Here is a 144179-nt window from a genome sequence, read left to right on the forward strand (position 1 = left end):
ACTGCGTGTGGGCCACCTTCACCACAGAGGTCAGGAGACCCTGGGTTTGAACCCTGGACCTCCCATTTGGTAGGCAGATGCTCTATCCATTGAGCCAAATCCACTTCCCAAGGACTTGTTCTTTATCTAAATCCATGTTCCTGTGGGTATGAAACCATTTGTAGATAGTGTCTTTAAAGAATGTTAAAGTGAGTCAAAGTGTAGACTCATTTGTGAATAGGGTCTTCTAAGAAGCTATTTAGGGATGGCCCAACTCAATCAAGGTGGACCTTTGGATCTTAATCCATTTTACTGGCAGCCTTTTAGAGAGAAAGTCATAGAGAGAGGAGCCAGAAGCCAGGAGTCAGCAGAAAACTGCAAGAGCAGACACAAGGAGGAAGTGAGTTTACAGGCAAGGAAACCCACAGTGAGTCAGCACCAGAATGTCATAGAATTTGAGGAAAAAGAATGATCTTGCCAACGACTTGATTTTGAACTTCTAGTCTCTGAAATTGTGAGCCAATAAATACTCACTATTTAAGCTAACTTATTGTGTATTATTTGTCATAGCAGACTAGCAAATTAAGACATATGGAAATAGGGGCTGATACATCCTACTCCCCAAGATAAAAGTGGAGTGCATGCTGATCAGACACTTTTAACATAGGGATGTACCAAACCTAATACATGACACATGTATTCTGCATTAATTGCTTTGAGTGCTCACAAAAAGTAAGAATTCCTTGAGATGTTTCAATCTGCAAACCTTTTTCACTGCACTCACATTATAAACTCGAAGAAATATATCTAAGTGATTAGATCTCACATTCTGTGTATTCTGGATCAAACCTGAACATGTTCATTTCTAACCTCTTCAAATAATAGTACTACTTAGGCAAGCCTTCTCCCTAGTGATCACACATCTGCCTCTATTTATTAAACATGGGTTATGCCATCATTATAGCCGCTGATGTGAATTTTCTTTAACCCTTGTTCCACAACAAAGGATTCTTTACAGTTCTGCAAGAGGGGTAAAAGATAATTTAGTTGTTTTTCTAGAGGTCTACCTCTTTCTTTTCTATAAAAGCCTGTTTTCCTCTGCCTATTGGTCCTATAAATCCTCCTAGGGTAAACTCTTCTATTTTAGCCATTTTACACCCATGATTCCCAGCAATGAGCAGCAGCAGAGCCCTTAAAATGAAGAGCATGTGAGCTTGCCTCTGATGACACAAAAGGAAGGAATAGCAGCAGAGAATTGGTCAATAAGTATTTGGAGGTGAGTATAGAAAGAATCAACCGGAGGTGTGATTTGGGGAGGAAAGAGTACAATGTGTACACAGTGGGTGGCAGAAATTACTAAAGAGAATAAGGCAGCCGAGACTTCAGGTGCTCTTGGGTAGAGAGACAAACAAGGGGAAAATGGTTTAGAAAGGACCTGGAGGTTCAGTGCCTGGCAATCGCTTTAATCTCCTACCACTCCTTACCGGAGCCAGTTTCTTCCAACTCTTAAACCTCTAAAACTTTTGATTATCAGTTTAGGAATTTAGTATCGGATACTGAATTATCAAGAAGTAGATTGACTCCTTCCTTAGTAATATTTTAGTACTCAAAACCCCAATCTCACCACGAAGGTCTGAGGGATCAAACATAATTATTTAGGAGAAATCTAATTGGGAGCAGAAATACAGGCACTCTACTAAGATGAAATTTGACATCAAGCTGTTCCTTAATCCAAACCTGCTCATTTAAATTACTGTGTAATTCATTTCCAAACACTTCTTAGTATGTAGTCAATGAGAAGTATGTCTCATCATGCCAACTCTTCTGAGAGAGGAGTCAAGGACAATGAGTGTAACATAAGAGAAATGAAGTTTTGTCCCCACGTTGTCTTCCTGCTTTCCCACACAGAACAATGCTACAAATCCCAAATAATATCTGATATGTTTACCCACTCTTCCAGTTCATGGCCATGATTGATTTCGAAGACAATGTTGGGTGTCTGTCTCATTACATTGGCCTCAGAGTACTGCCAAGTTTGTTTTCAGAGGAAACTTTTCAAAGTATGTAATAGGCCGCAGTAACAACAAAGAATGTTGATAGCAAGAAAGAGAAGCAAGGTGCATTACTATTGCATTGGCATTCTTCTTTAGAGATCAGGGGAAATATGACAAGCGTGACTCCTATTATTGTTATAGCATATTGCATTCAGCTATGATGGAGCAGAACTGTGAAAGTGTATCCTGAGGTATTTTCACTTCATGCATTTGGCATTGTTATTAGTTATTGCTTTTAAGATACATTGATTTGTTTATTCCTCATGTTTCTTCACAGAGAAAATTTTAACCATGGAAAAAGAATATTTGATGTTACAAATTATCTAGCTTGCTAGTCTCATTTCCCTTTTAGTATGCAATTATTTGTTTAGTTTCCCTTAGCAAATGAATTTTCAAGGGCATTTCAAAGAATATAGATAATACAAAAAGGAAGTAGAGCTCCAAAGAATGTTTCTTTCCTTTTCTTCCCTTTTTTTCCCTTTGTATTCAGCAACAGCCCTGAATCATGCATATGTATGAATCAACAAAATCAGGTTAGCTAAGAAATTGAAAATTGCACTCCACTACAACATTTGTCTTGCTCTAGAGATCTTTGTTACGGATTTGAAGGACTAATAAAAAATCACCAGCATGACTGGAACAGATGTTTTTTATGGACTTGGTCTGTTAATAGTCTTTTTAGTTTCTCCTAAGGACTTAAGCAGATTCCTTACTTGTCCTTAATATCTAAAATTATGTTAACATTGTCCGAAATGTAGACTAACAAGCTACATTAAAATGCCATAAATTGGAATGGCGATACCGGAGATTTCTACAAAGCAGAATGAATATTAAATGCAGTAACTATAGATAGATACTAGAGAGATGCATAGATCAATGAATAAATAGGTAGAAGATAAGGAGAGATAAATAGAGCTAGATTTTAGACTGCTAGATAATAGAATGAAATACACTTAACAAAAAACTAGCTAATCAATATTTTTTCTTCTTAAGGCAGAATATAACCATTTTCTTCACTAGAAATTACCAAAATCATGAACACCAAAACCACAAAGTAGAAAACAAACTCAAAATGCTGCTTCTCTCTTTTTTTTTTTTTTTCGTAAGGGTGTACCTACAGATGCTTTCCCTGAGCATTCGTGTGCAATGTGCCTTCTTTCTAAGCCCTTACAAGATGCTCCCAGTGGAGGCCAAAATTGATCAATTTTACAGGGACCAAAATAGGTAAGAAGCAGCAGCTAACAAGCTTTTTGGTGTCACTGGGAAGGGTGTTTGTTGCCATCTTCTTAAACTGCATGAGTAGGTGCAAATGTGGCACCTGCCCCAATCGTGCCCTCTCTCTGCCCTTCTCAGTTGGAGCACAATTCTGCTGAGCATGCCCAGTCCCATTCGGCTCATGGCCATCCTGCCATCTGCTTCCTCAAATCCTAGTGTTGCTCACAATTTATTTTCCTCTCATTAATGAATGATAATACAGGATGAGAGGCAGAATCAAGTCTAGTGGCATAGGACATGCTGTGCACGTTCTCCTTTTCCATTAATCACAAACAGGAATGCTGGTTTCAATTCCAGGTCCCCACTTGTTAACTTGATCAAGGTTTTTTAGTTCTGTGCCTCAGTTTACTCCCTTGTAAAATGAGTGTCTGTGTATGTGTAGAATCTACTTTTCAAGATTGTTGTGAGGTATAAATGAGTAATTCATGTGAAAGTATCTAAAACAGTGTGTCACACATTATAAGCAGTCAATAAATGATCATTGTTTTATATCCATCCTTGTGTACTCTTGTGAAACACTTCTATTGCCCTCACAGTTACGTTGGTTCCATCTATTCAATATCTATTTCCCCTCCCCTTGGGGCCCACAGTGACAGTCAGTCTTCATTTCTTGAGGAGCCATGTTCAGAGATACTTGCAACAGTGTTGAGGGCTTGACTTGCCCAATTGCCCTAATGCCCTGGGAACTACCATTTCTCTTGAGAGTTACAGTTCCCTCTATTTGATGGCATTAGTCCTCCCCAGGATTTAGGTATACCTTCACTCTCATTATATGGGTCTCTACCCAATGGTATAACCCACTCTGGCAAAATGAGCATTCACATATTCCCTAGGAGTTTGTCCTACATCAGATTATCCCCTTTAAGTATCTTAAACAGGTAACTTTGCTAATTATATTTTGAAAAGGTTTTCTCAGTATTATACTCTCAACCAACACCTGACAATCTCCTATGTTCGTATGTTGCCCCACCCTCCCCCCAATTTCTTGGGCAATATTACCCATCCGCCCATCCCTAGCCCTCCTCAATCCCGCAAAGCCCCACCAAAGGTAAACCTATGCCCCCATTTTATCCCTTCCTTGTACATATACTTACCTCCAGCTTATCATAGATTTCACCCATGTAGATGTCAGCTTACATCCTTCCTCTACCCCCTGATTTCCTGTAAGCCTATCTTCCAGTCACTAGCTCTCTGAGGCAGCTTGGTTTACTTATTTCATATCATTGAGGTCATGTAGTATTTGTCCTTCAATGCCTGGGTTGCTTCACTCAACATAAGGTTCTCAAGATTCATCCATGTTATCACGTGTGTTTGTAGTGTATTTGTTCTTAAAGCCGAGTAGTATTCCGTTGTATGTATATACCACATTTTATTGATCCACTCATCTGTTGATGGGCATTTGGGTTGATTCCAACTTTTGGTGATAGTGAACAATGCTGCTATGAACATTGGTGTGCATATATCAGTTTGTGTCCTTGTTTTCAGTTCTGCAGGGTATATACCCAGCAGTGGAATTGCTGGGTCATATGGCAAATCTATGGTTAGTTTTTTGAGAAACCGCCAAACTGTCCTCCAGAATGGTTGTATCCTTCTGCATTCCCACCAGCAGTGGATGAGTGTTCCCATTTCTTCACATCCTCTCCAGCATTTGTATTCTTCTGTTTTGGCTCTGTCATGGTCCCTAGGGGAGCAGCGGCAGTCTCCTGGGTGCAATGGCAAGGATCAGGAAGGAATGAGGTTCCAACAGTGAGCCCCTGATACTAATGACTATGCTTGTGAGCCTATACACCTGAAATAAGAGCAAGGCCTAGAGCAGCACTGTGCCTAAGAGTTCTCTCCTGACAGCCTCTGTGTTACTCAAATGTGGCCAGTCTTGAAGCCAAATTCAGCATGTAAAGGCACTGCCTTCCCCCCAATGTGGGACATGACACCCAGGGATGAGCCTCCCTGGCGCCGAGGGATCACTACCAAGTACCAGCTGATGACGTAACTAGAAAACGACCTTGAATTAAAGGTTCAACGTGGACCAGCAGAATATCCCTGTCTACATATAATAACAGGAGTTAAAAATGCTTTTTGACCTAAATTAAGGGGGAATTGGAAAGGACAAATGAGTTTATATGGCTATGAGTATCTAAAAAAGAGTCTGGAGGTTGTCAGAAGGATTGCCCTTATGCACACCTGAGCAGAGTCTCAGAGACAGATAAAATAGATACAACCCCAGGTATTGGTTCTTTTGAGGGCTAAAGAGACCCACAGGTTTTATGGTCATGGCAGATGGGGTTCACTGCCATGTCAGTTGGCCCCTCTCTGGAGTTGGTGTTTTTGCATGATGGAGCTGGACTCAGATGTGATCTCTTTTCACAAGCCTTTCCTGCTACTTTACTGGAATTGTAGTTGGTGCTGGGGTTTAAGATATATCTAGGGGATCTGAATCTCTGGACTGACATTATGATAGCCAGGCCCTGAGCCTCAACAGACTTCAGCTCCTACACTCTGGTTTATTGGACTTACCCCACTCAGCTAAAATGGAGTTGAAGAATGTCAACCACCACACCATGGAGCCTAGAGTGCCTAAAACTGAAAGCAGGAGGAGTGCATCCAGTATCCATGTGGAATCTAAGCCCCCTCTGGACATTGATGTGGAATGGACACAACCAAGCCAAGGTCCACAGGAAGGAGAAATATAGTAAGGACTAGAGTGGACTTAATGATTCTCTATTCATGAACTATTGGGTTAGTAATCGAGAAAATGTGGCATTGGTGAGGAAAAAGTGGCCATGGTGGCTGCTGGGTGCGGGGAATGGGAGGAGGAGATGAGATGTGGAGGCATTTTCAGGACTTGGTGTTGTCTTAGGTAGTGCTGCAGGGACATTATAGATCCTCCCATGGCCCACTGGATGGAACGTGGGAGATTATGGGCTATGATGTGGATCATTGACCATGAGGTGCAGTGATGCCCAGAGATGCACTCACCAAATGCAATGGATGTGTCATGATGATGGGGGAGAGTGTTGCTGTGGGGGGTGTGGTGGGGTGGGGGCGGTGGGAGTGAATGGGGATCTCATATTTTTGGAATGTAATATTTTTTAAAAAATGAATAATAATAAAAAAGAAACACACACACAAAAATAAATAAATAAATGATCATTGATCTAATTATTAATTCCAAACTCATTTTGAGCTTTTTACATGTTAAGTTGTGTTATGAGGATATAGAAAAATAATACAAGACCTTGGCCTCTCAAAAACCTCCTATTCTACTTGTACATCAAAGTCATAGCAGCATTATTCACGATAGACAAAAGGTAGAAACAAACCAAGGATCCATCAACAGATGAATGGATAAACATAATGTGGTATATACATACAAAGGAATATTATTTAGCCATGAAAAGAAATGAAGTTCTGATACATCCTACAACATGGATGAACCTTGAAAACATTATGCTAAGTGAAATAAGTCAGACAGAAAAGGACAAATATTGTGTGAGTCCACATCTATGAGGATTCTAGAATAGACAAGTTCATAGAGACAGAAAGTAGAAGTTACCAGGAGTTGGGGAAAGGGAAATGGGAAGCTATTACTTAATGGGTACAGAGTTTCTATTTGGGGTGATAAAAATGTTTTGGTAATGGATAGTGGTGAGGTAGCACAACTATAAATGTAATTAGTGTCACTGAATAATATACTTTAAAATGGTTAAAATGGAAAATTTTATGTTACATATATGCTACCACAATAAACAAATATTTTTTAAAATCCTATTCTAGTAGGAAAAACAGGCATGTAGATAAATAATTACACCCTATAATACATAAAATGTGCTAAGGAAGCCATATATGTAGTTAGAGTTTGAAAATAAGTAGGGGAGGACTAAGGAAAAATTGATGGCTGAATATTTTGTAAATTTGATGGAAAACACCAATCCACAGGTGAAAGAACCTCAAAACCTACCCAATGCAGGGAAAATACAAAGAAAACCATAATCAAGACACATTATAGTCAAACTGTAGAAAAACTAAGATGAAAAGGAAATCTTAAAAGCAGTCAGAAAAAAAGACACATCACAGGGGAAAAACAGTGAGAGTTATTTCTAACTTTTGAACAGAAACTAGATACATCAGAAGACAATGAATTATATAATTAAATTGCTGAGAGAAAATCAAAACTGTCAACATAAAATTCTATATCTAGTGAAAATATGTCTTAAAGCTTCAAATGAAATAAAGATATTTTCAGATAAAAGCAGAGAAAATTTATAGCCAGCAGATCCATACTACAAAAAGTGTTGACATTCTTCAGACAGAAGGAAAATAATATCAGATGGACAGAATCTACAGGAAGAAATGAAAAATATAGAAAATGGTTTTAAAATGTGGAGAAATAGACTATTTTTCTTAACTTCTTTAAAAGACAAAAAACAGCAAGGTATTGTATAACTAATAATATATTAATATGTCCTATATTTAACAACTGTTGCACAAAAGAAAGGGAAGGAAATGAATATAAACCATATAAATTATTAAAAGGTTCTCACATTATACATAAGTGTGATGATATTAATTTAAGTTAATTTATAATAAGTTAAGATTACATGTTGTAGTGCTTAGAGCATCCTCTTAAAAAGTAAATATATATAACAAAGTGATATTTCTTAAAACCTAATGGAGGAAACAAATGCAATAATAAAACTAGTTGACTAATCCAAAATAAACTAGAAAAGAGGGAACAAAAGAACAGAGGGGACAAAAATAGCAAGATGGTAGAAGTAAATCTAGCAATATAAAAAATTTCATTAAATGTAAATGGAATACACACAACAATTGAACTCAGAAATTGTCAGAGTGTATGAAAGAAATGTACATGAAATATAAAGCCAAGATGGTTAAAAGGAAAAGGGTACAAGATATGCCATGTAAATGTAACACAAAAATTTTGGTGTAGTTATATTAATATATTCATATAAGACAAAAAATAAAAAAGATATATTGGGAATTCTGGGAAGATGGTATTGGACTAGGCAGGCAGGGCTTAAATCTCTCACAAAAACAACTGAGAAAGGCCAAAAGCTGTCTACAGATTGAAAGTGAATGGTTAGAAAAAGATATTCCATGAAAATAGTAGCCAAAAATGAGCTAGAGTTGCAATACTAATATCAGACAAATAGATTTTAAATGCAAACTGTTATAAGGGATGAAGAATGTCATTATATGTTAATAAAAGGGACAATTCACCAAGAAGAAATAACTATAATAAATATTTATGCATCTAACCTGGATCCCCCAAGATACATGTGGCACACACTGGCAAAACTGAAGGAAGAAATAGATATCTCTACAATAGTTGGAGACTTCAATACACTGCTCTCAATATTGTATAGAACATCTGAACAAAGGATAATTAAATCGAAAGCTTGAATAATATAATAAATGAACTAGACCTAACAGACATATAGAGAGCATTTGCACCCCAAACAGAGGATATACTTTCTTTCTAAGTGCTCATGGATCCTTCTCCAAAATAGACCAAATATTGGGTCACAAGACAAGTCTCAATAAATTTTAAAAGATTGAAATTACACAAAACACTTTCTATTATCATAATGTAATGAAGTTGTAAATCAATAATGGATGGGGAAAGGGAAAATACATAATATATGGAGATTAAAGTAGAGAGATGAGTTAGGAGACTAGTTCAGTGCCTCAGACAGGAGTAGTGGCAATGAAGAAAGGCGATCACATTCATCATATTCTGGATGTATTTTGAAAGTAGAGCCAACAGGATTTAATGGTATGTTGGATATGGGGTAAGAGAGAAAGACAGACAAATGTCAAGGACAGTTTTGAAGTTTCAGCATGACCATTGCTGAGATTTGAACCCATGTAGTATAGCTCCACTGTTAGTGAGCACCCAGCCACCACAGCAACTGCCTCTCTTCCTGAGAGCTTCACCAAGAGTCACTGACCCCATTCACATCCAGCTCAGCATGCTGACAGGACCTATCGTGGGAAATCTCCCAGCCCTAACTGCCACCTGCCCCCTTTGAACCTATCTTCCCCACGGTCACAGTGACTAATTTGAAGTCAGTTTCTTCTTTTCTACTCAGTCCCTTTAGATTTGGCATCCATTTGGACTGCCTGATCCTTTGCCCCAGGATGTCTCTATGGAAATCTCCTAGCTCCATCTTCTAAAGTCTGGGGTTACTTTAATGTACACATTGTACATCATTCCCCCAGACTGGCAAGAAGCCCAGCTCATGTGGTCAAGGGAGAACTTCAGAAATCATAAGCTTCAAGGTAGAGACCACAGGTAAAACTGCCCTGGGCAGTCTCCAGCCAAAAGGTCAAGTCAGAGTTGAAATCCAGCCCGTATTCTAGTTTCCAAGACCTGAGCCAGAGTGTTAGACTTCAGTCTAGAGAAAATGACACCTTTTCCTAATTTGTTAACCCAGAGACAGTCATCTTTTTCTAATCATTCTCGCAAAGGGGATGTCTTTTTCTTATATAATGAACTTTTTCCTAATTTGCCCAAAGGCACCGTATATACAAAAGGAGTACCTGTTTCAAGGTCAGCCAAGTACGACTCAGATTCACAGAAGCTGGCCCGTTATTAAAAAAAAAAAAAAAAAAAGTAGTAACTTTAATAGAGCCTTCTCCCTTACTCAGAATTTTTATAAAGATTAGGTTGAAAGAGGAAACCAAACTTTATTTATATTGACATATCAGAAGGCAGTTTTTTCAAGTAGCATCCCTTACCTTGTTCCACATCCACATATCATTTCTCTTCCACTGAAGAAGTGCAAACAGCTTTTGCTTATTTCTACTGAACATGGATACTTTTTCTCTGATGTTATCATGATTGAACCTTAGTAACAGGCATAATTGTGCAATTCATATCTAGTGAAAGTTGAACTTTGAGCAGTAACTGGAGATCTGAGCAGATAGAAGCATCTGACAAGAGTTTGTACTTGACAACACTGGCGTCGCTTCTCTTCTGAGTGCTAATATAACCATTTCAGTGCCCCTCTATTTTTCTGCTGTTGTAAAGTTGAATTCAAGTGTCAGTATGACCTGACTGTTTATCTGGTAAGAACTCAATTAATTTGTGTCCAGACTCATTAATCGTTCTTAATTCACAATTGACCGTTGTGTTTAGTCCCTGACCTCCGGGTCCCACTTTTGCATGGAAATTTCCCTCTCAGCAGAAACACATCATGCCCTGGCATGATTCTGACTGGTACTCTTTCCTGCCACCATAGCTACTGACTGTCCCTGTACATGTCCTAATTATAGGTTCAGAGATGCTTCTTTTTTAAAGGTAGAGTTTTTAACAAATCATGAATCCTGATAAGCTCTTTCTATGTTATAATAATTGTCAAAGGAAGGCTTGTGGTATACTGTAAAGAACACTGAACTAGATACAGTATACACATTAGGTACTCGTGAATACATGTCAAATTAAATAGCTTGTCTGGGTCAGATCACCTCATCTTGTAGTCTTGTTTGTAATGTCAAGAGCCTGGAAAAGAGGGGTCCTAAGTTCCTGAATGGGGGTTTGTTAAAATCCCATCCCTCCTATCAGAGATATTCACAGTGAGCCCAAGGCAAATTAAAACAAAGCCTGAAGACTAAGCTCCTGGGGCTGAAATGGTCTTTGGATACTCCTTAAGTGGACAACTTTGAAGACGACTCATGTGGCCCCTCAGGGATGTTCTCAAACAGTTCAAGCCACCTAGAGATTCAATAAATCCAGTCAATATTTTGCAATATATCCCACCTTGACCCTCTTAGTTTTTACCTTTTTCTGTCAACTTCATATAATTTTTAAAAGAAAATTTACCTTTAGGGTTCTGGTTTGTCTTCCTGAACATGCTTAATTTATCTCCTAGAAACTCATTGGGGTATTATAAAAGCACTGTTTGGAAAAAAACTTTAGGCCATTTAGTTTTTTTCTACCCTTTGGGTAAAATCACTGATCTCATGGTTAGGATATTGATGCATTCAAAGAGATAAAAACTGTCTAACTGTGTAGACACTTCTAAGTGTTCTAAGTGTAGACACTTAGAACAAAACTTTTTTCAATTCTACACTTAGCATACATTCTCCCACATTTTTTCAAGTTTCAGTCTCTTACATAGTGATTTTCATGGATAGTTTGTTTAAAATTGAAGAGACCAATTCAAAGATTAGTTATAAGCATGTCACTAACCTGAGATTCACAAGAAGCAATTTCTACTTCCAGCTCTAATTAGCACTATTGAGACATTATTCAAAAGCATCATGGGATCCAACCAAGAAATTTTTTTCTAAGGGTCCTTCCTATAGCCTATCAATACCTCCTGTGATTAAAAACAAACAGAAACCTTGCTATTCCCTGCCCATTATTATCGCTGGAAAGCTCTGGTAGAAAAATCTTTCTAATTACAGCTTCTATCCATTGGTCCCAGGTCTGTCTTCTGAAGTGACAGGGACAAATAATAAGTTTGCATTTTTTTATTATTAACTATATGCATTATTCCCACGTTTAACCCTCGCAATATCTTCTACTTCCAACCAAAATGGAGTACTGGAGGCAGGATCTAGCCTTCCACATTAACCAACTAGAAAAGGGACAAAATACATGAACAATGGTTTTTCAGACATTGAAAAACAGTGAATGAATAGGATTATGAACACTGAGAAAAGAGAAACAAGGTGAGCTCTATAATTGCCCTGACAACTGCCTGAAGGCATTTTACAGGCTGCAGTACAGAGAACGGCTTCCTAACAAATCCAATGTTCTCATTTACTTGAGGAGACAGATATGAAATTTCAGGATGATCAAAATAGTTGTATTTTAAAAATATTAAAATTCTGAAGGAAGAAGATAAATGATACCAAATAGAAATTTGACATACAAAAAGGAATGATGAGAGTCAGAAATGGTAAATGTGGGAGGAAAATATAAGAGACATTTGAAATAAATAAATAAATAAATAAAAGACATTTGTACTCACCTTTAAATCCTTAAAAGGTAACTATTTAAAGCAAGAATAAAAATATATCGTGGTGTTTATAATGTATAAGAAATTGAAAGTACAAAAATAGCACAGAGAATGTGAGAATAGAAAGGGAACTAGACTGTTGTAAGTTTTTTACATTAAATTTCAAGTGGCATTGTATTAAAGTACACCGTGAAAAGTAAAAGATATATGTTGTAAATCCCAAACAATCACTAGAAATAAATAAAACAAAGAGGTGTAGTTAATAAGCCAATAATAGAGATAAAAAGAGTCATTAAAACACAGAATTAATCCCAAAAAAGGCCGGTTAAGAAGGGGAACAAAGAAAAGATAAGGCAAGTAGAAAACAAATAGCAAGTTGATAGATTTAAATCTGACAATATGAAATATTAAATTAAATGTAATGGATTACTGTACCTCACACCATATACAAAAATCAACTAAAATGGACCAAGGACCTAAATTTAAGAAGTAAAACTATAAAACTCTCAGAACATAACAGGGGCAAATCTTCATGACCTGCGATTTAGCAATGGATTCTTAGATATGACAACAAAATCATGAGCAACAAAAGAAACAGATAAATTTGATTTCATAAAAATGAAATACTTTCGTGCATCGAAAGAAATTATCAAGAAAGTGAAGAGACAATCTACAGGATGGGAGAAAACAGTTCCAAACCATATATCAGATGAGGGTTTAATATCCAGAATATAAAAGAACTTTTACAATGCAATGACAACAACAAAAAAGACAAACAATCCAATTTTCAAAAATGGGCAAAGAACTTGAATAGACATTTCTCCAAAGATATACAAATGGCTAATAAACACACAAAAAGAAGCTAAACATCAGTATCCATTAGTAAAATGCAAATTAAAGCCACAATGAGATACCACTTCACACTCACAAGGATGGCTATTATTTAAAAAATAAAGCAGCAGAATTCATTCTATCAGCCATTAGTCTCTTAACTGTATGCCACATGTTCAGAAAGTACTGAGAACATTGGGCTGTCAATAAGGACAGGCTAAATTTTATTATCCATTATATTATTATTTACTTATTACAGAACTGTGTTAATATTTTTATTATAATGAACTGTACCACGTGGACTGTGGAAATGACAAACTATTAGGCAAAGCTAATGCACAAGACAGGACTCAAATTGCATCAAATAGCCTTTGCTCTTGAAACCATGAGGTGAACACCAATTTTGACCAAGAAAAAATAGAGGTGACAGTTATGCCATGGAAAGATTGGACTTAGCCATGTCTGTGGACTTAGGGAGAAACACCCAGTGCACTTTTTTTTTTTAAGGGATTGAACCTGGAACCTCATACATGCGAAATACGTGCTCAACCACTGAACTACACCCACTCTGCCCCAGTGTACTATTGATGATCCAGAGATACCTATAGCTTATGTCCAAGAACAAGAAACATAGTAGTTAAATCACCTTTTTCTTCCCTTTCTTGTTTTTTTTAAACTTTTTATTTTTAAATACTTTCAAATTTACAGGGCAGTTACAAAAATAATGCAAACCCGTACAGAGAACTCCAACATACCCCAACACCCCCATATACCCAGATCCACCAATTTTAACTTTTTGCCATATTTGTCATGTCATTCTCTCTCTCTCTCTCTGACCATTTCCTGAACACTTGGATGTGGGTTGTATACATCTATTCCTTGAACACTTAATATTTCCATGTACATTTCCTGAGAACAAGGATATTCACTTTATGTAACCACCTTAAGTGCAGTTATAAAGTTCAAGAAATTTACCACTGATATAAAGCTTACAGTTGATATTCAATTTGTTTCATCAGTTCCGAAAGCATCCCCTTGAACCTTTTCTCCTCCCTTGCTAGATCTTATCCAGGATCATGTAATTGTCAGTAATTGTCACTGTCTCTTTAGTTGTTCATTTTTTCAATTGTGGAAACGTGTATGATATAAACCCTCCCATCTCACATCTCAACCACTCCCAAACATAACAGTCAATGGCATTTATCACTTTCACAATATTGTGGTACTCTCACCACCTTTCTTTACTAAAACTTTCCCATCTCCCCAAACAGAAACCATAAACCAATTATGCATTAACTTCTCATTCCCCTTCTCCCCCCCCCACCAGCAATCTGTACTCTAATTTCGGCCTCTATGAGCTTGCATATTCTCTTACATTTTCTTTGTAGTTACCAGGGGCTTAAACTGAGATCCCCAATATCTAACAATCTCATTTGCTTTGATACCAACTTAACTTCAACAATATATACAAACTATGTTCCTTTAGCATAGTTTTTTTTTAATCCACTCACAACTTTTCCTTGCTCTTCCAATAGAACTTATACTTTTGTGCAGTTTGGGGATCCAAATCTGCAAGTTTTGATTCCAGGCAGGTTCCACATGATCTATTTTGCATCCTTTGATAACCTGGTAAAGTATGACCTTGATGGAATTTGTTCTTCTATCAAAATAAGGCTGGGGTGTGTGTGTTGCATATTTACCGGATCATAGATGCAAGTTTTTATATTTAGACCAGTGTAGGTGTGGGTATAATGGGTAGAAGAGGGGTTGGATTGCTAATTGTTGTAGAGGGAAAGAATGTCAAGGAAGAGGGGTGGGGTATACAATGGAGATGTAGGCAGCTCTTTTTGAAGAAAGAACATGAACTTTATCATTATAAGACCCAAGTTCAAATTCTAGTTCTATTTCTTAACGGCTCCAAGACCTTAGGCTAGTCACTTATTCTCTCCAAACTTTAGTTTTCTCATCTCTAAATTGAAATGATAAGGCTGCTAGGAAGATTCATTGTAACAGCTCATGCAAGGCTCCTAGGAAGCATAAGTGATGAAGTTGACTCCCAACCAAAAAGTTGAGAACAATAGCAGCAGCAAATCTAAGTCTCAAATCCAGAGGATCACTAAATCTATTAACAAAAGACTGATTTTGTTCATTCATTCAATCAATCACTAAAAAAAGAACACATAGTAAGCACCTTCTTTGAGTCAGTCACCCTTTAGAGTTGTGCAAGCCCTGACCTTAGCCAGTTCATAGTCTTGTGGGGCAGAAAAGCATCTTAACAAATAGAACCTATGAAATATTTCATAGGTATTTTAAGATATGCAAATCTCTTCACATCCTTTGTACCTTTCTCTTTTAAACACAGACCACTAAAAGGTGAAAACTTGCGATCCAGCTCAGAAACTGGTTTCCCTAGCCCCGGTGTCTGCTCCCTGTCATTGTGTGTGTAAGTAATTGCATGTGGCTTAGTTAGATGCCCTAGATTCTGAGTTAGAGAAATTATGCATAGATCTGCCATTAACACTAATAGGGGGTTACACGCACAAATCTTCCACACACCAAGAAGAGAATAGACTCTTCTCATTCATACATAATAGATCTGTAGAAAAATTAGCATGTATGCTTTTAGGAGCTGAACTCTGAAGATGTACCTTTTATGGGGAATATGTAAATAAGGAGAGAGGATACACTGAAGGACAAGTGCTGTAATGTGCTCCTTTTCTGATGCCTGAGCACCTTGTCAATTTTGCTCCTGCATAAAGTAGGACTAGGCTTTTCTCTACAGAGATTCCCAGCGCCTTCATCTTCCTGGTGTGCTACTGAATTTCCCCAGGCAGAGCTTACTTTGCCAAATTTACCAGTTGTCCTGCAGAAAGGGGAGCCAAGCAGCACCACTGACCAGTTAGCAAACAAGTACTAATATCTCTCCCCCAGCTTTACTATCAACCATCTCTTAGCTCCTCCCCACCAGTTTAGATGCTAATCTGACATTCATTGGCTCACATTTCACTAGTAGGCAAGGTCATGACTGAGAAAGATTGTCTTCACTTCTCAGAGTAGCAGGAACAAAGTAGCACAAACTATGTTACTTAAAACAAACGAAATACAAACAAAAACCCAGAAGTTTATCATTTCATAGTTCCAGAGATTTGAAGTCTGAAGTCAAGTTGTCTGCAGGGCTAATGCTGCCTCTGAAGCCTGTAGGTTTCTGGCTGGTAATCCATGGTGTTCTTTAGTTTGTGGCATAGCTCAATCTCTGCCTCCATCACGTTTGTCTGTCTGTCTGTCCATCTGTGTGTGTCCAAATTTCATCTTATAAGGGCACTGGTCATATTGGATTTGGACCCACCCTGATCCAATTCATTCTCGTCTTAACTAGTAACATCTTCAAAGGCCCTATTCCCAAATAGGGTCATCATTCACGACCAGAGTTTAGGACTAGAATATATCTTTTGGGAAGACACAATTCAATGCATAACTAAGGCGATCCACTACACAGGAATGAGCACACCACTTCCTGCACATACTTCTCAGGCTGGGCCAAAGCCAGGGTTTTTCTTAAATAGAGGAGCCCAGTGTTGCCCCTGCTGTTCTTGCTCAATGTCCTCCTTCTTGTCCCTTGAGCATTGCATGTAAGGCAGGCCCCCTCCTAGCTCTCTGTTCTAGATGTGAGCTACATGGATGGCTACATGGGCCGGGAGTTTGCTCTATTAATAGGGGAGGACATGAGAGGAGAAGAGGAATGATCACTGGGGAACCCAGTCCCACTTACCAGAAAAACCTCGATGTGGAGGGAGATTCTGAGAGCTGTGAAAGACGCTGTCTTAGGTTCCAATAAAAGCCATAAGGCTTCCCATACCTGGTGGGTACAATTACCCAACCATGTCAAAGAGGGAAAGTACATTTGATCACAGCCCCACCCTGAATACTATTAGTTAAAAGTGTTAATAATTATTACAGGGCCTCATTTATTCAATCATTCATTCATTCATTCATTCACTCATTCACTCATTCATCAGTATTGGCACACCTTCCTTCTTCCAGTCCTGACTCAGTGCTCTGGAAAAAAAGGCAACAGTCACCAAAGTCCCTTGAAATGCCCTCCGTGTGGAGAGCAATGCACACGCAGACTCACAGAGTGCCCTCTACTCAGGGAGTCCAGGGATCCTCAGTCCTGCCTGTCGCACAGACCTACCTGGGCCACCAGCTTCTTACTCAATTGTTCTTTTGAAAAATCAAATGACTCAAACCTTTTTCGGAATCATGATTTGCCTTTTCTGAAGAATGGATGTGCAACGGGATTGATGAGAAAAGAGGCAACCCTCAAAATGACTTCTGCAAATAGAATATAACTGAAGATCTGATAATAGGAAAAATCCATCCTTCCATTAGTTAAAGAGAAAAGATTTAAGTGTTACCATAATCAAAGTTTACTTCCATCAGATATATAGCTGGAAAAATGACATTTTTGTAAGGAAATTGTGTCAATGCCTAGAAATATATCTTTCATATTGCTTAAAATTTCAATTCGACAGTTTTCACTGCTATAGAGTTTTACCCTGAATGACAGCATTAGGAAGGAGAGAGTTAAAGAATTGGAAAAAAAAAAAAGATTGAACTGGCATTGCACATGCAAATGAATGCATTATGGTAGTGGGTTTTTTTTCCACTGAATAAATTTACATTTACATCAGTTAGATCTGATGTAATTCTGCAACCAAGGAAACTTAAATATATACATATTTTGTCATGAAAGCCCTCACAGCTATAACCTTTTGATTAAGATCTATTGTAAAACTAAGAATAAATTTCAGTCAACCAATTTTAGATTTGACAACTTTTATTACTCATTTTACCCTGAAGTACACTTTAACTGGTACTTTACCAATACTCCAAACAAGAAGTCTCCTCCAGTTTTCCTGTTAATTCCCGAGATTTTGTAACAATTCCCATAAACTGATGAATTTTATGAACTCTCACTATAAAGAATGAATAATATAAATTGTTTGCTTTGGGCCAAGGACATGCTTGTTATATATGTGATGCATGGCTACTGTTTACATTTTCCCAGTGGACTGAAACTCGATCACAAAATGAAAAGAGTGGGGAAAACTGGGGTAGAAATAACTGCCTTCAGCTTACACAGCACCCCACTCCTCTGTTTCCTGTTTATGTCAGCCACTGCAGAAATAGTAACCATGACCCCAGGCCATTTGATGTGGTCACCGAGGAAGGCACCTCGATGAGCGTGCAAGGAAGCTGGGTAGGAACAAGACAGCAGCGTCCAAACATTCTATGTGCTCTCCCATGTAATTTCCATCTGTCATCACAGTCATTTCACCTGGCAAATTAGTGAAGCAGAGATTAGGAGCTTTGCCTGGCAGGGCAGTGAAAAGGATACAAAAGACTGACCTGCCATTGAATCATCAAATTGAGAGGAAAGCTATAATATAAAAGACCGGGAGTAACAACCACATGTCGAGTGTCTGTATGCCACACTGTCATCGGCACTCTTGATTCTCCCAGTGGCCTTGTAAAGCAGGGATTATCGTTTCCATTTTACAGATGAGAAAACCGAGAGGCAGAGAGGAAAATCCCATATTTAAACCACACAGTTCACCAACGGCAGCACTAGGACATAAGCCCAGGTGGTTCTGACTCGAAAGGCTGAGCTCTTCCTATGATGCAGCCCTGCCTCCAGGGAACAGTTTTGTGGGTGTTTTTTCCCCCCAGGAAAAAAAAAATCACAGGACTACCTTTCACTAACAATACAAGGCAGAAAGAGCAATGCCTGTGATGGAAAGAGTTTCCTAGTAAGTCCACTGAAATCATCTATAAAGATACCCAAATTTGAACAGTTACCTTAATGTTTTGGTATTTATAAAGATCTTTTGTGGTGGAAAGCTAGCACCTCATGATTCAAGTACAAAATTTTATAAGAACAGCTAACGGTAATCATACCTTATATTTGTATTGAACTTTACCATCTAAAAAATGCTTCCCTACACATTACCTCCTCTGATGCATACAGAAGGGTGAGATCCAAATCAGGGCATGGAGCCACACAGGCTGTCCCCAAGGAGAATTTACATTAGCAGCTCTCACATTTTGGTGTTATATATGCCCTGGGCTTCTTAAAAGACAAATACCAAGGTCATTGCCCCCCAAAAACCTAAGCTTTCATTTTTCAGTTGGCCTGGGAAACTATTTGTATCAGGCACCCGGTGGTTCAGTTCCATGGGGTGGGGAGAGGGTCTTGGTTTCACACATTGAGAAACACCGGTGTGCATACAATCCCTGACACAGAACCTGCATTGCGCGCGCGTGTGAGCTTGTCCTTCCACCACCCCAAGGAGATGACCACCTTTTGGGTCTCTTTAGGGAGAAAAAGGAAGAACATCCTTAGCACAGAGCTGTTCTCACATTAGGTACCTTATCTGTAAATGTAGGTCTGTGGATGCCTTAATCCCCAAATTCCATATCCCCTCTCTGACTCATCAGGCTTTTTAGTCCCAAAACTCATTCAATCCTTTTCCCTTCACATTTTCCCAGTCTCCTCTTCCACTCTCCACGCCTTCTAAGCCCTCAGTGGGACCCCACACGTTTAAAAAGGCCTTGCCAGCAGGAAACGTATTTTAAACATCCAGCACAAGGCTGGAGTCCGTCCCCCAGGGCTCTGCTCATGTCCTCAGTCACTTAAAAGCCACAACAGCATGAAATTAGGAAATAAATTTTTCTTCTCCTTGTACCAGGGTCACATTAGGAATTCATCACACACCCAGCAGATGCAAATTTATTTCCCAATTCAGGATCTAGGAAGAAAATTTCAAACTCAGAATCCACAGCCTCAGCTCGCCCAGCCCCAGCTGGGAAGGAGGCGCCCCACAAAACCAGATCTGGGGAGTAGCCCGTAGCACACAGCTTCCTGCTTTCTCTCTAGACACTTCAGCCCCTTTTAATTCAGGCGCTGTGTTGTATTTATCCCTGAATTCTTGGGGCCTAGCCCAGTGCTAAGCACGTAACAGATGCTCAATAAATGTTTCTAAGTAAAAGTCAGACCAACAAAATAAACCAAACAACCAATCGGGCATGCCATTGCAGCCAGCTTTGAATTTCTGCACTTGTCTCTCCCTTCCTTTAAATATTTCCTTGCACTTTCTACTAGCATGCTTTTTTTAAAAATGAAATCCACACACTAGGCAAGAAGCGTCCTTGAGCATTAGTTCAGCTCTTTATACATTCCTCTCCCAAAAAAGACATGTTGAAGTCCTAAGCTAATGTAAGCTAAGGTCAAAATGCGACCTTCTTTGGAAATAAGAGTATTGCAATTGGAATTGTCAAATTAAAATGTGATACATACGCACAATAGAATATTATTCAACCATAAGCAAAAATGAAGTTCTGAGACATGCCGCAACACGGAAGATGCTTGAAAACATTATGCTCAGGGAAATAAGCAAGACATATAAGGAAAAGTATTACATGATGTCACCTATAAGGGATGTCTAGAGATAGCAAATTCATAGGACAGAAGGAGATTAGAGGTTACCAGGGGATGAGGTAGGGGCAAAGAGGAGTATATGTTCGAGAAGATTAATAAGACTAGGTCCAGCCGCAGAAGGGTGCACTCCAAGTCCAGTATGACTGGAGTCCACAAATGAAGAAAAGACACGGGCACAGGGTACATGCCATGTGACAACCGGGGCAAGGATGGCCAGGAGCGCCCTCAAACGCCAGAAGCTAGAAAAGGCAGGGAAAGATTCTCCCCTGCATGTTTCAGAGGCAGCCCGGCCCTGCCTAACCTCCCCTGCAGACTTCCGGCCTCTAGAACTAAGGAGGGAGGAACTCGAATTCCTTAGGCGTCTGCGATGGGCGGGATCTGTTGTGCCCGCCTTTAATGCGTGGGAGCCAATGTGGAGGGCCAGGCGTGGCGGTGTGAGGCAGGGTTGGGAGGAGAGTGGTTTGAAAGCCAAAAGGGCTAAGAGGCAGGCCGTGCTAGGGCAGGCTGAGAACCGTCCCCTCCAGCCAGGATTGCCACGTCCATTCCTTCTGGAACGCCAGAGCCTTCCAATGCCTCTGCAGACGTCTGGGGTGGGGGAGGTAGACGTGCAGAAAGCCTGCAAAAAGCCATTTTGATGGGGTTATTTCAGGACATAAAATGAATAGAAACTGAACCTTATACTGTGCACTCTGAGGACCCACAAACTCTTCCATGGTGAGGAACTAAAAGCAGTGGTTAAACCACGTGCAGGAGCCATTCACAAAGTACCCTCACAAGGTGAGTTACCAACCTGCACAACTGTGCTTTGTAATTGGCGTTGCATAACCACATCCCTGTGGGCAGGGAGACGAGCCCTCCCTGAGATGCCAGTTCCTGCAGGAACCCTGGCTCTTCTTACCTTCCCTGCCTTGCCCTCTGTGAAGTAATGGGTGGGTAACTGGAGCAAAAGCTTGGCACATGAGCAATGAAATCCGCTACTCCTCTGCCTCCCCCTTCCCCACAAAGACAAACACTGAAATTTTAACCCCCTAGATTTGCTAGAGAACTACACATGAGACTCAGGTTTGCAAACCAAAAGAACCAAACGGGATGCTCCTCTCTCTGCTGGAAGAGAAATAGAGAGGAGCTGGCGAGATGAAGGTTAGAGGAAGCTTTATACATAGTGGTTAAAAGTGAGGGCCTGGCAGTAACTCTAAGTGTGGTCCAAGGACCAGCAGCTGAATTACTAGGTCGCTTGTTAGAAACGTGGATGCTTGGATCTCACCCAGATAGGCAGAATCTCTGGGAATAGGGTTCAGTAATCTGTGTTTTAGCAGCTGTTCTGGATGACCCTTATGCATGCTAAAGGCTGAGAAGCACTGTCCCCTAGGGTCAGACAGCCTGAGCTAGTATCTAAGGCTGAGTGACCTTAGACAAGCCATGTAACCTTTCTAGGTCTCCCTTTCTTCCTTTGTAAATCAGGGATAATGATAGCACCTACTTCTTGGAGTTGCTGTATTGTGAAGATTACATGATAATGTATGTAAAGTGCTTAAATCAGTGCCTGGCCCTCTTTAAAGGGCCCATAAATCTTGTTTCTACCAGAGGCTCCGGCTTCCAACTACCTTCCACAGTTAACCTATAGCCCGTGGTCAACTCTTAGCTCCAGAAACTTAGTATCCCTTCTAAGTCAGGCATGAGTTACAGGCAGTCCACAGGCATTATTCTTTACTCCTCCACTCAAAGACCTGCCTGCATCAGCAGTTCTAGAATCAGCTGTAGACTCTGATGGTCTTGGCTTGCAATTGCAGAAGATTGCTTGATGCATCTTCCGGGAAGACAGAGACTTCCAGAGAATAGCTCACGAAGTCTAAAGGTGACTTTGGAAATAGTGGGCTGGCACTAACTTCTCATTTTAGCTTTGCTACTTAGTGAGTGGTTGTTGAGTAAATAATCATTCTTGTTCAACTTGGAAAATATCATCACAGGTAATAATGGCAAGAGACTGGATTGGATTTTTCTCTCAGTTCCTTGCAGAGATATGTTTATGGTTCACTGCTTCCTTTAGAAGTTTACTGTGGCATCCTGCCAGTTTTACATGCATGATCAACAGACTCTTTTCCAGATTAAAATTATGACAGTTTTTAATGCAATTTAAAAAATATATACTTTGATTTATTCCCAGGAAATGCATTACAGAAAAATAAAGGTTAATATAGCTGTAGATTCATTAGGTCTATTGTTAGAGAAAGGGAAAGTCAAATCTTAAGACTAATGAGCCTGGGAATCATGAATGTTGTGGTGGTGGTATGTGTGAGTGTGTATGTATGTGTGTATAAATGAAGGAAGGCAGCCGGGAGTAAAAAATAGATTTCAATAGTACAGAAATATAAATGTCTATATATATAATGATATACAAAAATAGATCTGAGAATTTTTCCTTTCCCAACTTTGCCAGGACCAAGGAATGAGGCTGTACACCAGTGCTTCTCAAACTATCATGGTGAAGGACAAGTTTTAGTTTTTGTTTTTTCATTTCCTATCTGTCATGGACCTAGACTATAAATGGTATAAAATAAATTATTTTTCAAATGAAATAAACATGTACAAAATACACAGCACTATCCTTGCAGACAACCCTTCTCCCAAGCTTGCCCTTGCCCCAAGGGAAGGAACTAGACCCCCACTATATTAAAATCCACTTGTAAAATTGCAAGACTATCAAGTGAGCAAAGATTACGACATGGTTGCCCAAAGGAGTGGGTCGCAGAAATGGAATGGCCAGCCCCACGCCTCAGCTCCTTCAGCGGATCATGTTCTGAGAACAGCCTACGGATTTCAGTAATGAAGGCACATGGTGGGATCAGCTCAGCAGAGAGGACCTCACAGGCAGGGAGTACAGGTAAACCTCCATTTCCTCCTACTTTCCCTCTTTCTTAGTTGAATGTATCGTAAAGATACACATATGCCTCGTGGGGATGGAGATTTGGCAATGCTAGGTGGGCATATTTGTTATTTATTTTCTTTTTAAATTATACATATTTCTCTACTCTTGAGCCATGACCTTGCAAGAAATAGGGAATGAGCGAGGAGGGAAGAGTTGAGTAGAGCTGGGTGTTGCCAGCACTACCCTCAGCCTCCTTCTCTGCTGCCCACCCCCTGACGCTCCAGCTCCTTCTGGCCCTCTGGTGCACCCCTCTTCTGTTCAACCCTTAAGCCCTGAAAACCTATCAGCAGAGGTGCTTGGGTGCTAACAGGAAGGAACAGAGGTCTCTAACTAGGAATCCAGATGGTCAGTTCCCTGAGGATTGCACCAGCCTCGCACTGCCCATAACCCTCCTTGTTTATTGATTTGCTCTGTTAGAGCCATTTGCAGAGATTTAGATTTATAGTAATAAATGGATTCCTATATAAAGATTATTTTTATACTTTTTGCAGGAAAAAGAAATTGTAATATTTGTACAGTGTCCAGGTGAATAAAGACCATGACTAAGGATTTTTAAAAAGTGGAAAATGAGGAAACTGGGTTTGCTATAAATGTGAATTCCCAAGAGCAGCAAGGACATGGTGATGAGACGGGATGAGCTATGGTCTGAGTCGTTTTTAGTGTCAATCTTAATGTAAGGCTGACTTTGAAATCATTTTGGCTCCATAATTATTGACATTGCTTAATCATTCTTTTGGCTCGGGGTTGGGGGGGGGGGTGGAGGTGTGGCGGGTAGAAACCAACATACCTCTCTGGTTATCTGGTTATCATGACTACTAGAGAAATCTTTTGTTTCCTTGGGTGACCTGACATTTCTTCTCCCTGCCATTTGCTGTTCTGCTCGCTTGCCCCACCTCTGCTTTCACTCTTTTTAATGGTATCTTTTTATTCCTCAGATAGACAGCTCGTGCTGCACTGCTCATTGCCTTTTCCCCTCACACTCCGTTTCTGGTATTCTCTGTGGGACCTACTGTCTCTATTTGTGGCCTGCGGCTTTTTGTCTGCTGGCCCTTCTACTAGCTTCATCTCTCCTGCCCAAAATCCTCCCAAATATTTCCATTAAAAAGTATAACCTCTGAATATAACCAAATAAATATGGTAGCCGTGATAATAATGCAAGTTCTTTGGGAAGTCTCCCTTGTTTTGATTAGATACATCAGACTCCACAGAATAGGGAAGCCCAGCAGAGCCCAGGGACATAGGAATCTATTTCTAAAACTGTTTTCACTTGCTCTAAACCATGAGCTCCTTTCTGTTAGCTTGACTCTTGTTAGCTACAACAATCTTGGCTAATCCCCTTGCCTTCGCACATGACATTCTCTCCAAACCTTGATCTTGACTTGCCATCTGGTTGGGCTTTCATGAGTTCTGCTAGGCGCTCAGGGAGCTCCTAGTCCAGGTACAACCACAGACTTCCAAGTCAGGCAGAACTGGGTTCAGGTTCTCGGCCCACCACTAATAGGTGCCCGAACTTTGGCAGGTTCTTTAGGGGCGTACAGTTCTACTCATCTATAAAATGAGAATAATGATAGCACCTATCCCAGAGGGTTGTCACTAGGTAAAACGCGATGGCATCTATAAAACAGTTAGTGCAGAGACTTAATAGACACTAAATAAGTTGCCTATTATTGTCATCTGTCCTTTGACATCAGCCATCTTGTCCTTTAGTGGATAACAAGCAAGATTCAAAGAAATTGAGCTTAAACATAAAGTATAATGATGGAGAGTTGGTTCCTATAAACGTGTTCCTTTATGGAGCACACATTTGTTGAGTGCCTACTTAGTGCTAGTTCTTATGTTAGGTTAATAAAGCAGAAGCCCTTAATAAGCAGCTCATGATGTATTTGAAAGCAGCAGACCCAGAAAAACAAATTAACAATTCTTGTACCAATTCTTGTATTTCTTTTGCTAGCTAAACAAAAGTATATACGGAGGTTAGGTAGTGCCCTTGGGAAAACAGATTGCTTATAAAAAGCTACCTGATGTAAGCAGCCCCCAGAGTTCTGGCTCCTATTTGAGGCAGCTTCGAGGACAAGCATGGGAGGGGTGAGGAATGGGGGCATGGCTTACCTGGGTCGCGATCTAAAAAGACACCCCCAAACCCAAAAGATCCAGGGCCAGGGAATGCCTGCCAACAGTGGTTGCCATGGCAGAGTCACTGACACATCAGAAACACAACTGGCCAGACGCAAACCAAATTTCCCCTTTAAATTAACTTATCATCATATCTTTCTGCAGGGTGTGTTCAGCTCTAGAAGGCAGCAACAGCAGATGCTCAGGCCACTGCTTTTCTTTCCACGGCTGTCTATAAAATTGAAGAGGGAAAAAGCAGCATTGGTCTCAAATTAATCTTCTGCTCCGCAGTCTGAAGGATTCAGGCATCGAATCCTCTCCGAGCAAACATTCTGCATGTTCTCTTGAACAAAGAGCATGGGTGCCCACTAGACTCTCACGTTACTGGTACATGATAAAGAGGATACTGTAATAGCAGCGGGGGAGCTGATTTCTTTCTTTTCTTTTTCTTTTCTTTCCTTTATTATTATTATTTTTTAAGCACCTTTTTAAAAAGCAGCAGAAAAGGCTCTCCTTTGGAGAACATTTCCTGGTTCGAGGGAGGGTTAAATAAACAAATGATAACAACACCAATCAACCCTCTTTGCTTACAGCCTGCGGAGTCAATCTGCCTCCTGGCTGTGGAGCTACCAACCAGCAAAGGCAAACTAATTAGACACAGACAAACACTTAGGCAATCACACCTTGTGAATGTAAGCGTCTTCCTGTCATTTGGCAAGTCTCTCAGCTGCCTCCGAGCATGAGACAACAAATCCCCTGCAAACAAGTTCCTCACTCTCCCCGTTAGTGAGACCTAACGGATCACAATGGCTGGAGGTGAAAGGTGGCACTCTCAGGTAATGACATCTCTCCAACGGCCCATATTAAAACAGCAGCACTTGTTTAGACTAGCCTATTTGCACCTACCTACAGAGGGCCTTTTTAATGTAATTATTAGCCTCTGCCGCCCTGCTTAGGATTTGAAAATATCGTTCATTTTCATCTTGCTTCAGCTACCGCTGCTATCTCCTATTCAGTCTCAGTCACCTCATCTTCCCACAACTAAGTGTAGAAACAAGAATGAGCTGGAAGAGCTGAATTAACAAGAACAAGTTGGCAGGTGAGTTAGGTGACAAAAAAAAAAAAAAAAGAAGAAGAAGGGATTTGACAATATATTCTAATCACTACCTGTCTGGAAATCTTGAAAAAAAATTAAATGGATTTTCTTCAAGAGACCAAAAAACTACCATAATAATTCACTAAACCTATAGATGTAAAAGCAATAAGCTGGAATCTACTGATCGTATGCAGCCAATAAACAACTATATGTTGCTTTAAAAAAAAGAAGAAAGAAAAAGAAAAGGGAAAAAAAGGGAAAAGGAGGCTAGAATATATTGACAGGCTGGGTCAGGAGTTCTGATAACTGCTCATCATAGTGCAGAATTTGGCCTTTGACTTTTTAAGTAGCTGGAAGGCATGGTCCCACCTGACCTTAAGCTGTATTATACAAACAAAATCATCACCATGTAAAAGTTTGGCAGGTACGTTATAGACCTGTAGGTCAAAGACCGGAATTTCTAAGTCCCCCACAAGGTTTCCATCTGTGCTTATAAATATCCAGGTCACATTCGGGCAGAGCAGTGAGGCGTTTTATCAACCCACTACTAATTGTTGAGTATCTGCTGTTGCTTGGAGCTATGCTCACTTACAAAGATGCAGTTAACATTCTGTCGAGATGGCTTTCAGTCTTGTTCCTTAAGCCTTATTGGTGCTCGAGTTACACTGTTGTTAATGGCAAATGCTTATTAATTGTCATAAATGGTGATAACTTTTTCAAAAGTCACCAGCTTGGACTAACATTAAAGAAAGACTTTTGCAGAATAGAATATTCATCTTCCTTATTCTTTTCCTATATTTTTCCTTTGTTTCATCACCTTTATCTTCTTTTTTCCCCCAGTGGAAATGGGACATTTTATAGAAGGCAGTTTCCAGGAGAGCTTTGACTAGAGAAGTAATCAGGGCCACAGCAGCTCCAGAAATATGGAACGATCAGGTTCAACTCTCTAAGTGAAATAAAGAGAGTAACCGCATTTGTTGACCTACTGCTTTGTGCCAGGTACTTTGCTACGTAACATGGGGGAAGCAGAAATCCATGAAATGATCCCTGCTTCCAATACACTGAGGACAAGAGAACTGATAGCAATTGCGCAGGATTCTGCCCTTCTGATTCTAAATCAGATACTTAGCAGTACATTAGGCCCCACTGTCAATGAGAATTATTGGCAAGAGATTACTGCTCAAAACTGAAAATGAGGACAAGAATTTAAAATTTGATGTGGTTAAAAGGGGGAAATGTATTTTTCCCATGCTTCTCCACATTCCCCACACCCTACAGTAATGATATACATTTGTTCTAGCTAACAAAGGATACTCTTGCATCTGTACCATCAACCACAATTCTCACCCACCTCTTGGGTTACTGTGCTATCCAGTTCCTAGATTGTTCTCAAGCATTCTGTCAATTGGCATTTACATAACTAGACTACCATTTTCAGTCACATCCCCATTTATAAACTAGCTGTTACTCACTGTGTGTTACCATCCACTCTATACATCTCCACAATTTTACAGTAAAGCTATTTAAAACTTCTCCAAACATTGAACATCAGTAGTCCGCTCAGTCCTTCTCTTATGTCCGCCACTTACCACCAGGTCTTGAAGATATTTTCCAATAATTTCTTCTAAAAGTTTTATGGTTCTTGCTTTTATTTTTAGTTTTTTGCTCCATTTTGAGTTAGTTTTTGGATAAGGTGTGAGATAGGGGTCCTCTTTCCTTCTTTCAGCTATGGATGTCCAATTCTTTGAGCACCATTTGTTGAATGGATTGTTTTGCCCAAGCTGTGTGAGTTTGACAGGGTAGTCGTAAGGTCACAACTATTATACATTTATTGTTTATGCATGTTTATGTATGAGTGATATATTTCAGTAATTTTTTTAATGTGAAAAAAAGGAGGGGGGGATGTAAGGTTGTATATACAGTGATAGAATAACATAAAAAAATTTTAAATCCTCCATGGAACTGCTTACACAAACAGTGAACCCCACGTTAAACCATGGACTATAGTTTATAGTACAATTTTTAAAATGTTTCATTAATTGTACTAAATGTATTACACCAATGAAAGGTGTTAAAAATGGGGTGATATATGGGAATCCTTTACAAAATGCATGATTGTTCTGTAAACCTATAACTTTGCTAATAAAAAAATAACTAAAATAACTTTTTAAAAAATTGAAATAGCAGATAAGAGGAGGTTAAAGGGAAAGTACATTGGTTTTGTAGCAAAAGACACAAGTTTAGCAAAGGCATTTCAAGAGGAAATAAAAGAAATAAGGTGAGAGCTCTTGTTTCAAAGCAAGAGGCAGAGGGCTTCTGTACAAGATGGTGGCACTGCCTCCCATGCCTACACACCCCTCAACTTGGATGAAAATCATCAAGGTGATTGATGAAGGGATAAAATTTGGCAACAGTGCTGGAAGTTAAACATGACAGGTAATCACAGGCCACAGTCAAGGGAAAAGTTCCACCAAATGCAAATATAAATGGTGATAGATTGAAAACACATTCTTAGAATATGTTATGCTTATATCATTTTGGGAACCCAAACAATGTGGATGACCTTGAAAATGATAGAAAAGAACTTTAAGTTGCCCCCAGTGTCTGCTCACCACCCTGGAATGCACCAGGAAATCAAATGGCCATCCCTCAACTGCCCTGGAACTGTCTTCTCAGCTTCCAGAATATTACTGCTCCAAAAGTTCCTGCCTATGCACAACCATTCAGAAGGTGGCAGTAGAAGGATGCTGGGGAATAAGTGACAGTACTTTGCATCTTGGGATATAGTGTCTCCTGCAGAAGAACTATTATAAGCAAAGGAATACTCAGAAGAGTTGTGGGAGCAGGGCATGCAGGAGGGAACTGCCTTTTAGAATCTACTACATCCTAGGGCCCACTTCTACCTCCTTCTCACTCGCCATCCTAGTCAGAGACACCAGTTGACCATGCAGAACCGGGAGTTGAGTGCATCAGACTGCCTCCCAGAATATCTAGGAGTCAGAAGTTGTTTACACCCAAGTGGGCAATGAGGGGAATTAAAGACACTCATCACCTCTCACCCCAATCTAGTGGCAAATGCTTCACAAGGTTAGATCCCTACCCCAAACTAGCGAATAAGAAAGGGGAAAATACTTGGGACCTGTAACAAAATCCTAGACCAAAAGGAGCATGTCCATGAAAATCAGATCAAAACTCAAAAAAACATTTTTCTCCAAGAAAATAAACTATTAGAATGTATCTGTCCTTCCTTTATGAAGCAAAGACAGGAGTACATAGAATAGAATACTATGAGCACAGGTGAAGATGAAAAGGGAACTGGGGGGAGAATGCAAGGCAATCTAAAAGTTAATCTTTAATATAAATCTTTATCAGAGGCAGAAATAAGGAAAAGTATCACTATCCTTTTCCTCATTATTCTCAGAAATTTTCTCAGCTGTGTGCTCCAAATTACTGTTTGTTCTCAATAGAGATGGAGTAGAAAGAATGACAAAGACAATAAAGATGAAAGGCAGAAAACAAGATCCAACGTAATAATTGCTGTTGTTCTTGAGAAAGAAACCAGAACCCCTGGAACTGAAGCAATAAGCAAAGGTGTAAAAGAAAACGAAATATTCCAAACCAAAATAATTTAGGTCCATCCCATTCTAAGCAAAATTTGTGAAATAGGTCATCAGCTTAGGCATATCCAAACTTTGTGTAAAATTTTAAGGATAAGTAGATAGGTGAGAAGAAGGGGGAGAAATGTATATTGCCCATAGCTTCACTATAATATTAATAGAGATTTTTGCTATCAATATCATTCACTTCTACTATTTTCTAAAGTTGCCTCCTTTTCCCATTTCCTAATAGTTCCTAATCATTTCACTGCTTTTATAAGAGTCAAGTAGGGTAAAGAGCAACTAATAAAACTTTCATAATATAAGAAATAATTATATAGCTGTCAGTGCAGGGCATAAATTTCTTCATCAAGCCCATATTTAATATTGAAGATATACAGGGGCCTGTGCTAGATTCTGTGAGAGCCACAAATAACAATTGTATCCCTATTATCAGGAAGTATACATCCCATCCAACAAAAATTCATTGAACCTTCATATGCCATGTACAGTATATAGAGCCGTCCGTCAAGTCGCGAAGACCTACACAAAACCCAAATCTCAAGGCATCAAGTGGAAAGTGCCATGAGTAAGGACCAAAGAGGTTCCATGTGTGTTACAAAGAGGCAGACCTTCTGCCTGAAGGAATTGGGCCAAGCTCCATTAAGAAGACAGCATGTGGGCTAAGTGATCACGCCAAAGCTCAAATGCCAAGTTCACTTGAACCACTGGAAAACCCCATCATAGAGGTCCGCTGTGACAAGCCAATGGTCTAAAAAGCCACAGATTAGGGGAGGAGATGTTCAGTTTGATCCGCACAGATCCTCTGCACCCATGACACAGAAATTTCTCAACATTCTTGAAATGGACAGCCAAGGCCAGGGATGTGGGTGCAATATAGGAGATGGTTATTTTCTAGAGGCTGAGAGAATGAGCCCTTTATTCACTCATTAGCCTGAGAAAGCAGCCATCCTACCCTACCCTGAAAGTCAGACTACTGCCCTAGCTTTACCTGGTCTGTACATGAATCAGACAATCCACCAAAGCACAGAGTGGTTTCAGGGACCTTTTCAGAGCAAGTTCCAAGGTCCATCCAGGTCAGGCCTAGTCAGTTCTTTGCCCACACTATCTAACTCTGAATTTACAGCTAAGACTAGAACCATAGCTGAAGCATAAAAGGATGGTAGAAAAGAAAACCATGTTCACTGTATATTGTTTCAGAAAACAGGAAAGTGCAAACAGTACCTTTCAGAAATGTTTTCATTAAAAGGTCATTTAAAAGTGCCAGTGCCAAAGCAGGGGTTACAAACCCAAATGCTTTTGGGTCCCAGGTGTGATTTACAGTGTTAATCAGTAGGGGGTACAGTACTAGGAAGTGGTGACCACTAGTGAAACAGTGCTACTCTGATCTAAAGGTAGCCAAATTCTCTAAGTGCATTTGTAGCCGGACCTGGCCCTCTGGTCTGCCAATCCATTAATGTCCCATGGCTTAAAGGGTTAACCTTCACTAGCTCTAAAACGCAGGTATCTAAGATAATACATTCCCAAAAGGCACCATATTGCTAAAGACTAACCAGACTCTAATTATAAAAGATGTACTAGGATCAAATGCCAGCATACTCATATTTTTTAGTTCCTTCTTCTAAAGAAAGCACAGTAGGAACTACCAGTGGCAACTGCTTGACCCAGTTGACACTATGATTTCAGCAAAAAAGTTGGTCTCAACTGGGAAGAAAGATGGAATTATGCAGGATCCAGAGCTCCATATGGCCCCTCAGTCAGGGGTACCATTAGAGTACATCAAATGCATTACCTTCTCTCAGAGAGCTGGCCGGGGGCCTTCTCATCCCATCTGCCCACCTGTCCCTCTTTCCTTCAGAAAGACTCCTTCCCCCTTTCATAGTACACCAGGGCCTGCACATTCGGCTCCTGCCAATCACAGTGGAGGTGGGAGAGGGGCTGCGATATCAGGGAACTGCCAGTGTGGCCAAGGCCTGACGTCCTTCAGCTCTCTCTAAGACTGGAGAGAAGTCAGCTGCCTCTCTGAGAAAAGGTCTAAAGGAGTTCCTGGTTTGGAATACAAAGGTCATTAAGGAATGTTCATTCTTTAAAGAGCCATGAGGATGCACAAAGCTGAAGTACCCAGGACCATAAAGTATGTACAGGGGGTTCTGCATTCCCCAGGCTCAGGGAACCATTTGCAATGCAAGGCAGGGTGCCCCACACTTGGCTCAATTCCAGATGGAAATGTTTTGCATCTGTTTGTGAATGCCTGTGCTTGGGGAATAGAAAAAAAATCCTTTTGTTAAAGCAGGGTTATTCAGTAAAGGGAATTGGGGCAGTCTCCATTAAGGAGACAGTGTGGACAGGAAGGACAAAAGCCATCCTCCTTCTAGTTCTGCCTGGAGTCAATGATGCTTCTGAAGCGGCACCATCCTTAGTGTCCAAACTGAAGACAGTCGCATTCTGCTTTTATATCTTGACCCCGCCCTCATTTCCATTCATTACTTTTTCACAGCAGAGCTCTCTGAATAAAGCTGTCACTCCTTGAATCAGCCTTTTCCTCAGAAGCACAGGGGTGATGCCAGCCTCCATGCTTGCAGAGACACAAGGCAGATCTCATCACAGTATTGTGACACTCAGAAATGTCTGTTATTGGTTGGAATTGAAGAGCACCACTACCTTTGTCTCTGAGATAGCTCTGTACAAGGAGAAGACACGTTCTAACCATAATTGCCTTTATGGTTTTTGAAATATCAATTTGCTATTAAATCTGATTAACACAGATCTGGACCCATAGGATGAATGCTGAACAAATATTGTTGATTAATTGATAGAGTCTCCTCTCCCAGCCCATGGGAGGGAAGTTCAGAAGGACTCCCCATGGTTCCCCTTAAAGGCTTTTCTGCTACCCAAGAACATCCTGCCTGAGAAACCCTGCTTTAAGGTGAAATCACACCAAGAAGAAGAAACACCTTCACAGCGAGGAGCCAACAGAAGGCACGACTCCAAAATGGCCAGAGGCACATGAAAGCCCGATTTCACTTTTATTCAGTAACTTCACTTTTTTAAAGATGAATCATTGATGTAGCAAGAGAACTTCAACTTACCCTGAACTCACCTAAAACCCCTCCTGGTCAGAGGAGATGAAAGTACTCTATAAAGGTATCAGAGGTTTGTGTTTCACATTCCATGGTCTTCAACGTCCATTGCCACCTCCATATTCTCACTAATTAACTGTTCCATTCAGTGATGCTGTAGTTCACCCTTCTGTTTGCCAAAGACTTTTGTGGCCACTTTGGAATCATTTGCCTATATTATATGATGGCAATAATGGAAAAGAAGTAACTACTAATGAGATATAGTCAATATTAAAAGCTTTTACTTTTAGATGTTCACGTTTTCTTTTCAACTAGAATGCCCTTCCTAGAATATCTGCATTAGATACTATCTCAAATGATTGAAATCTTAACTGTCTCCCAAGACTCTACTCAAATGCAGTCCCCTCCAGAGTCTTTCTGGGTCCACTTCATCAGATGTGACTTCTCTCAACTCTGGAGTCAGACTGCTAGGATCTAATCCTGCTCTTTCACATGATTGGTTGTAGGACCCCGGGAAAGCTATTTAAACTCTGTGTACCTCAATTTCTTCATCTAAAATGGGGCAAATAATATAAGCCCCTCAAAGGGCTGTGGTCATCAAGAAAACCCACTCATGAAAAGCACTTACAACAGTATCTGGCCATGGTATACACTCAATAGGCACTAACTGCAGTTATTGGCTTTAAGCTATGAACCCTAATAGAACTGCTTATTTTTCCAAATGCTCTCCCCTTACGTCCTTATTTGTATGGTATCTTGCCCCTCTACCTTTTCCCACTTTTCTTTCTCTCTCTTAGATTGTAAGGCACTTGGAAGCAAGTATGGTATCTTTCATATCTTCATATATATGTACAATGAATACATATTGAAGTTAAACTCATGAGGTTTACATAGTACCTGTCATATGCTAAGTTCTGAGAATAAAATTGTTGACTTTTTTGTTGACATAATCTTATACCAAGCAGGAAAATCCAAGTGTCTATATCTAACTTGTGTCTCTACATCAGAATGTAAAGTATATATCTTTGAAAGTATCTACATACGACTGAAGAACAAGACATAACACAAAGTCAAATTGTGCCTTCCAATAACCTGACAAGACTAAAAAAGTCTGACAGCACACAAAAACTTTTCCCAACATACAGAGCTGTCATCTGCACTTCCCCACCTTCCCAGTGACATACAGATGCTGCAGCACATGCCAGGAACATCAGGACCAGAGCAAGACAGTGCCCTGCCCCGAGTTAGCAGTTACTATATTTATTCCCACTCGGATCTACTGTCAGCTTCTCTCCTTCAGATCCACGGCTATCAAATGTGCTCAACAATAGCATTGAATGTACCACACTATTGAAAGAAGTTGTTAATGTGGGGATGGGTGGGAGGTGGGGAGTGGTATGTATGGGAATTCCTTCTATTTCTGTGTGTGTAACATTTTGTGTAATCTAAGTATCTTTTTTAAAAATTAAAAATATATATTTTTATCAGTAGCATTTCTGTACACCAATAATGAGCAAGATCAGGAGGAAATCAAGAAACAAATACCATTCACAATAGTAAATTAAAAAATCAAATACTTAGGAATAAATTTAACTAAAGAGGTAAAGAACTTATACACTGAGAACTATACAAGATTGTTCAAGGAAATCAAAGAAGACCTAAATAAATGGAAGACTATTCCTTGTTCATGGATAGGAAGACTGAACATTATTAAGATGTCTATCCTACCAAAATTGATCTACACATTCAATGCAATCCCAATAAAAATCAATGCAGCCTTCTTTAAGGAACTAGAAAAACTAACTATGAAATTTATTTGGAGAGGAAAGAGACCCCGAATAGCCAAAGACATACTGAAAAAGAAAAACGAAATTGGAGGAATCACACTACCTGACTTCAAAACATACTATAAAGCTACGGTGGTGAAAACAGCATGGTATTGGCATAAGGAGAGACATATAGACCAATGGAATCGAATTGAAAGCTCTGATATAGAACCTCACATATACAACCACATAATATTCGATAAAGCCACCAAACCCTCTCAACTGGGAGAGAGTGGCCTATTCAACAAATGGTGTCTGGAGAACTGGATAGCCATATGTAGAAGAATGAAAGAGGATTACCATCTCACACCTTATACAAAGATTAACTCAAGATGGATCAAAGACCTAAATATAAGAGCCAAGACCATAAAAACCTTAGAAAGCAGTGTAGGGAAACATCTACAGGACCTTGTAATAGGTAATGGATTTATGAATATCTCACCAAAAGCACGAGCAGCAAAAGAACTAATAGATAAATGGGACTTCCTCAAAATTAAAGCCTTCTGCACCTCAAAGGAGTTTGTCAAGAAAGTAAAAAGGGAGCCCACACAGTGGGAGAAAATATTTGGCAATCATATATCTGATAAGAAACTTATAACTTGCATATATAAAGAACTCCTATATCTTGAAAATAAAAAGATAAACAACCCATTTAAAAAATGGGAAAAAGACTTAAACAGACACTTCTCCGAAGAAGAAATACAAATGGCAAGAAAGCACATGAAAAAATGTTCCAAATCTCTAGCTATCAGGGAAATGCAAATCAAAACCACAATGAGATACCATCTTACACCCATAAGATTGGCAGCTATGAAAAAAACAGAAGAATACAAGTGCTGGAGAGGATGTGAAGGAAGGGGAACACTCATCCACTGCTGGTGGGAATGCAGAAGGATCCAACCATTCTGGAGAACAGTATGGCGGTTTCTCAAAAAACTAGCCATAGATTTGCCATATGACCCAGCAATACCACTGCTGGGAATATACCCAGCAGAACTGAAAACAAGAACACAAACCAATATATGTACACCAATGTTCATAGCAGCATTGTTCACTATTGCCAAAAGTTGGAATCAACCCAAATGCCCATCAACAGATGAGTGGATCAATAAAATGTGGTATATACACACAATGGAATACTACTCGGCTGTAAGAACAAACACACTACAAACACATGTGATAACATGGATGAATCTTGAGAACCTTATGTTGAGTGAAGCAACCCAGACATTGAAGGACAAATACTACATGACCTCAATGATATGAAATAAACAAGCTGCCCTAGATAGCAAGAGACTGAACGATAGGCTTGCAGGAAATCGGAGGATGGAGGAAGGATATGAGCCGATGTCTGCAGGGGTGGAATTTAAGACGAGATGGTGGTAAGTATGAACACAAAGAAGAGATAAAAGGGGGGCAAGGGGTTGCCTTTGCTTGGGGCTTTGCGGGTTTGAGGGTGGCTGGGGAGGGACGGATGGGTAACGTTGCCCAAAAGTGGGGGGAGGGAGGGGTAGCATACGAACCAGGAGAGGGTCAGGTGTTGGTGGAGAGTAAAATGCCGAGAAAATCATATCAAAATATAATAAAGAGGGTTACCTGTTTAGAATGCTCGGAGGGGAGGGTCTGATGCAGGACGGGCTCCTGGGGAATGTCTAAATGCTCATTCTGCCAGAGTGGGTGACACCATGGGGTAGAAACCCAAGTAGTGAGAGTGGGGGTGGACCCACATCCTGGGGAGGACTAATGCCATCCAATAGAGGGAACTGTATCCCTCGAGAGAAAGGGTGGCTCCCAGGGCATTGGGGCAGTTGAGCAAGTTAGGCCCTGAACACTATTCCATCTATCTCTGGAAGTGGCTCCTCAGGAAACGGAGGTTGGCTATCACTGAGGGCACCAAGGTGGAAGGGAAAATGGACGTTAAATGTGTGGAACCAAAGTAAATGGGGGGTAAGAGAGGAGTTTCTTGAGAGTACACAAAGATGGATATAAAACATGTAATATTACACCATAACATATAGGAGATGACAGACTGATAATGTAAACCATAATGTAAAACATAGGATAACTAAAAATGTAAAGAACTGTGTATCCTAAAGTATGCACCATAATGTAAGCACAGATGTCACCTTGTTAGAAAGCTAATGTCTCAGACTCTGTACATCACTTTAAGTAAATATGATATGAATAGGGCGTAAGAGTATCACTGTGGAAGGGAAAAGGTTTTCTGGTGGATGTGTGGGAGTGCTGTATATTATATATATACATTGCTGTGGTCTAGGACTCCTGTGAAGAAAAGCTGAATAATTAGGGGGGGGGGGGGGGAAAGAAAGAAAAAAATAGGATGTGGAATTTTTTCAAGTCAACATTCTTTATCTAAGTTCTTTATCTAACTTTATCCAAGTTCTTTATCTATCCTTTAAACTCATCGCTATATGCCATTCCCTAGTAAGGGACCATGACATTATATTGGGCTTCAAATTTCGGGGAGTTCTGGATCACAGAGTGTTTCAACAATGGCAATGGAGGGATACTGGTATGGGATACCAATGACAGGTGATATATGACTGACAGGGAGCTGTACAGAACATATGTCCAGGGTGCATGGTAATGTTTGGATATACTCATAGTGGCAACAATTAAAAACCACAGTAGGGGGGGTACTGGGTTCCTGGCCAGTGGTGCTCTGTCGTGGTCCCTAGGGGAGCAGCGACAGTCTCCCAGGTACAGTGGTGGGGACCGGGAGGGAGTGAGGGTTCAACAGTGAGCCCCAGATGCTAATGACTATGCTTGTGAGCTGATAAACCCAAAATAAGAACAAGGCCTAGAGCAACTTTGTGCCTGGGAATTTCCTTCTGTCAGCCTTCATGTTACTCAAATGTGGCCAGTCTCGAAGCCAAACTCAGCATGTAAATGCAATGCCTTCCCCCCAGCGCGGGACATGACACCCGGGGATGAGCCTCCCTGGCAACGAGGGACCACTATCAACTACCAACTGATGATGCAACTGGAAAATGACCTTATACGGAAGGTTCAATGCGGATCAGCAGAATATCCATGTCTACATAAAATACCATGACTTTAAAATGCTGTTTGACCTAAAGTAAGGGGGAAATGGAAAGGAGAAATGAGTTTATATGGCTACGAGTTTCTATAAAAGAGTCTGGAGGCTGGCAGAAGGTTTGCCCTCATGCACAACTGAGCAGAGTCAGAGAGACAGATAAAGCAGATACAACCCCCAGATATTGGTTCCTTTGAGGGCTAAAGAGACCCATGGGAGTTATGGTCATGGCCGATGGGGTTAACTACCAGGGCAGATGGCCCCTCTTTGGAAATGGTGTTTATGTGTGATGAATCTGGACTCAGATGGGATCTCCCTTCATAAGACTTTCATGCTAATGTGCTGGAGGTGCAGTTAATGTTGGGGTTTAAGATATATTTAGGGGATTTGAATATCTGGACTGACAATGTGATAGCCAGATCCTGAGCCTCAACAGACTCCAGCACCTACAATCTGATTTATTGGACTTACCACACTCAGCTAAGATGGAGTTGAAGAAGGACAACCACCACACCATGGAGCCTAGAGTGATTACAACTGAAAATGGGAGGATTGCATCCAGCATCCAGGTGGAATCTGACCCTCCTCTTGACAGAGAGGTGCAATGGACACAACCAATCCAATGTCCACATAGAAGAGGTGGCATTGGATTGGGAAAAGTGGACATAATGGACAAAGGGTATGGGGAAAGGCAGGAAGAGATGAGAGGTGGAGGCGTCTTCGGGACATGGAGCTGCCCTGGATGGTGCTTCAGAGGTAATCACCGGACATTGTAAATCCTCACAGGGCCCACTTGATGGAATAGAGGAGAGTATGGGCCATGATGTGAACCAATGTATATGAGGTGCAGAGGTGCCCAAAGATGTACTTACCAAATCCAATGGATGTGTCATGATGATGGGAACGAGTGTTGTTGGGGGGGGAGGAGAGGGGGGGTGGGGGGGTGGGGTTGAATGGGACCTCACATATATATTTTCAATGTAATATTATTACAAAGTCAATAAAAAAAATTAAAAAAAAAACTTGGAATAAATGAGACTGCTGAGAAAAAAAAATATATATATATATATATATTTTTTAAAATCAGATAAAATTGAGAGTCTTCATCATGTCTTACAATGTCTATTTCCAAAATGTTCTCTTGTGAATGCAAGGTAAATCTAAAAGTTCATTTTTTATTAGGTTCTTTTGGGGTTCTGTTTTGTTTTGTTTTGAATGTTCCTAGATGTACTCTGCAATCAGCATAAACCTTTCCCTCTCTGCTTTAATCTCTTAGAAATTTTTCCCCCAAGAACTCCTTTTGCCATTCTTTCCTTTCTGAAGTTTCTATCCTAGTGCTTGGTTTTTTCAAGCTGCTGTGATCAGTCTCTAAAGAGACAAATCTTCTGGATTCCTTCTCTAGGAACATGAGGAAAGTCTTTGCCATGTGGTTGGTGTACCAGTCAAGTACTGGTGGGAAAAAGGCACACTCAGATGGGATTCTGAAGAAATTTAAGTGAGGCTCTTTACAGAGCAGAGTAGGGGATCCAACAAGAGATGGTGAGGGAGCTACGACTGACCACCCACAAGCCTGAAGGGGCAAGGGAAGGAGATAGTGTTAGTGGAGCTGGTGGGAGCTGTGGAGCTGGGAGGCTAGCCAGCAGGAGCTGTGGTCTGAGAGGACACAGCCTCTGCCAGCCAGGGAGGAGGTATGTGCCACAGCCCATGGCATCAGCTGCCTGGCGCCCACTGCAATGAAAGAAAGGACAGGGAATGACTCTCGCAGGAAAACCGCAAAGGGCAGAAAGAGAACAGCCAGCACAATGTACTGAGAGTGCATGAATCCAAATCTGTAACTGAAATTGCACCTTGTCTACCACAGTAGAACTTCACTTGTACAATATTCCTTCCAAGGAAGTTCAAGGAGCTTCTTACTTGGTTTATGCTAACATATTTATTGGTGTTACTAGAAAAGAGGTCATTTCCATTTCTAAAGAAGGTAAACCTTTCTTGTAAGGAAGGAAGCATAATATTACTTGTGATAGTGATGCTCTCAGATGGTCCAAAGATTATGGTTACAGAAACGTGTTAGGGAAGAGATTTTTCTCTTTTGAAGTTAATAATATCTGGAAAAGAAAGCAATTGATGTAGTATGCATAGATAGTGCAAAGTGGATGACTTTATTTGTGTTTACAATACCAGCTGCAAAGCAGTGGTACTCAGCCCTAGCTGATCACCACCATCACCTTCGGAGCTTCTTTCTAGTACAGAAGCCTGGGACCTGCCCCAGAGATTCTCAGTTGGAATCATTCAGTTAAAATTATGGACATCTGATTAGAAAGCTCTACACATAGATTTTTATCCAGACCTCTTTAATCTAATAATAAAGTTGAACATCATTCTATGGTATATTTTTTAGCGCCTTCTCCCTTGTTAGTCTCAAGATGGTTTCATTATTTAGGGTTAGATACCCAAGGCAAAATAGATATTAACTTTCACATAATTTTGAGATCTTGGGGAAAAAAACAGATTTAACTCAAGTTGAGGCTTTTCACAGAAAGAATTAAATCTAGCTGGTGGTTAACCACTAAGGCTGCGGCAATCCTGAAAATTAAAACAAACTAACAAAAACTTGCTGAACAGAGCCTTTGATGCCTAGCTCTAATCCCTCCTTCACAAAGCCTTTCTTCCTCAATGTCCCCAATAGGAAACAGTCTCACCATCCACTGAATTAATAAAGTGCTCTGCTCACACTTCCTGCTTTGTTTTTGTTTGTTCGCTTGTTCATTTTAGCACATTTCCCATTCTGGATTTTTAAAACCCTAATTTGTGTACCTGTTGCATGTGAACACCTTGAGGTCATGGATTGTGCCTTCTTCATTTCTGCATCACCCACAGCGCTGTTCCACTGTAGGTGCTCATTACATGTTTGCTGACTTCATACACTAATTTAAAAACAAATTTGTTTATTACAAATGAGCTGAAAGGGGGAAAAAGCACCCCTGGTACAAATGATGCTTTTTACTGACTTATACCTTTCCCCAACATATCAATCTATGGGAAATTTTCAACCCTCTACTCTAGTTCCAGACAAAAGTGAAAATCTAGATCCTAAATTCAAAGAGATCGTGCTCACCTAGTGAGTTTTGGATCTAGTATTTCAGAAAACACTGTTTTTCAGATAGATATTTATAACTGTGTAGTGTTCATTCTTAAATTTGATATTATTTCTTGATTTTCTGTAGATAGTCAACATCTCAACAGGTCTCTTCTGATGAATAACAAACATCCCCCGTTTATTTTTTATTCTAAGTTATTTTTGATGCAAGTTTAAAGTCACTTACAAAATGGAAGATAGCATGGGGGTGGGGGAGGAAGGAAGAACTTCAGATATTATTTCATAGCCAGAAACTTCAGTAAACAATGTGCCTGGAAATACCACCCTTAAAAATCATTCACATGATGAAAAAGGACCGGAACTGATGAATTTTAATGCAACTAGGCAAAAACCCAAGGCTTGTCACACCAGCTGGTCATTCTGGCTTTAGCCATTAAAAGCAGTCTTTTTTGTGGCTAACAACAGAAATGTCGGTCAATCAGGCACAGCTGTAGGTCTGGGCTTGGAGCCCACTCTCAACCTTGCCCCCTCCCTTTCTTTCCCCCAGGCTACGATGGAATGAAAGAGTCAGGATTGGCAGTAGGCACAGAGAAAGGGAAAACCAAGATGCTTGAATCCAGATGAAAGATTGATTGCTGTAGCATCTCAGGCCTTAGCCCATTAGGTAAAGTTTAACCCCTACAAAGCAGGTCACTTGGCAAAAATGGAGAGAAAATACAAACCTCAGGTTGATAGACTGAGAGGAGGCAAGGGGACATGAGCTGCTGCATATGGTGTTCCATTAATAGGTATCACACTCCATAATAGGAACATTTTTATACAAATGTGTTCTTTGGACTCCAGCCAAGAGCAGGGCACCCCAGTGAAATCACAATGCACAGCTAATGAGCTATTTTTGGTGAATTTGGCACTAGAGGCTAATAGAACCAATTTGTCCCCAAAATGTTAAATCATTTAGCGCTTCTTTGGAGGTGCTAAGTGCATCTAGAACTTTTCGGGGCTGTCAATAAAAATTAGAGACTACTCAAAAGCCTTCAGTCTTGGCTTGCCAGCCTTGATCCTCAGATTAGAGGGTTGTCGGGCACCTAAGAAGACTCGGAGCAAAGGCAGATAGCTGCAGGAAGCAAGTGGTCCACTGAGCTGCAAATGCACTTCCCTACCTGAAGAGAGACTGAGGAGATGGCGAGGACTCTTTATCAGCCATGCTGTCAACCAGCAAGTCCGAGTCCGTTGTAATCACTAGGATCCTCTTCTCGTGCCTTCTGACACTGTCACCCATTAATTCCCTTCGGCAGCACTGCCAGTCTCCCAGGCTCATAAGCTAAGGGTTTTCTTTGACACCTCCTCTCACAGTGACCATTTTCCTCTTGTATTTCTCCACTCCCTCTCTTCCAGTCCTCTGGCCTCCGCTCCTGGATTACTAAAACTATCTGCCAGAACTCCCGTCCCCCAGCCTCCCTCACCTCCAGCCATCCTGCATATTGATAGAAGATGAATCTTCATTAACTAACACTCTCAAAAAGTTACCCACCTATTTGGAAACTTTCAATGGCTCCCCAGTACCTACCACATCAAGTCTGAGCTCGGCTGTCTGACTGTCAAAGTCCTTTATAAGATGACCCCATTCAACCAAGATAGCCTTATTTTCTGCGAACCGCCTTACCCAGCATCCCTCAGGAGAATCATTAACTGTCATTGAATAAATAAATCCCTGCTACTGCTCACCCTGGAGCCCACTACAAAGAGTGAGCAAGTTACACGTTGCTGCCGGTGTGAGAAACAATAAAATACAAAAGTAAAGCCTGCAATTTAAAGCATCTGCCCCTGTGAATTACAATTTAGAGCTCAGGTTAAAAAACAGAACTGTTTTCTTGGTCTACATCCTGCCCACCCACCCATCCCTACAAAGAAGCTTCCCTCCCCGTGATGCCAAATTGGGTGCAAATTCAAAACAATTTTTCACGCTGTAGTGCCAAATAGAAGTGATTTCATCGAGGTGGCTTCGCCCAGCACATGTCCTCTGGTCTCATCAGAATGGTCTCATGTTCTATGAACATCTGCATTGGGGTGCCTCTGTGCCTTCACTTTTGCATTCATCTTTTACTTGCCATGCTCCCACCTCTCCACTCCATCCAGTCAAATCCCATTCTGCAAAGCTTAGTTCAAGCTCCACCTCCTCAGCTATGCTTGCTCTAAATACCCCCACCTTCCAGGTTTTTATCATCGAAAACAATATGTACAACACTATTTACTACTGAAGGCTACTGTTCTCTCTCGCACTGATTGCAGATCACTTCAAAGGTGTCATTCTTGCCTCCTCAAGGAAAGGGATCATAATTAACTCATGTTTTCACATAAAGCAGTGGTCATAACAGGTGCCCAATAAATACCTTTTGATTGGTCAATTGATCCAAGCTTTCACTCTACCCCTATGGTGCCTAACAGTGCCGAGCATAGAGCAGAGGCTCAAAAATTCTAGTTAATCAACAATTAGAACCTTTTGTGCAGCGGTTTGCTTAAGTCTACTCTGATACCAGTTTGAATATTATCTATGTATCATTATGGTTACTATGATAAAGATTACTAAACATCATCCAAATATTCGTGCCTCCCATTCCATTATACAGAGCTATTGCTGATAAACAGTTACCCAGCCAGGCAATACATTTTCCACCTGTCTTGCATCTAGATGGAGCCATATGACTACTGTTCACCAATGGAACATAAGCAAAAGTGATGAGCACGTCTTCTGGGCCAACGTGGCTAAGAAGTGGATGTGCCTTCTCCGCCCTCTCTTCTTTCTCCCAGATGCTCCTTGGATGCAGACATCTCAAGGCCTTAGAGGAAAGTGGAGTCAGAAGGAAATGACTGGGCCTCTGAATCACCACATGTAGGAAACTTCCTGCCAATCAGGAGTACATGCATTGGACTATCACTTACATGAGAAACAGACTTTTATTTTTTATTTAGCCAGTGAAAATCTGGTGTTTATTTGTTATAGATAACTAATCCACTTACCTACCACTGAATGAATAACATTGCCACTGAGGGGAAGCGCAGTGTAAGATGAGAAGCAATTAAACTCTCATGCATTAATACATGATGAGTTATCAAGCTGAAGGCTAATTGGCTTCCAGAGTGTGCCTTTGTACACTTAATGAGGAATTCATGCATGTTCCACCAGTCCTAACAAAATGATTTTATTGTATATTCTAATTTACCCAGGCACATGGTTACAAGTGTATCTGAAGATGCCTAAATCTCCTTTGTCCAGCCCAGACCACTTTCCTGAACTATATATACATAATTTCTGCTAGACAGCTTTAGCTGAGTGTCCCACAGGTCCCTCAAACTTGGGATCTCTTATATTGATCTTACTCCCTCCTCCCACTCAACCACCACCATACTACTCCTCGACCTGAATTTATTATCTAATTTAGTGATGCCACCACCTATCCAGGTGTTATCAGTTTCTTTTCCCCCACATGCAATGTATTAATAAATCCTGACTTTTTTCCCTTTTCCTCAATATCTTTCATAACCTTCCTGACTCACTGCATCTGCTGGGTTAAGAATCTAATCATCTCTTACGTGAACTACAGCTATAGCTTAGTAAGTACTGCTCTGTTCTCTAACCCAGTGGTTCCTATCTTTTGCACTGGATAATAATCATTTGGGGAGCCTGTAAAAAAAAAAAAAGACTTGCAGATTCATGGGATCCAGCCCCCAGTTCCTGATCAGTGGATCTAGCTGAAGCCTAGCAAAGTGATTCTAGAATTGGTGGTCCATAGAGTATGCAGTTATTATCCCCTTTTTAATCTAAACTCTACACAGCCACCAAAGTCATTTTTCAGTTATTCTAATGTTTTAATTAGAGAAGTTGTAAGTTTACAGAAAACTCATGTAAAAAAAAAATACAACGTTCTCATATGTCTCCCAACCAAAATTATTTTCATACCACATGAACCTGACATTTCTCACCTGCTCAAAATTCTTCAACAGTATACGATAAGATCTAAACTTCTTTGCCTGAACTCCAAAGCCTATTAGTCCCTGCCGACCCACTAACTTCATTCCCCTCCATGCTCTCCCTGTCAGCTGATTCTGTCATAATCTGGTTCATGCCCCTTCCTAATCCTCTGCTTGTGCTGTTACCTATGCCTGATATCTCTCTCCACACTCTCCATGCAGGCAACTCCAACTCCTCCTTCAAGTCTCAGCTCCAACAGTAGGTTCTCAGTGAAACAGACCTTAACTCCCACAAACAGCTTGGCCCTTTCTGCTCTTGTCCTCCTACATGGAACACCTACCTCCATCAAAGCAACAGATTGTAGAAATTATCTGTGATAATTTGTGTGTACATCCATCTTCCCACTGGACTATAAAATTCTTGAGAGCAGAGACCAAGTCTTTGTATCTGTGAAGTCATAGCACCCAAATATTTGCTCAATGAAAGGCATAAATACAAAAGCTAAAACGATACTATTCAACTTTCGTAAGAAAACATAGGAACAAATTTTCATGGCATTGGGTTGGGCAAAGAGTTCTCAGATTTGAAAAAAGCATGATCTTTAAAATATGAAAGCTATAAATTAGACTTCATCAAAATTAAAAAACATTCCTGCTTCAAAAGAAACTTAAGACAGTGAAAAAATGAGCCATAGACTGGGAAAAAAAATTTGCAAATTATATTTCTGATAAAGAACTTGTATCTAGACTATATAAAAGATTCTTACAACTAAATAAGAAAAAAACAAGGTACCTATTTAAAAAGGGGCAAATATTTTTAATAGACATTTCACCAAAGAAGAGATATGAATGGCCAATAAGCATTAGTCATTAGGGAAATGAAAATTAAAACCATAGGAAATACTACTTCATTTTCACTAGAATGACTATAGTCAAAAAGACAGACAGTAACAAGTGTTAGCATGGATGTGGAGAAACTTGAATTCTCAAACATTGCTGGTGGGAATGTAAAATGATAAAGCCACTTTGGAAAACAGTTTGGCAATTTCCTAAAATGTTAAGCCAAATTTGCCACATTACCAGCAATACTGTATATTCAAATATCTACTGAAGGGAAATGAAAACACATCTACCAAGAGAAATGAAAACATATGTTTATCCAAAGACTGGTACATGAATGTTCATAGTAGCATAGCACAGCTAAAAAGTGGAAACAACCCAAATGTTCATCAACTGGTGAATAGGCCATCAAAATTGGAATGGTGATGGTTGTACAATTCTATAAAAAATTTTTTTAATAATTAAATTGTAGACTTAAAGCAGGTGAATTTTATGACAGACAAATCATACATCAATAAAGCTGTTTTACAAAAAGAAAAAATGATAATTTTATACTTGTATAGATGTGACTAAGACCACTACAAGAATTACAAACATTTATGCATCTGCTATGTCCCAGTCAGTGATCGAAGCGCTTTATGCATGTTAACTCATTTAATCCTGACAACAAAGCTATTAGGTAGATGAGACATTGAAGTACAGAGGGGTTGAATAACTTGTCCGGTATCACAAACCTAAGAAATGGAGGATCTGCAAATACTTGAAGACAATGAAATTGTCAAATCACTATAATTTTTTTATCAAAAAGATGCTCCATTTTATTCAAATAATAATGGGAAATAAAGTTCGGATTCCTCTTTTTCCTTGAGTAACAAATTAAGAATAAAAAAAGTTAGTCTACAATTATATGAAAAACTCATAACTATCGTTTGAGTCTTCTTTCCTATGACTAAAACAGTATAAAAACAACTTTTCTGTTAAAACACTGTCATAGAAGGGCAAGATTTTACATCAGCCACATTACACACTGTTCTGATTTCCTCATTGCTAAAGCAAATATGCTATAGGTTGGTTTAAACAATGGGAGTTTATTGGCTCGTAGTTTTGAGCTAGGAGTAGTCCAAATCAAGATGTCATCAAAGCCATGCTTTCTTACCAAAGATTGAAGTTCTAGGGCTGTTGTTGGTGATTCTTGGTCCTTGGCTCCTCTGGCACAAGGCAATGCATATGGCGGCCCCTCCAGGTCTCTATCTTCTCTTCCAGGTTCCTTGACTTTCATCTTCTGGCTCTGTGGCATTTTCTCTCTCTCTCTCTCTCTCTCTCTCTCTCTCTCTCTCTGCCTTCCCTATAAGGCCTTCAGTAATAGAATTAAGAATCATCCTGGGCTACACCTTATCTGAGGTAACCTCATCAAATGGTCCTATCTACAAGGGTTCGCAGCCATAGGAATGGATTAAGCTTAAGGACATGTTTTTCGGGGGCATATAGCTCCAAACCGCCACACACACAATTAAAGACAAGCCACATTAATTTTCATTCTACCCCAGTTTATGGAAACAAATTCTTTAAACATAAAGGAGATTAAAACCTGTCAATGGCTCAAAACTGGCAAAAATGAAGCTCCCCACATCCTTTCCACAAAAAACAGCCTCAGGCGGCAGACTTGGCCCAGTGGTCAGGGCGTCCATCTACCACATGGGAGGTCCCCGGTTCAAACCCCGGGCCTCCTTGACCCGTGTGCAGCTGGCCCATGCGCAGTGCTGATGCGCACAAGGAGTGCCCTTCCACGCAGGGGTGTCCCCTGTATAGGGGAGCCCACGCACAAGGAGTGCACCCCGTAAGGAGAGCTGCCCAGCGCGAAAGAAAGTGCAGCCTGCCCAGGCATGGTGCTGCACACACGGAGAGCTGACACAACAAGATGACACAACAAAAGGAAACACAGATTCCTGAGCCGCTGACAACTACAGAAGCGGACAAAGACGACGTCAGCAAATAGATACAGAGAACAGACAACCAGGGTGAGGGGAGGGAAGGGGAGAGAAATAAATTAATTTTAAAAAAAAGCAGCCTCATGCCCCAGTACTCGTCTGTGGCCATCTTTCCAGGGAGTCCTCTCTACTGCCTTCTCATGTCCTGCTACTTGTCTGTGCCTTACCATGCCATGTGTGTGTGAAAGTACAGAAAACGTCCATCAAAGCCCAAGTTAATACTCCTTCCATGTAATAAAAATTGTATTCAGGTAAAGACACCTGTTGGTGAAGTCTAGGCCCAATTTCACTATAGGTAATACTCTAAAAATGGATAGAAAAAATATTAAAGCCTTAGGAAAGCACATGATTTTATTTTATTAGTAGTAAACACAGACTTGTGTCTTGCTGTATGATACAATATCTAATCAATGTATAGTCAACCCGAGTGAAGCACACAAATGACATAAATACAAGTAGACACATAAGGTCACAGCTTTTTTAAAAAATCAGACTTTTAATTCTGCTAAGGTCCACCTGGCCCAAGTCTGCTGTTAATTGAAATGTTTAAATTCTGACATAACTAAAGATATCTCCATTTTTGCAAGTATTCCATGCCAAAAGTCAGATTTCTTTCCCACTTCCACCCTCTTTTTCCACATCTTAACCCCCAGTTTGTAAGTATTAGCTCCTTTTTGCTGTAGCTGAATCGATCATTTCATTTCTTCATTACAAATCTTAAGACAATTGCAGCAAATAAAAAATGGAGCTTGACTTGCTGATGTTTAATTATTGATGTGGCCTTTTTAAAGCATATTTGGTTCTCTGAAACGGTTTCTCAGAACTGTGCTCCATTTCTTATTGGTTCTCTATTCTGTTTGTTCTTGGCGTCTGCATTCCTTTTCGATTTTCTGCAAGTTGGCAAGTGCTGCATTGTCTGCTTTTGAAATGTGTCTTTAGGCGTGCTTTTGTTTGACAAGGAATGCCAAGACTGAGCTGACAAATTCTGTTTGAAAATCTTTTTCCAGGTATACAAGATCAGTAAGTCTGTTCAATGTATACTGTGATTAGAATTTTTCTTCAGATATTTATATCAACATTTCAGTTTTAGGGAAAGATGTTTTCTGAGCCTACCTGTCAGAAAGAAACTTATAAAAGGTAGGAATTCTATCATTTATATATTCAAATGTAGAATAGATTTGTGGTTAAGAGTTGGCATCCCTCCTGACTTAAAAGAAGAGGGCAGGCTGCAAGCAGGCAGTTACCACTCCTCCCACAAGCTGCAATGAGACCCCTTAGGAGTTTTGACCCTCGGTTACAGGATTTTGGATTTTAATTTGGAAAGGTGTGGAAGATTTTAAACTTAAGAGTTGGTCTCCTGTATGCTTTCTTTTTGAGGACAAGAGAAATACGGGTCGCAGTATGAGAAAATATAGATACTGGAGGCAAATTTGTTTCTATAACCTCCATATTAAAAACACAACTTGGAAATGTTAGTTTATAAATGCCTGTTTCTTTCATCTAGGAGCATCTGTGTTCCATTCAGTTCAGCAAATATTCTATCACTAGGAGTTTTTAAAAATGCAATGTTCTTCACTTAAGACCTTCCAAAAAGAGAACATATTATTTCAAAATAAAGTCTATTTTTAAATACTACTATTTAATTTGGAAAATAAAGCTCAGCACCTTTCAAGAAAGGAGAGTCAGCTTGGCCCCCAGTTAGTCACCTAGACCCTGCCAGTCAGGTTTACAATAATCTGCTTTAAGAAGAGTTTGCAAAGGGCAGTATAATTTTTTTAAAAAATTGGAGGGGAATGTTGTATCAGCTTAGGAGATGAAATGTTCGTAAATATTTTGGTAGGCCCAAGCAGAAAAATTAATTTCAAATTTTGTTTTATCAGGCGATTAAATCTATTGATTAAAGCAGGCCCAGTAGATTGTGTACTTGAAAACATGTCATTAACCATTCCAAGTAGGTGAGACATAAAAACAGAACGTTCTGCAGTTCCTTACAAATGTTCCACAATTCAGGCTAATTCAGATTGACCTTCTCTCCAATTAGAATAATTAGATTATACTGGATTATACTGTCTCTTTTAAAAATTGTGGTTTTTTTTAAAAAAGATTTATTTATTTCCCCCCTTCCCCTCCTCCCCTGTCCTGCTGTTTTTGTTGTCTATGTTGTCTTCTCATTTTCTCTTCTCTAGGAGTCACTTCTAGACACCTCTGATGGGAAGAGAGGTTCCCTGTCAATTGTGCCACCTCAGTTCCTGGTTTCTGCTGCGCTTCACCTTGACTCTCCCCCTTGTCTCTCTTTTGTTGCGTCATCATCTTGCTGCATGACTCGCTTGTGCGGGGCACTGGCTCACCACGTGGACACTCGCATGGGTGCTTGCTCACCACACAGGCACTTGTGCGGGCACTGGCTCACTACGCAGGCACACTTTCTCTTCTTCTTTTTCACCGGGAGACCGCAGGGATCAGACCCAGGTCCTCCCATATGGTAAGTGGAAGCTGTATCACTTGAGCCATGTTCGCTTCCCAAATTTTATTTTATTAGTCATTCATTTGGTCAGCAGTATTCATTGGTAACTTTCTCTGTGTCAAGCACAATTCTAGTGGAGATATAACTGCAGATACACAGTCCCTAAACCCAAGGACTTACAGTCCAGTGGCAGTATAAAAGTAATCAGATATGTTCTCAACAAGGTGAAAAACAATAAAAGACCTTAAAGATTCTGACATGTAAATAATATGAACCATTCTTTGCAAATTAAGATAAGGTGAATAAAGGGATAGCTAAATAAACCTTAAAATTGTATGTAGCTTTCTTTAAAAGCCTCTGAGACAATAATGTTTTCATGATGTATAATCGATCCATTATTTTTTGCCAAGACAACATTGACATATGTTGCCTTATTTATGGATTCTTCTATCAAGAATAACAAGTTCATATACCACCTGCTTCTGCCACTAAAATGTAGGAATGTAAGATGCTTTCCCACTAAAAAGCACTGAGGATTGATAAGCCTTTCTTATTCCTGTTTTCAAGCATTATCTAGGATGGTAGTATACATCATTCCAAATTTCTAAATCCAACAGAGAAGGGGGAGGGAACAGGGGAAGAAGGAGTGCTTAGAAAGGCATTTTACAATTTACTGAGGTCCCACTGCCAGAGACTCACTTTTATGTCTATGCCGAAAAGTATTGGTTCTGTGTACTTATTTTATCTTAACCCAAGGCTATTTCTATGTCCCTAAAAGAGAAAGAGAAAGAAAAGATGTGCCTATTATTTGGTTAAGTGGTTTGTTTTCACAGCAAACCAGCTAAATGATGAGTACCAGAGATCAATAGCTGGTTCTCCTTCAGCCACTGAAGACCATGGCAAAAGAAGAGAATGGTTTTGATTGTGCCCATCATGGCAGTTTGGCTAACTCAGTACCGCTGTTTCAGAGTCTTTGACATAAAGAAGGGTTAAACCTGTGTCAGACACGTGGAGGGTTGTTTTAAGAAATGCCATAAGATCATCCCAGTCAAGTAAGCCAGAGAAAGTGCCAGAATCTGTAGTAGTGAAGTGAGACAGAAAAAAACAAATGCCATTTTAAGACGGAAGAGTTTATACAGACTATCCATTTCATTTTGTGTTTCTGTCAGCCTTAACTGGACACATTGTATAGAATCTCTTGTTTTTCGCAGAATTTCCAGAGTTGTCCATGAATTCCCAAGATGAGAATACCTAATATACTCTGGGAGGTACTCCTATGCTCACAAATTCAAATGATAAAAACAAATAGGGTTTTGCAAAACATGTATAAAACCTACATACATGTTAATGCCCATTATTTCCCAGGGTAAAGCAGAAGGACCCAGATAGAAACACTTCAGAATTCCATAACTATACCTACTTCAGGGCTTGTTTCAAGAATGAAGAGTAGATAATCATTTGTTTCAAAGAACAGGGAGGTAGCAGGGTATTTGAAAGGTGAGGGAGGGAATATTCTTATTGGGGATAAAATGGAAATTATTTACTCCAGCAATCCTCATTATCCTGTTGATTTGCATCCTGCTGACACTAAGAGGTCCTCTTATCTCCCACCCATTCTCCCTCTGCTCCTACAATTGTCTATTCCTTTTGATTTTGTGACAAAAATTTGCAAGTCTGAAACTTAGGATATTTCACCTGAAATGTTAATATTCAAGCTCCATGAATTAGAAAGTGGGATGGGGAAGGCCCAACCTTCAAATCCATTCAGCCCTAAAGTATGAGAGGTTTGACAAGCGGGATGGCACATCCGCTTACCAATGCTTTATCAACACTTACCAATGCTGTTTTCACTGGTTCTTTTCTAGTGCAGTCATTTCATACAAACTTCTAAATTCATATGAAGGGAAAATTAAGAACAACATAGTTTCAAAACGGTATCTGATGTGCATGGAAAATAAACCCTAATTAATCTCTCTCCTTTTTTTCTTTTCATTAGACTAAAAATAAATTTTGCTTGTGGTCTTTTGTTGTGTGGAACAGATCTTGCTGAGAAAGAAGATATTTCTTAGACCAGAAATATTCTCAGAGCATCAGGAGGAAAAATCCATTAAAGAGTTTAATTCTGCTAAAATAAGATCCTTAGCTGCCTCATGCCTGAGGCAACTCATGCCAAGGGTGCAATTTGAAAACTTGATTAAATAGGCTCTGTTGCTGCTCCTTCACTTAGTATCCTGTCCAGGGGCCAATTCCATAGAAACCTTGCCTCCAATTCAAGTTCCCATGCATTGGTACCATACTGAGTAGTATAGTCAAGAGTCCAACTGGTTAGAATCCCAGCTCAGCAAGCATATTGTTATGGATCAAATCATGTTCCCCACAAAGATATATTCAAGTCTTAAGCCCCAGTTCTGTGAATAAACTCATTTCTAAATGGATCTTCAAAGATCCTATTAATTGGAAGTGGACTTGCCCAGTGGTTAGGGCGTCCCTCTACCACATGGGAGGTCCGCAGTTCAAACCACGGGCCTCCTTGACCCATGTGGAGCTGGCCCATGCACAGTGCTGATGCGAGCAAGGAGTACCCTGCCACGCAGAGGTGTCCCTGTGTAGGGGAGCCCCACATGCAAGGAGTGTGCCCCATAAGGAGAGCCACCCAGTGCAGAAAGAAAGTGCAGCCCACACGGAGAGCTGACACAATAAGATGATGCAACAAAAAGAAACACAGATTCCCATGCCACTGACAACAACAGAAGTGGACAAAGAAGAAGACACAGCAAATAGACACAAGAACAGACAACAGGGGTGGGGGGAAGGGGAGAAAAATAAATAAATAAATAAATAAATAAATAAATAAATAAATCTTTTTTTAAAATCCTGTTAATTAAGATGAGACCAAACTGAATTAGGGTGGGCATTAATCCAATATGACTGGAGTCTTTATAAATAGAGGAAATTTGGGCACAGAAGGAGGAGACAGAAGGAGACAGATGGCCATGAGATGGATGTAGAGATTGAGTTATGGATACCTACAAGCCACCTCCAGCTATAGACTTCAGAGAAAACATGATACTTCCAACACCTTAAGTTTGGACATCTAGTCTCCAAAACTGTGAGGCAATAAATTCCTATTGTTTAAGCCAACCAGTCTGTGGTAGTTGTTATAGCAGCCCTGGCAAACCAAGACACATATTAACCATAAAAAGGATTTTTTTTCCTTTATCTTTATTTATTTTTTAATGTTACATTCAAAAAATATGAGGTCCCCATATGTCCCCCCACCTCCCTCACCCCACTCCTCCCATAACAAAAACCTCCTCCATCATCATGGGACATTCATTGCGCTTGGTGAATACATCTCTGAGCACTGCTGTATCACATGGTCAGTGGTCCACACGATAGTTTACACTCTCCCCTAGTCCACCCAGTGGGCCATGGGAGGACATGCAATGTCCAGTAACTGTCCCTGCAGTACCACCCAGGACAACTCCAAGTCCTGAAAATGCCCCCACATCACATCTCTTCTTCCCACTCCCTACCCTCAGCAGATACCATGGCCACTTTCTCCACATCAATGCTACATTTACTTCCATTACTAATCACAATAGTTCCAGAATAGAATATCTGTAAGTCCACTCTACACCACACTCTATTCCTCCATTTGGACCCTGGGATGGTTATGTCCACTCCACCTCTGTATCGAGAGGGTGCTTAGATTCCACTTGCATGATGGATGCAATTCTCCTGTTTGAACCATAGGATTTTAATGGTTGGTTTTCTTATTGGTAAAAAGAGTTCACCACTGATTTTAAAATGTACCTCAGAAGTCGTCCTAAAAATTAAAATAATTTATATAAAGCATGCAGCACAATGTGCAATACATGTTGTTTTCCCTCTTCCAAATACATATTCCTGTCTAGGACTTACTCTCCCCTAAACCTCTTAAGGAAAAAACACTAAGTAAGGGCAATCTTGGAAATAGTCAACTTATTATGAACCTATACCTACTCAACCAAAACAGAATACAAACACTATTTTTTTTCAAATATGTGTGCTGCACTAATTGCATCCAAAGTACCTGCCTTCAATAATTTATCCCAAAGGGGGATAATGCTTGTTGATACAGGCCCTGCTGTTTCTAATTTATATAGTTTGGGAAGGAACCAAAAGAAGCTCCCAAAAGCTCCTCTTTCTTAGAAATCCTAGGGGGGAATTACAGGGGACTTCTGCCCTTGGGTAGTGAACTCTTTCTCAGATGTTTCATGGACCACAGGAAAGAAGACTACATAATTAGTATATTCTGGCCCCCAAGAGTTTTTTCTTTTGGTTAATCATGACAAACAAGGCATCCATCACCATGGGGTCAACTCCTTTGAAAAGAGAGCTTCATCCCTCAGTCCCAGAAGATGATCTTTCCCAGCATGGAGATGAGTGTGAAGGCCAAATTTTTAGGGTGTTTGTCAGACTCCAAAGAGCCTCAAGAACCACTTATACAGTTCTTAGGGCCCTCCAAAGTTCAGTTCTTTCACCAGGGTCAGACTACAATGACCACAGTCATCTCGAAATGAACAAATCCCAAGACCTCCTTAGGGATTTTAAGGATAGCCCCTTTACTCTTCAGAATAGAAGAAAAGGCCCAGAATCCAGTTGAAAGCATGCCATGACCACTCAAGTTGGATGAAGAGGGAGGGGTATGACATTGATGTCTGTGGACCATCAATAGACCCTGGAATGTGATGAAGCCATTTATCTCCCAAAAGACAACATAAAAGAATAAAAGAATAAAGCCACTTGTCACAAACATATACTTTAAGTTGTTCTGTTAAGCTGAAAATCCTAAATGCTTTGACTATATTACTTTCTAATAACAGATAAGAAAAGCAGAATATTTTAGGTAGTTCTCACTCTCCCAGCAAAACAGAATATAAACCCTCATCTGATTCCAACCCCATTGTCAAAGGGCCATTTACTTAATGTAAAAAAGCAGCTCTTCATCAATTTATCATTAACAAGACCATTACTAACTAATGTAGAGGAACTGCTCTTCCCCCCAGGGATTCAGTTAATGGGAGGCTGAAGCCAGCTAACAAGCATGGGAGCAAATCTGTCACAGGAGGGAACAAAATACACATCCTCTGTATTCCTGGAAAAGGACATTGCACAATGGCCTTCTATCACTGGTGTGTTCCTGGAACACTCAGAAAGGGAGAAGACTGGAATGAAGGAAACTTCAACTTTCACAGGGCGGCCCTCTTGAATTGTTTTAAAGGAATCCATGTTAGTTTTCAAAACACATTCCCGAGTTGCTCTCGGACCTCTCTTTGTGAGCATGCAGACTGGCAGTTTGGGTGTGGTGCTGCCTGAAATAACATGACAATGCAAATGAGCACATTTTTCCAAAGCTAAAATGCTGCTGTTAGTTCATTCTTAGGTCCAGTGAAAACAAACACTTCGGAAGTGCTCCCTCTGAGGTGCTGTTCTCAGTCCTTTATTGGTATTAACTAACTTAATCCCCAACAAATCTAAGAAGGTGCTATGGTTTTCCCATTTTAGAGATAAAGAAGAGGAGGCATAAAGTCTGAAAACTTGCTCTAAATCCCAAAGTTAATACATGAAATTCTGGCCTCAGAATCCATGCTTTTAAGCAGTACACTATAACACCTGTGTAGCCTGCTAATAATAAAATAAGAGCTGACAAATGAACACGTGACTTGAAACGTAGAGATAATCAATGCATAACCAACCACCCATGCTGGTAAAGCTGCTTGCTTCAATGGACTGTGGACTTTGGAATCAGAAAAACTGAGGTTCAAATCCTTGGCTGGCTCTACTGCAATTAGTCAATTAAACTTGAACAAATTATTAAACTATGCTCGGCCTCATTTTCTGCATCTGTAAAATGCAGATAGTAATGGTATCTACCACATAGGGTTGTTGTGAGGATTAAATAAGATATCGCCTGTAAAAGCATATTCACATAGTTTTAGCAACATATTTAGTACACCATAAACATTAGCAATAGTAATCGTATTATTATTTATTGCATGTGTGATTTTCCATTTTAGATGAGCATTTGGAAGTAATGATCAGTCTTCACTCTCTAAGCACCCCACTGCTTTCAAAAGCCCACACATGTGAGATGACAGGTGGGGATTAAGGGTATTGGCTGTAGCTAAGGATCACAGCAAAGCTAAGGGGCTCACAGAGACCAAACCCCTCAACCTTGGCTTCATTAGCAAGTTTCTCTAGCTGAGCTAACCCAGCCCATGCCAGTCAAGCATTCCCTTGCAAATATAAATCATTACCCAATAAACCACAGACATACAAGACTGTCCACAACAGATAAAGCTGTGGGTCAGAGTAGCCAATCCCCGAGGCTTTGGGGGAAGGGAGAGAAAGCAACAGCATTAATTATATAAACAGTTGCTTGGAAAATGCTTGAAGCAAGTGTTTTAGCTTCCCCTTTAATTAGGATAAATAATTACTTCACTTTCATCTTTCAGTGTGCTCCCAAACTCTCCTATGGCCCATTTTCAAATACCAACCAGAAACACACAAAGATTGGTGGAATAAGCTAACTTGTACGTTTTTGAAGACTCTTTATCTTTCTGGATCTCGGTTTCACCATCTGTACAATGAGGAGATTGGACTAGGTAGGTCTCCAGGGCCCCTTCCACTAGATTTTCCACAGCTCAGTACAGTGTATTCAGGCTAACGTAATGGCTACAACCCTTTGGTCATCTCTTGATCTCTTCTGGCAGCAGCATAACATATGAAGATATTAGCGGCTTTTGTTATTGAGCTTCAAAACGGTTTTACAAATATGAACATCAAGATATCCAGCAATTCTCTTAAGTGTGCCAGTCCCTTGGAGTGAAAGAGGGAAGCCCGTAAAAACAGGTCTAAAAAATGTATGGCGACTAGCTCAAATGAGGAATGGTTAAAGGACCTGAAAATGCTCTTGAGAAATGGCAAAGCTTTTTCTTTTAATTTGATTTATTCTATGTAGCTCCAAAACTGGAATCTGGGCTAATATTACAGTGAGAGAGACATTAGATAAATTTGTAAGAAATAGCTTTACAGCCAAGACAATGTTTCAAAAAGAAACAAGTGTTTTAGATAGTGTAGTAGATGAAGTAGGTACCCCAATTTAGATATGTTCTTAATCTTCATCCTCATTCCTGTGGGTGAGAACCCACTACAAATAGGACTTCTTTGAAGATGTTGCTTTCAATTAAGGTGCCACCCAACTGAATGAGGGTGGGCCTTAATCCTATTACTTACGAGGCCTTTAGAGGAGAGAGCCACAGGGAGGAGCCAGAAGCAGGAAGTCAGAGGGAACCGGAAAGAGAAAGGAGAGGACATCCATATGTGACAGGAAAGACAAGGAAACCAAGGGATTATGGCAAGCCTGCACCAGAATTCTACCAATCCCAGGAGGAAGCAAGCTTTCTAGCCTCTAGCCTCAAAACCCTAAGCCAGTGCATTTCCTTTGTTTGGTGTTTAAGATAATCTATTGCATGGTATCTGTGATGGCAGCCTGGCAAGCTGAGACACGTGGCTATGCGCTCCCCACCACTAAAAGAAAAGGATGCTTAGAGGAAGTTCTGCATTTGGGACAGAATATGGAGAGGTGTGTGCTGAGCTAATCTTACCTCTTCAAATCTCCCCTGACCCCCTCTAGATAGTACTTCCTCCCCAAACATCCCTTATATACCTCAAGTAGAATACTTATATGTGGTGTTGTTTAATATATTTGTTTATTGGGGTCCTCACCAAACCCAGAGTACCTCAATTATCCTTTGTATATCTCCATCATAGCTCCAAGCACATAGAAGATTCTCAATAAATATTGGTTGAATAATAAAAAATAATAACCTAAGGCATTTTAAAAGATTGTCCTTGCCTTCAGGGAGGTTTGCAATCTAGTCAGAATCAAAAATCAACATAGCTGAAACAAATTTTACGGTATTATATATAACACTTTGCACATAGTTGGGACTTAAAAAAATGTTTGAGAAACAAGTTCACTTGACAGCAGTTAAGCATTAAGTGGTAGCCCAAGTTTATCATTCAATAACGGGAAACTGTTGAGCCTGGCCTGGATCGCCTTCCAAAGCCTGACTTCCAACTACCTGATGACCACTTTCTTCCAAATTACTAGCTGATTCCTTGCAGTCACCCAAGGAATTTCTCCTATTCTCAAGCCTACATTTTGGTTCAAACCATTTCTGTCACCTAGACTACCCTCCTTTCCCTTTTCTAGCACACCAAGATCTATCCATCTCCAGAACTCTGTGTCCCTCGCTTACCATCTAAAGCAAATAGTCATTTAATGTTCAATATGTGTGGGCTGGTAAAACTTTAAGGATACAGGTGGAGGACACATATTTCCTGCCCACAAGGAGTTTACAGTTTAGAGGAAGCAAAACACTGTCTATTAAAATAAACTGCTTTCGTGCAAATGTTTTGAAGGAAACTTTGAGGATGGCACCTAGCACAGTCTGCAAGAGAAGGTGGTCAGGAAAATCTTCCTGGAGGAGGTATCACCAGATCTGAGTCTTGAAGAAATGACTGAAGTGAGCCAGGTAAAGAGGAAAGATCTTTTAAGGCAGAGTAGCATGTGTAAAGCCTGCTTGAAGAGAAAGCGAAGAGGATGGCCGGCACATAGGAAAGAAGCCAGAGATGAGCATGGAGGAATAAGTATGAGCTAATAAGGAAGAATATGCTGTGTTTAAATGCCCCTGCTTGAATCCTCTTGCTAATGGAAACTTTTTGAAGAATTGTAACAGAGAAATGACCTGATCAGGTTTGCCCCCTATAATGTTAACTGAGGCAGGAAACGATTGAACTGGATGCCAAACTCTAGGCAGAGGCATAACTTAGGAAGCAATTTTAATGACCAGTGTATAAAGTATTAAGCACATGAATTAAGGCAGTCTCAGAGGGGATAAAAAAGAGGGAGAGGTAATTCTGAAAAGGATGGATCTACAGGATTGGGTAGGACTATATTGGAACTCAGATTATATTGGGAGTCTAGGATACCTCTCAGGATCCTGAATGAAGATAGCATTTACTGAGATAGAAACACATTACAAGGAGCAAGTTTAGTGAGGAATATGGTGAATTTTGTTTAAGACCTGATGAGTCTGAGATGTTTATGAGCTAGTCAAATAGAAGGCAGTTGGATACACAAGGCTAAAATTCAAGAATAAGAACTAAGGTAGAGGTACGAATTTGTGAATCATGAGTAAAGAGGTGGAGATACAAATGGTGGAACCAATGAGATCTCAAGGAGATTGTTAGTGAAAAGAAACCGATGCAGGCACCACACCCCACCCCAGCCATATTCCAAAAAAAGCAGAACAAAGCAGGAAGTTCTCTACCCTGGGGCGGAGAGAGCTGGGATCATGCACTCATTCAAAGTCATTACTTCCATAAGGAAAGAAGAAAGATATTTATGAATGGTAGTTAGGTGGGTCAGAAAGAGTTAGTCTGCCCTGTGAATGTTTCTAAATGTAAATGCTACTCTATTTTCTGTACTGGCAGGAATTTTGAAAGTTGACCTTTGCTATATATATGCCTACCATCACAAACCCTGATTTTGATTGTGCCTTTTCTCTCTTTAATTTGTTCTCTACCTTGTCTAGAAGAGGAAGAGCTGTTATCTTAAAGTTGTGGAGTTTGCTTTTTTTAACTGATAAAGACCCGCTTTTCTTTCTCTTGAAGGTTGTTTCAGCAAAACCATTTTATTCTGTCATTTCAACTACAGAATTTTTTTAAATGCAAAGAAAAAAGAAAAGAAAAGAAAAGAGAAAAGAAAAGTCCCTGGACCTGAATTAGGTCTTAAAGAAGTACTGTGAGGGTTATTCACTTTTCATCTGTGCCTGTTTTATCACTGTAAAGTAATTGTAAATTCCCTGAAGACAATGAGTCAGGTAGTATGTGTATGTGAGTCTCACAGAGCTAGCTAGTATAGTGCTCTACATATAGAAATTGCCCATCCTTCTCAGCCTTTCGGCTAATATCAAGCATAGAAACTGCCCAATAACTGCCAATAATGGGATCAGTGTTTGTTTGTACAAGTAGATTCATTTCATATACATAGTTCTGTTGCTCTTGGAGTCTATTCCATATTATCTAATGCAATTAAAATACTGTCTTGTTCTTTGGTTATCTTGTGAGTACTATCCTTGGAGCCTCAATTAGATAGTGAGCTTCTTGAGGATAGGAATGCTGGCTTAAGCTTTATCTTATATTGCATTATTTCAGTTTGCTAAAAGCTGCTTAGGAGCAATATACCAGACATAGGTTGGCTTTTACAGTGGGAATTTATATGTTTGAAAGCTTACAGCTCTGAGGTGTGAAAATGCCCAAATCAAGGCATCATCAGAGATGCTGTCTCACTAAAAGTTGGCTGCTGGCAATCCTGGACTGCTGTCACATGGCAAGACATGACAGCTTTGCCAGTCCGTCTTCTCCTCTGGGTTTACTTTCTTCCCATGCACAACTGTTGGTAATCAGGCATATGGATCATCTCTCTCCTCTCCTCAAGCCTCTTGGGGGCCTCTTTCCAAGCTTCTGTGCTCCACTGATTCTAGCCCATGGCCTCCAGGACCTCCCTCTCAGGCTTTCAGGGTTTCTCTGTCTCTGCTGCTTTTTTTGTCTGCTGTTTTAGTCCTCTGTTTATAAAGGACTCCAGTAAGAGGATTAAGACCCACTCTGGGTCACACAATCTAATCAAAGGCCCATAATTTAATCAAGTCTTCCCACCTAACATAGGTTAACATGCATGGGAATGGATTACCTCTAAGAACATGATCTTTTCTGGGATCTACAGAACTCTTCAAACCATCACATGTGTAGGGTATGAAATTGATGCTTCTTCATGTGTTGGTCTATCCAGAATGAATTTATTCTACTGTATTACATTTACTGAAAGAAAAACTACTGGAGCAGATTAGTAGGCGTAGATTAAGCTCTTTAGAATCATACCCAAAGCAGTATATCTTCCTGTATATAACCTAATTAAATAATTCACTAAAGAGAGTTTTCACTGAATTAAATTTCAAGCATCTGCACATGGGGCTACACTGCAAATTTCACTTGGTGATGTATAATGCATATGCAGACTTATAAGCAGCATCAGGAATGCAATATATTCCTTATGAATTAAATAACCAAATAATTCCAGTACTATGCAGTAGTCACATTCAGTACAAGGACATTATGGAAAGAGGGCATGGGGAAGAAAAGAAAGAGAAAGAAAGAGACAGAAAAGAATGACAAAATATTCAGGAAGGTAAAGGAAGAGAAAGCATTGTGCTCATTACAAGAAATCTGCATCAGTGGACTCAAACAGATCAGAAAGACACTGCATGGCCTCCATTTGGAGTCATGAAGATCCTTTCCATTCAGAAAGAATTGCAGTAAACCTTAGAAAGTTTCATGATGAAATAACTAGGTTTCCCTAAATAGTCCCACCTTGACTTGAGGCCGCAGAATGAATGCCGTAATCTCTTGAATCATATATTGCTAATTATTGAGAGTCACCACTCCCTGGCATAATACATTTGTTAAACACAGATAGCTGTAAATTTCTTCTTTCTAAGAGTCCATAAAGACCACTTTGAAATGAGTGTCAATCAAGAGATCACAGTCCAGAGAGATGAGCACCAAAGGTGCTCAAGAGACAAGGGTCAAATGACTAGGAAAGCCTGAGACGAGCTGTAATGCTATTAGCCCACATGCAAAGAAGCACAATCACAGGAATCTAGACCTGGACATCTGGGAAAATATATGACTATATCCATATGGATGATGAAGAAGAAAATATTCCTTCCAACCTTCTTTCTTTTTTAATATTTAGAGAAGTAGACATTCTGGCAAATTATGGTGACAACACTAGTGCAAAAGTCCCAATTTGAATGTTACAAAATCTGGCTCAGTGTGATATTGTAGAAGAAGCTGACATTCAGTGGGTGTACAACAGAAAAGTGGTTCTTAAAATATTGAAGTAACCATCTGGTCAAACAAGATGGCAGTGTAAGACACTCCAGGGTGCTATACCCAACAGAATCTTTGACCAACTGGCAAAACCTGACAGAGCCATCTTCCTCAGAACACTGTAAAACAGTTAAAGGGTTGTAGTCAGTGGGCAAGTGCTGAATGAAGAACCACAGCTTTTAAAATGGGTAGTTCAGAAAGGTGGGGGAGAGATGAATAGGTGGAACACAGAGCACCTTAATTACAATGAAATAGTTTGATATGATACCACAAGGATGGACATATGACATTATACATTTGTCAAAGCAAATAAAACTGTACAACACAAAGTATAAACCACAATGTAAACTATAGACTTTGGTTAGTAGTAATGCTTCAATATTGGTTCATCAACTGTAACAAATGTACCACACTAATGTAAGATGTTGATAATAGGGGAAACTATGTGTGTGGGTATGTGGGAGGGTTATATGAGAAGTCCCTATATTTTTGTTGTAATTTTTCTGTAAATCTAAACTTCTCTAAAAATAAAGTTTATTGTTACAAAAAATGGACAGGGAAAGCTTCTGGCACCCCAGAACTGTGTGGAGCCAGCCTGCATTCCCATTGCAGGTCCCTGGCACTATTTCAGAGGGAGCAGAGTAACCATGATACACATGCCATGGTACCTCTATGTCAATGCCAATCTATTGTGTGATAAATTGAAAGACTAAAAACAGGACACTCACCTCTGGCTTGCTCTATGAGAACTTGCCCTGCAGACAGATGCAGCTCACAGACAGTTAAAGGATTGTAAGAAACAATTATGTCAAAGTAGCTTGGAGAAAAAGATTACCTACTTTCAGTCATATAACAAAGTACCTGGGATGGGGAGAAAATCTATTTCATAGGGAATAGAGGAGGTGTTGAATTCCTATAAATAGTGGGAATCTTTAGGTCACAAATAAGCACATCCAAAGACAAGACAGAGTCTCCAAAAGGACATTGAAGATCCTATATTTCACATTCTCCTCAGGGTGATCTTCTTGATAGGTAGATTAAACTCTGAGGGAGAGCTCCAGCAAACACAAAGCCAATCAGCAAAGACTGTAAAGGGAGTTTGCTGCATTAGTTTGTTTGTTTTGTTAGTTTATGGCTCTCTAGGAAATCTCAGTCATATCATTAGCTGGATACAAACTTAATGAGCAGACAATGCAAAGACTAAATCCCACACTTAATACTTTATAATATTAAAACTAAAGTGTGAAACAACCCAAGTGTCCATCGACCAATGAATGGATAAACAAAATGTGGTATATATGTATGATGGAATACTATGTGTAATAAGAAGAAATGAAATTGCGATATATGTGATAATATGGATGAGTCTGGAAACCACTATACTAAGTAAAGTAAGCCAGACTCGAAAGGACAAATATTCCATGGTCTCATTAATTTAACTAAATAGAAATAATAAACACAAAGAATTAAAACCTAGAGTATAGGTTATAAGGAGATAAGAGGAGGGTTGAGAAGAACTATGAATGCTTAATGTACGTAGAAGTTTTAATTAACTTGACTTTAAAGTGTGGAGATGGATAGAGTTGATAGTAACACATTATAATGAATAACAACTGGTTTATAAATGGGATTGTGACTGAAAAAGGTAGCCTGGGGAATTAAATGTCAATAGAAAGGAAGCAAAAGAATAATCTAGGGACTGAATAACACAGTGAATCCAGAGGTGGTTGAGAATTGTGGTTCAGGGCACAAATGCAAGAGAGTCCTGTGAGCTAGAGCAGGTGTACATCACTATTGCAGGGTGATGCGAATATGGAGAAACATGGGAAAACTACAATTGGTGTGACCTATAGACTGGTTAACAGCAATACTATAATATTTTTGCATTAATGCCAAGCTATACTGTGTTGATAATGGAGTTGTATGGAAAAAGTGTGCTAAATGTATGCTATGAACCATGATTGGTGGTAATAGTCTGGTGATATTTTCTCATAATCTGTAACAAATGTTCCACCAGGATGTGGAATTGTATAGGAAATCTACACATCTGTATGATTGCTTTGCAAGTTCACAATATCTGTAACAAAAATGCATTTAAAAAAATACTATGGGTTGGGGGGAAAATACACCAAATGTAAGATAAGGAATATAGTTGGTAGTAATATTTTGATGATGCTCTTGCATAGTTTGTAACAAATTTTTCACACCAATGCAAAGAGTTGGTGGAGGGGTGATGTATGAGGCCCCTGTGTGATGTTACATATGTTTATTTTGTAAGTTCACAATCTTTACTATACACTTATTGTTTATGTGTGCTTATGTATGAATGATATACTTCAATTAAAAGAAAATTAAAATGTACAATGAAAGAGTGCAAGACAAACAAATAACAATAGCCCATCCAAAGGAACAAGATAAAAATCCAGAAACCATTAATGAAGAACAACAAACTTGGGACATACAGGACAAAGGCTTTTAAAAAACTGATCCTCATTCTGCTCAAGGAAATAAAGGAAAGCACAGAGAAATAACTAAAGAATATCAGGAAAACAATGAATGAAGAATATGAGAATCAGAATTGATGACCACAACAACTGAAATGAAAAATTCCCCAGTAGGTTTCAAGAGCAGATTGGAGCTGGCTGAAGACAGAATCAATGAACTCAAAGACAAGACAGGGAAGCAGATTTGGCTCAACTGATAGAGCATCCACCTACCATATGGGAGGTCCAGGGTTGAAACCCAGGGCCTCCTGACCCAAGTGGTGAGCTGGCTCGTGAGCTGGCTCATGCGCAGTGCTGATGCATACAAGGAGTGCTGTGCCACCCAGGGGTGTCCCCTGTGTAGGGGAGCTCTGCATTCAAGGAGTGAGCCCTGCGAGGAGAGTTGCCCTGCATGAAAAAAGTGCAACCTGCCCAGGAGTGGCACCACACATACAGAGAGCTGATGCAGCAAGATGACGCAACAAGAAGAGACACAGATTCCTGGTGGTGTTGACAGGGGTGCAAGTGGACACAGAAGAACACACAGCTAATGGACACAGAGACCAGACGATGGGTGGTGGTGGGGGGAGGTGGAGAGAAAGGGGAAAGAAAAAAAAATCTTTAAAAAAAACAAAAGACAACAAAATTGAAATTACTGATGAGCAGAAAGAAAGAAAAAAAGAAAGAAAAAAAAAACATAGAAAAAAGTGAAGAGAGACTAAGAGACATCTGGCATACCATCAAACATACCAAAATGTGCTTATTGGAATCTCAAAGAAGAAAAAAGAGAGAAAAGGGAAGAAGGAATATTCAAAATAATAATGGCTGGAAACTTTCCAAATTGAATGAAATAAATAAATATCACAGTCAAGAAATTCAATGAACCCCAAAGAGAAAAATCTTAAAAAGAACCACCCAGGCATAATAGTCAAGCTTTCAAATGCCAAGAACAAGAAAAGAGTTCTGAAAGCTTGCAATAGTAAAACAATGTGTTATGTACAAGGAAGCCCCAATAAGGCTAAGTGCCCTATTTCTCATCAGAAACCATGGGGGTAAGAAGGCAGTTATTAATATTAATATTTAAAGTGCTGAGAGAAAAAACCCAACTACCAACCAAGAATTGTGTATCTGGTAAGATTGTCTTTCAAAAATTGGGGAAAGAATAAAGACAATCCCACATGAGTAAAACTGAGGGAGTTTTCACCACAAGATGTGCCCCACAAGCAATGCTAAAGGGAGTTCTTCAAACGGAAAGGAAAATATATTGGACAGTGGCTCAAAGTTGCATAATGTAATAAAGACCTCCCAAAAAGATAACCATATAGGTAATTATAAATGCCAATACTAATGTATTATACTGTGTGGTATGGAATTTCACGTTTTCCTTCTTACATATTCCAAAATGCACCTCCACAAACAGTAATGATAAATTTATTGTTTTGGATATACGATGTATGAAGATATAATTTGTAACAAGTACAAAAAATGGTGAGGAACAGCATATGTGTATGCTATTGAAGGTCACACTCTTCTAAGGGAGATCTTCCTGATAGGTAGATTAAACTCTAGAGGAGAGCACCAGGGAGAACATTGGAAAACAGACAGATTTCTGAAAATTAAGCAGCAGACTTTAAGCAACCAATGGATCAAATAAGAAATCATAAAGGAAACTAGGAAACATTTTGAAGAACATGAAAACAAAAACACAATATACAAAAACTTATGAAATGCAGCAAAGGCAGTTTATGAGGGAAATTTATAAATATATATGCTCACATTAGAAAATAAGAAAGATCTCAAATTAAAGACCAATCATAAATGAAAAAAAAAGCAAACTAAATCCAAAGCAAACAGAAAGAAGGAAATAACAAAGATTAAAGCAGAGATAAATGAAATAGATAATTTTTAAAAATTGAGATAGAATTAACATAACTAAAAGTTGGCTCTTAGAAAAGATCCATAAAATCAAGAACATTTAGCTAGAGTGGCAAAAAAGAGAGGACACATGAAACTAAATTAGAAGGCAGGGGGGAGGGATATTCTGGCTCCGCAAAAATAAAAAGGATTGTAAGAGGATATTATGAACAATAGTATGCCAACAAATCAAAATATCTCCCAACAAAGAAAAGCCCAGGACCAGATGGCTTCACAGATGAATTTTACTAAACATTCCAAGAAGAATTAGTACCAATCTTGCTCAAACTCTTCTAAAAATTGAAGCAGAGGGAACATTTCCTAACTCATTCTAGGAGGCCAATTTAACATTAGTACCAAAGTCAAATGAAACTACCAGAAGAAAAGAAAAGACTAAAATCCCTAATGAGCTTAGATGCAAAATTCCTCAACAAAATACTAGGACACCAAACCCAACAGCACACTGGAAGATCTATCCACCATGATCAAGTAGGATGATGTATCCCAGGTACGTAAGGGCAGTTCAACATAAGAAAACCAGTTACTGTAATACACTACCTTAAGAAAACAAAGGGCAAGAAACCACATGCTCATCTCAAGGCAGAAAAGGCATTTGACAAAATCCAGCACCCTTTCCAGATAGAAACAATTAGAATACTAGATATAGAAGGAAAATTCTTCAACGTGATAAAGGGCAACTATGAAAATCCCAAAGCTAACCTCACCCTCAGTGGTGAAAGACTGAACGCTTTCCCTCTAAGATCCAAAACAAGACAGGAATGCTCACTATCACTGCTGCTATTGAAGTTCTAGTCAGAGCAATTAGACAAAAGAAAAAAGGCATACAAATTGGAAAGGAAGAAGTAAAACTTTCCCTATTTGTGGATGACATAATCCTATGTATAGAAAATCCTGACAAATACACCATAAAGCTATTAGAGTTAATAAACAAAGTCAGCAAAGTGGTGGTGTACAAAATCAATGTGCAAAAATCAATAGTGTTTCCATATACTAGTGATGAACAAGTTGAAGAGGAAATCAAGAAAAATCCATTTTCAATAGAAATAAAAGATAAAATATCTAGGAATAAATTTAACCAAGGATGTAAAGCATTTGTACACAGACAACTACAAGACATTGCTAAAAGAAATCAAAGACATAAATAAATGGAAGGGCATTCCATATTTATGGATTGCATGACAAAATATCATTAAGCTCTTAATGCTACCCAAAGTGATTTACAGTTTTAATGCAATCCCAATAAAAATTCCAACAACCTTCTTTGCAGACATGGCAAAGCCAATCATCAAATTTATATAGAGGGGAGTGGATGTGACTCAAGTAGCTGAGTGCTTACTTCCCACATGGGGCATCCCAGGTTTGGTTTCTGGTGCCTCCTGAAAAAAAAACAAACAAGCAAACGAACAAAAACCCAACTCAGGGGAGGAAATGTGGCTCAGTGTTTGGCTTTCCACATGTGAGGTCCTGGGTTGAATCCCTGGCCCTAAAAAAAAAATTTAGGGAAGTGGATGTGGCTAAACTACTTGGGTGCTCACCTACCACATAGGAGGTCCTGGGTTCAAGTTCTTGTGCCACCTAAAACAGATGAGCAGATACCACCGCCCAATGCAAGTGAGCTGGATGCTGCCCCCACTGCAACAGAGCTAGACCTGCCTCTTGATGCAGCAGAGCTAGGCACCACCTCCCAATGCAATGAGCTAGATGCCTGCTCCCAGCACAACAGAGCTAGATGCTGCTCCTGCCATAATGAGCAGCTACCAGACACAGCAGCCCATTTGGATGAGGTGTGACTCAGCCCATTGGGCACTCACCTCTCAGGTGGGACCACCAGTTTTGGTTCCTGTTGCCTCAAACAAAAATGAGCAAGCAAACAAACAATGAGCAGACAGACAAGCAAACCACCTGGAGGAAGGGGGAGATAAATTAAAAGCAAATTTTTTAAAATTAAAAAAAAATTTATATGGAAGGGTAAGGGCCCCAAAATAGCCAAAATCATCTTGCAAAAAATATTAAAGTTCAAGGACTCACATATTCCAATCCTAAAATTCGTCCATATCATCAGCCAATGAGGAGGAATGATATAATTCCTACTCCTTCTCATCTGATAAAAAGTTGAAATATGTTGTTTGCTGTTACTAGGATTATTATTGTGATTAGAAATAGGAGTAGATATTTAAAGAATCAGTTTATGAATGGGTCTGAGTGCATATATCATAGTGACAATTCTATAATAGACCAAGTTACAAACAGTGCTACAGGTACAAAGCATTATAAAACAGTAATCAAAATAGCATGGTACTGGCACAAGGATAAACATATAGACCAATGGAATCAAATTGAGGGTCCAGAAATAAAACCTCACACCTATGTCTAACTGATTTTGACAAGTATGACAAAACCACTAGTGGAGAAAAAAAATCACAGGCAACCTCACACTCTATAGTAAAAGACTAAAACAAATGATGCTATGACAACTGGATATCCATATGCAGAAGAATGAAGGTGGACCCTATTTCACATGATATACAAAAATGAACTCAAAATGAATCAAAAAGCTAATTTAAGAAACCAAATTATAAAACTCCTAGGATAAAAACAGGTTAGGACCTTGTTTTCTTGGACTTTACACCAAAAGCATGAGCACAAAAGAAAAAATAGATAAATGAACATCATTAAAATAAAACATTTTGCATATCAAAGGTTTCATCATGAAGGTAAAAAGAAAAACTACAGAATGGGAGAAAATATTTGGAAACTATATATCTGATAAAGGTTAATATCCAGAATATGTAAAGAAATCCTACAACTCAACAATAAAAAGAAAAGCAATCCAATTTTAAAATAAGCAAAGAAGGAGAGTTTCCAAGAAGAAGGTATTGGAGCTGATCTGCACCCCATTAGTGTTGTCCCTGGCCCTGTTTTTATAAGGATAACTTAAGGAGTGAAAATTCAAAGATTTAGAATGATGTTGAACCCAAAACCAAGGAAAGCCAAGAAACAAAACAAAAAGAGAAATTGGAAAACACTCACCAACATAATCAGAAATCAGCAAAAACTCAGCAAGAAACAGAAAGGTATGGTCCAGTCAAAGAAACAAACTAAAAATCCTAACAAGACACAGGATTTAAGACAACAAAGCAATGTTGCTCACACAAATCTCCTAAGTCAATCTGAAGAGTTGAATGAAAACATGGATAAAGAGATAAATGATATTAAGAAGACACTGGGTGAGCACAAAGAAGAATTTAAAAGCTTGCAAAGAAAAGTAACATCTTAAGGGAATGAAAGACAAAATGATAAGATTAAAAATACATTAGAGGCATATAGCAACAGATCTGAAATGGCAGAGGAACAAGTAAGAGAATTAGAAGGCAGAGTATCTGAACTTGAAAAAACAAGAACAGAAAGAGAAAAGAATGGGGGGGGGGGTGCAGGGAATTGAACAGGGTTTCAGGAAATTGAATGACAGCGTGAAATGCACAAACTTAAGTGTTATGGTTGTCCCAGAAGGAGAAGAGAACAGAAAAGGAGCAGAAAGAATATTTGAGGAAATAATGGCTAAGAATTTCTCAATTCTTAGGAAAGACATAAATATCAAAACCCAAGAAGGGCAACATACTCCAAACAGAATAAATCCAAATAGACCTTTACTAAGACACCTACTATTCAGAATGTCAAATGCCAGAGATAAAGAAAGAAATCTAGAAGCAGCAAGAGAACAGCAAGTCATCACATACAAGGGATACTCAAAAAACCTCAATAAGAGTGCCAGTTTCTCATCAGAAACCATGCAGGAAAGAAGGCAGTACTATGATACGTTTAATATACTGAAAGAAAAGAACTGCCAGCCAAGAATTCTTTATTCTGACAAAACTGTCCTTGAAAAATGAGGATGAGTTTAAAGTTTTCACAGATAAACCAAAACTGAGAGTGTTTGTCACCAAAAGACCACACTTATAAGAAATGCAAAGGGAGTTCTGCAGCCTGAAAGGAAAACACAGGGGAGAAAGGCTTGGAGAGGAGTATAGAAATGAAGATTATTAGTGAGGGTAACTAAAAGTGTAAAAAAGGTAGACAATAGTAAGACAACAGAAAGCCAAAGGATAAAATGGGCAAAGTAAGTGATGCCTTTACAATAATAACATTGAATATTAATGTATTGAACTCCCCAATCAAAAGACAAAGACTGAAAGCATGGGTATAAAAAATATATATGAGACATCTATGTGCTGTCTATGAGATGCTTGTGTTAGATGCAAGGGAACAAATAAGCTGAAAGTGAAAGGGTGGATCTTTCTCTAGGATAAACCATATGTTGGGGTACAGAACAGGTCTCAATAAATTTTAAAAGACTGGAATTATACAGAGCACTTTCTCTGATCAGAATGAAATGAAGCTGGAAATCAATAATAGGAAGAAAAGGAAAACTCACAAATAGATGGAGATTAAACAACACTCAAACAATTAGTGGGTCAAAGAAGAAAGTAAATATCAGTAAATATCTCAAGACAAATGAAAATGAGAACACAAAATAACAAAATCTTTGTGATGCAGCAAAGGCAGTGCTGAGAAGGAAATTTACAGTTCTCAATGCTTACATTACAAAGAGGAAAGAGCTAAAATCAAAGGCCTAGTTGCACACTGGAGGAACTAGAAAAAACAAACAAACAGCAAACTAATCCCAAAACAAGCAGAAGGAAAGAAATAACAAAGATTAGAGCAGAAATAAATGAAATTAAGGAGGAAAAAAAACACAATACAGAGCATCAACAAAACCAAAAGTTGGTTCTTCAAGATCAACAAAATTAACAAATGCTTAGCTAGATTGACAAAGAAAAAAAAAAGAGTAGATGCAAATAAATAAAATCAGAAATGAAGGGGAGATTTTATACTAACCCCACATAAATAAAAGAGATCATAAGAGGAGACTATGAATGCTATGTGCCAACAAAATAGACAACAAAGACAAAATGAATGAATTCCTAAAACCATATGAACAACCTACACTGAGCCTAGAAGAAATAGAAGGCTTCAACAGATCAATCACAGCAAAGAGATTGAAACAGTCATCAAAAGCCTCCCCAAAATGTCAAAACTACATGTCTTCACAGGTGAATTCTACCAATTATTCAAAGAAGATTTAATACCAATCTTGCTCAAACTCTTCAAAAAAACTGAACAAGAGGAAACAGCACCAAACTTATTCTATGAAGCCAACATCACCCTAATACCAAAGCCAAATATAAATGCTATGAAAAAAGAAAATTACAAACCAATTTCTCTAATGTATGTAGATGCAAAAATCTTCAACAAAATATTGGCTAGTTGAATCCAAAAGCACATTTAAAGAATTATACATCATGATCAAGTGGGTTTTATCCCAAGTATGCAAGGCTGTTCAACACAAGAAAATCAACCAGTGTAACACACCACATCAACAAATCAAAGAAGAAAAAAAGCACGATCATTCTGATTGATGCAGAAAAGGCATTTGACAAAATACAGCATAATTTCTTGATAAAAACCTCTGAAAGATAGGAATAAAAGGAAACGTTCTCAACATGATAAAATGCGCGTATGAAAAAACCACAGCTAACATTGTACTCAATGGTGAAAGATTGAAAGCTTTCCCACTGAGACTGCGAACAAGACAAGGATGTACACTGTCACCACTATTACTAAATACTGTATTATTAACAGACATTCAACCAAGAGCAATTAGGCAAGAAAAATAAAGGGCATCCAAACAGGAAAGGGAGAAGTAAAACTTTTACTTTCACTAATGATATGAACTTATACCCAGAAAATATCAAAAGAAATCCACAACAAAGCCACTAGACCTAAATACAAGTTCAGCAAAATGGTGGGATACAAGATTAAGGTGCAAAAATCAGTAGTGTTTCTGTACTCACTAATGAGCAATGTGAGGGGGGAAGTCAGGGAAAAAATTCCACTTACAATAATGACTAAAATAATCAAATATTTAGGAATAAATTTATCCAAGAATATACAGGACCTGCATTCAGAAAACTATAAAACATTGCTAAAAGAATATCTAAATAAATGGGGCATTCTGTGTTCAAGGAATGGAAAACTAAGTATTATTAAAATGTCAGTTCTACCCAGATTAATTTACTGATTCAATGCAATCCCAATAAAAAATTCCCAAAGCCTATTTTGACAGTGGTCAAAACTGCATGGTATTGGCATAAAGATAGACACATTGATCAATGGAATCAAACTCAGAGCTCAGAAATAGACCCTCAAGTCTATGGTCGAGTGATTTTTGACAAGGCTGTCAAACCCACCCATCTGGCTCCTAACAGTCTATTCAACAAATGGTGCTGGGAGAACTGGAGATTCATAGCCACAAGAAAGAAAAAGGACCCCTATCTCACATCTTATACAAAAATTAACTCAAAATGGATCAAATACCTAAGTATAAAAGCTAGAACCATAATCTCCTAGAAGAAAATGTAAGGAAATATCTTCAAGATCTTGTGAGAGGCAGTAGTCTCTTAAACCATACACCAAAGCAGGAGCAACAAAGGAAAAAAAAATAGATAAATGAGACCTCCTCAAACTTAAACACCTTTGTGTTTCAAATGATTTTGTGAAGAAGAGGAAAAGGTAGCCCACTCAATGGGAGCAAATATTTGGAAACCACATGTTTGATAAGTGTTTAATTTCTATGTTAAACAGAGTTCATACAACTCAAAGATAAAAAATAAGCAACCCAATTTAAAAATGGGCAAAAGCCTTGAATAGATACTTTTCCAAAAGGAGCTACAAATGGCCAAAAAGTACATGAGAAGATGTGCTATCACTCCCTATTAGGGAAGTGCAGATCAAAACTACAATGAGATATCATTTCACACCTTTACAGAACGGCTGTTTTTTTTTTTTTTTTTAATGGAAAACTACAAGTGCTGGAGAGGATGCGGAATAACAGGAACACTCCTTCACTGTTGGGGGGAACATAGAATGGTGCGGCCTCTGTGAAATACAGTTTGGTGGTTCCTGTGAAAGACAGTTTGGTGGTTCCTAGAACTGCCATCCAGCAATCCTACTACTAGGATTCAGGATAACTGAAAGCAGAGACATGAACAGACATTTACACATTGATGTTCATAGTGACATTATTCACAATTTCCATACATGCCATGTACTATTCAGCTGTAAGAAGAAATGAAACTGGAATGCATATGACAATGTGGATGAAACTTGAGTACATTATTTTTGAGTGAAATAAGCCAGACACAAAGGACATATATTGTATGGTCTCACTAATATGATCTACATATGATGAGTCAACACATGGAGTTAAAATCTAGAGTGTACTTTACTAGGAGATAGGATAAAGGTTGAGAAGATGGAGCTGATGCTTAACATATGTAGAATTTTAATAAGTTTGATTGTAAATGTGTGGAAATGGATAGCGTTGATGGTAACACATGTTGAGTATAACTAACACTGCTGATTTATAAATATGATTGTGACTGACAGGAGTAGTCTAGGGACATAAAATGTCAATTGTAAGAAGGCTAGAGATAATCTAGGGACTATATAACATAGCGAACTCAGTGGTGAATGAGGATTGTTGTTAATAGTACAAATACAAGAACATTCTATGAATTAGAACAAACGTACATCACTATTACAAGGTGTTAAGAATATGGTGATACACAGGAAAAGTACAGCTAGTGTAACTTATGGACTATAGTTAACAGTACTATTGTAATATTTTTGCATCAATTACAAAGAAGGAACTATATCAATGGCTAAGGTCAACAATGGGGAGATAAGGGGGTGTGGGATTTTTCCTTTTGGAGTAATGAAAACATTCTAAAATTGACTGAGGTGATGACAGCACTTCTCTGTGATAAACCTGAGAGCCAGTGAATGCATGCTTTGGAAGAATTGTATAAGGGATAGGACTGTAAAACACAGTGAAATGCCTTGGTGGATGATGGACTGTGATTAACAGTACAAGTATGAGGATGTTCTCTCATGAACTATAATAAATACTCAATAGTAATTCATGGTGTTAATAATAGGTGGTTTATGGGGAAAATACACCAAATGAAAGCTATGGACTATAATTACCAGTAATATTTTGAAGATGTCCTTTCTTTATTTGGAAATAACGCAAGATGGTGGTGGTGGGGTGATATATGGGAATCCTATATATAATGCATGATTGTTTTGTAAACTCACAACTTCTCCAATTAAAAAAAAATGGGCAAAGGAATTGGATAGACATTTCTCCAATGAATATATGCAAATGGACCAAAATCACATGAAAAGATGCTCAACATAATCATCTGTTAGGGAAATGTAAGTCAAAACCACAAGAAGATACAACTTCACACCTGCTGGAATGGCTGTTATTTTTTTAATGGGAAAGAATGTGTTGGCAAGGATATAGAGAAATAGGAACACTCGTATATTGTTGGTGGGAATGTAAAATGGTGCAATTGCTGTGAAAAACAGTTCAACTGGGCGTTAGCAGGAGAACCAGCAAGATGGCAGCAGAGTAAGGAGCTCCTAGAGTCAGCTCCTGCTACAGGGCAGTTGGCAAACACCCAGAGCTCTCTGGAGCTAGCTGAAGCACCTGTTTGGGGGCTTCAGGAGCATCCTGCCACATCCTTGAAGGAATGGAAGGAGGAGACTGCCCTCTGCAGAGAAGACTCATAAGTAGAGCACTCCATGCCATGGAGGTCGGTGCCCATCCTCCCCTGGAAACACAAGCCGCCTCGGGAGCAGTTTCACAGCTGGAATTGAAAGCTCCACTTCCCCAAAACGGGGAAGGAAGAGAGAGTTGGGCACCAATTTCAGCTACTGATGAGTAAATTCAGTGGGCTAAAGTATAATCCTGAGAACAGCTAAAGTTTGAGCCTGTCCAAGTAGAAAGAGGCCGGGAACTGCCATCTAATCTCTGCGCCTGGCACTAGGGGAAGTGGGGTGGACTGAAAATCCCAGTGCTGGTGGGGACGGCTTCTTTCCATCCAGATCATATTGCAGCTCTAGCCTAGGCCCCAGTGCCACCTCCAGCACGGAGGAAGCTGCAGAGACCTGCGCCAGCCTCTCCAGGAAATTACTGGCCAAGCCACAGAGGCCAGTGACTATCCTACTCTGGTGGCACGAGCCGCCCCAGAAACTATTCTGTGGCTAGAATTGGAGGCTCCATTTCCCAAAAACAGGGGAGGAGGAGACAGTTGGCTCCCAATTTCAGCTACTAATTGGTAGTCTCGGCTGGCTAAGATATAACCCTGGGAACAGCTGGAGTGTGAACCAGCCGAAGTCAGAAAGAGGCCAGTAGTGGCCAGTCTGACTCTACCCCCAGCCTAAGGGAAACCAGGCTGACTGAAACTCTCAGTGTTGTCAGGAAACAATTTCTTACACTTAGATCAGCCTGCAGCCCTAGCCTAGGCTTCAGTCCCACCTCTGGCGGGGAGAAGCGTGAGGAGCCCTGCACCAGCCTATACAGATAGCTGCAGGTAACTTTGGCTGGAATAAACTGAAAATCAAAGGTCTACCAGGGCAACTGTGGTCATCTTGAACCCGCACTGCATAGATTGCTGCCCACACCTGCAGCTCCATCCCTGCCCCAGGCAGGGGAGAAGAGGATGTGAAGATACATCAGTCTTTCTGAGCAACTACAATTTAGGCCTGCACTTGGATTATTCCACATAGCTGTGACTCTGTCCCTACCCCTGGCAAAGGAGAAAGTTGGAAGAAGCTTCATTGGTCTTGGTGCAATGAGGGCAGTTTGAGCCGCCACAGCTTACAGCACCAACTACATACTTGGCTCCTACTGCACAACCAGCAAGGGAGAAAGGATAGGAAGCCCTAAACTAAAGAGAAAAACTGTACCCAGAATAAATACTCTAGTAAGCTAGGTGTGAAGACACCAACAAAAAATTACAATCCACACCAAGAAACAGGAAGCTATGGCCCAGTTAAGGCAACAAGATAAGCCTCCAGATGACATAAAGGAGTCAAGACAACTAATTATAGATGTTCAAACAAATCTCCTTAATAAATTCAATGAGATGGCTAAAGAGATTAAGGATATTAAGAAGACATTAGATGAGCACAAAGAAGAATTTGAAAGCATACATAGAAAAATAGCTGATCTTATGGGAATGAAAGGTGCAATAAATGAAATTTAAAAAAACTGAAGAAAAGAATGGAAAAATTGAGACCTTGGAGACAAGGTCTCAGGGAACTAAATGACAGCAAAAGGCCTGCAAACATATGTGTCATGGGTGTCCCAGAAGGAGAAGAGAAGAGAAAAGGGGCAGAAGGAATATTTGAAGAAATAATGGTAGAAAATTCCCCAACCCTATTGAAGGACATAGATATCCATATCCAAGAAGCACAACATAGTCCCATCTGAAAAAATCCAAATAGACCAACTCCAAGACACATACTCATCAGAATGTCAAATGCCAAAGACAGAGAATTCGGAGAGCAACAAGAGAAAAGCAATGCATAACATATAAGGGATATCCAATAAGATTAAGTGCTGTCTTCTCACCAGAAACCATGGAGGGAAGAAGAGAGTTGTCTGATATATTTAAGATACTACAAGAGAAAAACTTCCAGCCAAGAATCTTATATCCAGCAAGACTGTCTTTCAAAAATGAGGGTGAAAATAGAACATTCACAGATAAACAGAAACTAAGAGAATTTCTAAGCAAGAGAACAGATTTTCAAGAAACACTAAAGGGTGTGCTAGAGCCTGAAAAGAAAAGACAGGAGAGAGAGGCCTGGAAGAAAGTCTAGAAATGAAGATTATATCAATAAAAAGAACTAGAAGTGTCAAAAGAGTGGTGTAAATAAAATATGACAGATAAAACCCAAATAGTCAGGAATCAACTTTACCAATGATGTAAAGCACTTGTATTCAGAAAACTGCAACCCAATGTTAAAAGAAATAAAAAAAGTTCTAAATAACTGGAAGAACATTCCATGCTCATGGATTGGAAGACTAAATATCATCAAGATGTTAATTCTACTCAAGTTGTTATACAGATTTAGTGCAATCCCGATAAAAATTCCACTGGCATTAAAGAAAAAATTGAAAACATGATCATTAAATTTGTTTGGAAGGGTAAGGAGTCCTGAATAGCCAGAAACATCATAAAAGGGAAAACTGAACACTCATCTCCAGACTTTAAATATTAATACCTACCTATAGTGGTAAAAACAACATGGTGTTAGCCTAAAGACAGACACAACAGACCAATGGAACCAAATTTATGTTTCAGAAACAGACCCTCACAGGTATAGTCAAGTGATTTTTGACTAGCCTGTCAAACTCACACAGCTCGGGCAGAACAATCCATTCAAGAAAAGGTGCTGAAAGAATTGGACATCCATAGCTGAAAGAAGGAAAGAGGACCCTTATCTCACACCTTATCCAAATATTAATTCAAAATGGAGCAAAAAACTAAAACTAAAAGCAAGAACTATAAAACTTCTAGAAGAAATTGTAGGAAAATAACTTCAAGACCTGGTGGTAGATGGTGGATTCTTAAAGGAGATAAGAGAAGGAATGAGTGGACTACTGATGTTTAATGTATGTAGAAGTTTTATTTAGATTTACTGTAAAGGTATGGAAATGTATAGAGTGAATGGTAACACACAGTGAGTAATAGCTAGTTTATAAGTGGGGATATGACTGAAAATGGTAGTCTAATTATGTAAATGCAATTGACAGAATGCTAGAGAATGATCTGAGAAGTGGCTAGCACAGTGAACCAAGAGGTGATCAAGAATTGTGGTTGATGGTACGGATGCAAGAGTGTCCTTTGTCAGCTAGAACAAATATATAGCACTACTGCAGGGTGTTGGGAATGTGGAGAAGCATGGGAAAATACAGCTGGAGTGACCCATGGACTGTGGTTAGTAGTAATAATATAATATTCTTGCATCTATGGGAAAGATGTACTGTGTTGATACTGAGGCAGTATGGAAAATGTGAGCCATATGGCGATAATCAGATGATATTATTTTATCTGTAGCAAATAACATACCACATTGTGGTGTGTTGATGGAGGGGTGTTGTTTGGGAATTCTGCACATGTGCATGATTGTTTTATAAGTTTACAACTTCTGTCATAAAAAAATATATTTAAAAAATTATAATAGGGTGAGTTGAGGGAGAAACACACCAAATGTAAGATAAGGACTATGATTAGTAGTAAGATTTTAACAACATTCTTTCATAATTTGTAACAAATATCTCATGACAATGCAAGGTGTTGGTGGAGGGTTGATGTATGGGACCCCTGTATGATGTTATGCATTATAAGTTCACAACTTTTACGATACACTTAATTGTTTATGTATGTTCATATATAAATGACATAAAGATAATAATAGGATTGGTTAGGGGAAAATATTTTGTTTAGTAGTAATAGTTTGACAGTGCTCTTTAATTATTAGGTTAAAAAGGTTTAAAAACAATGCAAGTTATTGGTGGTAGGGTGAGATGTTATATATGTTTGTTTGATGTTATATATGTTTGTTTTTAAGTTCACAACTATCATACACTTATCATTTATATAAAAAAACAAAAACAAAAAAAACAGTTCAACTTCTCCTCAAAATGTTAAACATAGAACTAACAAAAAACCCAGCAATCCAACATCTAGGTATAATCCCAAAAGAATTAAAAGCAGGGTCTGAAACAGATATTTGTACATCAATGTTCCTAGTAGTGTTATTCACAATAGCCTAACAGTGGAAGCAACCTAAGTGTCCATAATGGATAAATGGATAAACAAAATGAGATATATGCATACGATGAAATATTATTCAGCCATAAAAATAATTGAAGTTCTGATGCATGCTACAACATGGATGACCCTTGAAGACATCATGGTGAGTGAAATAAGCCAGACACAAAAGGAGAAATATTGTATCTTCTCACTGATATGAAATAATTATAATAAGCAAATTCATAGAGAAACGAGACTACAGGTTATTATGGGCCAGGGTGAGGGTAGGATATGGGAAATCAATGCCTAATTGGTACAGAGTTTGTGTTTGAAGTGATAGAAAAGTTTTGGCAATGGTAACAACAGCACTGTAAATGTCCATAGCACCACTGGTTTATATATTTTAGTGGACTTATAGGGGAAACTTTAGGCTATATATATGTTTCTAGAATTAAATTTTAAAAAGACAGAACTGTACAACACAAACAGTGAATCCTAACATAAACTAAAGGCTATCTTTGGTATGGTATGGTATGGTATGGTATGGTATGGTATGGTATGGTATGGTATGGTATACTATGATACAATTATAATAAAGGTAGAACACTAAAGTGAAGTGTTAATAGTGAACTGTGGGGTGGGGTGGGGTGGGGTGGGGTGGGATGCATATGGGAAATCTATGTTTTCTGCATCATTTTCCTGTAAACTTGAAATATCTCTAATAAAAAATAAATAAATAATATATATTGAAATAAATCTGTCACAGTTGGTAAATATCTGTTGTCCTGAGCCCCTGAGTGGCCTCAGGCTGCTACAGCATTTCTTCTCACGACCTGCCATTCCTCTCCAAGAAAGGGATAATACCTGGTATTGCGGCAGGCCTCTGGATGTTTGCTCCAGGATGTCAAGACAATTTGGTCTTTACGTCTACTAGATCAGCAACTTATCTCCTTTTAGAACAAAGAAGCTAAAGTATCAGAAGACTGCCAGGTGAGCACGGAGTCACACACATGCTACCCTGACTTGAAAAAGGCCAAGATGGCCCCATCTCTAGAGACCTGAGGCCTTTGTAAACAGAGCTAAATGCAGCAGACACACAGAATAAAAGCGGCAGAGACACTGAAAGAAGGCCACCTGGAATCAGTGGAGCACAGAGGAACGGAAAGAGGCCCTCAAGAGGCAAGGCCCATGGAGCAGCTCGAGGATGAAGAGACTAAGCCCAGAGGAAAGGGGAGAGAGGAGCAGGCCAGCACTGCGCCCTGCCATATGCCTGATCGCCCACAGCTGAAAGCTGGTGAGATGGCATCTCTGATGATGCATTGATTTGGACATTTCCAGAACTGTAAGCTTTTGACCTAATAAATTCATATTAGAAAAGCCAGCACACTTCTGGTATATTGCTTGGGCAGCATTTAGCAAACTAAGACACTAATTAAAAAGATTGGCTCAGTAGTTGTGTTAGTCGGGATTCTCTAGAAAAACAGAATCAACAGGAGATAACAGTCAATAGTATAATATTTTATAAGAGACTCTCATGTACCATGGGGATACACAAGTCCAACTTCTACAGGCAAGCTGAAAACCAGGGGCTCTGAAGAAAGTCCAGTGAAGGTCCTTGAAGAGTTTCCAGGAGCCGCTGTCTGTCCAAAGATGAGCTGGGAAATTCTCTCCAAATGCTGAAATCACTTCCCCTTTTAAGGCATTCAACTGATTGGATAAAATGTCCCTCTTGTTGATGGCAATCTCCCTGATTGATGTAAATGTAATCAGCCATCTATGCAGCAAAATCACTGGGGACTAAAGTCCATAAATGTCCTAGTATTACAGTTAGCCCAGTGCTTGCTTGACCAAACAACTAGGCACAATTACCTGGCCAAGTTGACACATTAGCCTATCCATCACAGTAGTCAAATTCTACTATTTCTTCCCCAAAAAAGAACCATGCCCTTTCTGGTTCTGCTGTTAACATTCTCTAACTCTTAAGGAAATAGTGCCTTATCTTATACAATCCCTCCATAGAATAGAAAAAGAGAATGAACTTTATTAAAAAGATTCAGATAAAATTTAAAGACAGATGGTAGGATGGATGCAATATTTCTCATTATTTTCTATTATGTTCAAGTATTTCTAATTAAAAAGAGTTTGGGCAATGTATGGGGCTCATCAAACTGGCTTATATCACCTTCATATTATATTCTTAAATTCAAAATTTAATTAATCAGGGAAGCAGCTGTGGCTCAATCAGTTGGGCTCCCATCTACCATATGGGAGGCCCTGGGCCTCCACACTGTGGAGAGCCGCCTGGCCTGCAAATGCCGCAGAGAGTTGACTCAGCAAGATGATGCAACAACAACAAAAAAAGGGAGACAAGCAAAAACACAGAAGAGCGTGCAGCGAATGGACACAGAGAGCAGACAGCAAGCAAGCCGCAAGGGGGGAGGGGAAATAAATAAAACACAGACACAGAAGAATTCACAGTGAATGGACACAGAGAGCAGACAGTATGCAAAAAGCCACAAGAGGGGATAAAAAAAATTTAATCAGTCATAACTGAATCAATAATCTCTAATTACTTATTATTTTTCTTTTTAATTCAGAGTTTCTATTTCCTAGGTTATATATCCAATACATTGGACCTACATCTCAACAACTTTGTCAACTTGGAGGTAACTTGTCTCACGACACCTTTTCTCTTCTAGACAATTTCTGAATCTGTGACCATTTGATACAAACTACCACATGGAATTTCCAACTGAAATTCATTCAATTTCTACATTAAGTTTTATGAAGACCCTGACATTCTTCAGACATAAGTCTTGCTTCTGTTGTGAATTATATCTAGAAATAGGTCACCCTTATTCTTTTCCCACATAGGCATTCATGTTTCAATTTCTTGACCTAGAGAGAATTAACCCATGAAATGCTCTGTAGAATGTCAAAGCCAAAAGCAGTGGCTTGCAAAGAGCATTATTAGGCCGAGTAATTTCAGCAGGACTTATGGTAGAAGCATCACTTTGACAGAGTAAAAACATTGCTGCCCTCTGTTCTATAGGCTATGGGAGGAATCTGGAAAGGCATTGCTTTCCAGCGTCATTAATCCAGGAAACAAAACTACATCCCAGGAAATACCCAGAAAATTAACAAAAGTAAAGTTTAGGTGCAGTGAGTAACATTATAAAGATAACTTTAATTAAAGCCAAAGAATGAGGAAAGAGAACTCAGCATCAAAACTTGGCATAAAAATATATTAATTTAAGAATCATAGTGTAATGATTTACACATGAGCTCCTTTTCAGCTGAGGCCAATTTTAGGCACTGGAAACATAGGACTCCCTTGAAGAAAGCTTTTATGAATTTGGATATGAATACTTTCAATTATCACTCACACGCACTCCTAATCCTGATAATAAATCATTTTATATTATTCTTCAGCAGTGTTATCCAACCGAAATAAGAAATCACAAAGGGCAAAGAGGATTATATTTAAAATTTCCCAGAATTCTTATTTAAAATTCATTATGCAAAGGAAATAAGAGTTGGATAATTTTTAGAAGAGAAGACTCATTTTGCCAAGTAAAGCCACTTTATTATTCATCTACTTTTTTTAAATAGAAGGACACTTGTTTCAGGGGCAACTTAATCATCCTTTTCTATTCAAATCAATCATATAGATAATGTTAGCTATATTGATTTTATGCACATGATCTGCAGTATGCTATATACTATAAAATGTTACACTATTGTGTTACCATTGATCCCTTAGGATGGGCTATAGGTGTTCATTTTTCCTTGTTCATTTGTGTTAATTTTTATAATATTTTGAGTAAAATGAATCTTTTTTGTAATGTCTGATCATTTTTCTCAGCCTGAACCTACTGATATGCCTGCATTCTTGTTCACTTTTTGCTACTTTAATTTCTTCTCTAACAGTGATATCCAACAACACTGTACCTTAATTTCCTTGACATTTGCTCATTGGTTTTTTGTTGTTCTTGATTTGCCAGAATTTATTGTTGTTGCTGCTTTTAGCATTTATATGTAAGATATGCTTATCCAACATCAACATTAAAACACTGGGATTTTCTATTTGCTCATTTTAATCATTCAACAAATACTTGTTTCATGTCTACTATGCACTGAGTTCTGGTTTTGCAAGACCTAAATAAGACATTTAAGGAATTCAATCTCTTACATATTTCTTCCATTTTTTCACCTGTCTAATTTTTATCCATCTTTCAAGCTAACTGCTGCAGGGATGGAGTAGAATGATTACTAAAAACAGAAAATTTAATTTGGGCATCAAGGAGGGCACCTGTCTAGACTAGAATTTATCAAGAGCATTTCAGTGGAGTGGGGAAGAAAGACAATCCAGAATACAGGTAATGCAAATGAGGAATGAGGACAGATTATTTCAGAAGACTGAGAACAAAAAACTGGGGAAGCAGATATGGCAGCAACTTGAAGGAAAGAGCTCATCAAATGAAAAGGTTGTTTTATGTTTGGGAGAAATTTAAAAGCAAATATTCAAATGGTTGGGGAAGAATGAGGATAATTTAGGTAGCTAACTAAGCTTTGGGGTAATGTGTGGTGAGTTACAGCATAACAAGAGTTTATCTTGGGGAGGAGGAACATTTATTTTCCTGAAATATTAGAGAAGGAAGTAATATAAAAAGAAAATCTAGAAGTAAAGAGTAGGGATGGGAAAATAAGAGAAATGCCACTGATATCCTTGGAAAAATGGAATGGGATCATTTTCTAAGAGAGTGATACATGAGGAAAAGATAAAGAATTTGAAAAGAATGATAAATGTTTGGAATAAGTTGTATGTGTTTTCCTTGTGCCTCGCTAGATCCATTCTAAGAGCAAATGTTTGCTCTTAGAGGCTGAAAGCTGTGGTTTGCAAGAACTTCTGGATTTTGGTTGGTTTCAACCAATAGGAGGAAGGAGAATTTGGGATATTTATGCCTGACAGAGCTGGCAGCAATAGAGTTCCTTTTCTGAGAGCCACAAGGTCTGTCACGAGAGCTTGTCTTACAGTTATAGATCTTAGTGGGTCTGTTTCCTTCTGGCTTATATAGTGGTGCTCTCCCTCTGTTGCTAGCCCCAGAGCACTTCACCATCCTTCATTGGTTTCCCAAAACCTGCCCAGACCTTGGAAAACAATCATTTCATTACACTCTCCTCACATTGGAGTATGCCACTCATTTTCTGCCAGATATCCTAACTGATGCAAAATGCAAGAGGAAACTAAGTGGAGACAAGTAAAAGGATCGCCTTAGGCACAAGTGAGGTTAGGAGGTATAAGTCTGCCAGGCTTACATTCTTTGATTAATCTTGCTTCCCATGAGCAGAAGCAGATGAAGTGAATGGTGGGATTTATGGAAGCTTGGGGACAAAATGGTACATATGGGCAAAGAAAAAGGAGACGAATTGAGAGTACTGGTTATTGGATCATGGAAATGATTGTCTTAGACCTAAGATCTGTGTTTTCCATGTGCATTGTGCATTTGCATTTAAGAAAGACTCTTTTCTACTGAATTCCCAAGTCTCTGTAGCTGAATTTTGGTCTTCCTTGAATTTGCCTGTACATTCGATGAGCCTTCAGAATAGGTACATATGTGTTCATATACCCACACACATACATATACATATAATTTTTTAGGTCACTCCAGATCTGAAAGTGTTACTGTGCCATCTAAATCATCTAATATAGAAGGGAAGCCACACTTTCTTAACTTTGGAATCCAGTGATGCGTAATACTCTATTCTGCCCACTTGTACTGGCCTTCCTTCTCCTCTTTACTGAATATTACTTACTCTTCAAAACCCAGGTCCACTTTTTTTCTCCTGTAGTCAGCCTCGCCTGCCTGGTAAAGCCTTATCTTCCCTGAAGGAACCCATTCCTTAGGGATGTGGCCTATTTGGTCTTGGATTATAACTTGTCTTTAGTATTATCTTTCCTAGGGCCGAAGTCTTACAATTTTGTGAACTCACCCCAGCTCCCAGTAGCACCTGTACATAGCAAGTGCTTAATAAGTATTTGTTGATTGACTGGTTACTTAGCCTTGATATGAGAAGCTTTAAAGAGATTTGAATTAATTAGAAAAAAACACTTTCCTTTCGTTTCTGCTATGCTTAGACAAATCCTGAGAAGAGATGAGAATGCAGGACAGGAAGACCATCATACTGCCTGGTTTAGGAACATGGGTGTGACTCCCAAACCTACGCTGTGTCCCCTGACAATTTTCAGTTAAGACCACCCATCCCTGAGCTGGAAGTCCTGGCATTGCTACAGAGCAGGTGTAATGAGATTGTTTCCTTTCACCACATCTGGTCTTAAGCCACCTAGGAACAATAACCAGTGAATTTACATTCCCAAGGCAGAAACGGCCTAGAAATAACTGGCAAATCAGACCAACTGTATCCTTACATCCTTTGCAACGCTGTCATTTTAGAGAACTAAGACAATGGGATCCCAGCAGGGTATGTCCTGGTCTGAAAATGTATCTGAATCGTACTGTTATAACTTGAAAGTGCCAGCTGCCACTCCAAAATGAACTGACGTTGTTTAAAACGCTTTTTCCATGGCAAATGCTATTAAAACAATTCCGTTTGAACCTTGCGTTTTACTTTTAAACCCCCTGATAGAGATAACTCTCCTTTCTCTTGAAGACTATATCACCTTTAAAACAAGCTCATCATCTACTAATCCATTTCCAAACCCTGTTAGGGAATCTGGGTTAAGCACAGTATAACGAGTGAGACGGTGGGCTTGATTGAGAAAGACTCCCTTCTTTATCCTAATTGGCAGAGTCCTTGGTGAGAGCACCTGGTTCTAGCTCTAATGTGCCCTCCCTGCATGAATAATTCACGAGCCTCTCCCAGGCCGAGCTTTCAGTACAGTAGGGGATGGTCTCTACATGCAGATCCCTAGTTGAAGCCTGGTCTGAACACACTTTGCCCTCCACCCAGCAGGAAGCTCTGCCTTCTGTGCAAGTGAGAGTTCTTGTCCAAGGTCAGGCGGATAGCCGCTGAATGTTAAATTACGGTGTGTGAATTTGGTATTAGTAACTCCCAACTTGTTTTATTTAGCTAACATCTGAGCTCCCACAATATTTAACCTTTAAAGAAATGCAGACCCCTTTCTGGTAATAGGATATGGTCAGTGAACATTTTGAGAATATGGATATATGAAGGTTTCATAAACCTGCACATACCTGAAAATGGAACAGAAATGCGAGTGATTTTGTTTTTTAAAAGAATAGAAATATGATCATGTCATGCCTCAGCTTAAAACTTCAAATGGCTTCCCATGCCTCTTAGGAAAGAAGGCAAAGTTTTCACATTGCCAAGAGGCTCTGAAGATTCTAGCTTCTGCCCACTCTTCTGGCTCATAACACCTTATTGGTTGTGCTCCAGCTGCACTAGGGATTTTTGTTTTTGCTTTTTTTTTTTTTTTTTTTTTGAGGTACTGGGACTGAATATTGAACCTGGGACCTCATATGTGGGAAGCCAATGCTCAACTGCTGAGCTATATCAGCTTACCTAAGTAGGTTTTTTCATTTGTTTTTAGTTTTTTAGGAGGTACCAGGTACTGAACCCAGGTCCTGCTATGTGGGAAGCAGGCGCTCAACTGCTTGTGCTACATCTGCTCTCCATCTGCACTGGCATTTCACATTTCAGAGTCTTTGAACTTGCTCAGGGCTTCCAAAAGCTTCTTCCTCCTTTCCCTCTGCCCTCTCCTTTTCCCATCTCTAAGCCTCCACCTGGTTCACTTTGTCTCATCCCTCAGGTCTCAATCAAAAGGTTGTTTTCACAGGTAAGTCTTTCCTGACTTCAGACTTAGTTAGGTTCACAGCAACCCCCACGCCCACTCCATTATGTTCGCTGGTTAGACAGCTTCTAATCACACAAGAAGTTTTTTCTTTGTATATCGTATCTGAGTTGCAAAATAATAATTCTAGACTAGACAATAATCTCCAAAGGGAACTCATCTGATTTTTCCATTCAGTGTCACCAGCATAGGACTAGTTCTTGAAAAACAGTAGGGGCTGCATAAGTGAAGGAAGGAATAATTGAGTAGACAAATGAATGGACTCTGCACAGATGTGACACACCAAAGCCCAACCAGTTACTTCGTCCTTTGGCTTGTTTGTTCAGTTTGACTCTTTCACAGGTGGAGTCGCTAACTGTCTCACCCAAGGGAATAAAGAGGTTGCAAAGGTGTGGGCTTCTCTCCCAGCTCCTTGTTCGAGGTTTTAGTCTGAAGAGCTGCCCATTTGGTTTCAGTATTTGGACGATATGTTTTCTGACAGTCCTACTACACACCTGAATTTTCAATGTCTTTTTCTTGAATAAGCGCCAGCGCTGGAAAGGCTGTGTCTACCTGGACCAAGAAAGGGGACTGAGTATGCAAAGAAGCCAGCATGACTAAAGATAGGTAAGGCAGGAGAGATGGGCAGTGGATGCCCTGGGGCAGGCAGAGACACAGGCGCTCCAGGAACCAGGGACGACCCAGGAGATGGCATGCTGCTAGGGAAATCAGGAAGGTCCTAAATCTAGGCAAGCAATGGAAAAAGAGGCATTTAGGAATGGGTGATCACGGAGAGTTTAGGGCCAGGTATACAGGGACAGCGGTAAAAAAGGGGGGGGGGAGAGTGTAATGAAAAATGAAGAACATGTAGGAATTATTGATGTTGAAACACAGCAGTTCAGAAATTGGAGGTAAATTTTTAAAAAAGGAAAATTAAAAGTGGAAACTAATGTCATCCCTGCCCTGCCTGTGTTGTTTACCTGTGTATACAAGACGTGTAAGTGCTTTCCTTCCTTCACCTTCAAGCCAAGAAAGCAGCTGTGAGCAAGGGCAATTTTCCTGAACTCAGTCACCAAATGGGGGGAGTGGAGAAATAAAGAAGGAGGAGTATTACATCAGGTGCCCCTCCCTCCCTCCACCCCCAGAGAGGACCACTGCAGCCCCATGGAATCCAGCCAAGAATCCCTCTCTACCCAGACAGCACTGGGAGGGCTCCTCACAGTCCTCAGGCCTTAACAGAACACCCTGACTTAGTTCACCACCGCTGTATGCCGTAAAACATTCCTTGACTGTACCTGGAAAGCTCTCCCCTCATCTTCACTTCGATATTCTGGGAAAGCCAAGTCTTTCCTGGCTGGAAAGACCAATGTAAAGAAGAGTGGCTGAATGAAGAATGTATAAAGGACAAGAAAAACTCATCCTCCAAAATATATCTAAAGGCAAGAATATTCTTCCAAAGTGTTTTTTTTTCCATTTTTGCATAATCTGATTCAATCTCTTTACTCTCACCCTTCCCCCATAATAATCCCTCTCAATGAAAGAATTGTTTCACATGGACATGACTTTTAGTTTTCGTCATCATGAACTATAGGTAATTTTTTTTCAATTAATGGATGTTCTTTAAAAGTCCTTATCAACATTTACTTTAAGTAAATCTGAGCTTCCATCCTTCATGCAAACTCACAAAAGAGCAGGTAACCTTCCAGACCAAACCTTTGTAGAGTTACGTAGTGCAAAACGGAGTTCAAGTTTTTGAAATCTGTTGGTTTCAATTTTTGTAAACTATTGATTTCAATTTTTTGAAATCTGTTGATATGTATTGACAATTTCCAGTCCAAAGGATTCAGAAAATGAAACATCCCAAAATACAATATTTCTTATGATCTAGTGCAAGGCCTAGAGCTAAGTATGGTCCTTGCACATGTGAGACTCTCAATTTATTTCATTTTCTTTACAGTAGAAATTCCTGTGGACAGGGCTTTCTTGACCCTTTGCATCGTTAAGGAACCAAGGAAATACCCAAGAGAGTTGACAGAGTCTTAAGGAAGCCTGAGAACTGTCTCAGTCCCCAAGGCCAGGTTCCCCAGCCCCAGCTTGCACATAGAGCTCTAGCAGCCAAGATCAACTACAGCATACATATGATCAAGAGAATTAATAAACAACCACATAACCTTAAATCACATTTTTTCCCAGAAGATTCCTTCTTGGGTGTCTAGCCTTGAGCATGAGTTGCATTATTTGGTGGTTTCAGCTAAATACATGAACACAATATACACACAAACAGTCCTCCGGTATCAGGTTCTTCAAAGAAATCCCAAATTAGGGATACACAGTTGTCCACTGAACAGGGGAAATTGAGTCCCTTGAGAAATGGCAATGAGAGATGAAATTAGGATCTGCCCCCCGGCAGATGGGCTTCTCCAGGGAATTTCATTATCAGCAACTCTCCCAGCCAATTAAGTTTAAAGCCATTAGCTTGAAGACAGCAGTTCAGAGACATCCTGAGCTCTGCAGACCAGGAGTACCACTTGAAGGTCATCAGCTTAAGGGGGATTGTGTGGTTGAGGTCTAATAAATTAAAATAGCTTTAGGGGAAGCTATCCCACAGGATTCTAGACTTTTGTTATCGTCCATGTGACACTTAGTGGGAACACATCTAGCATGGAGTCATCAGACATGTTCTTCCTTCACCAACTTACGCCTTCAGTATTTTTATGCTATGAAAATTTTGGTTGTGAGAACTGTTAAGGGAAACCCTGAAAGGAGAAAGACATTGCAAAAGAATAACTCCATACCTAAAGGACTAATGGAAGGGGATGAAGGAATTCATTGCATTATTTTGGGGCTAAATCCTTGCTCCCTTCTTAATAATTAATGGAACATACCATCCAGGCAAGACTTCTAAAAGACATGGGAAGTACTTCAATAAGAGACACCTAATAGCAGGTCCCGGCTCTGTGTATCTCTTTATGGAAGAAAGGTATCTTAAGGTATGAAATGGAAGACAATTCTATAAGGTGTCCAAAACAACCAGAGTAAGGAAGTAGAAATCTTAAGAGTTGAAAGCTTAGAACTCAGAGACTAAGGAGGGTGAATATATTTTCATTGTAAAACCCTGTGATCTGTAAAATAAATCAACTACTTCCTAAAGATTAAAATCAACATTAATTACAACCAAAACATTAATTCTGAATACCTTTAATGTATTTAATCTTCATTAGAGACAGAAAACCATTCTATTTATGGATATCTTCCTAGCTCTGTGTGGAGAGAACAGAGTAGCTGAGGCTGGAGAAAAAAGAGCCCCAGGAGAGAGATGAGACTTATCCCAGCCTACAGCTAATACTGGAAGAAGCTGGGACCACAGAGCCTTAAGAGGAAGAGGAAGGCTGGACCCTTGCAGACATCAGCAGCCATCTTGCTCCAACATATGGCAACACTTTGGTAAGGAAAGTAAGTGTAAGCTTCTACCCTAAATAACTATCCTTTACAAAAGCCAACAGTTTTCTGGTATTTTGTATCAACAGCCCCTTAGCTGACTAGTACACTCTGTAAATATTTGCATGTATGAGGATATCAGAAAGATATGCCAAGCATTTCACTAATAGTTTTTCAATGTCTTAGAAAAATAGCATTTCTGACTGGCCCCCAGGGGTAAGAGAGTGGGACAGAGACATAAAAATAATATCAAAATCTACAATCAATTTTTCCCCAAAAGAAATTCCTTTGTTAAGGGAATAATAGTTCTTCTGAAATCTTTTTTTTTTTTTAACTCAGGCTAATAATTGTCCCACTTTCCTCTCTTCTCTACCTTTGATTCTTCTAATACTTTACTTACCATGAAGGAGTTGTGAAAATCCAGACTCCCAAAAAGCGACCTTCAATAAACGGAGACTCACTATTTCAGTCAGTTAACCTTGTCTTCGCTCCTCACCTTGCTCTTGCAGATAGGAACTATCTGGCTGAGTGCCCATTGGAGTCTATCCTTATGAATGAGGCTCAATAATGTCAACAGACAATGCCTTAGCGTGGCTTGAGCCTCGTATACTTTTGGGACACAATGGGCTGTTGCTATCAGAGTCAAATCTTCATTTCAGGAAAGTTTCCACCATTCTATCTGTAAACATTATACTGTTTCATTGGTTTTATTTTATTCTTTGTAAACATCAGTTGAGTTTATGTTAGATGTCCCTGTCTGTCATCATTATATATCATCTTTCTTTTTTCATTTTTATAGCTTCATTTTTTCATTTTATTTTGGGTGATTTCTTAACCACCGCATCCCTGAATACATTTTCGATTTTGTTTATTCTTCTTTTCTTTTCTTTTTTTCATTTAATGAAACTTTTATCTTTGCACTGGTTTTAGTTGTTTTTTGTTTGTTTGTTTGTTTGTTGAGGTACCAGAAGCCACCCCTCAACTACTGAGTCACATCAGCTCCTGTGAGCTGGTTCTTTCATTTATTTGTTTGTTGTTTGTTTTCTGTTGTTGTTTGTTTGTTTTTAGGAGGCCCTGGGTACTGAACCTAGGACCCCCCCCCATGTGGGAAGCAGGTGCTCAACCACTTCAGCCACATCCACTCCCCTATATTGGTTTTATTTTATTTCTTTCATTTCTTTAACTCTACCAAATTGTTTTTTATTTTCTTCTATAGTCTTATGATCTGTTTTTCAGTATTTTTATGTCTTTTCAGAGTTCTTTTTTTCCACCAAAGAGACTGTTCAGCCTACAATCTCTTTGAGATTCTATGCGTGAAGTTTTCCTCAAATTCATGGAATAATTCTTCTTCTGCAGGGGCTCTCTTAACAAGGGGTCTGTGAGCTTGAATTGAAATTCAAAAAAACATTATTCTTGTGGGGACAAGTTGGTGTGGGTGTGATGTATTATTAAATAATACACAGTATAGTGTGGACTTAGTAGGGGGTCTGTGGTTTTCACCTGACAAGCAAAGGGGTCCTTGGAACAAAGAAGGTTAAGTACCCCTGCTCTACTGATTTGTCTGTGTCATCTGCCTTTTGTTCATTCTTTCGTCTTCTCTTCTTATGCGTATGCCCCTTTTTTGTTTCTTTCTGGTGCTTATTTACATTTCACTGGACAATTCTGTGGCCAACATTTGCTAGAAAACTCCTGTAATAAGAAGCAGCCTAGAACATCAAGTCCAGTGTTTTATCTCAAAAAACCTCTCATCAAATTTGCCCTCAGCCTTGTGTATTTGGCTCAGAGTAAAGCCTCTCCTGTCTGTGTTGTGATCTGGTGAGAATGGCTTGCTCTCCCTCCCTCCTCCAGCCTCACCTCTGCAGACCCCTTTGGCTGGGAAGTTAGGATATATTGCAGACAATAAAGATGGAGACTTGACATGCCCCCCCCCCCACACCCCCATTCTATGGTTGACACATGTGGGTCTGCACAGGGATATTCCCACTTCTCTGGCCCATATCCCTCTAGACCTCATGGTCCTCACTAACAAATTCTTGCATTTGAAGAACTATGATATGTTCTTTTAGGGAATTCTGATCCTGCTAAAATCTGGAGTGTTTTCTAGGATTCTCTGTGTCTTCCCTTAAGTTTTAGTCTCAAGTTCTCAGACTTTGCCACATAGTATCCATAGTGAAGTTTTTGTAGTTCATCAAATATGGAGTTTTCTTCTTTATTTTATTGGTGTTGTTTTAAACAAAAAAAAAAAAGTCTTTATTTTAAGACAAAAACTGAGTTAACAAGTTTCATTTAGCAAAATACATCCAAAAGGAAATCACAGTACAAAGAAAGGCCTAAGGCCTCACCAATTCCTATAGTATTAGTATTGTGTCTCAATTTTCAAAAATTAACTTTTTTAAAAGCTTAAACTTAACCCAGAAGATTTTAAATGAAAATTAAACTAAAACGAACCAACATGAGAAATGTTTCTTTCTGAATTAGGTATCTAGCACCTTTGAGTTTTCCAAAATAGCATGTCTCTCACTGCAAGATGGTATAAAAGACCCACATTTAACGAATTTGAAACTACTTTTAACTCAGATACCTTTGCTCTGAAGTACACTACCAAAAATGTTAATTTAGAAAAGCTGGAAATAGTCTAAGGTTTTGTTTACTCAATAGGACATGCTAGAATAAAGTTGGCATGAGAAAGCCCTGAAGAGGGCATTTTTTTAATCCGGATATCACAAACTCATGGTGCAAAATGGGTCCCACAGCTTCATCTCGAGTAATAACTGCTTCTCACTGCTTGCAGGCTGCCTGGAACATTTGATTAGCAATAACTCAAAATATTCCTAGAAAACCAGCTGTACCCGCCAGTGCTGCCCTGGCCGCGTGGCCGCCCGGGTAGCAGTCGCAGTGGTAGACCGCTGGACAGCCCCACGCCCGCCTCACTGGCTGCCAGAAGTGCCGTCGCTGGCCCCGGTGGTGGAATTCAAGAAGAGTTCTAGTATCCACCCTGCATGTTGGCCCTGTCTTCTGCCATCCCCGCCACAGCCGCTTCGTGGGTGGCAAACCCGACTCTGCCATCTGGGGCGATCTCCATGTGAGCGGAGGGAAGTTTAAGTGTCGCTCTCGGTGACCTTGGAGGGCAGCCCCCTCCAGTGCGCGCAGCGCCCGCGGGTGCTCTGGGCGCAAACTCGCCGTCCAGGTCCCCGTGGTCACACGTTCCCGACCCGCAGGAGGTAGGTCTCGCCCGAACAGGTCCCAGTGGGTGGTGGAGCCGAAGGGGTCGCCGAGACCACTGCACCCCTCGGGGAGCTGCGGGGCCCCGCGCCGCACCCCCGGGGCTGCCTCTGACGATACCAAGTCCCTGCTGGCAGTGCCGGGCGGTGCTGGGGCCCAGGCCGTTGTGCAGACGTGAACCCTGGAGCACCTCCTTACACCCGGGCGCGATTCTCTCCTGGCGCTTCTCGTGAACCTCCTGGCCAACTCTTGCGGGGCGAGCGGCGCGAAGCGCTCCCCCGTGATCTTGCCCTCGGGGTCCACGGCAGCGGGATCCCCTTGGGCGTGATTCCCGATCCTGAGAGGAACTGGACGATGTCGTCCTTTGCGCTTCCGAAGGGGAGTCCCCGAAGCCGCGCAAAACCGTGGTTGGCGGGGTCGGCGGGGTCTGGACCGCTTGCTTCCGCGCCCAGGCCATTTGCGTTCTGCGGGGCTTGAATCCTCAGTATACCTGTGGCCATGCTCTCGCTGTCTTTTTTCAGGGCCACTTTTACATCTTCTTCTGATTCAAGTTCTACAAAAGCCTCGCCACTCTGCCTGCCTTCTCTGGTGTAGATGAAGTGAACACCAGCGACCCATCCCGAATTTTGCAGTTGGAGAGGAAAATTCTGCACATTTTCAATAGAGCAAGTTGAGGGCAAAGCCACCGAGCTTGACCACACCCTTCGCCTCCCTGGGGACCCAGCGTCACCGAGACTTGACAGGGCAGGCGTCAAACCGCCGGAGTGCAGGTTCCTGGGGCTGCTTCGCTAGTGAGACGCCGCGCAGTCTTCCATCTTCATTTACTATTCCTTTCATTTTTTCAAGAAGGTGGCAAGGAAGGCTGATGGTTAAAAATGCTTTATCTTGCCTTCTTTAACTAAGAGCCCTCATCCACTTTTTTTTCCTCAAAGATTTCTTTCTTTCTCTCCCTTTTCCCCTCCCCCCGCCCAAGTTGTCTGTTCTCTGTGTTTATTTGCTGTGTCTTCTTTGTCCCGCTTCTGTTGTCAGCGGCTTGGGAATCTGTGTTTCTTTTTGTTGCGTCATCTTGCTGGGTCAGCTCTCAGTGTGCGGGGCACCATTCCTGGGCAGGCTGCACTTTCTTTCACGCTAGGCGGCTCTCCTTAGGGAGTGCACTCCTTGTGCGTGGGGCTCCCCTACACCGGGACACCCCCGCGTGGCAGGGCACTCCTTGCGCACATCAGCACTGAGCATGGGCCAGCTCCACACGGGTCAAGGAGGCCCAGGGTTTGAACCGCAGACCTTCCATGTGGTAGACGGATGCCCTAACCACTGGGCCAAGTCCGCCGCCCCTCATCCACTTCTTGATCCATTGCTTCTCCATCATTTCACTCAAACTCTGTTTTCAGATGTCTATTGACTTCTTAATCACTAAATCAAAAGCCTTCTCTCTCTCTCTCTCTCTCTCTCTCTCTCTCTCTCTCTCTCTCTCTCTCTCATTCCCAAGGCTTGAACTCCCTGCTGTATAATTTACTCCCAAATATTTCTCCTCTATCCTGGATCCTGCCTTCTGAAAATTATACTCAATTTCCAAACCCTGTTGTTGGTGCTTCCACATATATGTGACCGACATCTCACTCTATATTACAATTTCCTAACCTAGTGATTCATAGATTGTTAGGTGCTGTTAAGTTTTTGTTCTGTTGCTTTGTTTTAAAGGTTCCCGTGGGGAAAAAATACATTTTAGAAATGTTGGTTTAAGCAAAATCAGACAAAATTTATGACAAAAGGACTTCTCAGCACCTTTAATAAGTTGCTGCGACTTGTAATTTTGAATCTCCCAAAGGAGTTACGGGTTATCCTATCGCATTTTCCCCAAGCTCATATGATCCTAAAACACTGGTATGGAGCCCTTTGAAAGAGCAGTATTCCAACAATATACTTGATATATTCTAAACCAGTGCTTTGTCAGGTTTTGATGTGATCCTGTAAAAATGCAGATTCTGATTCACTAGGTCTGGGGTGGAGGCCTGAGATTGTGTATTTCTTACCAGCCCTCTGGAGCTGCCAGTGCTGCTGGGCCTCAAATGCACTTTGAATAGCAAACTTCGAAACCCAAAATCTTTATTTTCACTACACGTTTCTCTTTCTATATTTCCTATATTGATTAATGGCATCACTACCCACCCAGTTGCTCAGTTTGGAAACTTTGGCATTAAGGTCCCTTTCCCCCACCCCTGTGCCCACCGCACCTTTAATCCAACTTTTTATTAAGTGGTATAATGTCCGTTACTGCTTTGTCTCTTGAATCCAGTTCACTATCTCCATTCCCACTATCTTGGTTCAGGACTATATTATCTCTACTATGGACGAGGGATAGCCTCCTAACAAACCTCCCTGGCTTTAATCTTTGTCCCTCTAAACTCTTGTCAGACAGTCTTAATCAGATCAGTCCCTCACCTAAAAACTTATACTAACATTTCCTTACCTACCAAATAAAATCTCAATGGCTCAGCGTTGATATCCTGTGAAATCTGACTTCAATATGTTTTTCTAGCCTCACCTCCACGACCAATCCATGATACAAACATATGCTGTTGTCACATGGGGCTCCTCGCTCTTCCCTGAACGCACCGTGAATGCTCCGAACCCTTGGTCTAGCTCCTCCCTGTCAGAAACGTCCTACGTTTGTTGCCTGGCAAAAACCTTTCATTCTTCAAAGCCCAGCTTAAATATTATCTCTTTAGCTAATTGTTTCCCAGTTAGAATGAATTTCTACCTCTTCTATGTTCCCACAGCATTTTGTTTATAACTTTGCTTGCGGTCTTTTTAATATTGGCACATAGCTAGTTCCTTAAGGACAGTGATAATGCCTGGCATATAGTAGGTGCTTGGATTCATCCAGAAAAATACTTGCCATCCATTTAATGAGTGAGTGATTGAGTAAGCAAATGGATGAAGGAGATTTAAATGACTACAAATTATTTTCAAAGTATAGACCACAGACCACTGGAGTAAAAATACAGATTACTAGAAGCCAATCTCCGACATATGGAACCAGAATTTGGGGGGTAGGGACCTAGAATGTAAATTTTTGCAAGGAACCCTGGTGATCCTTATGTAAGGTAAAATTTGAAAGCCACTGTCTAAAATTTTAAAGGAATGAGTATGCAAATCAATGGAACCTTCTTGTGCTATACCAATGATTTTTAAGTTTTTCAGATGGAAATTCTTCCAGTTAAAGTTGAAAACTCTATGAAGCAGTGAGAAACTTAAGAAAGCAAATATGGCTCAATAAAGAACAAAAATAATGTAAAAGAGCTTGGGTGGGTCTTTTGAGCAGAAAACTTGCTTTTGAGCCTGTCATAATTCTTTGTAACTTTTCCTGGCCAGTGATCATCTAAAGCATGAACAAGCTAATTGTTTCAGAAAATCTAGGCTATTCAAATTGCCACATTTTTCTGAGTTATGGGCTTTTTTTAAGTTCTGCCTTTCTTTTAAGCAAGACTTAAAATGAGCTGATTCCTAAATCAAAGTTGAAATCAGCTACTATTGACTACTGGAATCCAGACAAAACTAAGTCATCTTGTTGAATAGAAGAGCTAAATGAAAGTTAAAATTTGTCACATTCTTTACCATGCTGCACACTTTCAGAGTTTCAAAAATAAAAAATAAAAAAATCCACATAATTAGTTTAGCTTTACCAGGAAAAAAAATTTGAATGACAAGGTCAGGCTCCTGACCTTTCAGTAAATTAGAGAAGATTGCCATAAATTGCACAATATAATGAAACACCAATTTGCATATTTGCTGCTATATTAAAAGGGATCAGTTTTAGCTCACAAAGCAGAACAAACAAAAACATGCATTTTAATAACTCAAATTACTCCCAGGAAGTGACCCTCAGCAGAAAGCCTGATTATCACTACTTAATTAGAAGTCTTGGAAATCTAAATCCTCCTTTAAATCCTATTCTGGGTACAGTGAAAGATGAAGCCATGAGTTTTGTCTAAGATTCAATATTTACTCTTTACTAATGTGTTTGCTGGAGAGACTTCCCAAGCATTATAAAGGCATGCGAGAAAAAATTTAATATTCAAAGAAAGAGTGCACAAAACCTGTGTTGGCTTGCAGGTGCAAAGCAATTAACAAGCTGGCATTTACAGAGCTTTTAATTAATTAATTAAAAATGCAAAGCTGACTTTCATTTCTTTAAATGTTTGAACATTTTATCCATCAATAATAAAGCACTACATGCTGCTGGGTGACAACATCTGGTAAATGAAAAAAGTTGTCCAGTGGTGAAGTAAGTGAAGAGGGATTTGGAATTTGCTTGTGTATCCCTACCTCTTCTTCCCCTCCCTCTCCCCCTCACTAAGTATATATTGAAGCTAAACTTAGTGTCAAATGAGAAGGAGCAGGGCCTCTGGATCGTATACTAAAGGTGCCAATATCTGATGTGACATGTTAACTTTGAATGAGAGTGAAAACAGCCAGGCTTATTATGATTATACTCACCATTAAGGAGTTGCTGTTCTATTTCCTTAGGGGAGCAGAGTTGTTTGGAATTAAGGCTTCGTACCTCCATCTTGTTTATAAAGGTTAAAAACATAATTAGCGGAGGGAATTTCAATAATTTGCAGAAGAAATGGGTAATGGCTTGTAATATAATGCTGCTGTGACTAATTTTACAGCTGGACGCTGCTCAAACAATGACTTCACTATTCCCCATGAACACATTTTTGGTCAGTACATATTTAAAAACAACACCATTAATGTGCTTTAATTAAAACATAAATACTACAGTGCTACCTCGGTAGGCATTCACTCAGCTGGAACTAACTGTATTTGCTTAATCTACAATTTTAGATGTATTAGCAAAAATAAATGTTGGTGAATGTAAGAGCCTGATTACATATCTTGGGTAAATTGGTGATAATGAGTCAAGAGACTTTGTGTTCATTCACATATATTAGAATAAGAATCATTATGAAATTAAAGCTAAGATTAATCCTGCTAATGACACCACAGAGCATCTGGGAATAAGATAACCCAGATGTCAGATTCACTGTGCTACTGTGCTGCTATTTGATAGAGTAACCCTTGAAGTGTTCTTCTAAGGCAGATAGCTGCTATCGCCCACCACCCCCCCAGTCCCAGCACTTGAAATGCAAATGAGTGACAAGATAGTCTAATAATGAGAGCAGATTCTAGCAGTAAAGAAAATGAATAAATTAAAAAATTTTTTTAAAAAACCTCTGCAGCACTGATAAGAACAAGCAGCAGGCACCCTGATGTCCTCAATTAGGGTGGATGACATCTGCTGAGCATTTCTCTCTAATAAAGCCCTCACTCGGTATTCCAAAGCACACGATTCTAACACTGTTAACATTTTAATGTCCTGGGCGTGCGTGGTAACATTAATCACAAGATGATTTGGATGACTTCTGAATCTCTTTTATGTCTTCCACAGAAGAGAACACAGTACTGCGACTTTGATATCATAAATAAAATTGGGACACCTGCCAAGCATGAAAGGTACCCTGAAGTCATCTGCATCTGCATCTGCTGTGTTATCCTGAACCTCTGTAGCCAGGCAAAGACAACCCCTTGGGCATTTAAGGAGGGTCAGCAGCTGTGCATTTTAGGGGAAGCTATGTGGCTCTCAAGGAGTTTTTTCCTTATGCTAAAGGTGAACATTTTTGTTGCTGCTTTTTATTCCTAATGAGCTTAAAGTCCAATTAATATTTTCCTAAGCAGAGTTTGCCTTCCTAATAGCTGTTTTCATGAGCTTTGGAAAATGTCACCAGGGCTTTGGCGTTTTCTGGCTGGGAGACAAGGATGGTTTCTCCCCCCATTCAACAGATTCATGCAAAGTCTCAGCGTTATAGGGGACCCTAGGTAGAGAGTGGGGGGTGCGACATGAAAGAAATTCACTGGGGCTCTTGCTATATCACCGGCATTGTACCGCCATCACCCACAAGAAAATACTATTACCTCTGTAATACAGGTGAGGAAACCGGGGCCTAGAGAGTTTACGTAACTTGTTCTCAAGTTATCAGACATCCAATAAGAAGCAGAGCCAGGGTTTGAACCTCTGTCCGAATGAGTTCAAAGTCCAGGAACCCGCTATTCCTCTCCACTACACCACCATTAAGACTATGCACAGATATTCTGGGTCTCATCCTTTTGAGAACACAGTTAGGTTATATTCCCTTACTCACCTTTCAGGTTAGGCACAGCCATGTTAAACTTTTTTGGCCAACACAGGTTAAAGAGAAGCTTTAACGGCCACTGTGTGGGTCAGCATATCCCCTTTCCCCTACCTTGGAGCTTGAGGAATAATGGATATCTCTCTCAGCCTGGACCTTAGTATGACTTGGAGAGGAGTCCACAGCCAGTCCTTTGTGGATGTGAAGAGTGAGCAAGAAATAAACCGTTGTTATTTTAAGGCTTTGGGTTACTGCAGCGTAACCTAGCCTATCCTGACAAATGCAATACTATACATGCCAACATTCAAGTACAAGTCTGTAAACCCCCAACTGGCCTCAGGAATAGGTAGAGAAGGAAGGGGGGTGATAAAAGTGAGGGAAGCTATGGCTTGAAGGGTGGCACATGAACTGTAAGGGTCTGGAGAAAGAGAAGATTGCAATTTAATTAACCCTAGTGGGCACCATTTAAATCATAAACTGTGCAATTGGCTCCCCCTAGAGTTTCTCAGTGCACAATCTGCAAGATCATGTGCAGCCACCCTGCTAGTCTGCAAGCCTGGCTCTCCACTCATTTTACAGATTAAACCAGATTTGTGGGATGCGCTGGGTAGAGAATTCATAGCTTCAGCCAATAAGAACATGCCCAAAACAAGGAGCTTGCTCACTCAACATATCAGGAACAATTCATCAGGAGAATTATTTGAGTGCTTGGCTATGAATCAAAGTTAATCCCAGTTGACAGATGACTGTCACTAGATTTATGTAAAAAAATGAAATGCTTGGTCAATAGTCACAAATGAAAATGTATTATCCCAATGTGAAGGGAAGAAGAGGAAAGACCCTTTTAGATTCTCATAATTAACTTGCCGTGTTATTGATTTGCTGCACCCAGGAAAGGGAAGTCTAGGGAGAAAAGAGGAAACAATATGCCACAATGGAGCAAAATACTAACCTGTTAGAGCCCAGCCCCCTCTCTCTTTTGAATCTCTTTCCTAGTTTTGTTTGGACTGCTCTAGTGAAAAGTTTTACTTCTCTATGGTTATTTAAAGGACCTGTAGCTTGCCAAAAAAACGACTGACCAGCAGGTTCAAAGATCCCAGCCATAAATCAAAAGTTCTCTAGGACATGCTCAAGTCCAGAGCAAATGAACTGGATAAAGTCCCTACAGAACTAAAACAATTAGTCGAGCTTCCCTGAAGAGGGCCCGAGCAGGTCTCAGGGCACACACAGCATCAGCATTCACTCCTCTACTCCTGTGGCACTGGCCAGTGGCTGGGTTTGCTCAGAGAGCATTACAGAGGATTCTCTGCAAAGGAACCTGCCCCTTTATTTGGCAGCCCCAGTCCTATCTGTCCACTTCTGCTTACAAGAGTGCTATTTAGGGAGTGGATGTGGCTCAAGCAGTTGAGCATCCACCTCCTACATGGGAGGTCCAGGGTTCAGTCCCTGGTGCCTCCTAAAAACAAAAACAAACAACAAGCAAAACAAACAAATAAAAAAACAACTCAAGGGAGCTGATGTGGCTCAGTGGTTGAGCAGCACCTTCTGACATATGAGATCCCAGTTAAATCCCTGGCCCTGGAGCCTCAAAAAAAAAGGGTGCTATTTAGTGAAAGCGGATATGTCTAAGAAGATTCTAATCTTGATGAGGAGTGGGCAGCCCTTCCAAAGGAAGCTGTGCAAAGAAAGTAGCTCAGCTGCTTCCAACGGGGATCAGCTATGCTTAGATCTGCAGTCATACCCCAACTCAGCAGCACCTCAGTGAAAGGGATTCCATCACAAAGTTTATGCACCAGAAGATGGGAAAGAGTTTCACCTGTTCTATTGTAGATGTTGCCTTATTGCAGATGTTGCAGTTGTTCCCTATTATATAGATGGTGTTGCAGTTCTGATAGCAAACAGCTACTCGGTAATTTCCAATAAATACGATGTGGAAACTAGGGTCAAGGCTCTCAGTTCCAGAAGCTGTGAGTCCCCTGGTCCCATCTTTTTTTTAAAAGATTTATTTATTTATTTATTCCCCACTCCCCACCCCCCACCCCAGTTGTCTGTTCTCTGTGTCTATTTGCTGCGTCTTTCTTCTTTGTCCGCTTCTGTTGTCAGCAGCATGGGAACTGTGTTTCTTTTTGTTGCATCATCTTGTTATGTCAGCTCTCCACGTGTGTGGCACCATTCCTGGGCAGGCTGCACTTTCTTTCGCGCTGGGCAGCTCTCCTTATGGGGCGCACTCCTTGCTCATGGGGCTCCCCTACACGGGGGACAACCCTGCGTGGCAGGGCACTCCTTGCGCGCATCAGCACTGCACATGGGCCTGGTCCCATCTTTATCTCCTCTCTTGTGTCTCTCTCTCTGTCCTTTATTTCTGTAAGTTCTGCATCGCCTTCCCTCGAGCCAACCTATCACTGAGCTGATCGCAGCAACTGGCGCCCAATGTGGGACACGAAGGGAAGCTCAGCGACATCTATAAGAAGGCAACATCTACAATAGAACAGGTGAAACTCTTTCCCACAAGATGGCTTGGTAAAAGCAATCATACCCTCTATTTCACCAGAAGTTCCACTCTACCAAGTCATTGCATAGCCTGGCTCCTTCACCAGGAATGCTTTCCACAGTGACATGGTGAACACCTACTCATCCTTCAGGTACAACTCAAGAGTCCTTTATGAAGCCTCCTCAGACCCACTCCATTTCTGTATCTCTTTCATATCTCTGAACTCACTTTACTGTGGAAAAGACTCTACCTCCTCTACCAGATTCCAAGTGCCTTGAAAATAGAGATGGTATTGGTTTCCCCAGTCCCTGGCAGGGTGCATGGCACACGGAGGTACTCAGTATGTGAAAGAGTGACTTCTCTTGACAGTGGGAGGCAGACTCAGGAAACGCTGAAGTTAAATGTCCTGCATCTTCTTATCAGGTACTTAGGGTCTGGGTCAACTGCTTCTTCTGACAAACAAATGACACTTCTTCTCTCTCTTTCCTAGGGCTTCTGCCTCACCTTATATACCTTGTCAGGTCCCTTTTTAGTTTCTTAATAAGGTGTTCTTAGCTAAGCCTCATCCAATTAGTATTATTTTGTGCCCAGTTGTGACAAGTTAACTGAAAAATCATTGCAAACAAAGGCTGAATGGCCTGAGTTCTCATGACTGAGTGGGCTCCTAGGTGTCTTTTATGCAGAGTAATTTATGGAAACATCCTTTAAATATAGACATTTCCATCTGCTTCACCTTCACTCTTGAGGGGAAATGAAATGGGAAGATATGCAGTCTGTTTTCATACTAATATTTTTAACCTCTTCTTCTCAAAATTTGGAACTCTTGGTCTGATATCTTTGAAAAATATCTCAGGGGTACAAGATGAAAAACAACAATCCATATATTTTTTTCAGCTATGTGCCAAGCACTGTGCTAGGGACTTTAAAGGCTCCATGGACTTAGTCTTCTGGGGGAAAAGACATAAGAGGCATTTTTTAAACTAATGCTAAATAGAGATACAATCCGTGGCTGGGTGGGTGGGTGTAAGGGTTTGGGGACAGTTGAGGTGACATTTTCACTTAACTCTAAGGAAAGGTAGAAGAAGAAAGAGCAGGCACATGATAAAGGAAAAAGAAAGGCAAGAGTGCAGAAGTGGCTTCAAATGACCCGTACACCTGGAACACCACACACAGAGGATGCTGTGGCAGAGGAGGCGTGAGAGGTAGGTGGGCGTCACATGGCAGGTCCTGAGCACCGTGCTGTAGTTTGTCTTTACTGGTAATGGGGAGCACCTAAGGGTTGGAAGAAGAGGGTGAGAGAGCTCAGCCTACATTTACCAAGGATAGATTTATTGGGGAAAGGGGGACAAATTGAGCATTTGGCATCTGTGGCAGAAACTCCAAGTAAAAAAAAGTCACAGGTATTCTTTCTTTTCTAATCAGAATATGGACAAAATGATTGTCAAGGTTATGGTTTCATTCAACAGAAAATATAAGCACTGTATTGGACCAAAACTGGCTGGGAAAAATCTAATTTAAAAGAGAATTTTAGCCCTTCAGCTTAAAAATGTTGTGAACGCTGGAATTCTCTTTTAGAACATGCTCAGTGCTGATGACGGAGGGGCTTCTACTGCCTAGCAAGGGACAGAGGAGAGAGGGAAACAATCAGAATGCAGGCTGCATGCCATGGTAGCTAACTGTAAGCGAGAAGGTAGCTGAGAAGAGGAAATATGGAGAGTCAGTTTCACAAAGGAGACCTGAACTGGGTTATGATGCATAAATAGGAGTTCATCAGTCAGACAAAGGAAGAAGAGAATCGTTCTTCCTTTTTTTTTTTTTTAAAGCCCACAACTATAGCAACAAGGTTCTAGTCCAGAGACCCAGGCTATCCTCCCCGCGTTTACATATAAACTCGCAAACATCGATATGTCTTTTCTCTGTTTTCATGAATCTGCCACCTGTAAATTTACCTTTGCCTCTTTAAAACATGATTTCTATTTGTGTATCTTGGGATTATGAATCCAGTGCTTATTATTCACTGCTTTCCTCCTACAGAAATGTACTTCATTCCAGTTTCAAGTTGTGTGTCTATTGATCCCGCTTTTTTCAGGATTCGTTGCTGACTTCGTGTCACTCCTATTGCTAGTCCTCGTCCTTTGGAAGCAAAGAATCCTAACTTTTTCACTCTTTATATTTATTGTGCCATCCCTACTCCAGGACCACGTGGACCAGTCTAGACTCACTCCATCCCAGCCTAGTCATTCAGGAAGTTGTTAATACTTTAAAGCAAATATGAGCATCTCTGCACACCCAGCTCTGACCCCTTCCCCAGTCACTAGAGGTTAGTCCTTCTTAGGGTGCCTGTCTGTGCATCAGGACGTTTTAGTCTCCTGAGCAGGGCTCTTCCATCCTCCTGGAATGACATGCATCATTCACAGGAGTCAATCCCAGAGTTCTGAAAGAAAAGGGCCCCCAAGGATCATATTAAATGAGCATCACAAACCTGGAATTTTAATTATTTGACCTGCTCCCCTTGTGCCCAAAATTATTTCCGGATATTTCTGTCACTATTCTTGGTAAGCAGACTGCACGGTAACTCTTATTTAACCACATTTGGTTCTTTATTGTCTCCTCTTTCTTTTCTTGGGTAAGAGAGCTCCTTTAATAAAAGTGATCGTCTCAGAGGAAACTTAAATCCCACTGCCTCCCTCCAGTGCTGCACTTAATGCTGTGTGTTTAACAGCACCTTGGGGATTACACTTAAGTCCTGGAAAATCTTTGAACAGCAACACGCTGGCAACAGGAACTCTCCCTCCCCTGAGGGCTCAGGGGTAGCAGGGAGAGTGCTAATAGGGGGCTGCTAAGAGGGGTGGCCATCCAGGGGCGAGAGCTCTTCAGAGCCACTCACAGAGTAGAGTGGAGATGCCCTGCAGGCCCTCCTCGAGATCCAACAGGTGACGGGCACTCCCAGGCCTCCAAAGATTTGCGATTTCCCAAATGAGATGAAGACACAGTCTCAGGATGATGTGAGATGGTCTTCACAGCCATCTATCTTCATCCCCGTCTGTAGAAACGATCTTACTTAGACCATCCCAAAGAGGGAATTGGGGTGATTTTTTTCGAGATCCTTTCACTAAAGGAGATTCACCAGCACCCCTTAAGTTGCCAGTCCAAGATCTAATAAACGTTACTGGGGCTTCTGCATTACTGCTAAGCAAATTTTCTTGGGCTAAAGCTAAAACCCACTTCAGTTTTGTCTTCCCTCGTTGTAGAAGGAAAACAAAAGGTCATTCTTTACAAAAGAATTGTGTACACCTTTGAATGGATTGTACAAAGCACAGGACTGTATAGCACAGTGAATGCTGTGATGGAAGATGGACCGTGGGTAACAGTGCAGATGTAAGAACGTGCTCTCAAGAGCCTTAGAGCAAAGTGTTAATAATTGGGTGGGCTGGGAGAAAATACACCAAATGTAAGATATTGGCTATAGTTAGAGGTAATATTTTGACGATGCTCTTTCATAGTTCTTAACAATTGTTTCACAACAATGGTGGCGGTGGTCGGGTGATGTATGGGAACCCTGTAGGACGATGTACATGTTTGTTTCATAAGTTCACAATTTTTACTATACACTTATGTTTATGTATGTTCATGGATGAATGATATACTTCAATAAAAATTTTACTTAAAAAATCATTTTGTATGCAATATTTTCTTTATATAAAGTATGCATAGATTTTTCAAAAAACATTAAGCTAGAAGAACTCCCCAAAAATATTGTTATAATTGCCTCCTAGATTGAACCTCATGGAATCAAATGCAGTTCTCAATGTACACATACTTGCTGGGCATCGACTCTGCACCAAAATAGTGCTGGTCCTGGCATTATTAGGATTGCATATTAAATGACCAAGCTTTTAATGAGGCCTTTTTTAAAAATACTCTTCCTAAGTACTATTACAAATGGGTCACTGCCTATTGGCAAAGATTCTTTGGACTACAAAGCAAATATTGAACAAGAAAATTTAAAAAGCAAAGTCTTCTTTTAGAGATGACACTTTTAATAAAAGTCTAGAGGGCACAGACTGCAATGATTAATCATACCAAATAAGGAGAATCTTCATGATGCAATAAAATAAGATACTCATTTTTCTACACTCTTTCAAGCCTGAAAACACCTGGCATGCCAAATTAATCACAGTATGTATGTATTCAGTCTCTGCTCTTGCAAGAAATTTCAAGGACATAAACAAATGCTAAACAAAATATGTGTTTTGACTTCAACTATCCAGTTCATGTTTTACCACTTGAAATACCATAAGAAAAGAGAGTTTTTAAAGATGTACTAGGATGTAGAAGATTGATCCAGTCTGCTTGACTCTAATGGGGCTGGCAAAATGCACTGTCTCCCACCAGGATCATTTTATTGCCCCATATGCAAAATGAAAGCAGTTCTTCACATCTTTCTCCATTACTGAGATGTTTTAGAATTTTCCCTATTTCCTGTTTCATGCCAGAGTTTGAGGTTTCCTTCCAACTTTCCTTTTGAAGTTAAGTCTAGTTATGTCTCAGACTCTTCTGTCAAAAACATGAAGAAACCATATGTCAGTAATTGCTCTATTTAGGAGTTTAATAAATAAGAAATTTTCCAGTTGAAAAAAATCAGTGGAAATTTTGTTTTCGCGTTAAAGACGCTGACATGATAAAGTTTAATATTGCAAAATGTCTGGTTTGGTGTTTGACAGTTCCTTGTCTTCCCCTCTTCCCTTCCACTCATGAGTACCAGAATATAGGTCAACCTAGTTCAAGCACGGATGTTCACTCCCCACCCTGTCCCAGGATGACCATTCCAGGTCAGGTAATTTTTAAGACCAAACACTACTCAGAACAAAATGTAAGAGCTATCTGAAAAGTAATGATGGCTAGACCACATTTCTTTGATAACCATTGGAGATATCAGTATTTTTTCTAATATCTATTTTTCAATGGGAAATATGAAATATAGGGTCTAGAATGGAATGAGTGAAGACTTACCTGCCATCACTACCACCACTGCCTGTCGCTATTTAGAGAAAAGAAAGATTGGCTCAGATGGTGATATAACAATGTGAGGTGCTTGTGAGACATGCAAGTTCATATGTCCAGCACACATGCATATAAATTGGTCAGAAGCTTAGAAAAGAGATCCATACTAGAGCAAGAGGCCAACAGGTGAACACCTGGGCATCATCAGTGGCTGAGAAACCATAGGAAGAAGGTCCCAGCTGACCATTAGAAAAGAAAGTTTAATGGCACATCAACCACAACATCAATATTTCTAATTAAGAATCATTTTACACCATGTGGCATGAAATTGATGATGTGACTATAATAAGTGTAAAGAAGAGAACCCAGCAATTTCATTGATTATGGGGACATGTAAACAGACTTCACAGTTCAGATGTAAACAAAAGATTCATGCATGATAAATTAGTTCTCACCAAATATAGGTATTTGTATTGACTGATACCTCTATGGGAATCAGATTGTTTGATCACAAGAAAACTATGATTTCAAAGTGGACACCTGCAATTCAAGGAAAAATATCTGCATGGGAGAGCAGGTGTAGCCCAGTGGTTGAGTGCATGCTTCGCATGTACAAAATCTTATGTTCAATCCCCAGTACCTCCTGAAAAAAAACATATATATATATATAAATATGAATATAAAACAAATTGTTTAACACAATTTTCTTTTAGACATTTAGGTTAGAAGAGACTTCCATTTTCTTATTTATTTATTTCTCCCCATCTCCTTGCTGTTTGCATTTGCTGTGTCTGTTTGTTGTGTGCTGGTCTTCTTTTTAGAAGGCACCGGGAACTGAACCCAGGACCTCCAATGTGGGAGGGAAGTTCCTAATCAAGTGAGTCACTCTGCTCCTTTCTTTGTTGTTTTTCTTATTATGTTTTCCTCATGTTTCTTGTTGCGTCAGCTCACTACACCTACCCATCACATCACCTCACTGTCTTGCTCGTCTTCTTTAGGAGGCACCGGAACCAAATCTGGGACCTCCCATGGGGTAGGTGGGAGCTCAGTCGCTTGAGCCACATCTGTGTCCCTCCATTTTCTTGTACATTTCTGTATTATTTGAAGTTTCATAATGATCAAGCATGCTTAAGCAGGAAAAAAATCCTGAAGATTTAAAAAAAACAAAAATAGGCACCTATATATCTTTCTAATACATTTTTATCCTTTCCCTGCTGCCTTCTTTAGTCCTCACTACCAGTTTAGGAAAAACTGTTTCCATTCCACCTGCCTGTGTCTATCAGCCCAGTAAATGCCAAAGTATTCAGGTTTGAGGAGAAAACTGTGGTCTCCAGTAAAAAACTAGAGCATGGCCTGTCCTTTGGCAGGTCTGCTGGTTATCTACAGGGGATTACCCGACAAAAATGGAAAGCAAGCTCCTGGTGAATCCACTATCTGCCACCCACAAGCAGCCCTGGTCCTCGAAGCCCTCGAGCCGCCTGGAAATGGAGCTTTTTAATTTCAGCAGCCCCTTCCTCTCTACTTCTCTGTCTCCTGAGCTTATCCCCTCATGCAGAGCTCTAAACTTGCAGCTTGCAGAGATGCACATCTGAGACTGAGAACTCAGCCCACCTCGATCAAAAGGGCATCTGCCCCTTGCCCTGCAAAGGCTGTTAGTTTTCACATTTACAGATAGAAACTTACCCCCTGTTGCTCACACTGATGAACCTAATGGTTTCCTGGCATGCCAAGGTTCACAGCCATCTGCTCGGCTGGCAGCCTGCCCATGTTTGAAGGTGGCGTGCCCGGTTCAGACAAGGATGAGGCATGGAGAGCAACCAAAGAGAGTTTTCAAACGTAGGTCCAGTGAATGCAGTCAGTGATGCTTTTTTTGCAAGGATGCCCCCCCGGTATCAAGTAAAGCCAAATGAGGAACACATGCTGCATTACAAGGCAGTGGATCGACTGGCAATTGTTGGCATAATATCATCAAGGCCTGTTTTCACTCCACATTCCTTTTTCTGGTTGGCCACTGGGGGATGTGGGATTGTGAATTCAGAGCAAGAAAAGCCTGGCTGGTGGGACTTTCTCTGGGTGGCCAAGCAGAGGACAGAGGATACAGCACCATTGGTGAGGGAACCTTCCCTGAGCTATGGAGATGCAGCTTACTAAGCTGTCACCAGGATTGGGTCCTGGCCTCAGGTGGGACCCAGTGGCTGGGATGTGCCATTCCACGGACCTCTTAGATGTGGTGCTAGATAACTATTGCATGGGGCACACCTATACTAAAAAAAATATTTATTTATCTGAAATTCTAATTTAACTAGTGTCCTGTGCTTTTATTTGCTGAATAGGGCAACACTACTCTTAAAGCAAGCCAGAAAAAAGGGGGCAAGAAGGCAAACTTAAGGAGATTTAGAGCAAAGCTAGGGCAGTTGGCAGAAGTAATATCTTAGGATCAGAGGGGCTTGGAGAAATCACCTTTTATTTGAAAACACCCCCATGCTTATGCCTGACGTTCCTTTGACTGTTGGAGGAGCCCAATATTTGAGAGTTGGTTTAAATGCCAGTAGCGTTTCTCAAGCTTTCGCTTCCAGTACCCCTCTGTGCGCACACACACATGCACATCCCCAGCTGCACTGTTTTTCCTCTGTTCCAGCCCCACCACACCTGCCTGGCATGATCTCTTCTCCTTTGTGCTTGTCTATGTCAGACAAGGATAGCAAGTAGAGAGAGCGTTGACTTTACTGGCAAGTCTTTTCTGATCCTTCAGTGTTTAGACGCCCATTTGCTGTGACTCCATAATATCCAGGACATAGTTTCTTTCAAAATATTTGTCACTCTGGATCACAATAATTGATTGACTTCTTTGTTTCTTGTACTTGACTATGAGCTTTCTGAAAGCAAGGACTCTATCTTGGTGACTTGGAATTCCTTTCTGCCCTCCTAAATTCTGTACCTCTTACTTTGTCCAGAGACATATATCTGAACAGAGTGGGAAGTATTCATGATAGACTTCAAACCCCTGAAGAGGAAATGGTGATATACGTAGACCAGTCTATGGAGTGCTTTGGTTTTCCAGTTCCTCTCCTTCTCGAAGAATACCAAAAACATTTGGTCACACCACATACATCTCAACAGAAAGTTAGTATTTGGTCAGTGGCTTATGTCAAAGAATTATTGTTCACCAAATCTAATTTGTTAGATGATTTCTGTTTGATTTTTTTAAAAAGAGGGACAATCCTCGCTACTAGTCAGAAGATTTCATTCTAATTTTGAGAATATGTAAATATCAATGTCAAACGTGCTCTGAATACTGAATAAAACAGGGTTGGGAATGCCTCGGCTGGGGAGCAACTGAACATACTGTTTGTTATCATGTTTAATAGAGAAAAACCAGTTAGTAAAGCCCCTTAAAACATATAACATGAAATGGAAATGCTCAAAATATCCCAAATAGTCACCTAAGCCAAAGAAGAAATATAGTGGGTCTCTAGTAATTGTTTGAATTTAGGCACACAAGTCAAAGGACACAAAAATGAAAAAAAAAAAAAATCTGCCCCTTTGTAACAGATTTTCTTTCGTCTTTCTCTTTCTTCTTAATGTTTTGGTTTTTTCAAGGAGGTACCAGGGATTGCATCCAGGACCTTGTATATGGGAAGGAGGCTCTCAACCATCGAGCTATATCCACTCTACTTCAGTCTTTCTAAGAAAGGTATTTGTTTCAAGATTACCTTGTCCTACAATTACAACATTCAAGAAATTTAGTCCTGTTTACAGTCATTAGGAACCCAGTGTAATGTCTCAAAGGAGCAGTTTTCAAGATACTTTTTATAAATCATCCAAATACAAATTAGAACAGGAAGCACAAATGTCTCAATATTATAAGGATCCAAATATGATTATCATTTTCACCTAGAAGGCCTGTATCACCACCAGAATAGATTCATATAAAGATTTGAAAACACAAATCTGATGACATAATATATGTGTGTGTACATGAGTCTATGCATGTATGTTTGTGGGTAAATTTCTAGTGGGACTGTTTGAACTGTTTTCCTTGAGTAATAAGACATAGTATTTTTACAAGACTATTTAAGTGGCTATTTAAGATAATGCTAATTTTCCAACTTCCACAGCAATGCTCCTATTAGCAAATGGTAGGATACAGTTTGGTGATGGACTGTTATGTCTAATTTCCATAAAGAACTGTATATCCCAAACGTCTTCACTACACATTTAAGTCAAAATTGGAAAATAATAGAGGAGGGTTGGCCCCAACAATTTCAGAATAATGATGAGAACCAATCAACTGCTTATTCTCTTGCTTCTGAAAATCAAAGGTGAGGTTACCTTTCGGGTTCTTTAACCTCAATGGACCAACCTCTAGGCTTTGTCTCTAGGATGCAGAAAGCATATTCCTAAGCATCTGTTATCCTCAAGGCCCAGATCAAAGGAAGGTCATCTTCCATAACAGCTATTACCCCAACAGCAGCTTTTGCAGTCACTCAAAACACTTTTGCAGGGTTCACACTTTTTAAAAATTCCAGCTGAAATAAGATAACATAGGTAAATCCAATTGGGAAATAGATGTGGTTAGAGAAGTTATTTAAAAAAAGAGAGAGAGAGAGGGGGCTGATAAACCAGTGACCTCTTGCGTGTCTTATTCTGTTACAATAATTAATAATTTAATATAATAATTTATGTGCATTTAAAAGGCTAGGCAATAGAAGCTCTAGGGTAAGCATGATTGCCACAAACCTGATATAATGCCTACTGAAAACAATTCATATTTATTAGTGGAATAAATCCCTAAAAGTCTTTCTAAAGGCTTATCAAACTAAATTGGATCCCAGCCCAACAAATCGAATTAGAAATCCATGTCAGGTTGTTAACTGAGTTATTAAAGTGATCTGCACGTATACTCCCAGTTCGCCCAGAAACCTTCTATTCGGACATTTAGTCAAATGCTGCCCTCTAGTGAGAAAACTCTGTAAAAGCAGGCCTTTTGCAAGGAATTCATGGAATTCAAAGAAAAGAGACTGAAATAAGACAAAGTAGAATCACAGTTGTTCTAGATAAAAATATCGCTCAACATTCCATTTCATTTTTGCTTTGTTGATAAAGTCAGTATTTTCTTTCTCAAATTCTGTTAGAACAGGTAATATAGTACCATAGAAAGGTGTTTTTTTTTTTAACTCATATGGCATTTAGATATTTTTAGGCTGTTATATTTGAGAACCTTATAATAGTCATTAACACTAAAGTTTGATATATTTACTTTATCTAGTGATGCAGCTAAATCATTTACATGAAAGTAAATAGGTGATAATGTAGCTTCCTACACTGTCAAGCGATGGATATTCCACAGAATGCTTGAATTAATAAGCAAACTATACTCCTAGATATTTATTTTGCTGTAAAAGTCCGGAATTATACTGTTCTTAAACAATACAAAAGTATCGCTACATCCTCTAAATATTCAACTAGTGGCTTCTAATTTAGCAGAGCGAAAAAGGAAAATCTCTACTTTCAAACTTCTTAACAAAATTTTAATACATTTTACTTAAATGGCAGTAACAGGCTTTTAGCATTTTTTAATTGTACACTAAATTTGTAAATCCTGATGGTGCAAATTTCCTCCGAAGATGCACCCTTCCCCCTGAGCACATTCATTAATTTTTTCATTCTCTTCTCGTGTTTTTTAATGACACTGTATAAATGTACCCTGACCCACATTCTGCCTATCAGTGGGCCCAGTTCCAAAACACATGGATCCTACAGTTGAGTGGTTGAGACAGGCATGCAATCAAGCAACTACAAAACATTATCGGAAGTGCTTAAGATGGGGATAGACCCTGGGCTCTCTGGGAGCACATGGGAGGTACACCTGCTCCAATAACAAGAGGGCAGGAATGCTCCCCAAGGAAGGAAGGTTTGAGCTCTGACAGGGTTCTACAGCCTCCAAAGCTCTCTGAAGGGAAGTGCCTGGCCAGACAGACCAATTTCTTTCCACAGAAGCAATTCCGCCAAGACTATGACTCTGTGACAGCTTTGCACTTTCTTTAATAAATCATTGTCAGTTTAGATATGCAGTGACGGTATTTCTAGTCAGCACCAGGCACACTGCTATTTGCATTAAATCCTCTATGAGTTTAAAGTGAAATGTTTTTATTTTATTATATTAACTTAGAAAAATTTGTTCTCCATTCTTAATTTTAAGCACATCCATGGAACATTGTGCCTCTCTTTTTCGGGACACATAAGAAAACTAAAATTACATGATTTCATAATTACATGAAATCCATGTGCTCTCATGCATGACCTTGGGTAAGTCGGATATCTACAGTCCAAGACCCCTTCAACTCAAATATTCTGTAAGTCTATGAACAACTCTCTATATAAAAATCACTCTTCATTTTAAAGTGTTGTATTCATTTTTGAGTGCTGTTGACTTTCAGCTTTTCATCCTCTAATCATCATGGTCCTCTTGATCTGTTGGAGAAAAAGTCTTGCTTCGGACAGATTTAATCTTGTTCTTTCCAATCAAATCTAATCAGTCCCTGAAACAAAAAAGAAGATAGAAATGGAATTTTTGGGAAAAAGTTTTCTAAAGTCCTGGTCCAAGATAAAAAAATTCATCAGTCTATCAAGAACACATCTCTAGAAGCAGAATTAAGTTTGGGAAACTTGCTATGTGACAGACTTTTTAGTTCCTTCTCACATTTTCTCTGAAAATCCATTTTTCATGCATATGAAGAAACTGGTTGGGATTTTTGCTATCTATCCATTGCATCTGTTTTATAGACAGTTATTTCTTGATAAACATCTTAAAATTAATTTGAATGCAGGAAAACAATTTTAAAACAGATGTAAAAAAATATATCAAGAAGGAAAATGCCAGGTACTCTCAACTCAAACTGTGTGTAAATAGACTCAGTTATAATTTTTAAATGTTACTCCAAGCTTTGAAGAATGGAAAGCTGAATAGAGGAGGGGCAAAGTCCTGAAACCTTAAAGTCTATCTGAGAATGTAACAAACCAATTCATTCCACCTTCTTGCATTTCTTTTCTTCATTTGTCCTGTCCCAGGGGCATCATGGGTTTATGTACTCAATGAGCTAATATTTGTGAGTGTGCGTTGAAAATCCCAACCAACCTACATCTACCTAAATATCCACCAACAGGAGAAAAGATAAACAAAGGTGGTATAATCATACAATGAAATACCACACCAAGAAATAAAAGAAATAAGCTAGCTATAGATATCAATATTCATTGTCAAATGTCAGCATAGAGAGATCTTAAAATACTTTAATGTTGAATAAAAACTGCAAGACACAGAATGATGTACTACTATACTACTTATGTAAAAAACACTCAAAACAATAATATACATTATTTATTATTTGTATTATATATATAAATATATATATATATATATATATATACATAAAAAATAAGCAGTAGTCATCCCTTAATAGGGTGGGAAAGGAACCAAACTCAAGGCTAATTGTATATTATTTTAAGAGTCTGGAAGCAGTGATGACAAAGAGTTAACATTAGTTCTGAGTGCTGGAAATAAAGATGCATTTTCCTTTTAAGACCTGTTAAATTTCTTTTTAAAATGTTTTAAGCTAACAAAATTGTAAAAAAAATAGCAAGGAAAAGGCTTCTCAGTAAAAGGTTAAAATAGGGCTGTCGAGTAAATCTGCGTTGAATAGGGGATGCAGGCCGACAGACTCATGAATAAGTCCTGGGATATAAATACAGAGATGCATTCTACTAAGAGAAATTTTTCAAAGGTGCACAATTCCATTTCCAGACAATCTGAAGTTTTTCGTTGAAGGTCAGATTTTAAACTCCTCCTAGTCTGTCTTCAAACTTTCAAATAAAATCAGGACTTTCATAATTAAAAAAACAGAAGCGGGTCAACCAATTTCATCATGTTTTTCACGGGTTCATATCAACTAAAGATGTTTCTCCCAGGTACACCTGTGCAAAAAATATAAAAATTGACTAGATTCCTTAATTTCACATTCCAGACCCATAATCCTGCAGAATCAAACTGGAAAAATATGGGGTTTGGCTTGTTCAGTAGAAATTACTTAAACAGAAGTGATTTAAACAGACAATAGTAAAGGAAATACAAATAGCTTTTAAATATATTTTTAAATACTTGCTCCCACTCATAATAGGAGAAAAGTGATTTAAAATTATACTGAAGTGTCTTTTTGTTTAACTAAAAACCTATCAGAATGACAAAGATCATTACTTTTGGCAAGACAGCTTAATGCATGATCAGGTGTAGAGAATCAGGCACTCAGATCCAATACTGGAAGGAATGTAAATTGGTACAACCTTCTATGAAAGATAATTTGGCAAAATCCATCAAAATTACAAATGCGCATTTCCTTTGACCAGCAATTACATTTCTATAAATTTATCCTACAGAAATTTTTTGCATATGTGTGGTATGGCATACATACAAGGCTATTGGTCCAGCTTTTTCATTGCAATTGATTGGAAATACCCTCTCAGTTAAAGACTAGTTGAGTTAATTGTGGTGCAGTCATAAAATGGAATATGGTGCTGCCAAAAAAAAAGGGTGAGGAATCTCTTATGATTTTAACATGGAAAATCCGAGATAAATTATTAAGAGAAAGAAACCAAAGTGAAGAACAGTGTACTAAAAAGATGTACTAATTTTTAACAGGAGGCTCTAGAAAACACAAAGAGGACCCCCACCCACCCAACTCCCCCCACCCCCAAAATGGGAAATTGGAATTGCTTCTCAAGAAAGAGCTTGGAAGGAAAACTTCCTCAGAACATAGAATCATTTTGTCAATTCTAGCAAATTATCTCACCTGAAGCTACCATATAAAAATCAACCTAGATTTTCTTAAAAGCAAGCTCAATTCAAGAAGGCCAGCCAACCTCTGCTAAATGAAGCCCAAATTCAAATCTGCAGCAAAGCTGAAAACCCCAATAGTATCTTTTCCTTACCTGGTTCTCAATTTTATTGTGTAGCTCAGCAGGTGTAACATAAAATACAGAAGTAATTTTCTCTTTTGGCAAAGCAAAAATTCATCTTCTTAGCTCAAAAATATATCAACATCTGTTACACAGAACCAGGAGCTAAATCTAAGCAATGTAAGCCACTCATTTCAAGTAGATGAAATTCAGCATATACAAAGTATAAACCATATAAACTGGTTGTCATGTAGCAGCAGGGATTGAAATTTTTACAATAAGTATCCCTGAGGGATGTTGTTCACCTTAGCAGATAGTTACTGCTAATTTGCATCTGATTATGGGTTTATGCTTTATTTTAGCCCATTAACAGGAAGGCTATTATGAGGTTAAGAATTTTATAAAAGAACACTCTTGTCCCCTTAAATTGGAAACCTCACAGTTGATGTTTCTGTTTTCTAGTATTATCTTAGACTATATTTTCACGTAGAGGGATCAATTACTTTTGAAAGGTCTGTGATATTCTGCCTTTTTGTTGTTGTTTTAGTTACTTTCAGTTCCTTAAGATGCACCGCCACCCATCGATATGTCATCATCCAGTCCTGGAGAGCCAGAAATTGTGGGCACTGCCTCCAGGTTCTCCCTGCTGCAAAGGGTCTCCTCGCCACTCTGCTCCAAGACCGCTCAGCTACTTCTGTACTCAGGGAAGACACTGGACTACCTCTTGCTGGATCAAGTTTTTCTCTTGCTCTGAAGAATAGTCAGTTACCATTTCCTTTATGAAGAAATTTCTCTTCCTTTGTGAAATTTCAGTCAGAAAACCCTTCCAAAGTTCCCCTCTGGAAGCTTGGTGCAGAGGGGATTCGTTCTCTCCATGAACTAATTGGCACTGATCTGACAGAATGAACATTCAGAGGAAAGGTGAAGAATTTTATCAATTACTCTCAACGTCAAATAATTAAATATATACAAAAGAAAAAGAAGATAGAAAAGGGAAGTTTTTCAATTTCCAGCAAACATTTTTCTATAAATAACAGAAAAATAGTATTCTGGAAATGGAAGACAATTTTCCACACAGGCTTTCCTTTTAAAAACATAAAAAGACTTAAAAAAAAAAAGTCAAGTGGACACCCATAGATCTTGAGAGTCACCCACAGACCTGGCTTTGTAGTAAGCCATTAGTGCTCTTAGTTAGGATGAAAACATGACTTTATTTTGGCCAGTTCATCTATCCCGTAGAACTTTTATGAGAGTGTCACACCTGATCTTTGCCAGGATCTCGCACCTCACTGCCTTCTCACTCACGTGTACATCACAGTTTCCCTGACTGATGCACCTGGCAGCATGGAGCTTTCTATGCTAATAACTGCCACACTCTCTTTTCTTCTTCTGAAATTGTGGTTTCATAAAAACAACAACAACGAAAAACAACAACAAGCATTGCTTCTTGCTAGAGAACAGGTTTGATCCCATATTGAATGTTTCTACTACTTGTTTACAAGTGCCACATAAGTTACATTTTTACACACACATATCCACCCTCTGCAAATTCTCCATATTTGCACTCTCCCCACAGGGTGGCAACCCAAGCCAAAACCCATGCATCAACTGCTCCTCAAGTTACACACTCTAAAAGGTACAATCTGCACTTGAGGAAAGAAATCCATCCGTCGTTGTTTACTGACTATTTGTAGCTCCTATTTTCTTTTTACGCAATTCCCTAATTAGTTATTTACAGTTTTCTTTCCTTGTGTTCACTCTCTAAAACAAGCTAGCATGGTGAGCAAAAATCATATTCCAAGCCTGTGTTTCTCCTCTGTCACTTGCCTAGGTTAAAAACGGCCAAACTGACTTTTAATTTGGTTAAAAATAAGTAAATAAATAAATAAATAAATAAATATCCCCAGGTTAAGACCCTGCATTCCAAGTTTCAGCCCAGACTGAATTTGTATGGCCAAGTTATAAACCCCTGAAAATAGGAAACTAATGCCATGAGGATTTGAAATAATAGAAAATGTTTCACATAATATAAATCCATAAGCAGTGTATTATATTTAAGTCTTAATATCTACATACTTGGATTATCTTATATCTTGACAATCACACAAAGTAATCTCACTCCTTCCCCCCCTTCCTTTGATTCTGGGTTTCATTCCTATGTATTAACAATGCTCTGGGCCATAAAATACTGTATTAATATTAGTTTGTCGCAGCAGACTAAATTTAGAACAACTCATTAATATGGGAGAGTTAAAGGCAGTCAGCCAAGAGTACCAGGGACTATAAGCTCTTAAGGCTATAAGTTATGCAGATATGCCACTTGAACTGGAGAACCAGCCATTCTTTTTGTTACTAATAAGAGATTCTATTAGTTCTAAGCTGATTCTAATTCTAATTAAGAAATGTGGGAAAAGGCAATTTTGTCATTGTAGGCAGAGTTGATAAGCAACTGGAATAAGTCTTATTCTCACTTGCTTCCTGGTCATGTAAGATTAGTGGCACATGCGTAGAATGAATATTCCTCCTGCCATCCACATAAAAAACAACTTCACTGCCATATTTGTGATGGTGTAATAATAATCGATGTTCCTGGAAGGAAATCTGGTAATCAGTGCTTTTTCAAAGAAAACCTTGTGTGGCTTGGAATCACCCCAACTGTGCAAAAAGTTTTGATTTTTAGAAATAAAAAACCTTTCAAATGGCTACTTCTGGACCTGCTATGCCTTTCTTTGGGCTTATCAAATACTAATTTTTAAAAAAAAATTACTTTCTTGTTAAGCTACAAATATTCATGTTTAACACCAAGTAGTGGTTCAGTGGCTGACAACTTGGTATGGACCTTTTGAATGATGCATAGAAAGCAGCAGTTAGCACAAAGAAAGAGCCACCAGATTGGTCTCAGGGAAACCCAGTGTCTGAATTTTTCATGACTCCTCTAGCACTTAAAGAATAAAAAAACTGGCTACTAGTGTTGGGAGACCAGCATCAGGAAGGTCAGAGCACAGAAACATGCAAGAGAATCTGCGCTTGCCTGGGGAAAGTGAAAGGGGATTTAAGCTGCTTAGGAGAATTAGGGGAAAAAATTTTCTTTTGCTTTGTTTTGGTATTTTATAAACACCAGAGGAGCAAAACAAAAGCTATAAAAAGGCATACAGTCATACCTATCCAGAGTTCATTATTTCATGTCTCAAAAGATAGCAAACACTTACCTGCTCTTTTAGATTATGAGGCTTACTGTTAAACTTCCCCAAACGGGGCCATTTCTGGCACACTTGCTCCCTCGCATGGGTTCTCCTTCCCAAAGAAACCAATGAAGAGGGGAAAGGAGAAGCAATTCAATTATTTGTTTCCCTGGATATGTTTGCAAACATCTCCCACTGAGGTGAGGGGCAAGTGGTAATGGCAATTTCTTAATTACATTGATGCCCAGTGACTCCAAATTTAAAAATTTGCCCCTCCAATGAACTTTTAAGCATTTTATAATGATTTACAGAAAATCTAAATTGAATCCAGGAAAACAAATGAGTAACTCCTTCGGAAAGAAAAAAAAATTACAGTGTTTAAGCAACTGATGACTTCACCTGTCACCATCTCATTAAGCTCTTAATGAGTTCTTTTCTATTCTTGGTCACATCTGATTTTTTTTTAATATAAGTCCCTTTGAACAGCTGGGAGTTAGAATTGCCTTTGATCACAGAATTCTTATGAATTTTCAGTCAAAACGAGTCCATTTTCATCCTGACTTCGGGTATTTTTAGGAGTTTATTTCCCCCAAGTACATTCCTGGGCATAGCTTTCCAGGCTGAGAGGAGCCTGAACAATTAATGTATACATTTTTACATAAATGTTTATAAATTTAACAAAGGGAAAGAGCTTTGCCACAAGAAGCCTCAGCTCTTTTGAAGGCAGTTTTCTAATGATGACCCTTGGCGAGTTGGACCACATGGGAATCCTCTGAGAAGAGTCGGATGAAAATTAGTCTATTCTCATTTCAAACAGAATTTTGCTGAAGTCCTGATCAGAGCATCAGCATGGAGTCCAGGGAGACAACACTCGCTACTTGATTCACTCCGCAGCCTCCCTCTCCTGGTAATTGTTGCAGGAACACACAGTGACAAGGCTCTAGGATGTGAGCGGTCTGGATGTACTCCGGCTGTTACGCTCTGTTTAAAGATTTAAACCATCAGGGTATGATAAGGCTTTTTGATGTTCATTGAACACGGAGCTTGGGTACAGAAGAAGGGGAAAGGGCTTCACCAGAAGGCAATCATCTTTCAGAGCCACAGTAAGACGGAGAGAGGTGGGGAAATCTCAGCCTCAGCACAGCCACGGAACAAAGGGAGATGAAAGGGGCAGGGTGAGGAAGGGGCCAGCTCTGGCTGTGAGGCAGGACTCGCTCTATGAGGGTTCGATGCCTTGAGATGCAGGGAAAACATTTAGTGTTGCTATATCATTAAAACACACTCACCTTTTTTTTTTCGGGGGGGTTGGGGGGGGCGTGGGGAGGAGTGGATAATACTGACTGAAAATTTGGGTGGCTTCAGTTGACCCTAGATTTTAAGGAGCCTCCCCATGGATTATTTTGAAATGATTTAATGAGTGTTTATTTTGTCACATGAAAGTCATTTCCAGGGCTCACCCCCACAAACCTGGAGGAAGGCGTTCCTTAAAGTACATTTTTTAAGATCCTTATGGTGTTTTTTTTCCCCACAGGTAAAGCTTGGATATTTGGCTTAAAGAACATCATCATGAGAAACGAAAGGGGGAACAGTGCCCCTTCCAGAAGCCAACCCGATGTTTTCAAATTCTCTTCTTTGGCAAAATAACAAATGTTTAGCCTCTTTACAACTGCATCATGCTATGCTAGGCAAGGCAGCCTGCACTTTTATTGAATTAATTAGACAGGAGTCCAGATTTCTCCGTTTTTGTCTCTCCAGCTCCTCACACAGGGCTTGCTGCAGGTACCCAAGACTTAACAAATGTTTCTTGAGTGAATGAATGCAAGACCCTGGGAAATTATAGAATAAATGTTAATTTACCTCCTATTCTTTCATCCAAAGTTTCAGAGACATGCTGCAAAAAAAAAAAAAAAAAAAAAGCTGAAGGTTGTGTTTCTCCTCTTGCATGCTGCACCAGCAAAAAGCATGGCAAGGCATAGACACACCTGGATTTGAAGGCTGCTGGCCACCTACCATTTCACTTTCCTAAGCTTTATTTTCCCCATCTGCAGAATAGGAATGTTAAAAAAGAAATCAATTGTACAAATCATCAGTTGTAACATAGGCACCACACTAATGCAAAGTGATGATAGGGAAAACTCTTGGGGGTCGGAGAGAAGTGTACATGGGAACTCTGTATTTTCTGCTTGATTTTTCTGTTAACCTACATCTTCTCTAATAATAATAACTATAATAATTTTTTAAAAAAAGGAATATTTCCCAATCTTAGGGATAAAAAAAAAAATCCACATAAAGTGTCCAGCACAATGTCTAATATATAAGGCTTTCAAAAAATTTAACAATTGTTACTCTTAGCATTGTTCACCAAAACATATTCAGACATAGTGGCATCAGAAGGGGATTTTAGAAATAAATATACAGTTATCAACCCAGTTTAAAAAGTGAAGCAGGGAAGCAGATGTGGCTCGACCAGTTGGGCACCCGCCTATCACATGGGAGGTCTTGGATTCGGTCCCAGTGCCTCCTAAAGAAGATGAGCAGACACTGCCTTCCATGCTGCCACAAGCTAGATGCTGCCTCACACCGCAATGAGCAGATTCCACAAGCCAGCAGACACCACAGCCCGTGGGGAGAGGATGTAGTTTAGGCCATTGGGCATTCACCTTTCATGTCCCAGGTTCAGTTACCAGTGCCTCCTGGAGAAGGTAAGCAAACAATGATCAGACAGACAAGAGAACCATCTGGGGGGATAAAGAAAGAAAAATAAATCTTTAAAAAGAAAAGTGATGCAGTTGCAATCACATACTCTATTTTGAAGGGCTGTTTGCCCACTTGGGTCTCTAGTGACATCAATAGTACGTGTGGTAACCTGTTGGCCCCCTCTGGTCTGACAATGTGCTCCTGTTCCCACCTCATATAATTGTTCTCTGGAAAAACAGCCTCAAAATACAGGTACGACCCCCTTCTCTTAGATAACTAGAAGTGGATTTGACCAACCAAACACCTGGAAGCCAAAATGGGCCCTGCGTGTTTTCACCCGGAAAGTGATCCATCAACCAGTCAGACAACACCGGAGAGGCTGTGCCCTTGTCCTCACAGGTTCCAGTGCAGTACAACACAGAGGCTGCTGCTTCGGAGCTGGCAGAAAGGAAACGAGCCCCCAGATCCAGTTTCTTCCCATAATGGCCACAGCCCACCTGAGCCAAGGGTCCATGTCCAGCATGCCCTTGTCCTGGGAAAACCTCCCAAAAACCTACCGCCAACATTCATTTCACACCTGTTATATAGCAGGTTCTCACTTGTCATCCTCGCAACAGCACTGAAGCAAAGACTAGTTCACATATGCAAAAACCGAGGCAGAGAATGATAGTGTCAAGAAAATGAAGCTGACTGCCTTTTTACAATTATTATTTCCCTTTTTAGGTTTGCTTAGTGACAAATTGGACTGGACTCAGGACCAAATCCCTCAAATTCTCTGGGACTCAGCATCCTCATCTGTCTCATGTGAGGGGTGGAGTGGACGTGGGGGGCCATCCTTGCCCTGTCACCGATGACGCGTGCAGGGGCGCTGAGCTCTCCGTCACCAGCCGCTGTCCCTGTGCAGACACTGGAGTCTCCAGGAAACCCACAAACCTTTTATCATGATCTTTCCTTCCAATTTCCCCCAGCCTTCTTGCCTCCAGTACCAGAAATAGGAGCAATTACCATTACAGAAAGAGTCCATTTTAGCCCAGCTCAAATCTAGGGAATATTAGGGCCCAGTAACTCGCCCCATGATTGAGACATAAGGGAGCGACTGTCTCCTTTTCTCTCACCCACTAACGTAGAGAAAGCCAATTCTCTAAAAACAAACTGATTGATGATATACCTTAATATCTTCATATGATTTCTAGTGGCAGAATCAATCTGCTGCTAACACAGCTATCCAGGGCGGAGAAAAAGAAAAATCGCACCAGTTGCTTTTCTTTTATTACACTTCTGGGTGCTCTAAGAAAAAAACTCTCTCCAGAAAATCATTAAGGCAGATTGTGCCCAGCAGTCCCCCATTACAGAATTAAATCCATATGCCAACACAAAACAATGAAGAGAGCCAACTAGCAAGGGATCCATTTGCTTTGTTTGACTTTGGCTGCCAGGGAATGAGACCACAAGCCTGGCTGTAATTTAATGCAAACCTTGGCCTCTCCTGGTCATGCCTATGACTGACCCTCAGGGCATGACCATCAATTTTCTATTAAAGATCAGAGATTTGACATATCAAAGTCAACATCTAGCTGAATAACTGCAGTAACTTGATAATAATTCTTTGGTGGATTTCACAGTGGCTTTTCAGTAAAGTATCAGAAAGGTAGCCAATTTCAATCCTGACCCGGCAAGATCTGAATATGAAATAAAGGATTTCAGCTTGATCTCCCCATGATGTGAGGATGAATGTTCTTGTAAATGTTAACTTAGTGCTCTGAATAGCTCAGTAATAGATGGGTTTAGGCAGTAATAGGTTTAAAATGTCAACTTATTGAATAATAATTTCATGTTGTACAAATACTATGTGTAAGAAGGGATTTGTTTTGCAAATTTTGAAATAAATGAATGGATTTATAATGTCCTTGACTGTTCCACTGTTCCGGTCAGAATTTTACAGAAGAAACGAAATTAGTTTTTGCTTTTTCTGGTCTTGTTTTCCTGCCTTTGTCTCTATGCAATTTTGATTATTACTGAATTCCAATCCAGTAAGAGTTAATTAAGCTCTTTCCTGGTTTGGTCCCCAAAGACAGGCTGATAGAATTATTTTCTAGTAAAAATAAAAACTCAATTATCCCTCCCTATAAAATGTTTCATGACACCAGTAGCATAAACACCTTTCACCAACCTAGCTGTAAAATGCTCAACTGTTCAGACCACAAGAACTGAGGAAAATTCTGTTTCTGTAACTGAACTCAGCCCATCAGGCCCATTATAAGCTGACAGCTCTATAAACTCTGGCAGAGCACAAGTGTGGGTAAAGGCGATTTGTACCTGGAACACTCAGGACCTGGGATAAATACCTCTACCGCACCCTCTGGAAAAGGCCCCCAGATTCCTCACTAAGGGTCCCCCACTCCCAGCCATCTTGTATGGAAAAAATGTTTGCTCAGGAAAATGGAAGATACCAAGAAACCACCCAGGTGAGATCTCTGAATACTTCAGGTCTGAATTCTTTAGCCCATCAGCTTACCTCAGCTTCACAGAAGACTCAGGAAGAAAATCCAAAGGAGCTCACTCTTGCAGCCCACCAGACTGGCACTTGGAGAAGCTCTTGGTCTAGCACATGAAGGATGTTCTGAATCCCCACAAACTAAAACACCTCTCAGTGGCCTCTAGATACACCTGGCTAATACAGGCATGAGATGGTCCTGGAGAGAGCTGTTGTGCAACCATTGAGAAGCCCTGTCCTGGTCTGGGCTTCCCTAGAAGCAGCCCGTGAGATAAGGATGGGTGCCAGTCATTTATTTGCAAGGTGAAGAAACACCAGTAAGGGGGAGAAGCAGGGAAGGGAAAGCAGCCAACAAACAGTGCATTGCCAAGCTGCTTACCACCCTGGGTAACTGGAACTTCATCCCACTATGGAATCTTAGTATAGAACACAGCTTTAACACTGCACGAGGGAAGCGGACTTGGCCCAGTGGTTAGGGCGTCCGTCTACCACATGGGAGGTCCGCGGTTCAAACCCCGGGCCTCCTTAACCCGTGTGGAGCAGTGCTGATGCGCGCAAGGAGTGCCCTGCCACCCAGGGGTGTCCCCTGCATAGGAGAGCCCCACGCACAAGAAGTGCGCCCCATAAGGAGAGCCACCCAGCATGAAAGAAAGTGCAGCCTGGCCAAGAATGGTGCCGCACACACGGAGAGCTGACACACAAGATGACGCAACAGAAAGAGACACAGATTCCCGTGCCGCTGACAACAACAGAAGCGGACAAAGAAGAACACACAGCAAATAGACATAGAGAACAGACAACTGGGGTGGGGAGAGGAGGAGAGATAAATAAATAAATGAATCTTTAAAAAATAATTAAAAAAAAAAAAGACTGCACGACCTGAGGAGTGAGGGAGTTGAGGTATTTATACACCAACCCCTCTTCAGTCCCTGGTGGAGGTTGCTCCTGAAGGCCATTAATTTTTTGGCATTCGTAAATGCCTACTGCAAGGATAAGTGGAGGGCTTCAGGTATCAGAGAAGGCCCTTCAGGTATGAGTAGTTGAAGTCAAGCACCAAGGTGTACTGAAATGGAAAAGGAGGAAGATTTGGGCAGGTGACCAACAGCCTGTGCTATAAGCCTGGTTTGTTTTTTAATTTTTAAAACTTTTCTAACTAGTGTTTAAATTGTAAAAGTAATATCACTCAGATTAAGCAACAACAACAAATTTAAATAATGTAGAGAATTACAAAGATTTTTTAAAGGCCTTCTCCTTCCCAGCCACTGAGTCCTACTCTTGGAGGTAACTGTTTTTTACAGTTTCTTGTAGCTCTTTCAGAAAAGCTTTCGTATATAAACACACACCCACATTGGTGCACATCCTTTTTTTGCCCCATAAATGAGGTCATACTTAATGTAATTTCCTGCTGCTTGTTTTTTTTTCACATAATAATACATCTCAGACATCTTTGCCTATCAATTCCTCTAGATGTGTATCAAAGTTTTTAATGAATCACCTGTATGAACATAGCATAATTCATTTATGCTATTCCCACTTGAAAAGCACTTATGGGTCTTTTCCCCAACTTTTTTGCCATCACAGACAATGATGCAATGAACATAATACATACATATGCAGAAAAACTCCTACATTTTAAATTTCAAAAAATTATGCCAAATTACTCTCTAAACAACATCTTATCAATTTACATCTCTAAAAACAATGCATGGGTGCATCTATTTTCCTGTATCTATACCAACACTGGAAATCATCACCATTTTAATCTTTGGCACTCTAATAGGTTAAAATGGCATGACAATATTTTGCTTTGCATTTCTTCTATTATGAGTGAAAATACGCAGTTATATTTCCCTGTGTCTTCATGTCCATCTTTCTAATGTCCTGTTAGTCTTTTTCTTAACATTTTGAAAGTGCTCTGTAAATTGGGAGGATAAGAAAACAGTTTTTTATTTGGACCTTTATTGAAACTTTGATGATTTTTCTTTCTTTTTTTTTCTTTTTCTTTTCTTCTTTTTTTTTTACCGTATGATAGTATTAAATATCTGTATTGCCAAATTCATCAAGTTTTGTAAGATTTCTAGGTTTTGTGCCATACTTATATAATTCAGAAGTATTAAAAACAAACAAGTATGGTTTCTTTAAACCATTTATAATATAATTTTTATATTTGCATCTTTAGTCTATCTAGTCTTTATTTTGATGAAGGATATAAAGTATAAATGAGTTAAACATTGTTTTCCACCTAGAGAGCCAGTTTCCAACCAAATCTTTTAGTCAATACCTCTTTTGTCAAAGATTATTCCCTTATCTATTTAATTTTATTTCTAGAGTATCTACTTTATCTTATACATTTTAGATTATTGGTAATGCAGTTTATAAACTAGCAAGGCTAGTCCTGCCCTCTTCCATCTCTAGAATTTTGCTGTGTTTATTTTTCCAATTGAGCTTTAGTATCATTTTTGCAAGTTGGTATTTTTATTGTATTATAATTACTTGAATATCTAGATGAATTTGAGGAGAACTGACATGGCTGCAACATTCAGTCTCCCTATCCAAGAACAAGACATATTTTCCATTTATTAACCTTCTTTTATGCCCCACAACAAAGTTAATTTTGTTGAATTGTAATTTTGTACCTCAAAGACATAGAGTTAAGAGGTAATCATTCTTCTCAATAATGGCAACTATTTTCAAGTTCTCCCTCAAGAAGAGATAAAATTTTTTTCATAAAGTTCCTGTACCTTCTTGGTAAATTTATTACTGAGTAATTAATCACATTTGTTGTTTTTGTAAATGGGATGTTTCATTCCATTTTATATTGTAACCATTTATTGTTTCTGTGTTAGCTATTGATTTTTGTGTATTAATTATGTAAACAGCTACCTACTCATTTCTCTTATTGTCTCCAAAGGTCTTCTTCAAGTTGGTTTTCCTAAATTTTATGGATATATAATCAGAAATATAAAGAAAAATAATGATTTAATTTTGTAAATCTCTTCAGTAATAATATTTAATATGAATACTATTTCTTTTCTAATTGCATTGGTTAGTACTTTTAAAATGCTAACTAATAAATATTTTTGTCTACTTATCTTGTTTAGGCTTTAAAAAGAATTCTTCTAGTATTTTATTACTAATTACTAAGAATGATGCTGGCTTTTTAATTAAAATATTTTCATCATGTTAAGGGAGAATCCATCTATTTATATTATAAGAAGGTATCAGGAGTAGATGCTTAATTTTCAATAACTTTTCACTATCTACTGAGTTTTTCTCCTTTGACCTATTTTAACGACAAATTATATTAACAGACTTCCTAATAATAAATTATCCGTGTATTCTTGAATTGAGTCCATTTAGTCATAGTCAAATGCTGGATTGTGTTTGTTATATTTTATTTGGGAGAGTAATTTTTAATTCATTAGTAAATTTTATTCATAGTTTCCTTTTTTCTGCTATTTATGACAGATTTGAGGGTCAGTTTTATACTAGTAGGGACTTCCTGAAAACTGAAAGATTGGCCTTTTCTAAAAGCTAGAAGATGAAATAATTCTCATTTTACAAGTTGATCTTATCCACTGAAGCAAGATTCTCTGGAAGACACATGCTTTCTCTTGGCATGACCCAAAGCATGGAAGTGAGCGTAGTTCAATTTACAAATCTGTATTGAGCATTTATGTATATATTGAAATTACATATTGTAGCAGTTTGATATTATTGATGAATTTCAAAAAGAAATATTGGATTATGTTTGTAAATGGACCTTTTCTCTGGGCATATTAGATTATATTGGATTCATAGGTTTATTTGATTAAGTTATTATGTAAACCTCTTGTGCCAGTAGGGCGTTGAGTCCTCACTCTTTGGTGGGTGGGGACTCACAGATAAAAGGCATGGCAAAGGACAGAGTTAAGGGTTTTCGATATTGGAGTTTTGATGTTGGAGTTTGATGCTGAAGCCTTAAGCTGGAGCCCTGGGAAGTAAACTCACAGAAGAAATAGAAGCAAGCCCTAGAAAGGGAGGAATCCTGAACCCAGGAAAAAGAAGCCTGAGGAAGGAAAGAACCCAGGAAGCCTGAACTCTCACAGACGTCAGCAGCCATCTTGCTCCAGCACGTGGAAATAGACTTTGGTGAGGGAAATAATTTATGTTTTATGGTCTGGTATCTGTATGCTCCTACCCCAAATAAATACCCTTTACAAAACCAACCAATTTCTGGTATTTTGCATCAGGACCCCTTTGGCTGACTAATACACATATTAAGTGAGAATTTGGTTTTTAAAATTTGTATGCAAAGCAAAAACCTCATGTGTATCAAGATTTTAAAAGTGACTTTCCTATTATCTTGGAATTATCAAAATAATTGGTAACAAATATTCATACATCTGACACAAAACACTAGGCATCCTTGGAAAACTTACTACAAGATAGAAAAACTGGTACTGTGACCCAAATCCATGTTTATAAGAGAAGCCGATATTTGAAATGGAGATTGAGAGATTTATTGAGTAAAAAGCTGTCAGCCAAGTAGATTATACTTTGGTATTTCCTCAACTCTCTTCACTGGGAAAGGAGTGGGGTGACCCCTCCTAAGCTTAGTAAAAAAGGAGCTTCAAGAAATCTCTTGTAGAGAACGGGGATTGTCTTCCAGAAGAGGAGTCTGATACCTTAACCTCCAACGTGGATACTGAGCTGCTGTGACTCCCCAGTATACCTGGATAAACCCTGAGTCTGGGGCAGTTCCTGGGAGATGCCGACAATGTACCCCAGGTTTGGGGGTTATGAGCGAATATAAAGACTTGAGTAGACCATAGTGACAGGAAAAGACAAGACAGCAGGTTTATGCTTCTAGAGTTTGGTGGGGCAAGGATGTCGAGTTTTCTTCTAAATTAAAGGATTAGTGAAGTAGCCTAGCAAATATTTTGAAAACTCTTCACCTAAGGATGCTACCTGTCAGGGCTAGACAACACATGCAGACAGAGGTTGATAGGCTACCACCTTAAACAGGAACTGAGAAGAGAATTGTAATTAGCTCAGCTAGAGAATGGATATCCAACACTGAGACATTGCAGTTCAGTGGTCCCCACAGGGATCTCCAAAGAACCCACAAGAGTTTCCCAGAATGAGAGAGCCAACACTCAGTCATCTCCCACATGGTAGCCTCCAATGCCTAGATTTCATTCCCGTGTATCACATATGGCATTACCTCTCACCTCTCTTCAAAGCTAGGAGCATAAAAATCAGGCAAAAACAGCAGAAGAACAGGGCAGAGTAATAGTGAAAGAACAAAACACTCCATCTCTTCCTCTGCTGGTCTACAGATTTTCTAGTGGGACTAGAGCTGTGATTTTAACTGAATAGTACATTTTAATACCTGAAAAGAAGACTACTCTAAAACTAAAGGTAACTGGAAAAGCTATAGGATATGCCCAAGATACTTCCAAGGGGTGAGGGAGATCCAACAGAACATATTTGAAGACACAGGTGAGAAACATAAAGATGTTTTCTTGTATCCCACTTAGTCTGGTATAGACAAAATTACCCTTGAAAATCTCTCAGGAAGGGGTCTCATTAGAGAGTAACATACCATCTTTCATTTATTTCAACATAACAAGTTTTTCTTTCAGCACTAGAACAGATTTGCAGCTATTTCAGTTAAGCACAGATGAAGTAGTTGGCTGTTTAGGAGCCATGTTGTAGGAAAAACATGTACCTTTAAACACAAGAATCATGTCCAGCACAGCAATATGTTCACACTACAAGAGGCACAGGGAAACTGAGTCCGTGTGAGAGAACAGATGATAAAAGAAGATGATCTCCCAAATGTTGCTTATTCAGGGCCACGGGATCAGTAAGAGCAATGGTGAGTAACATCACTCATTTACACAGGTTAAATTTTTCTCTCTCCTTCCCTTCTCTTTCTCTCCCTGTGTTTTAGTTTCTAAGGGCTGCCTATGCAATATCCTAGAAACACATTGACTTTTATCATAGAAATTTATTAAGTTAAAAGGCTTATAGTTCTGAGGCTGTCAAAGTGTCCAAATCAGGGCATCATCAAGAGTTACTATATTACCAGCTTACAGCTGTGGGTGATCAGGCACTTGCAGGGCACAGGTCTGGTCTGCTCATCTCTCCCCTCTCTTCTGGGCCTCTCTTTCAGCCTCTTGGGGCCTCTTTTCATGCCTCTGTGCTCCACTGATTCCAGCCTCCAGTCTCCGGGACCTCTGCCTCAGCCTCTTGGTGTTTCTCCCTGTATCTGCAGCTTTTCTGTCCCCTATTTATAAAAGATTCCAGCAAGAGGACCAAGACTCACGCTGGGTCAGGTCTCACTCAAGCAATTCAGTTAAAAGCACCCTCCCCCCAACCGAATCCAATCAAAGTATCCCATACCCACCGGAATGGATTAGCTCCAGGAACAAAATACTCTCTGGGATCCACAAAAATCTTCAGTCACACCCTTTCTCTCTCTCTCTCTCTCTCTCTCTGTGTCACTCTCCCTCTAAGTGTGTATAATAAGGTGCATCTGGGTAGGACTGACTCACATATGATGAAGATCCCACTTTACCTCACTCTGTGAAGACCCAAAGATCAGCAAGTCTGTTCAATGAATTCCCAGATAAATGGAAGAGAAAACAATGTAAACAAATGTGTAAAAATAAGTGTAAGATACCATGGAGGTACAGATGATATAGCCGTCCTCAACCTGGGGAAGACAAAGGAGATGCTCCAAGAGGAAAGGGGCCTAGCCGAGCCCCAGCATCCTGAACAGGCAGTGCTGATGTCCAGGTAAAATCCCAGGGTAGCAATCTCTTCCTTAGCTGAACTCAGATAACACTTCTTACAACTGGTAACAACAAAAATCATTTACAGATATTTGATAGCAGTTTCTTAAGCCCTATCCATGAGTTGGATGAGAAATTCCAAAGTGGATGAGTCTCACACAAAGATATTAAAGTTGGTAAGGTTTGAAGCCCAGACTAGATCCAAATTGTCTGAAACCCGATTCATTGCTCTATACCTCACTGCCTCTGGGATAGAAAGACATTAATAAAATTTTTAAACTTATTACTCCTAGAATAATATTGTCTTAACAGTAACAATATTGACATAACTATAAATAGGTTTTTGAAAGGAATTTGTAAAATTCAAGAATTGCAAGCCTATGAATGGATACTAATGGAAGCACAAGACTGATGTCAAGGACAACCACAACTGTGGGAGTTTCAGGGTTTCCTATACCCTAATTCTATGCTCCATTGACCAAAGATCATGTGCACTGTGACAATTTCTTTGCTCTAATGGAGTTGTTCTTCCAACCACCCCAGATCCAGCTTCTGCCCTCTGACTTCCTGTATCCCTTTGGGTGCACTTAAAGAACTTGATTCTGGGTTGGGATTTTCTGGTTCCAGAGGCAGTGTGGTGTGACAGGAAAAGCTCTGGCTTGAAAGTCAGAACACTTCGATTCTAGTGCAGGCCCAGCCATGAGCTAGCCGAACAATTTGCATAACATCTCTGGACCTTGGTTTCACCATCTTTAAAACTGAATTAATAAGCCCAGACTAAGCCTTACCACAAAGTGCCCTGCAATCCAGCTGCTGCCTCCGTCTCACTGCAATCTTCAGGGAGAGGCACTAGACTCGGGATTCTTACCAGGACTGTGCCCTTCCAAGTGCAGTGTTTCAGTGCAGGCCCAATCAGTAGTTCAAGGCCATAATGGAGAGGACAATGGAGAGAGGCACCTGATCCCTCCCAGCCAGCAATTAGAGCGAGCACTAGAACTCAACTGCTCTGCCCACTGCACTCAAAGTTCAAGCCTCTTAGCATGGCATTTAAGGTTTCCCATTAACTGGTCTTGATTTCCTTGTCTTTCTGCCAATCTGCACAATTTTTAAATTACACTTTTTGGGCTCCATACATTGTCACATTCTCTTCTTAACATTCATAGGTCTTTTCCTTCTCATTGCCTGATGAAATCCCAATTGTTCTTCATTGTTCAACTCAAATGACAGCTCTTTGATGAAACCTTTCATGATAGTCCCAAGGATGTCTTCTCTCTCTTTCTTCTGTGTTCCCCTAGCAATATTTACTTCTTTCAAAATACCTACTATATTTTGCTTTGTGTCAATACTGAGTGTCAGTACAGTATAAATTCCTTGAAGTCTTTATATCTACTCCAGTAGCCAGGACGAGGCCTTTCACAAATAGTTTCAGTCCCAGGAACACACTGTCGGGATAGACAAGGTTATACCAGAATAAAAAGAAAATCCCAAAATTTCAGTGGTTTTACTCAACAAAGACTTATCAGAATCTCATGCTACATGTCCTAAGCAAGTTATAAGGGGTCTCTATCATTATAATCATTCAGGAACCAAGGCAGACAGAGGTTCTATCACAAAAAGTGTTTCTATGATCCCTGCAGCAAGGGATGTGAAGTGGAGAATTGAGCATTGGCTCATAATCCTCCCACCCAGAAATATCCTTTTCATTTTTCCTCACATTTCATTGAACAAAGTTAATCACATGGGTATGTTTACCTTTAGGGGGATGGAGATGTATGGTCCTACTATGTGCTCAGAGGGAGGAGGAAAATCTGAATATTGATCTATAGTCCTAATGATACCACCCATATACCATACTGAATCTCGCCCTGGGCTTTTACCCATCTTGTCAGCTCTGCTGGGACCCTCTCCCAACCTCACCACTTCATCTGAATAGGTTCTTCTCATCCAGATGATTTTACTTACAGTTCTTCTAAAGATTTTGTTGATCCTAACCCAAACACACAATTGCCGCCACCACTACCACCACCACACCTGAATAAAGGGCTGTCTTGTAGTTTGATCACACTATGTTGTAGTTTGGCTGTTTTGACTTTCCCATTATACCAGTGATGAACAAACTACAGCCTGAGGTCTAAATCTGGCCCATCACAGCATTTTGTAAATAAAGTTTTATTGAAACACAGTCATGTCCATTCATTTACATATTGGCTACAACAGTCATGTAGTTGCAAAAGAGACCATCAGACCCCCCAAAGCCTAGAATATTTACTACCTGATCCTTTAAGGAAAAGTGTGCCAATCCCTGTGATAGAGCCTAAATTCAGTGCGAATAAAGGTTATATTCTGAATACTTTCTGTGTCCCAGCACTAGCAATATCAATGGCTCATAGTAGGCACTGAATAAATATTTGTTGAATAAATGAAGAGTAGGCACATGAGTATTCATTGAACTGAAATAATCTTCCAGGACACATGACAGAAGTACCAGGAAGAGGGAGCTTCAGAATTTCAGTTTGGCAAGGCAACTCTTTCAGATTCTCTGTTCCAGCTACATATCCAACACTTTAAAAATAAGAATGAGCAAACACTGGGAACCAACATTAATCTTGTGTCATGCCAACTAAAATTTGCCACAGCCTGAAACAAATTAAGCAACTGTGACACTTACAGAATGTTTTAAAATTATAAAATTACTAAGTCCATATCCATTTACCATGTAGAATATTTCATTCTCTTTGATTAACAAATCTGACTTAAATGAGGTGCAGACTTTTCACACAGTATTGTAAAGCCTTCAAATGTACCACCACTGGTAAGAATTGCCTCCAAGCCAAGTATCTATGAGGCGATACCAGTGCACTTGCTCAGAACTTCCAGAAGGAAATGCTCCAAATCAGGGCCCTGGTGATTTTACAGCATATGAAAAAAAGTCTTAAGATACAGGCAAATCTGGAAAGTACAGCATCCCAGCTTATTTATAACAGCAATTTCAGCTAGTACAGATCCACAATATATTTGCAAACAGATTAATTAATGTTTCAGCAGCTGTTTGCAGCCAGTCTGTGATCTCACTAAGCACAGATGACACTTTTTTCCTCTTCTATTCCATAGGGGCAATTTCAGCAATACTTAGGTTAGATTTTTACTGTATCAGCCTACATGATAAAATAAGTTGAGTCCTGAAACAGACAAGCTGGTTTTACAAGATTTCCAGACCCCTGAGTCCTGATGGATTCTCCCATGCCATCTTTCCTGGGCTTTCTTCTAATTTTGGCCCCAAAATGCCCATTTGTAAATAGACCTGCAAGATCAAAACCTGGCTTTTTAAAAAATTGTCTTCTCCTTCTACTTTCATGTCCCTCGAGGTTGGTGTGCAGCAGTGTGTACCACTGGGTGTAATAAAAGCAAATGCTTGAATATTTTTCAGAAACCTGACAGAGAATAAACAAATGGAAGATCAAATGCTGAAGAGCCTACAAGTAATGCACTGTATAAACTGGGTAGAATGCTACTGACAAAATAATGCAGCTCTTCTGATTGTATTTCTCTTCTTGAAGGAAAAAGGAACAGGAAAGACAAGATAAAATCCCCAAAGCCTCACTAGGCTAAATTTCCTTATTCTCCTTTGAACAGACTACACAGATTTTGTTGACTAATTGAGATCAATCCCAGTTGTAAATCGCCTAGCTATTCTACAGCTTTAATTAAGCTACCAGAGGGAGCTGTTTATCAATTAACACTTGTTACAAATTATTAGTAATTATATGGACTTTGTGTATATAACATAGCCTGCAAGACCAAAACTGTGTTTCCCAGCCGTTAAAGAAGCAAACTGCATATTTAATAGGCTATTTGGATGAAGGCACCAGTCATCACCATAATTACAAGATTCCTTCTTTGGCAAAAAGAATTAAAGTGAGTTCCAGTATTATCAGCACTAGTTGAGTGAATACCACTTTAAGTGCTTCCTTCGCCAGGGCTTCCCCATGCCATATTAACTAGCCAGGACGTTCTAATCCGGACTTCAGGTCTATATTTCCTTTCTGAGTAATAATCACCATAAAGATAGAAACATTAGGTAAAACTTAATAATGTATTCAAGCATTAAAGTTACCTATTGTGGTATGTACTGCATTCTGTGATAATTTTAATTGGCTTAATTGAGATGCGCAAGCCTGATTAATGTTTAATTCCTTTATATTAAAAAAAAGAGTCAAGTAGTTCGACATTTCTTCAATTATGTGAGATCTTTCCAGACTTCAAAGGAATGTTACATTAGACAGCTACAAACGGGGCGAAGTGATTAAAGAATAAAGACTGCTCATTATAATCTAAGAGTACAAAATTGGTTTGTGTAGCCTTTGAAAGTCAAAATTATGAGCTAAAACTTGAGCTACAGCAATTAACCTAATTTATAGTCGTTCTTGCTTATCTATTTGCTTATGATTAGTAATTTTAAATGATCCATGGGATTGATTACAGATTTGAAACCCATTCAGGGAGCCAAAATGTTTCGTCCATGATTCTTAAAAACACTGGAGCAATGTATTTAGTAGCACTAGTAAACGGCTGTCAATCAGTGAAAAATACTAGTAAAAAAGATTTAATAGCCAACTTTCAATATACTAGATGCATAAAATACTCCAGTATTTGTATGATTTAATCCATTGACCAAAAATTTTAAAGTTTAACATATTTTCTGTGGCTTTAGACAAATAAAACCATTGTAAAAAGTGTAGATTGATGGTTTCAGGTGATAACTGCTAATTTATCTGATAAATAAGTTTTATTTAAAAAGTAATACAGATGAAAATGTAAAATGCAGTGGCACTGTTGAAGTGAACTACTTATGCTTGTAGGGAAATGCCCCTTCTCTGTTAACATGTATTTTCCAAATTTTTTAACATTTTTAAGAGAGTTATAAGTTTACAGAACAATCATACAGAAAATAGAGTTCCTGTATACCATACATACACATGCAGTTTTCCCTATTAAACTTAGCATCGATGTGGTACTTCTGTTAAAACTGATAAAAATATTACTATAATTATATTAACTATAGTCCATATCTACATTAGGGTTGTATGGCCTTATGGTGGGTTTTTAAAAATTTTTATCTTCTAGTAACATGTATACAACCTAAAATGTCCCCTATTTACCACATTCAAATGTATAATTCAGTAGTGTTAATTACTTTCACAATGTTGTGCTACCATAATCAGCTTTCATTACAAAAACTTCTCCATCACCCCAAAAAGAATCTCTGTACCAATTAAGGATTAACTCTCCGTTCTCTACTCTCACTCAGCCCCTGATAACATTATTGTAGCTTCTGATTCTATGATTGGCTTATTCTAATTATTTCATGTCTGTTTGTCCTTTTGTATCTCATTTCACTCAATGTAATATCATCAGGACATATTCATGTTGTCTCATGTTTCAAAACTTCCTTTCTTTTATAGAAGAATAATATTTCATTGTGCATATACACCGCATTTTGTTTATCCACTCATTTGTTGGCAGACACTTGGGTTGCTTCCATCTTTGGGCAACAGTAAATAATGCCACTCTGTACAGACCAGGTCATATGGCAATTCCATATTTAACTTTCTGAGGAACTACCAAACTGTTTTCCACAGAGACTGCACCATTTTACATGCCCATTAAAATGAACAAGTATTCCTGTTTTTCTACATTTTTTCCAAATCTTGTTATTTGCCTTTTATTGCTAGTGGTCATTCTAGTGGGTGTGAAATGGTATCTCATTGTGGTTTTTTATTTCCCTAATGGTCAATAATGTTAAGCATCCTTTGATGTGCTTGATGGTCATTTGTTTATGTACTTTGGGAAAATGTCTATTCAATTCTTTTGCCCAATTTTTTAAAAATTTTAAATGAAATTTATCATTCATATGTGAATATCCATAACCAATAACTGCATATTAAAGTGGTGAACTTACAAAACAAACATGTATATCATCATACAGGGCTCCCATTTTTTGCCCCACCACTAACACCTTGCATTGCTGTGAAACAATTGTTACAAAGAAACAGCATAAATCAGCAGTGTTAGTTTTACTCACTATAATGTATTACCAACTCTATTCATTTCCACACATTTACAATTAACCTTATTAATAATGCTACACACATTAAGCATCAGCTCCCATTCTCAACCCACATTCAATTTCCTAGTAACCTATACTCTAGAATTTACCTCAAGAGTTTACTCATCATTTTATTCATATTAGTGAGAACATACAATATTTATCCTTTTGTAGCTTACTTATTTCACTCAACATATTGTCCTCAACGTTCATCCATGTGTCAAATGCATCCCAATTTCATTTCTTCTTACAGCTGAAAAGTATTCCATTGTATGTATAAACCAGATTTTGTTTATCCACTCATTGGTTGATGGACACTTGGATTTTTTCCATATTTTAGCAGTTGTGAATAATGCTGCTATGAACATCAGTGTGCAAATGCCACATCACATCCTTCCTTTCAGTTCCTCTGAATATATTCCTAGTAATGGGACTGCTGGATCAGGTGGCAGTTTTATATTTAGTTTCTTGAGAACTGGAACCACCAAACTATTTCCACAAAGGCTGTACCAGTCTACATTCCCACCAACAGTGGATGAGTATTCCTATCTCTCCATATTCTCTCCAACATTTGTAGCTCTCTGTCCTTTTTATAGTGATTATGCTCTAGGTGTGAAATGATATCTCAGTTTTGATTTGTATTTCCCTAATTGCTAGTGACATTGAACATTTTTTCATGTGTTTTTTGTCATTCATATTTCTTCTTTGGACAAATGTCTATTCAAGTCTTTCATCCATTTTTTAATCCAGTTGTTTTCTTTTTATTATTGAGTTGTAGCATCTTCCTATATACCATGGATATGAAACCCTTATCAGATATGTAGTTTCCAAATATTTTCCCCCATTGGGTAGGCTGCCTTTTTACCTTCTTAGCTGAGTCCTTTGATATACAAAAGTGTTTAAGTTTGAGGAGGTCCCATTTATCTCTTTTTTTCTTTCATTGCTCATGCTTTGGGTGTAAGGTTTAAGAAACCACTGCCTACCACAATATCATGAAGATGTTTTCCTACATTTTCTTCTAAGAGTTTTAAAATTGTAGATTTTATATTTAGGCCCTTGATCATTTTTTAGTTAATCTTTGTATAAAGGTGTGAGATAGGGGTCCACCTTCTTTCTTTGGGATGTGGATATCCAGTTCTCCCAGGACTGTTTGTTGAATAGACTGTTCTGGCCCGGCTGGGACAGCCTTATCAAAAATCACTTTACCGTAAATTTGAGAATCTGTTTCTAAACACTCAATTCTATTTCATTGGTCAGCATATCTATCTTTATGCCAGTACCATGCTGTTTTTACAATAGCTAAGTAATATGCTTTAAACCAGAAGTGAGAGTCTTCCAACTTCATTACTCTTTTTAAAGATATTTTTAACTATTTGAGACCTCTTACTCTTCCAAACAAATTTCAAAATTAGCCTTTCCAATTCTTTTTTTTTTTTCAAAGATTGTTGAAAGTTTTAATGGAATTGGGCTGAATCTGTAGATAAATTTGGGTAGAATTGATATCATAATGATATTTAGTCTTCCAATCCATGAATATGGATTGTCCTTTTATTTATTTAGGTCTTCTTTGGTTCCTTTTAACAATGTTTTGTTATCTGAATACAAGCCCTTTATGTCCTTGGTTAAGTTTATTCCTAAATATTTGATTCTTTTAGTCTTTTTTATAAATGAAAATTTTTTCCTGACTTCCTCCTCAGATTGCTTATTAGTAGTGTATAGAAACGCTATTGATTCTTTATGTATTAATCATGTATCCTGCCACTTTGCTGAACTCATCTATTATTTCTAGTGGCATTGTTGTGGATTTTTCAGGATTTTCTAGATATAGGATCATGCCATCAGCAAATGGTGAAAATTTTTCTTCTTCCTTCCCTATTTGAGTTCCTTTTTTTTTTTTTTAAAGATTTTTTATTTATGTCTTTCCCCTTCCCCTCCTCATAGTTGTCTCCTCTATGTGTCCATTCACTGTGTGTTCTTCCGTGTCCACTTGTATTCTTGTTAGCAGCACCAGGAATCTGTGTCTCTTTTTATTGCATCATCTTACTATGTCAGCTCTGTGTGTGTGTGGCACCACTCCTGGACAGGGTGCACTTTTTTCGTGTGGGCGGCTCTCCTTATGGGGTGCACTCCTTGAGCGTGGGGCTCCTATACATGGTGGACACCCCTGTGTGGCATGGCACTTATTGCACACATCAGCAGTACACATGGGTCAGCTCATCACATAGGTCAGGAGACCTGGGGTTTGAACCCTGGACCTCCCATGTGGTAGGTGGATGCTCTATCAATTAAGCCAAATCTGCTTCCCATATTCGAGTGTCTTTTATTTCTCTTTCTTGCCTAATTGCTTTGGCTAGAACTTCTACCACAAAATTGATTAACAATGGTGACAGTGGGCATCCCTGTCTTGCTCTCAATCCCAGTAGCAAAGTTTTCAGTCTTTCTCCTTTGAGTACAATGTTAACTGTGGGTTTTCATATAAGCACTTTATCATGTTGAGAAAATTTCCTTTATTCCTATCTTTTGGAGAGTATTCATCAAGAAAGGATGTTGAATTTTGTCAAATGCCTTTTCCATGTCAATCAAGATGATCGTATGATTTTTCTTCCTCAGTTTCATAATGTGATATATTACCTTGATTGATTTTCTTGTGTTGACCACCCTTGCATGCTATTTCCTCTTGGTGAATTGCTTCTTTTATTAATACATAATGTTCTTCTTCATCTCTTAGAGAAGTTTTGTATTTAAAGTCTATTTTATCAACTATTATTGTCACTACTTCAGCTCTTTTTTTTAAATTGTTTAAAATTTATCCCCCTCTACCCTTATTTTGCATTCATTGCCTGCTCCCTGTGTCCATTCACTGAGGGTTCTTCTGGATTTGCTTGTCCTCTCTTCAGGCAGCACCAGGAACCAATCCTGGGACTTTCTGGAGTGGGACAGAGGTGCTCAGTTGCTTGCGCCACCTCAGCCCCCTGGTCTGCTGTGTCTCTTATTGTCTCTCCTCCATGTCTCTTTTTGTTGTGTCATCATGCTGCACTAGCTCTCCACATGTGCCAGCACTCCATGTGGGCCAACACTCCACGTGTACCAGCTCTCCACTCATGCCAGCTCACCATGCAGACTGGCTTGCCTTCACCAGAAGGCCCCAGGAATCAAACCCTGGGCCTCCTATATGGTAGATGGAAGCCTAATTTCTTGAGTCATATCCACTTTCCTCCAGCTCCTTTTTGATTACTATTTGTGTGAAATATCTTTTCCCAAAATTTTATTTTCAGTTTATTTGTGTCTGTGTGTAAGGTGAGTCTCTTATATATGGCATATAGAAGGCTGCTTTTTTAATCCACTCTTCCAGTCTGTGTCTTTTGATTAGGAAGTTCAATCCATTAACATTCAATGTTATTACTCTAAAGGCACTACTTATTTCATCCTTTATATCTTTTGTATATCTTTTGGCTTTCCATTGACCTATCTTACTATAACCTGTCTTTTTACATTTTTTGTTACCCTTACTTATAATCTTCATTTCTACACTCTTCTCCAGGCCTCTCTCTCCTTTCAAGTAGCAGCACTTTCTTTAGTATCTCTTATAAATCTGGTCTCTTGGTGACATACTCTTTTAGTTTTAATCTCACCCTCAGTTTTGAAGGACAGTTTTGCCAGATAAAGAATTCTTGGGTAGCAGTTTTTCTCTTCCAGAACCTTTAACATATCATACAGTGCCTTCTCACCTCCATGGTTTCTGATGAGAAATCAGGGCTTAATCTTATGGAGCATACTTTGTATGTAATGAATTGTGTTTCTCTTGAAGCTTTCAGAATTTTCTCTTTATTTCTGGCATTTGACATTGTGAATAGTAGGTGTCTCAGAGTAGGTGTATTCAGTTTTATTTTGTTTAGGGTATGTTGTCCTTGGATATTAATATTTGTCTTTCATAAGGATTGGAAAATTTTCCATCATTATTTCCTCAAATATTCTTTCTGCCCCTTTTCCATTCTCTTCTCCTTCTGGGACACCTATAATGTGTTGTTTGTGCATTTCGTGTTGTCGTTCAATTCCCTGAGGCCCTGTTCCACTTTTTTCCATTCTTTTCTCTTTCTAAACTCCTGTTTTTTTAAATTCAGATACTCCAACTCATTTATTCTGTCCTCAGCCAATTCAAATCTGCTATTTTATGCCTCAATGTATTTTATATTTTATTATATGCTTATTTAAAGAATAAAATTTTTAAATGTAAAAAACAGCAATGCAGTCCTAAATCTATGGGGTAAACCTGAGCAAGACAGGCATCTTGCCAAAGAGTGTGCATGAATTGCAGTGGCCCAGAGTGTTGTGTCAGGGTCCGAACAGAGTTAAAAGAGCATCCCTGCTTGCCAGGGTTTTGGAGCCTGAGTAGGGTGAAGAAGGTATTCACATAGGGAAATGGCTTAGATTAGGGAATCAGACACATTAAGGATAATAGGAACCAGGTTTGCAACAGTTTTTGAAACAAGTTACAAATATGGAAAAGGAAAAAGCTAAAAAGAATCCCATGGGATTAGAATTTAAAGTACCAGTGGGAATTCATGGTTTCAATATATATAAATACAGAAATAAATACAGATGTAAATATACAGTTTATATACCCACACCAACAGCAGTGAGCACATCTAGCATAGAGATTTTAGCTTCTAGACATCTTTCTCCATGAAATAGAACCAGACATCCTTGGGGAAAAAATACTGGTTCTTGGGGCAGGGAAAGCCAAATACATCTGATACTAGAAGTAAGAAATTGTTTATAGAATTATGGGGACATGTTGAAAGGACACAGAATCCATCCAGAATGGGCTTCCATGGGCCAAATCTGGAACAATTTTGAGATCAAAGTAACATTTTAACCCAATGAATAGAATAAGAATTTATGAGCTACATTGATATAAATAAATAGAAATTTTGATGAGAAACAAGGTAGTACCTTGAAACTACCTTCCTACAGAATGCTTAGAAACAAAAAGAGTAATTTCACAGAGCAGAAACCACCTTAATCTAGTCATCTAAGTACAGGTCATCAGAAAAGGGACAAACTGAAATTAATTCATAATAGAAAACAAGAAGAGAGGGTCACATCAGTAACATTTCTGCCATAGACTCGTATCCTGAATTTAATAATGAATAAATATCAGACAACTCAAAATGAGGGATATTCTACAAAACCAACATACAATGTTCAGAAGTGCAAGGTGAAAGTCAGGGAGGAAATGACATAAGATTTAAAGTAGACTAAAGAGGGAAGCAGTGTGACTCAAGCAATTGGGCTCCTGCCAACCATATAGGAGGTCCAGGGTTCAATGCTCAGGGGCTCCTGGTGAAGGCAAACTGGCCCATGTGGTGAGCTGGTCCACACGGAGTGCTGCCCCACGCAAGGAGTGCTGCCCCACGCATGAGTACTGACCTGCACAGGAGTGCTGGCCCATGCAGAGAGCTGATGCAACAAGATGACACAACAAAAAGAGACACAGGAGAGACAATAAGAGACAGCAGACCAGGGAGCTGAGGTGGCGCAAGAGAATGATCGTCTCTCTCCCACTCTGGAAGGTCCCAGGATCAGTTCCCAGAGCCACCTAATGAGAACACAAGCAGACACAGAAGAATGCACAGTGAACAATGGAGGGAGGTGGGGGTGGGAAATAAAGTAGACTAAAGACAACTGACATTTAAAACTACTTAATAAATAAATAAGTAATTGAGCAAGAATAGCCAGAAATAGCAGCTATGTACAGCAGGGGAAGCATAGAGAGATTGAGGGGTGAATAAGTTTCTTGTTTGTTTGTTTTTTGTTTATTATTATTTTTATTATTATTGAAATAATGAAAATGCTGTAATGATGTTTGATGTCATGAATGCACAACTATGTGATTATACCAAATACCACTGATCGTACACTGTGGATGAATTTTATGCTTTATTAATATTCATCAAG

Source organism: Dasypus novemcinctus, chromosome 9 (genome assembly GCF_030445035.2).
Source record: "Dasypus novemcinctus isolate mDasNov1 chromosome 9, mDasNov1.1.hap2, whole genome shotgun sequence".
NCBI classification, from domain to species: Eukaryota; Metazoa; Chordata; class Mammalia; order Cingulata; family Dasypodidae; genus Dasypus; species Dasypus novemcinctus.